The 144179-nt window shown below is 20.9% G+C and overlaps 9 protein-coding genes, 2 non-coding genes and 2 pseudogenes across 11 annotated transcripts in view; 2 read left to right on the forward strand and 11 right to left on the reverse strand.

Moving 5' to 3' along the window:
• Positions 1–1489, reverse strand: part of LOC122717606 — a 4659-nt gene extending 3170 nt beyond the window's left edge. Inside the window, exons 1-3 of the mRNA XM_043941831.1 lie at positions 1349–1489; positions 157–276; positions 1–77 (exon numbers count right to left, since the gene is read on the reverse strand). The exon at positions 1–77 is cut by the window's left edge and continues 41 nt beyond it. Of these exons, the coding sequence (XP_043797766.1) occupies positions 1–77; positions 157–276; positions 1349–1489 (338 nt within the window). The remainder of the gene's footprint in view (positions 78–156; positions 277–1348) is intronic.
• Positions 1490–5080: 3591 nt separating this feature from the next.
• LOC122717598 lies at positions 5081–10210 on the reverse strand. The gene is made up of 9 exons (XM_043941821.1): positions 10070–10210; positions 9453–9572; positions 9259–9376; positions 8695–8956; positions 6852–6968; positions 6669–6759; positions 5478–5623; positions 5258–5390; positions 5081–5188 (listed from the first exon to the last, which is right to left on the reverse strand). Exons 1-9 carry the CDS (start codon positions 10208–10210, stop codon positions 5138–5140), a joined length of 1179 nt encoding a protein of 392 aa, XP_043797756.1. The 3' UTR covers positions 5081–5137.
• Positions 10211–14290: 4080 nt separating this feature from the next.
• LOC122717574 lies at positions 14291–15307 on the reverse strand. Its single transcript, XM_043941791.1, has 4 exons — positions 15164–15307; positions 14944–15066; positions 14695–14824; positions 14291–14301 (listed from the first exon to the last, which is right to left on the reverse strand). The coding sequence occupies exons 1-4, from the start codon at positions 15305–15307 to the stop codon at positions 14291–14293; spliced, it is 408 nt and encodes a 135-aa protein (XP_043797726.1).
• Positions 15308–31588: 16281 nt separating this feature from the next.
• LOC122717594 lies at positions 31589–36426 on the reverse strand. The gene is made up of 8 exons (XM_043941817.1): positions 36286–36426; positions 35291–35410; positions 35101–35218; positions 34501–34765; positions 33419–33539; positions 31920–32065; positions 31715–31847; positions 31589–31639 (listed from the first exon to the last, which is right to left on the reverse strand). The coding sequence occupies exons 1-8, from the start codon at positions 36424–36426 to the stop codon at positions 31589–31591; spliced, it is 1095 nt and encodes a 364-aa protein (XP_043797752.1).
• Positions 36427–38693: 2267 nt separating this feature from the next.
• Positions 38694–43545, reverse strand: LOC122717593. The gene is made up of 9 exons (XM_043941815.1): positions 43405–43545; positions 42255–42374; positions 42066–42183; positions 41429–41684; positions 40477–40593; positions 40266–40356; positions 39073–39218; positions 38868–39000; positions 38694–38803 (listed from the first exon to the last, which is right to left on the reverse strand). The coding sequence occupies exons 1-9, from the start codon at positions 43543–43545 to the stop codon at positions 38753–38755; spliced, it is 1173 nt and encodes a 390-aa protein (XP_043797750.1). The 3' UTR covers positions 38694–38752.
• Positions 43546–45128: 1583 nt separating this feature from the next.
• Positions 45129–49536, reverse strand: LOC122717614 (annotated as a pseudogene).
• A 4746-nt stretch (positions 49537–54282) lies between these two features.
• LOC122717607 lies at positions 54283–58795 on the reverse strand. The gene is made up of 8 exons (XM_043941832.1): positions 58655–58795; positions 57696–57815; positions 57497–57614; positions 56940–57201; positions 55911–56031; positions 54610–54755; positions 54402–54534; positions 54283–54333 (listed from the first exon to the last, which is right to left on the reverse strand). Exons 1-8 carry the CDS (start codon positions 58793–58795, stop codon positions 54283–54285), a joined length of 1092 nt encoding a protein of 363 aa, XP_043797767.1.
• Positions 58796–62035: 3240 nt separating this feature from the next.
• LOC122717608 lies at positions 62036–66812 on the reverse strand. Its single transcript, XM_043941833.1, has 8 exons — positions 66672–66812; positions 65651–65770; positions 65461–65578; positions 64895–65156; positions 63760–63880; positions 62354–62499; positions 62151–62283; positions 62036–62086 (listed from the first exon to the last, which is right to left on the reverse strand). Exons 1-8 carry the CDS (start codon positions 66810–66812, stop codon positions 62036–62038), a joined length of 1092 nt encoding a protein of 363 aa, XP_043797768.1.
• A 1960-nt stretch (positions 66813–68772) lies between these two features.
• LOC122717575 lies at positions 68773–73395 on the reverse strand. Its single transcript, XM_043941792.1, has 8 exons — positions 73255–73395; positions 72320–72439; positions 72124–72241; positions 71514–71775; positions 70505–70625; positions 69098–69243; positions 68894–69026; positions 68773–68829 (listed from the first exon to the last, which is right to left on the reverse strand). Exons 1-8 carry the CDS (start codon positions 73393–73395, stop codon positions 68773–68775), a joined length of 1098 nt encoding a protein of 365 aa, XP_043797727.1.
• Positions 73396–78851: 5456 nt separating this feature from the next.
• Positions 78852–81905, reverse strand: LOC122717577 (annotated as a pseudogene).
• Positions 81906–85845: 3940 nt separating this feature from the next.
• LOC122717578 lies at positions 85846–90211 on the reverse strand. Its single transcript, XM_043941793.1, has 8 exons — positions 90071–90211; positions 88972–89091; positions 88766–88883; positions 88226–88487; positions 87623–87743; positions 86164–86309; positions 85959–86091; positions 85846–85899 (listed from the first exon to the last, which is right to left on the reverse strand). The coding sequence occupies exons 1-8, from the start codon at positions 90209–90211 to the stop codon at positions 85846–85848; spliced, it is 1095 nt and encodes a 364-aa protein (XP_043797728.1).
• Positions 90212–99012: 8801 nt separating this feature from the next.
• On the forward strand, positions 99013–99086 carry Trnan-guu. The gene has a single exon. It is a non-coding gene; the product is annotated as a tRNA-Asn (tRNA).
• Positions 99087–143731: 44645 nt separating this feature from the next.
• Trnan-guu lies at positions 143732–143805 on the forward strand. The gene has a single exon. It is a non-coding gene; the product is annotated as a tRNA-Asn (tRNA).
• The last annotated feature ends 374 nt before the right edge of the window (positions 143806–144179 follow it).

The raw sequence follows: 144179 nt of genomic DNA on the forward strand, positions 1-144179 counted from the left end.
TTTTTTCGTATTTCTATTTCTGTGGAATCTTGTACTATATTTTCTTCCATACGCATATGATGAAATAAAAGTTTTATCTATATCAAAATAACATATAAAAATATAAAAATATTTTTTCATGAAGATCAATTAAAAATAATTTTAATTTTTACTTACCATAGGAAAAAATACTATGAAGCTTATATATCTTAACAAAATTATAATAAGTGGAAAAGTCGTAGACAATATTAAAATATAGTTTCGTAACATAATTTCAGAACTTAATAGTGACACAAGCTAAAAGTAAATTCTGCTTATGAATCAAATATTACATTTAAATATCTAAATTTTCTTATTAATGATACGATATTTTTGAATAAACTACATTATTTTTAAATATATTATCACTATCATTATTTAATAGATGTTTCAAAATTTGTTACAATTTACTTTAGAATAAAAATAAGCCACATATAAAACCAGAAAATATAGATATAAAAATAAAAATGTAAAATTTAATTCTAGTGTTTTTTATATATATATAATCTAGCCGAATAAAAAAGTAAAAAAAAAAAAAAAAAAAATAGATTAAAATTTGAGGCTTCGTTTTTCAGGAAATTATATTTCAATATTTTTTAAATGAAATTTTCAAATTTAATTTTTTATAGTGAAATTTATTAAAGTAAAATTGACTTATTTCCGATTATAAATAAATTATGAAAGAAAATCATTCTATATATGCAAAAAATATGCAAAAAAATATAAAAGAAAATTTTATTGTTTAAGTTCTAAATTTTACTAAAAAAATTGTTAAACATATGTAGATCCAGAAATTACATAATCAATAAATTTTAAAATTCATTTTTCTCAAAAATTAATTATATTCTTAGAATAATATTAATAGTAATATTATTCCGTAGTAATATATATATGTTATTCAATCGGACCCTGTATATTTAAAATTATAATAACTTGTATTATATATAAATACAAAATAAAAATATATTTATTTATTATAGAAATATATTTATTTGCATTATTATCATATTATAAAATATTTATTTATTGTTTAAATTAAAATGTATAATATAATATAGATATCAACATATTATTATAACACAAAAAAATATAAGAAATACATTAAAAAAATAAATAAATATAATATATATAAATATAATATGTATATATGTAAACAAAATGTAATAATAAATATATATTTTTATTTCGAAGAAGAAATGCTATAATAAATATGCTATAATAAATAAATAATATTTTACTATATTTTATTACTATATAATATTTTACTAAATTATAAATTAACTAGAAATATAATGAAATTTTACAAAGAAAAATCATAATTTTTTGTTACCTGAAATATTATATTACCAAGAAGAAATATCAGTAACAATAATCTCTGAATCCATACATATATTGAATTATTATACGGCCACAATCCTACAATTTTCATCATTGTACGATACGTACAATAGTATTTATCGAATACGTCCATTTTTCTAGTCAGATATCGACTGCTGTATAGAATTTGAAGAATCATTTAACTATACCTCGGTTTAATAAATTATTTATGCAATTGATTTTCTTTTTTGTATTTTCATAGTCTCTTTTTTATAGTAATAACAATATATAGTGTACAGTGTACAGTAGTGTACAGTATACAATAATTGCTTTAAATTACAATCGATCGATTTCATTCATACCCTTTGCAAAAAGATTTTTCATAATAAGCATCAAGTTCGAAGAAAATTATAGTTCTCCAGTTTTTTGTGTTATTAATCTTTATTAACGTCTTTTATTTTCTTTTCTTTTGTTATTCTGTATTGTTGTATTATTCTGTTTTATTTCCCCTCCTTTTTTTCTAGATATTAAGAGAATGAAAATTTATTACAATGAATATTATTTTCCAGTTACCTGAAGATATAACACGACAACTTGATAACTTCAAAATAATTCTCTTATTATAGAAATATTTCATATTGTTATTTTGTTCGACAAAAGTGATAATGAGAATTGGAATTACAAAAAAAAAAATGCGTTTGGATTAAAATAATGGTATTTATAAAAAATTTTTATGATATAATGTAATATAATATTATATTAATTTTTGTACTATAGAAAATAATTTTTATATGTTGTTTTTATATTTGTTTTTATATTTTTATATGTTTTATATATTGAATGTCGTATTCATATTATAAAAATAATTTTTATTTTAAATTATTGTTCATAGAACGCAATTATTATATATAACTAGCAATTTTGCTATTTTCTATTTGATGTTTCACAAAATTGCAATTATATTTTATATAGAATAATACAATTTGAAATGTTTACAAAATACTTTAATGAAATCTAATATAATTTTATCAGAAATATATGTTAACAAAAACATATGTAAAATTATAATATTAGAGTTGAGAATGAGTAACATAAAATCATTTCAAAATATAAATAATATAATTTCATTATTATCAAGATAAATTTATAAACAAATATGTTTATACAACATAATTTTCGAAGAAATGATTATAAAACTTTTAAAACTGCTTAAATAAATATTTCGTAATATTAGAAATGAGATTGAAATGATTTAATTAAAATAAAGAATATGCAGTAAGAAAGAATATATTTAATAAAGGAAATAACTACTAGGAATAAACTATTGCATAGATAGATGTCAAATATCATTATAAATCTGATATTTTTTTTCTTGATTTTAATAAAGGTTTATTTTTTAGTAAAGATTTGTAAATTTCTTTCATAGTTCAATTGAGAAGATCGCATTATGTTATTCCTATGTTAGTCCTAACGGAATGATAATAATCAATAATATCGTAATTAGTCCCCTTCAATAACCAAGTTAGAGGAAAATTCCTCAAATTAAACTGTCAGTATCGCACAACATTTATTAGCATATATCATACAATCGTTATTATAAATTTTCCCGAATATAGGGTGATGCTGTTGAATATGTCATAATTCTTGAACCTTGAGATCATGTTATGCTTCAATCATACAGATTTCTTTCAATATTTCAACGACAGAAGTTTTTAGTTTTTAGCTTTAAGTGAAAAAATGATTCGGGAATATTGCGTTTCTTGTGAAATGAATACTTTAAATAAGATTAAAATATTTTATTTCAATATTATTAACTCTTTGAGAATGAATGAAAATAATCAATTGATAAAAATTTTTTTCCTAGTATGGAAATTAAAACATTATTAAGCAATACAGATTATATATCAATATAATACATTGATATCAATATTAATTTTTATAATCTATATTTGATTTTTTTTCATAAAAAATGAAAGTTTTGCAGCCTTATTAAATCTTAGAATTTCTTAACTGAAAATATAAATAAATAATTTAAATTATGAAATCTTCAGAAACCAAATTAATTTTTATAAAAGATTAATTCTATTAAAAAAATTTTCAATCTTAATACGCAAAAAAAATCAAATACACGATTAATGATCAATTTAAAAACAATAATTTCATAAATTCGCAAAAAAATAAATCATAGCAAATATTAAAATAAATATTAAATATAAAAATAATAATGAAATAATATTGTCCTATATATTACCATATATTTTATATATTCTTTTAATAATATTATTATATATTCTTTTTTTCATAATTTTGAAATTGATTAATATTAGTTTTGAGAGATTTGTATATAGAAGATATTTAATTATAATATTAATTCATGAAATACTTTCAGAAGATCGATTCTAAACATTAAAATAAACATAAAAATTGCAATACAAAAATATAAATTGAGAATTAATAATAATAAGTTAAGTAATAGTAAGTTAATTTAAATTTGAATCAGATGAAATAAGGAATGAAATAAATGAAACAAACATTATTTCATTTTTTCTTTTTCATTATTTAATAGTAAATTAAATTGCTTATAATTCAATTCAATTTAATTAATAAGCTTCAACCAATATTTTATTTAATTTATAACTTTTTCTTTCTTTAATATTTACATAATATATCAATATCTTATTATAATAAACATATAAATCAATTTTACAATTTTGATAATAATTACTGCCACAGTAATAGTAAAATATTATTTATAATTTAACAATAATAAATCATGAAGAAAACTCAATATAATTATGAATTTTATTAATATCATCAAGTTTATTAGATATTGACATATGGGCATGATAACATTTATAATGATAACATTTATAATCTCTTTTGAATATTAATTATATTATATATATTAATTATAATAATACGAAAATGATCAATAAGAAATAATATAAAAATATCAATAATTTAAAAAAATATTAATGAAAAGAACAAAAAAAGTAAGGAATAAATATCAAAACGAAATATAGAACAATTGTTTATTTTTATGCCAACATATTTAATATGAAACCATTGATTCTATTGTATTGAATATATAAAAGTAAAATATGAAAACGATGCTTAACATCTGAAATGCAGCAATTTTTATTAATTTGAATTAAAATGATATATAGTTTTATAGTTATTTAAACACACTATGTGTCTTTTTCAATAATTATTGTGTAAAACAGAAATTTATTCTTAACTATCGAGTTAATTATATATTGATTTATTTTGCGAAATATTAATTTAAGATGAAATCAATAAATTCATTATTGTATGAAGAAAAAAAAAGAGGAATAATATCAGCGAAATTCAAAAAGCTTTATTTTTTATGTTATAATATATGTTATAATATAACGTTGTTCATACTTGTTTTTGCATATAGAGATTTCAGAATTACATTATTGATCGATTCAATAAAAATATTTAAGAGACTATATCAGAAATGAAATGGATTTATTTTCTGTTAAAATTAAAGAATAAATGGAGAATAATAATTATAATTATATCGAAATGATCGATAACAGATAATATAAATTAATTAGCAATTCGAAAAAGTATTTATAATATTTGATCGAGTAAATGGAAAATAGTAATTATAATTATATCGAAATGATCGATAACAGATAATATAAATTAATTAGCAATTCGAAAAAGTATTTATAGAATATTTGATCGAGTAAATATTGATAGGACAAATATCAAATAACGAAGAGTGATAATAATTGTTTGATTTAATACTAATACGCCTATGAAAGTATCGATTCTATTGTATCGAGTGCATCAAAGTAAAATATGAAAACGATGTACTTAACATCTGAAATCCAGTAATTTTTATTAATTTGAATTAATACGATTGTATACTTATTTAAATTATAAAAATTACCTTCGAAAATCCTATATAGCATGGAGTAAATACACCCAAGATATTAATCATACATGTTGTTGAGCTTCGTATCATGATCAACAGTAAAATCTTTTGTACTTTTAATGGTACAAAATACCACATAGAAATATATCTGTCCAATAAATAGTGATATATATATATATATATATATTTTTACCATTAATGCGATTAATTTCACGAATAAAAGATTCAAACTTACAATTCAACAAAAAATTCTTGACTGTTGTCTATAAGTATTTGATTACTACTGTTATTCAAGAACGTAATCACCAATTGAATAGTAAAAAATATAAAAGACAATAAAATTTCTAATTGATCATTCTTAATTAGAATCGCATTTAATAGCTGTGAAAAATTGAAAAATTAAAAATATAAATAAAATTATAAAATAAATTAATATTATATTTATTTATTATAAATTCGAAACATTCTTTTTAGCGTATTTCACAATAAATTTAAGAAAATTCAAAAAAAATTTTAATAAGCAAAATTTACATTCATAATGTCTCGTTTCAAACAATTATTCTAAACTATGTGTTATCCAAAAAAAATGTTTTATATAAAATGTTTCAAGAGATTGTCTTATGATCAGATTTGAATAAATAAAAATATATTTGAAATTTGAAGATAATTTTTTTTTTTTTTTTTAATGAAATTGAACATTTTTATGTAGTCAGGATTGTAATCTACTTCAAATTTAAATTATTTTATTTTAAATTTAATCTATTTACAAATTTATTGAATGAATTATATTGATGTTTGAATGTCATTCAAAATCATTCACAATTGCTAAAATTTTATTTTATATAAAGTTAAAAAATTCTTTTCATTTTCGAATTTTTAAATTTATTCGTTAATATGATGAATACGAATAAATACGATTTATCAATTATTGTAAATATCTTATTAAAGTTACTATTTCACAATATTATATAAGAAAATTTTTTTTTAAGTATTACTATAAATGAAAAAGTTTTTCGAGATATCTATTAAATTAATTGTGATATTTTTAAAAGAATGAAATTATCATTTAGATATAGAATAAATCATTGCATGTGCAAGGTTTTTCTTTTGAATTTCTTCAGTTAATGAAGAGTTTTTAAATGATCTTGAATGATTCTTAATTTTCAAAGATTATAATTAGACAATTTTGAAATACGATTTTACAAAATAAAAAAATATTTTTTTTTATTAAAAAAATAAGTTTAGTCTCCTCCTAAAAAAATCTTATAGCCAATAGACGTTTCTCTTGAACAATAAGTTTATAAAATATATTTTTTAAATAATATAAATTAATAAAATTTGGGAGATAATTATGCAAGAACAAAATAAAATAAAATATTGAAATTTCTGCGAATTCATTATCGTGTAAGAAAGAAAAGATACTCACTCGATGCAGGCTTATCGCCACTGAAATCACGCTTAAAAGACTAGGTATCATAAATTGTATTCCTGAATTATTTATCATGATATCGACGAGTCTTTTATTGCCATATGAAATTTGCAAATGAAATATTAACATAAGTATCAGTGAAATCAATCTATGATATAATCATATTTTTAATTTACCAACTCGATAGCTTGATTATGAATGTCCACTATGCGATAAAGCTCTGGGAGTTTCGAATCAATTTGTTTCGATGAGAGGTTAAATATAGTCAAATACATAACAATCTTTTGTATTCGATGGCTGAAACATTTACAAAAAAAATCTTCTTTAAGAAAATATAATTTATAATTTAAATTTATTCTGTTCAATGTATATCTAACAGAGTGTAACACATTAAAAAAAATTAATCGATAAAATATTGGTACAACACATAATTTTTTTAAAATTTGATTAATAATTTGATTAATTTTTTTTTTAAATTTTGGCGGATTTAATTTAGATAATATATAACAAAAATTTTGAAAAAAATTTTGTCGGAAGAAAATAATAAAAGATCTTTATTTCAATTTTTTTAAGAAAAATTTTAAAAATTTTGTTATTATATACATTTATGTCAATTATATACATAAAATTATAAATTCAAAAATTTTAAAAATTGATCGACAAGTAAATTTTAATAGTATCAAAGGTTAAATAGTGATTCTTGAGATGATTTTAAGCAACTGTTTTTTTTGTGAAAATTTTCGTTTTGATTTCATTATAATGAATTATTAATGATCACAATATTAGACACTATATTGTAACAATAATGTTAGGTCGACAAATCACTAGCGCCACGGTAGAGTATTTATCTCTCAAAAGTAGAAAAAAATTCCTTTTCATAAATATGAAATGAAAAAATTGTTATACTGATAATTAATTGAACATTGATCCACAGTATGATTTTTTTTTTATATTTTTCAATTGTTAACATAGTTACAATTAATTGGCTTTAAAAAAATCAATTTTCGAATTATTCAAAAATAAAATTATTATTTACATAATTTTGTTATTTTTTTATTTTTAATCGAAGTAAGTGTACTAGATATGTACTTGTACTATGCCAAATTTCATTTTGATATTACTGATATTTTTAGAATTATACATTATTTAATATTTTTTATTTTTAATTTTAATTTTAAAAAGGAGTTTAACGGAGTTTAGTATTTTTTCTGGTATAAAGTTTTAGTGTTCTCATTATTTTATTACTTTCTCATTATAAAGAGCAAACCTTTAGCTTTAAAATAAAAAAAATTAACTACTATTAGTTGCTATTGATAATTATAATGATTTTTATACTATTTTTTTTATACTATTAGCATCAATTTCAAAGTTATTAATTAGAATTTTTATGTAAAATTTTTTTGCTATTAATATTAAGTTTTTTTAAATAATAAACTTTCAAAATTCACTTTTTTATTGTTCTCTAAGTCACTTTGGATACCAAATAGTTTCAATTCAATTTTATAAAATATATAAAATGTAATATAGATAGACGTGCTATAGTTCGCGTTTAATTATTTTAAAAAGTTGATTAAAATACAAATTAAAAAGTTTAACTTAATGTTTTTTAAAATCTACGAATAGTATAAATAGATAATAGTCTGACTAATTGACATATACGATACTATTGTTGCAACATGATAAATTTATATCTTATAACATGATAAATTTATATCTTATAATTATATTCTATCTGATTGGCCATTAATTGGCCATTTTTTGTTAATAATCTGTTAATAAAATCGAAATGAAAATTTGAATAAAAATAAGTTGTTTAAAATCATCTCAATTTGTTTTCAATTTAATTTTATCATAACATGTTCTTTCGAACATGTATATTAATATTCTACATAAAAAATAAAAAGTAATATTTCAAATAGCGTTATGTTTATGAAGATTGCAATCATATCTTATTAATTGTACTTTTATAAATATATGAAACGTAATAAGTATCATGTGAGATAAATACGACAACTTTACTCACCCTATAATTTTAAATAACATGCTTGTGTGATAACTATAAAGTCCAAGTATCGATTCCGTACATGTTGCAGATAATATTACTAATATCGTAAGAAACATATAATTCAAGCATAGAATATCAACATATATGATTCTTTCATCAGAAAATATTGTAATATAATGAACGATGCGTATACGAGATTCATTCAAAGGTATTATAAAATCCAATATTATAGGATACAATAACACTATACTGCATAATGCAATAGTTGCATAAGTCATCCCTAAAGTTTAGAAAGATCATTCAATAATTAAAGCTAATGTTGAACAACTATTTTTGTTGTAAAAAAAAAAGAAAAAAAGAATTCTTGTTACAAAGAAATTTTTGTTACAAAAATATTAGAAAAATAAAGAGACTACAAATATCATAGTTTTATATATATAAAAAGAATATATAATAAAAACTTAAATATAACATAAATAATACAAATATACAAATATTTTCGAATATTTAAATGGTTACGACAACAATGGTAATGTTATAAATTGATATAATCAAATTTTGCACAAGTTATATATTTCTTACAGAAAAAAATCTCGATCATATAACAGGAATCATCGATATACTTTCTTCGTATTTGTGCTTCTATTGAATCTTGTATCATAGCTTCTTCCATACATATGTGATGAAATAAAAGTTTTATCTATGTCAAAGATAATATGTAGAAATATTTTTCCAAAAAAAATTTATTTAATATAAATTTAATTTCTTTTACTCACCATAGGAAAAAATAGTATTAAACTGATATATCGAAACAAAACTATTATAAGTGGACATGTTGTAGACAATATTAAAACACAGTTTTGTAAAGTAATTTCAGAAGTTAGAAGTGATACAATCTATAAAACATATTCTATTAATAATATTAATAGAATAAACTTGAATAGTAGATTTTTTTTAATAATGGTATGACTGTGTTATAATTTCTAGTCTAATTTCTAGTCTAAAGTTTAAAACAAAAATAAAAAGTCACAAATAAAACCGAAAAAAAATGATATAGAAAATATAAAGATATTGATTTTAAAATGTTTTATACATTTCTAACATGTAGATTCGGTCAATATCATGTATAAGTTGAAAAAAATAAAAAATAAAATAAAATAAAATAAACATTTTCCTTCGAAGTTTTCATTTTTGAAAATTTCACTTAAAAAATATTTTTAAATTTTAATTTTCTACAATTAAATTTTTCAAACTAAAATTGCATAACTTTAGATTATATATACAAATAAATTATGGAAAAAAGATTATTTTATACGTAAAAATATGAAAAATATAATAATAAATATATATTACACGATAAAATTACATAAAAAAAAATCATAATTTTCGTTACCTGAAATACTACATTGGCAAAAAGAAACGTTAAGAACCATAATCGCTGAATCCACACATAAATCGAGTTATTGTATGGCCATAGTCCTACGATTTTCATTATAGTACGATATGTGTGATAATGCTTATCGAACACGTTCATTTTCTTAGTCAGATATCGACTGTCGTATAGAACTCGAAAAATTATTCTACTACACCTCGGCTTGATATATTATTTATACACAATTATTTTTCTCTCTTATGTTTTCACGATATCGTTTCTCCACTAGTAACACTATAATGTGCAATAATTGGACTAAATTGCAATCGATCGATTTTACATATCCTCTGCAAAGAGTTTTCTCACGATAGACATTGATTTTGAGAAAATTATAATATTGATCATTGTTCTCACTTTTTTTTTTATTTTCCTTCATTGTTTTATTAATTTTTTTTCTCTGTTTTCCACGTGTTGAGAAAAAGAAGATTCGTTACGATGAATAGTATCTTTTGGTTATCTGACAAGATAACTTCTCGATAACTTCAAGATAACTTTGTTACTCGTAAAAATATTTCGATTTTCGTTTAAGAAGAGTGATAAAAAGAAATTGAAGGAGATTAATAAAAAAGATTAATAAATTTGGCCTGAAATAGTGGTAATGAGAAAAAGATGCGTGATAGATTTGATGTGATATATTAATATATTAATTATTATTTATATATAAATATGTTTAAAAATACAATTATTAACATTCGAATAATTTTATGATTTTTAATTTGATTTTGCATAAAATTTTTTCAAGAATATACATGATTAAAGACATAATATTGTATAAAATTATATTGAAATTGAAGATGTCAAAAAATAAATATCATCAAATAAATTGAGAATATGAATTATAAATAATGTTATCAGTATAATTTTATTATTATAAAGATAAATGTATAACGAAAAAACGAATACATTTAAAAATAATAATAATAATAATTCGAAGAAATGTATTTATAAAACTTTTAAAACAAATAGACATGAAACGGAAAAATAATGTAAATCAATTGTATTAAGTTAGAAAAAATTCGAGTATTCATCATTTTTTAATTAATTTTACTTAATTAATATTTTTTAATTAATTTTTAATTATTCAGAGATACAAAAAATACAGAGAAAATTATTTTTCTAATATTATAAACTTCAAATATAATTGATAATAAATAAAATCAAATACATATATATATATATATATAATATAGAAATTATTAATAAAAGCAAGATAAATTTTAAAACAATTTATTTTTAATTGTTAAATAATTGAAAAAATTTTTTCTGAATTTTTTAAATTCGTAAAAAATTTTTCCTATAAAATTTTTGTATTCCTACAAAGAAAATTTTTTATTTTTGGATTCAAAGAATTTAAAATTATTTGTGAAACAATAACAGAATTTTAGCATTGTAGCTAAAAAATACTTATATAAAAAATATAACTAAAATATAAATGTATCTTTATTTTCATTCAAAAATCAATATTATTTCAATCTAACATTTTGAATAATGAGTAACATATTATTCTATGCGAATTACTCATTTTATGTAACGATCATCGATCTTAAAAAGGATGATAATGGTAGAAATACGAATCATTTAACTGAATATATTGGCGTATTTATGATACTTATATCATTTAATATCTTCAAAGTTCTTTTTTCTTTTTAAATCTTGATTACTGTTTTCGCTAGCATTTCATTCTTATCGTACTATTGTTTTCAGATATCAAAATGAAATTATAAATATTCCACAAGTATCTTGATTTACGTACACACTTATGAGAGCTTAATGTTTAAATTGAATTGTTAAATGAATAACTAATTACTTTAGAATTGTAGTGTAATGTAACATACGATATATACATTACATAATTCCTTATTTAACAAAAATTTCCTTATTTAATAAAAATATTATATAAAAATAAGTTATATTTTCTCAATGCAGAATCCTCTAATGGAAAATAATTTCTACTAGAGAAATAATAACAAAAGAATTTTCTTAAAATATAATTAAATTAACATAAGAATTTATTTATTTTTTTATTTAAATATAGAATATATATGTATCTACTTACAGGAAAGATCTTCAAACCCGCAAATTTGAAAAATTTTCAAACTTTGAGAATATGTATGTTGAGTTTATATATGTAAAAGTGCGATATAATATCTTGTATATTTATGTGTGAATTGAGTGTCATTGGACGCTGTCATGTCTATTCAATGATCATGATAATGTGATCTATGATAAAAATATTTTCATAACGCGATTAATTTCTTCGAAATAAAAAGAAATTGTTAATATACTTGTTAACGATATTCCTTGTGATATCATAATGATAAATTGATTCTCAATTTATTTGATTTTTTTTCTATAAAAATGATATTAAATTGTTTATGAAATTTATTCATATTAAAAATATATTCATATTAAATTTATTATATGAATTATATTAGAATTTTCTTCTTGTAAATATCGATATAATTATAATAGTTTAGATGGAATATCATTTAAATACAAACAATATATTAAAAATAATTCTTAAATTGTTAGATATAGTACAGTAATTACAGTAATTAAATTGTTAGATAGTAACGTACATCAAATTTTCTGATGATATATATATAAATACAATATGTAGATATAATTAACATTATTACTTTTGAATAGAATATAACATTATGAAGCAGGACCATGTCATTTTGCATTGCTATAAAACATCGTCTTCTTGTTATTTAAATAATTATAATTTCTACTAAAAATAGACTTCTTACCGTAAGTAACATTTTGTAGGTAGGCACGAATATTCCACAAATTGACAATAACACTGGTTTTTTTCTTCCTTGTATTATAAAAAGTAATAATTTTTGTATGGGTAACGGTAAATTATACCAATTCCCATTGTATCTAGAAGAAAATGAGATTAATGTTTAAAATTAATATTAAAATATATAAATGAAATAATATAAAAATGTATTTCTAGTACAATTTTTTTACCATGGAAAAATTTTGGAAAAATAAATGATTTTTTGTTTAAAACTTTATCTTATTCCGAGATACGAATAATTAAATAATGTGATGACCAATGGAATATATCTTTAAACTTTCGAATTCTAAGCGAATAATTAATAGAGTAATTTTGCGAAAAATTGACTGAAATCTCGAAATTTAAAATAGAATAGATCAATAACGATTGATCACACAATAAATTGATGATTTTATTAATTTTCCAACAGTTTTAAGATTTCGAAAGAATTAAACCTATCATATTATATAAAATGTTAAATTTCTGCTATTTGTGCCGATTTTCGGATTTCTGAAAGACGGAAGGATGCTGCATATACCTAAACTAGTAATATTTATTGTGATAATTTGAAAGTAATTTGAAAGTAATTTGGCAATGAATTTAAATTTGTACTTATTGTTAACTTTGTATATGTTATCGATATGTATAAGTTGAATACAAGATTAACATATTTTTATATGACGCATGATAAGCAAAAACACAAAGGAGGATATCAATTTGGAAAATAAAGTATTATTTTATGTACTTACGGAATATCAAAAAACTTGAACGTTTCGTCGAGAACACGTTGGGACACGTAATAAATGAAAAAAATGAAACATGAAAACATTATAATTATATAAAACTTTATAATATAAATGTAATTAAAGTGAAAGTCTCGATTGAAAACCTAAAAGCAATGTATTACAAGTATTATATTCGGTTACTTAGATTTTAATGATATTAGTTTTATTTACATTAAAGGTTAAAGCTGCGAAAGCAAATATGGATAATGCAAAGCTTACTAGATAATTGTATAATAATTTATCATTTACGTATTTAATCCACCTACGAAGCATATTCAATTAATAGAAATTCGTTGAAGTAGCATATATATAATATCATACGTTAAAAGTCAATCATGTCAAGATCTTATATAAGAAAATAATAAAAATTGATATCTTTTATTAAATTAAATGTTAATGTTAAATGATAATTGCTAATACATTAGTAAATATTATAGTTTTGTATTCCAAGACATATTATTTTTCATACAAAAAAATGTATAATAAATATTATACGTGTATATCATATATTGCAAAATGAAGAAGATATTAACTTTATTATGAAATTATATGTTTTCATTGATTCTCTTATTTTTTTATGAATAACATTATGTTCTCCAGAGATGGCTTCTTTCAATTGGTACCTAAAAAGTAACAAAATTCAATCATATTTAAATTTCTTTTATGATAAATTTGATAAATAAATTTCACTTACCTAGCAATTTTATATAATCCACATATATGCACAACAGTATTTATAAAAAGAATATCACGGTTTAAAAGAACTGATAAAACAAAAACATAGTAGTAATTTAAAAGAATAATAGCGAAATAATTATTTTTATACAATTCGAAGAAATGACATGTAGTGAATAGAATAAAAGATGATTGAGATTTGTTAAGAGATATCGCGATATAAGTAACGTGAACTTCAAAACATATCACCAGGAAAATAGAAAAAAAAATTATAAAAGCGGCAACTGAAATATTTAAAAATTCAAATATTACATTCTTAATGATTTAAAATAAATTCTTACCAATCTTCTTATCAAGATAAATAAGTGTAATATGTTTTCCAATCAGAGCATTTGATTTAAGTATTCTAAACTCTTCTTTGTTCCATAATTCATTCCAATTAAATTCTATTTTTTTTAACCAATCCTTGAACTTTACGATAAGAATTATTAAAAAAGAAAAAAACGAAAAGAAAAAAAAAAAAGAACGAAAATAAAGAAAAAAAGAAAAAGAAATATTTAGAGAATAACTCTAAGATATTCAAGACTTACGTCTACACATTGAAAAAGCAAAAGAGTATATGATAGGAAACTTATAATTGTCACAATTAGTTGTTGCGAATCATATATTAATATTTCATGGTGAGTACAAATATTCGTATAAGTGGGAGCGAACTGTAATTAAAAAAAATTAATAATATTAATAAGCACAAAAATGATAATATGAAATACAATATATATTTTAATAAGAAATCGAAAAATCACTTCATACTATTAAATATATAGCGATCGAAAATATTAAATATATGACAGCAATATGAAATATCTTTAATCGAGTGTATTTATATGAAGATAAACCGAATATACTATAGCTAACTCTTATAATTTTATAATACTTGTCACCATTGAAATCCATTCTCTTCGATGGTTGTAATACTTATGACTGTATATTCATGATTTTTCAACCGTCTCACGAATTGCATTTTTCTGGGAAAAAATAAATATAAAGAGAAATAAAACATTAACGATTAATATGCAATCGATATGCGATTATAATGTAAGAATACGCATCGATTGATACGCATGAAATATTATGATTTTCTAAAGGAAAATATTTATTTGACTATTTGAATAGTAATTTTCCTTCTGCAATTTTCTTGCAGATCTATATAGAATTTTAAAGAATATATTCTCATGCATGTGTAGAGTTGTCAATCAAACTCAGTTATTTTTTTTTTTTTTCCTTCAATGTTATAATAACGCACGTGCAATTGAAGAAATACGTGATCAGTATTTTAAAACTGCTCGAAAAGAAAAGATTTATATTTTTGCTTATTAGAAATTGTTATTCTGTTATACTTTCCATTTTTCCTCGAATATGATAAAACATTTGTAAACATTTTCTTCGAATATCAGTATCCAAACTTAAAATTAGGCTGTGGATGTTTATGTGAAATCATATTTTTATAAATGTAATTAAAAAAAAATAGATCTTATATAGAAATTTTTTTCACTTATTGAAATATATATTATAAATGAATATTATATTTCCAATATCTTGTGTCTTTTTGCACTTTGTGTGAATTTGATAACTTTTTGTATAATTAAATTTTGCGTATAAATATCTGGATTTATTTAAAAACAAAATATATATATTTAACATTAAAATTTATATCGATCTTTTTGAACATTTTTATAAATGAAACAATGTATAAATGTAATAGTAAAGTTTTTTGAATCAGTATATGTCATATGAATTATGCTGAGGTATGTAGTTTATATTTATATTTAATAATATTACTAATATTATTAATTTTTAATAATTATTTTATTATATATATACTTTATAGTTATTTTATAGTTATTTTATAAAATTTGTTTAATAAATTATTTATGAAATTGTAATTAATATGCATTGCAATTACTTTCAAAAATTTTCAATTTGGATTAATATTATTTTGAATATTAAGATTGTAGTTATTGTATAATCAGTATCATGTTATATAAATTATGCTAAGATAGTTTATGTTTATGTTTAATAATATTATTAATATTATTGATTTTTAATCATTATTTTATTTATCACTATATATATCCTTTATAGTTATTTTATAAAATTTGTTTAATAAATTATGTTTTCTTATTTATGCAATTGTAATTAAAATGTATTGCAATTTATGATTTATGATTTATCAATTTGCACTGCGATTGATTACAATTATCTTTATTCTTAATTTCTTTGCAAAAACTGATTGAGATCGTTATCCTTTTAAAATTGCAGATATTTCTATTTTTAATTGAATATCTTTAATTATCAACATTCAACTTAATTTAATTCTATAGGAAGAAAAAGTAACGATGAAAACGATGAAATGTAATGTTCAAATGTTTTCAAACATGCAGAACAATCGATTTATCAGTATGCAATTTTTAGATTTGTTTAATCTCACGAGATAAATCATTGGATGAGCTGCAAAGAATTTCATAGTTTTAAAATAATTTTGCTTTTGTATTCGAATACTAGAAAAAACTAATGGCTATTTGCAATCTTATGAAAATTTATCTTACGAAAATTTAAATTTAAATAATCGTCTTAATCATTTCATTCATTCATTCTTATAATTGTATTCTGTTTTCAGGAAAGAATATAATTTTTATAGATCAGTGATATTCAATCATATAGCCATAGCTTAACTACGAGGAATGTTGAAACATAAGCTATGAGTAAAGAAATTAACGAAATGAAGATTTTTAAATTTTAGATCCAAGATATTGCACATTATCTATTAAAAATGCTGAGAAAAATTTACAGAAATTAATGGAATAAATGTTACTTGATTTAAAACTATCGTCTATTTGCCAATGTTTTATGTTTTCGCTATTAAAATTAGCGAAATGAATACTTAAAACTTTAGAGATTAAAAGAAATTTAATATTTTCAGTTCAAATATCTATGGAAAAATCTCTAACACTAGTGTTTTTCATACAAACAGAGTGATGAGCAACTGTGTTAAACTAACTGTGCACTGCTCTAAAATTGCTTTACTATAGATCGTACAGGCAATGACAGGATAGAATGGTAAGACAATATAGATATATAAAAAGATAGAGTTATATAATTCATATATGAAAATAATAGAAGAAATTCATAAATCACATTAATTGCATAAATTATTTATTGATATTGATAGTACAATTAAACAAATTATATATTTTGAGCTCGATGATACATTTAGTTTGGTGTGAAATATTCGATGTAAAATTTTATCGAATATATACTCGTGAATAAATAGATACATGAATAATTTAAAAGAAAGACTTGGGATTTTAAATCTATTGTTTAAGATTTTTTTCAAATTATCTTTTAAATATTTGACTTTGAATGAGAATATTTATTTATTTTAATGTAATGTAATAAGAAAGAAAAAAATATGAAAGAATTAACGAGATAATATTGATAATTATTCCGGTGATGAAATCATATTAATTATTTGAATTTTCCTCAGTAATGAAAAAATTAGGAAACAATAAGTAAGTAAATTTCTTTTATAAGCCATTTTAACAATAAATTTATTAAAAACAATTTTAAAATTTAGAATGAATTTGTATAAATAATGAAGAATTGAAAATTTATTGGATAATATAAACTTTTTTTTTATTGATTTTCTGAGAGTCGAGGTTTGATATTGTGAAATTGAAAACATATTGTAAAGCATCACGTTTTCTTTGTATGATGAAATGTTATGTTTTTCGACTTTTTATATTTTCTTTTTTTCTTTTTTAAAATAAAAGTTTAAGAGAAAAGTATAAAAGATTGAATATTCATAATTGTAATATATATAAATATATTCATAAATATGACTATATAATATTACAATAATTAATTCATCTTTTTTTTGCTTATATCAATTATACAATGAAATTGTTTTTTAATTGTGAAATTGAATTTTTTCAGAAATCATGAAAAATTCAATTGTAAATATAAAAGTTATTATCAGATAAAGTTTTATAATATCTATATATAAAATACATATTTCTATGAAGAATAATTTTATAAAGTGTAATACGAGTACTACTATTTGAATGAAAATTTTTTAAATGTTTTTAAAAATCAGATACTCCAAGATTTCTCCTTTTTTACAATCAATATCTGCAGACATGTTGATTTATAAATGTCTTTTTGATCGGTTTCTTATCCAGAAAACGATTTCCAGATCCTTTCATCAAGAATGTTTGACATGAAAGGAAAGGATATCAACATATCCTTTAATTAATTTTCCAGAAAGACAAAAATCAATCCAAGATCAATCAATCGATCAAGAATACTGCGACGAAAACGAATTGAATAAGCAAGAGTGATGAGGAGAACAAATTCAACATCATTCTCAAATAAATCCTAATTTATCAGCAGCGTTTATTTCACATTAACATGTCATTTAAATAAATTAACATGTTATTTAAATGAGATCAGGCAAAATGTAATCAGAACGCTTTCAACAATGTCATTCATCTCGCGAAGTAATCTATATTTTTAATTATGCTGATTATATATGACTGACGAAAAGTGTCTTTTATCGATTCAAATGAATTCTATAAATCATCATAGAACTCCAAACATGGATAGCCAATCATCTTAAAGAAAACTACACGAGACTTAATGAATAATAGAGTCCTTGTCCAAACATCAGAAGCTCATAGGCATGTATCATAGAAAACCTATGGAATTCTGCTTCATGTTTCCATTATCTATACGCATGGAATAACAATGAGATCCTTTAATTTCGTTATAAGTATTTATCCTAGGAAATCGCTAAGGAGTTTGAATTGTAATTTCGCAGGGAGAAGATCCGTGTTATCTCCAAAGGAATGATTCGTTTTGTAATCGAGATGTAGGGAGACAAGTATCTGAAAATTTTTGGCGCACTACGATTACAGATTCGCCCACAAGACTCTTAACGATCGATTCAAATTTTGCGATTTCAATTCAATTTTCGCGATTGTTGATAGATAGTCAAAATAAAATTTAATAATATTAATCGATTCAATAATTGATCGTAATTTATGTAATAGGAATGGATAAATAAGAGAATTGTATTCAATTTCTACATTGTGATGGATTCCTGGGGGTTTATTTACACAATATGCGTTGGAAATCGCTGATTGGACAATATGCTGAAACATTTTCTCCATTTTGGCATGCGATACATGCGAAATCAAATGCAAAATGAATAAAAAATCATTGTAATCAACTCGATATATTATACGAAACCTTGATTAATGATATTGGAATCATTGAATTTGCACTTTGGTGATAATATTCGTGATCATGTTGACATTTATTGCGATAAATAAAAATCGAGAATTGCGTTAAATTTCTAATCTGAAGTTATTTTAACATTAGGATAACTTAGTATATTCTTGTATGAAAGTCATATATTCTTCAGGATAGGACAGAGTTTATATGGAGATTTAATTTTTAGAGAACAATACTTTTTTTTATTATAATTTATTATTTCTTAAGAAATATATGAATAATATAAAAATATAACTGAATATATAAGAAAAATTAATTAATTAATTGCATTTAATTAATGTAGAATAAAAAAGAAAATACGAGTAATAATATAAAAAATATAGCAAAATAAAACATATAACTTAAAATAAAATGGAAAAACATTAATAAACACTTAAATAAAAATAATATTTCAAGATGTCATATCCGTTATAAAATTGAAATTTAAATAAAATTCTTAACAAATTTACAGAATATTTCTCAACTATTGAAATCTAATGATTGATTAGTTATCGATTAGTTCTCTACCTATATACGGCTATTTTGTTTTAACAAAATGTATATATTAATATGTGTATATAAGATATAATAATATAATGTATATAATATAATAATATATATTATATAATATAATATACATAATGTAATATAATGTAATATACAATAATATACATGTATATAATATAATATAATAATATAATAATATAATGTATATATTATTATATCTTAAATTGAAACAATTATTTTTTAATTTTTTAATTTATTTTTAAATTTCAAAATGAATTTTGTTCACTTTCAATACATTGCTCGAATCACTGTGCGCTATGCGAATTATTCAATTCATGAATGTTTTCTCAATAAAGAAAATGATAACAGTAATAACATTTTCGAACGGATGATGATTGGCTACTTTATCGATGGATGATACATTTTCTAATTCTCAGTGATCACGCTGCAAATTTGCGGCTCTAGGTTCTGATCAGCCTTCATCTGTTGTAAATTCCATCGTAATTAACAAGAGAAGATAGATCTTTCCTTGCTCCACATATATACTATTTGAAAAATAGCCTTTGCCAATTATGAGATTATGAGAATTTTGAGTTTTTCTACGTTCTAATTTTTTTTTCCAGCAGATATTAAGAGAATGTTTTGATTCCTATAACTGATTTCAAGGACTGGATATTGTTAGTAAAATCTATCTATATTATTTATCAATAATACATTCACTGAATTATCGATGGAAATAGGCCAAATAATATTTTCCATTTCAAAAAATGAGCAATCTTTCTCTTGAGTACAAATTTTAGATAATACAATCTTTGCCTTGCTTTTCATTGCAATTTATTGTTGACTTGTTGTCGCGGAAGAAGATCCATTCTTCAAAGTCTCTATGAAAACTCGACAATGGAATCGAAGATAACTAGAGCAGATGCCACGAATACTGCTGGGAATTCGTTTGCGAATCTCATCGACGAATTTGATATCGACAATGCTCGTGTCGTGTAAGCAGTCAATCTCAATATAATTTCGAAGTATATGATTTCGAAATATTCACGAAAATGTTTGGGTGGATATCGTTTAATTAATTCTTTAAGAAAAATTGTTCTAATTGATTGGCAATCAGAAGATCTATATCCGCTTAATATTTGTCGGGAAGAAGTTGCATTTCTCAAGGTATGTATAACTATATCATCTGAATCACACTAAATAACTGTTTTCTGAAACAGCTAAAAATGTTACTAAAAATTTAATATTCTTCGATCATAGCAGTGTTAGCAATGTTTTTTGAAACAGTACTAAAAATTTATTATTCCTAGATCACGATAATGTTAGCAATGAATGGAAGATTGGTAGATATTTGTGTGCAGAATTATCTTAAGATTCGGCTGAATTTGTAATAGATATTTTTTCACAATAATGCATTATAATTGCGCAATACAAAACACGAATAGAATATTTGCCTTTCAAAAGCGAAAAAAAATCCCTATTCATAAGTACTCTCAAAATGAAAAAAATTTTATACAGATAATTAAGTAAACATTTGGTTCATAGTATATGATTTTTTTTTATATTTTTTAATTATTAACATAGTTATTATATTAAAAGTAGTCAATCTTAAAATTGCTGAAAAATAAAATTGTTATTTACAATCTTGCTATTTTTTTTAATCTCATTAATTTTTGATCAAAGTAATTGTATTAAAATATGTATTTGTATCAAAATTTCATTTTGATATTATTCATATTTTTAAAATTATATTTTATTTAATATTTTGAATCTTGATTTTGATAAGGAGTTTAACGGAGTTCAGTGTTCTTTCTTATGTCATTATAAAGGATAAAGCTTTAGCTTTAAAATAAAAAAAAATTAGCTGCTACCAGCTGCTACTGAAATAATTACAGTAATTTTTTTATTATTATCGATATCAATTACGCGTTATATAAATAATATATTAATAATAATAATAATAATAATATAATATATAAGAATATATTTAATAAAATGACCCAATTCACATATAAATATACAAGATATGATCTTACATTTGCATTAACTATTTGATATCAATCATATCGAAATATATTTTTTTAAAACATATTTTTTTTTCTTTTTCTTTAGAAAATGAGTATCTTGAGAGAGAAAAGAGAAAAAGCATCGTTTGGTCAGCTATTTTAATATATATAATATATATTTAATATATAATATATAATATATATTTTATATATATTTTAATAATTATATATTATTAATATTATATATATATATATATATTTCNATTAATAATTATAAACGCATCAGTTAAAGAGCTCGAGGAATCTCGAATCACCATTAATTTTTTGAAGAGAAAGTTTCAGTTTTAGCTTGTTTCAATTCGAAGTTTACATTGACAAAATGAATCTCAATAATAGATTTTGCAAATTTGATTCAGAGATTTAATCGATAGAGATTAAAAATTATCAATTAAGAAACTCGAGGAACAACTTGAGAACGATTAGATTTTACATGGCAGGACAAATAATGAATGATCTTATATTGCGACTGATAGATAAAACTTATGTAATTTGTTAGTTCAGAAATTATCCTTAAATAGTTGGAAAATTGAAAAGTTTTTTTAATTATAATAATAGATCAACAACATGTCACTATAAGACCATTGCCCAAAGAATTGTGGATCCTGATAATTCCAAACGTTCAAGCAATTGGAAAACTCGTCACTAGGCAACCATCCACCGATAATTGATCCCATACATCCCCTCATCAGGGTATATTTCGCACGCAAGCGCACTGAAGAGAAGTGACTCGGGATTGGTTATTTCCCGAGAAATGACTCCACCTTCTTGAAGTCCACCCACTCTTGATTCTTTTGTCTCTTGACAGGCTTGAAAAGAAAGAGATATTCTTAATCCTAATAGTTTTGTCTTCATAGAACGCAGTCGTTAGAACGTATAGAGCATAATTGAAATTAATAAACTCTCGTGAAATCATCTTTAACATATCTTAGAATATTTAGTATAGAAAAATATTCATTTCGTATAATGATTAAATACAATTAGAATCTCGTTAATTTATATAAAAATCGAATTAGTAATATATGTACAATAAATCAAATTTAATGAAGTTCAACTTAAAATGGTCCTTCGATTTACTTATTAAAAAAATCTTAGTTGTCATACCACGTACTAAATACTTGGAAGGATTTATGGGATTATAATGAGTTTTAACGTACAATTATTCGATAAGAAAGATATAATTACACAGGATTAATCATAACTTCAAAAGGAATAATTTTAATGAAAGTTTTATTTCAATTTTTTTTTCAAAAGATCTAATTATAGTTACAATTAGAATTTAATAGTTTTTCAACTATCTTTCATTTTAAACAACTTATATCTATAAAATTGCAAAATAATCAAAGCTTAATATATTATATTTTGTTGCAATTTACTAACAATAAATTTTTTTTATATGTTACTTTTTTAAATATTTATCAATAATAAATTTATTAAAAATACATTTAAAAAAAATTTTAAATATAGAATGAGCAAGTATGCAAAGAAATAATAACATAATCAATGAGAAATTCAAAATTTGTATGAAATATCAATAACGTAATACAAACTTTTTTCATTGATTTTTTAACAGTTGAGACGATAACTGTGAAACTAAAAATATAAAATGTAACATAATTATATTTTCCTCATGTCGTGAAATTTTTATTTAATTATATTTTCTTTTTTAGAATAAAAGTTTAATTAAAAGAAAAAAAGATTAACATATACATAATTATAATATATAATATATGAATATATTCACAAATGTCTCTCCGTAATAATTAATTCATCTTTTCTCTGTGTATATAATTATTGTTTCAACACAATTATATTGCTTCAATTGATTAAATGAGATTGAATTTTTTTGAAAATCACGCATGGATTCAATTATAATATATAAAAATTGTAATATAATAATAAAATTGTAATTATAATATATAAAATATATATAAATTATATATAAATATAATATATAAAAATTGTTACTATAAATTGAATTTTATAATATTTACACTCAATATTTATAAAAAGTGTTTTATAAAATATTTATATATTGGTCGTATTCGTTCATATTGATTATTTATATTAAAATAAAATTATTAAAATAATAAAATGTCAAATAAATATCGATGGATGATCGAATTTTAGATTTAAGAAATTTTAAGCATCATTTAATCAAGTTTGAATAGAAACAGAATTGCAATGATGTTATTCAATTAGTTCAAAATATGTAAAAAAATTGAAAAGAATTAAAATTCTTTGAAAATGAGCACTATCAATGTAAGAAACATATCAATTTATTTAAAAAAGAATAAATGTATCATTAAAAAGAAAAAAGAGAATGAAAATCAATATTCCTTCGCATAGATATGCAAAGATGGCTTTTGTCACATAATAATTTTATATAATTTCATTGATCATTTTTCATTGAATCGAAAAAAGTGATCTTAAAGATAACCTTACAAGTTTTTACGACAATTTTATTATATTTTTAAGATTTGTGGATTAACTATTAATATCAATATTAAATTCAAATATATTTATAAATAAATGAATATATAATATTCAATTAATCTTAATCTTTTTATTAATGAATATTGAGAAAAAATTAATAATATTTCAATGTATATGTAAAATACTTATAAGTAATTTATAATAATTCATCAAATTGTTTAACAGAATATATTATTTTATATATTGTTTATTTATTTTTTTCTATATGTAATGTAGTAGTCAAGCTTTGTATTGCATATGTATTGCATATATGTGTGTCGAATATTAATTTATCTTAGATGCTGACAAGATCACTCTTTCAGAGAATAAAATACACAAGAGTATTTTTTTGGTATTATATATGGTTTAGATAGGAGAAAAAATAGTCCAAATAAATGAAAACTTATTGGATAATAATTGTATATTATATATTTTGAATATCCACTAGGTGATAAAGGTCTGCGAATTTCAAATCAATTTGTTTCGATGAAAAATTAAACATAATACATAATAATTTTTTGTAATCGATAACTAAAAATATAACATATTTGTAAATAAAAATTGCTTAAGAAAGAATTGTATAATTCATCATTTAATTTTATTCTGTTCAATTTACGGTCTAAAGTGTTAATATATACATATATAATATATATATGTTAATATATACAGTCGATCAAAATTGATACTTTTGAAAACATAATACTTAAAATTAAATAAAAGATAATTTTTAAAGAATTGGATTTTTTCAAAATTGACTTGATTTTTTTTTGAAAAATTAAATTTACATAAATATATAAAAAAATGTTGAAATATAAAAAAAATATAAATTTTTATAATATTTTCCATAGAGAAAATAATGAAGAATATTTTTTTCAATTTTTTAATAATAAAAACATAAAAAATATATTTTATAGATTTATGTCAATTATATATATATTATAAATTCCCAAATTTCAAAAGTTTAAGGTCGATTAAGACTTAATAATAATAAAGTTTAAATGATTATTGAAATGATTTCAAGCAACATTTTTCTTTATGAAAATTTTCATCACAATTTGGTTAACGAATTATTAAAATATATGAAAAATATATAAGTACAATGAAATTACACAGAGAAAAATCATAATTTTTATTATTTGAAATATTATATTAACAAGAATGAATGTCAATAATCATAATCTCTGAATATTCAGATTATTGTACACAATTCAATAATTTTCATTACTTACAGTAAGTATGATACTATTTATTGATTTTTCTTATCAGATTGCCGTATGGAACTTGACTATACCTTAGCTTAATATATTATTTACGCAATCATTTTTCTCTCTTCCATTTTCATATCATTTTTCTATAGTATCAATATAATGTGCAGTGATTGCGGTAAATTATAATCGATCGATTTTATATTATTTGCGCAGAGACGGTTCATTTTCTTCATAGTAGATATTGATTTTGTGTAAATTAAACTTTTCAAGTTTTTTATTTGTACTAATTTTTATTGTCGTTTTTCATTTTCCTTCATTGTTTTATTTATTTATTTATTTCCTCTTTTTTCAGGATATTGAGAAAAAGAAAATTTACGATGAACAGGATTATTCCAATTCTTTTTTATTTATAGAAATATATTTATGTTACTTCGTTCAAATGATAAAAAGAAATTGAAAGAGATCGATAAAAAAGTTTGATTCTTTTTTTGAAAAATAATGGTAATATATTATAGTTATACTAATTATAAATATTTAATAATTAAAGTAATTATCTTAAAATAATCTTTATATATTGAATGTCGTATTGATAAAATTATTATTTTAAATTATTATTTGCAGAAGATAATTATTAATCGTTTGAATGAACAATTTTATTATTTTTAATTTAATTTTTCACGAAATTATTGTATATGTAATTATATTGTTCGTAGAATAATATAACATAAGGTATGAAATATTTTGATGAAATTATATATAATTTAACAAAATATACGTGATTAAAAACATAATAAATTATCAATAATATTAATGTAAAATGTATTATATAAAAAAATTATATAAAATAATAATTATATATTAATAATATACATATATTATAAAATTATATTTAAAATTGAAAATGTTACAAAATGAATATTATATAATTTATAATAATCCATATTCTTAATAAATATAAATGAAGTGCCTGAACTAATAATATTATTCAAAAGATCCACTTACGATTATAGAATTATATAATTATTTATATTATGAACTTGGAGTAAATAAATGGTAATTTACTTTAACTATTTACTTAAATATATATTGATTTTTAATTTTAAATTTTATTATAATATTGATTTACTCAATTCTAATTATAACGATATAATTCTATCTAATGTGAATTGCATCGCTAAATTCTATGTAATTTAGAAGATTTAGTTTTTCCTCCAATCATTATTTTCAACAAACTAACAGGGGATTAGAAAAATCAATAGTCGCGTTGGAGGGCGGTTTTGAAGGATGGGCAGAGTCGCAGCGCATGAAGGTTAAGTCCCTTGTGATAGTTTCCATGGTCGCAGATTCGTCGCAGAGTATTTGCTGCGCAAATACAGTGACTTGTGAAGGCTGTCATTGTTATATTTGCATTTCGATTGCTAGTAAAGATACAAGGAAAACATTACTGAAACTGTAAATTATTGCTAAACTATTAATAATGTTAGAACTGTTGAAAATAAAATTCAAGTTGTTTAATAAATTTATAAAATTAAATAAATCATATTATGAATTCTATTTTCAGTAAATTTAATAATAAAATAAATAAATAAAAAAAGTTCTTCTCATTATTCCTATCAATGAAGGTACTTAATTAGTGAAATAAAAAATATTAGATATAAGCTAGTAGTAGCTTTTAGATATTAACTAGTCTATTATATATGTTGATTTTATAATAAATATAAAAATGATTCACATAAATTTTGCAAATATTATTTGTTTATTTATGATTACATTTAAGTAATAATAATAATAGAACGTCAAATGCTAATGAAATAAAGTTATATGAATATAAGATATGATTATTAATTACAAGAAAATATCTCGTTTTTGATGATAATTGATATTACATTAGAATTTTAAAATCTCATTTTATAGAATTTGTGAATATACATTCATCTGTGAAGAAGTTTTGGAAGCGATAAAGATAGAAAAAAAGGAAATATTATATATTACAAGAGAAAAATATTATAATTTTAAGTTATAAAATGAGAAAAGAGTGTCAAGAGAAAGCGATTGTCTTTAGAATTTGAATATAGGTTTGTGAATGCAATTGATTAAGGATTCATGTTATATTATTCATGATTTGAATCTTCGAAGAAGAAGATTAGCAGGAGAGATGGATTAACAAAGGTTTGGAAAATTTTGAAGCATTGAATTTTCAATTTTCAAAAGAATACAATAATTTTCAAGAATATAAATTTATTATCTCATTATATGATATGAATATTACACAATTATGATAAATAAAATTGCTTCGAATTTTGTTAACATAAAAATTCATATTAAAAGGAATAAAAAATACATTGAATGCTGATTTGATTTAGAATTATATTCCGGCTGTTCTTTAATTAGACAAAGCAAAAAATATGTTACAGAAATTGTACAGTATTACATATAGGTATATCATATTTAGAATAGGATTGTTTTCGTCTCCAGTCAGTTGATTAAATTAGCCAGTTTCTTTGAAGAGCCATTGACTTCTATTTTTAATTACTTTATCATATTTTTTCCAAGAATGGATTAGTCACTACTACTTATTCATATGTATATATATTTATATGTATATATGTATATATATTTTATTTTTATTATGCACAAATGTGTAGATAGTTTATTGATGATGAGATTTGAATGACACTCAACAAGTTCTTTAGAGATATTTACATTCTTTTACAATTTTTCTGAAGAGGGACACAAGCCAATTGCATAATTTTACTTATATCAGTTTGTGGAAAATTTTTCTACTTTTTACTTTTGAAACAGAAATTTGAATAGATTTGTAACTTTGGTCCATATGTAAGTAAAACAATTTTTATTATACATTAAATTTTTATATAATATATACATATACAATCTCCATATTTGAAAAATTAATCAAAGAATTACTTAATGAATAATGAATAATGAATAATTAACAAATGTATATTTACCAAATCTCAGAATGTTTTGGATTCGAGGAGACAGAATGTTTTGGATTGTTGGAGACTATGTCACTGTCAATTTACATTACAAAATATATTGTATGCTATCATATATTACAAAATATATAATAGATATATTGAAAATTTACAATCGCGAAGGAAATTACAGAAATGATAGAATTAGATGCATATGATGTTCGCATATAGAAAATTTTCCGATTTTTCTTAATAACAATATTATAAACAATGTACAAATGATATAAAAATTGATAAATTGATATCTTTTGACGAGAGATCAAATAATTTTAAAAATCCAGTAGCTTTTGCTTTTTCATAACAAAATTTAGTATACTTTATTTCGTACATGGTCTATCATTCTATCATATGGTGTACGTGTATATTGTAACTATTATTACGTTTCAAATATTTTTTTGAATAATTTTATTATAATGAAGAATAATCCATATTCTTAATTATCTGACAAATACTACTTAAAATTGCTTTTTGTATCTCTGTATGATGTCTTTAATTTATTTTATAAGAAAATAAAAAATTCGATAATTATGTTAAAAATAAAAAATTTTAATAAAGATAATATGTCAAATATTCTTCATTTCTCTTCATTTCTTCTATTTCTATCTGTTTCAATGTAATATATATTATCTTATTATTGCATTAGAAAAAGACTGTAATATATGCACATCATATAATAATGAAATCCAGAAATTTTCTTTCAAATTGTCGTGGAACAAAATATAACAATATACAATACTTGTATTTGTAAAGAAATATTATAATATATAAATTTGTAAAGAAAAATATTTATTTTTTCATATTGTTTTATAATATTATAATCATTGAAATTGGATTTCACATAAAAAATGAATTAAAAAAATAAATTATAAATTGTTTGTATTTGTAATCGTTTTCTTCATCATTAAAAACAATTTTTGAAAAATTTCTGAAAATTGTTTCTCTATCTTTCACAGTTATAACACAAAATTTAAAAATAAATGACTGATAATAAATAAATAACTGAACTTTTATGAAACAATTTTATTTTTTCAGAATCTAAAATTAAAAAAAAAAATAAAATTAAAAAAAAAATATAATACATATATATATTACATATCTCTAAAGTTTAAAAATTTTTTTAAATTTATGATTTTAAATTTGGAGAGCAAAAGTCTGTTCCCATTGGAAATTATTTTTTACTAGAAGATTTTGCTGATAATGATTATTCGATATATTGTATAAATTACTCGAATAATCTATATTAACAAAATTAACAGTCTCCATTAACAAAAAATAAATCTTGAATAACACTCAAGAATTTTATTTTCAAATATATTGAAATTTTATTATTTCCAAATACTCTCGAGATTTATTGATCAACTTATTAGGAGAAATTGGTCACATGACAACTTTTTTCCATTATTATCATTTAATAATTTACGAGCGACTACAGTTCTTCAACTCCTTTCAGATTCTCAATTTAAACAGAGATATAACAGTAATAGCCATTTCACAAGTCGCGCTTGCGCGTTTATCTTGCGACGGATTATTGTGCATAAGTCCTGACTCTCACGCGCTGCATCACGACTCTGCGAGGATCCATCCCTCGAAACAGCCCTCCAACGCGATTATTGGTCCCTCTAATCCCTTTTTAGCTTTCATTTTCACGAAAAATGATACTTGGAGGAAAAATCAAGGTCCGTAAACAGTCTTTCAGATCAAATCAATTAGAATAAAAATAGAATATAGATCAGATAAAATTCAAAAACGATAGAATTCGCATCAGAGTATAGAATCATTATAGTATTCAATCAATCACAAATTATTATTCGTTTACTCAAAGTAGGTGGTTCTTTGAGTAATAGCATCAGTTCAGGCAGCACATTTGTGCAATATTCATTCAATTTAGACTTTGATAAGTGTATTTATGATATAGATCTCAGAAAGAAGAATTCGTCATCATATTTGAGAAAGAACGGAAAGAAGAAGTTTAATGAAATAAGAATTTTTTTGTATAAGGAAAAAGATAAGTCTTTAATTTTCGAACAATTGACTGATTATTAATGTTTCTCCATTTGCATATGTATAAAATTAAAAGAAAAATCTAAAATTAATTGACATTTTATTACGCACCAGGAAATATATTTTCTCTTAAAATCTTACATAATTGTGCGGAATTTGTAACAAAATTGCAATGCAAATATTCAAATAAATAATATTTTCCTTTGAAAATTCGTAATTAATTATGTCGATTGATACATATTTTTCTTGCGTATAATTTATAAGTTATTAGTGGTTTTTATTTTTTTTTATATTCATCTTTTCTCATACATATTTTCAATATCTTTTTTCTGAATGGTGTGAAAAGGATTATATCAAAAATGAAATAGCTATTTTCTTTTAGAATTAAGAAATAAATAAGTAAAGAAATCAATAATTTAAAAAAAATACATTTGTAAAATAGTAAGTACTCTAGATTATTTATAATGGTATCGAAATGATCGATAACAAATGACATAAATTAATTAGCAATTCGAGAAAATAGTTATAGAATATTTAAGTGAGCAAATATTGATAAAGAGAATAAACAAGATAAAAAAAAATATGAAAATGAAGTGTAGAATAATAATAATTATTTATTTCAATACTAATACATTTAACATGATACCAGCGATTCTATTGTATCGAGTATATCAAGCTAAAATATGAAAACGATGTACTTAACATCTGAAATGCAACAATTTTTATTAGTTTGGATTAAAACGATCGTGTACTTATTAAACATGTACTTAAACAAATTACCTTCGAAAAACCTATATGACATGGAATGAATACATGCAAGATGTGGAACATACATATCGTTGAACTTCGTATCATGATCAACAATAAAATTTTTTGTATCTTTAACGGTACAAAATACCATACAGAAATATATCTATCCAAAGAATAGTGACATTTTTTTTAACATTGGTGTTAATTAATTTAATGAATAAAAATTCAAACTTACAATTCATTAAATAATTCTTCACTGTTGTTTATAAGTATCTGACCATTGTGGTTACATAAAAACATAAACATCAATTGGTTGACAAAAGAGATAAAAGAAATTAAAATTTCTAATTGATTCGTCTTCATTATAACCGCATTTACTAGCTGTGAAATAATGAAAAATAAGTATACTCAATAATTAAGTTGATTGATACATTTATTTATTATAAATTCGAAGTATCTTTTAGTATGTTTCACAAAATTTAGAAAAATTGAAGAGAGTTTTATGTAAATCTTATACATTATATATTATAATTTTTATTCGCGTAATTATCTTCTAAATGATGCATTATTTAAAAAAAAATGTTGCATATGAAACTTATATTTTATAAATGTACATTATTATATTTATATTGTACTTTAGATTACATACTTTTATTTTATATTATACTTTTACTTTATATTATACTATATATTATACTTTTACTTTATATTATAAAAAATTTTATGATGATCATCAAATATATTTAAATTTTCTTGAAATATGACGATTATTTTTTTGTAAATGAAACTACATGTATTTAGTCAGAATCTATTCCAATACGAATTCAACAATTATGTTGTTGAACAATATTTGAAAGTCATTTAAGATCAGATATAATTGCTTAAATTTTGTTTTGTTTATGGCTAGATTTTGATTGAAATAAATTATATGATAATATAATATGATAAATAATACGATTTATCGATGTAAGTATTTCATCAAAATTACTATTCCATAGCATTTAGATTGTTTTTAAAGTTATAAAAACATAAATGAAACAATTTTTCGAGACAATCAATGTATATGAAAAATCGCATAAGAAATGTCTCTCAAATTAATTGATACTTTTAGGAGATTGGAATTGTTATTTAGGAACAGTATAAATTATTGTATAAATATGCAAAATTATTCTTTTGAATATAGAATATAAGGAACATTTCTACTAATTAATAATAATAAATGTAGAATAGTAATGAATAATCTTAAAGTTAATGACATTCAAAAACCATAAATAGGGCAATGAATTCATTTCAGAGTAGACGATCCTTACTAAATAGAAACATATAATTTTATTTAAAAAAAAAGAAAATACAGATCATCTAAAGAAAAGCCTCCACCAACATTTTCTTTTAAACGCAAATTTGTTGTATAAACTATTATTTTGAATAATCCATAATTCAAGAAATAATTGTGTGGTCAGATTAAAATAAGAAATCCGATATATTAATTGAGAATTTCGATAACTTCGAATTTGTTTATTATTATCGTGTAAAGAAGAAAAGATACTTACTCGATGCAGATTTATAGCCATCGAAATCACGAGTAGAAGAGCAGTTATCATGAACTGTTTTCCTGAATTATTTATCATGACATTGATAAGTCTTTTATTGCCATATAAAATTTGCAAATAAAATATTAACATAAGTATTTATGAAATCAATTTATAATATAATACATATCATATTATAATTTACCAACTCGATAGCTTGATTATGCATATCCACCACGCGATAGAGCTCTGCAAGTTGCTTTTCAATTTGCTTCGACGAGAGATTGACTATAGTCAAATACATAATAATCTTTTGTATTCGATAGCTAAAAATATGAGACATTCGTAAATAAACATCGCTTAACAAAAAACTTTATAATTTTATTGTTTAAAATTGTTTTGTATATATTTATATAGTGAATAAAAAAGTATGATGCATTATTTAAAACACTATAACTTTTTTAAAAATTGTATCTAATAAGTTAAGTTTCCTGTTATTTTTTTTGAAAAAATTAGATGAATTAATTTATAGCATATACGATAATATATAAAAATTTTTTTATAAAAACGGCAATTTATTAACAAAGAATATAATGAAAGATATTTTTTTTAATTTTCTTTTTACTATATATTAGACGTTTAATAAAAATTTAAAAAATATTATAAAATATTATGTAGATTTGTCAGTATTTATAATATAAAATATATATATAATATATAATATAAATAATATGTATGTATTTATATATATGTTTAAAATTTCAAAATTCCTAAAATCGATCGTTAAAATTTTAATAATAACAAGGCTTAAATAGTAATACTTAAAGGATTTCAAACAACTTTTTCTTTTTCAAAAATTTTCATTTTGGTAATGAATTATTATTGAAAAATTGTGGTCAATCATAGAGCATCATTTTTTTAATATCTAACGAATAATAAAACTGAAATGAAAATTTATGCCAAAACAAAAATTGCTTGAAGTCATCTCATAATTATAAATCAAGTCAATTTCTCGAACATATTTGTATATTAACACATCAATATTAATGCACATTACTTAATGTATATTAGAACTTATATTAATTTATATATTAATATTCTATATAAGGAATAAGGAAAAATATAATATTTTAAATAGTTAATAATTAAATTTACGAAGATTATACGATCTTGAAATTAATTATAATCTTATAAATATTAATTCATATTGTAAAAAATATTGTAAATATAATAATAGTTAATATATATTACATAATAAATATTATGAAGATATGATGATTTACTTACCTAATAATTTTAAACAACATACTTGTATGATAACTACAAAATCCGATTATTGATTCCGTACATATTACAGATAATAATCCAAATATGATAACAAATAAAAAATCCAAGCACAAAATATAAAAATATATGGTTCGATCGACAGAAAATAATGTAACGTAACGAATTATATCTATACGAGATCCGTTCAAAGGCATTACGAAATCTGATGTTATAAGATATGATACCAATATCCCAATACAGAATGCAACAGTTGCATAAGGCATCCCTAAAATTTAGAATAATCATTCAATAATATAGTTTATGCTCAAACTAAAATATTCATACAATATTATCATTGAAAAACTGTTCTTGTTGTAAAAATGAAAATCTGATATTTTTGTTAAAAAATAACGAGAAAAATTTACAAGTATTATAGTTATATACATAGAGAAGAATATATATAATAAAAAACTTAAATAAAATGATATTATAAAAATATTTTGGAATATGTAAATTTTTACAATGACAATGGTAATATTATATATTAATATCATCAATGAAATTTACTTTAACTAATTTAATTAATTTATATATTAATATCATCAATGAAATATTTCTTACGCGAAAGTATTTCGATCATATAACAGGAATCGTTGATGCATTTTGTTCGTATTCGTTTTTCTATTGAATCTTGTATTATATTTTCCTCCATATGTATATGATGAAATAAATATTTTATCTATGTCAAGTAAAATAAGAGATAAATATATTTTTTTATGAAAAAGTTTAAAATAATTTAATTTTTACTTACCATAGGGAAAAATAGTATAAAACATATATATCGTAACGAAATTATCATAAGTGGACAAATCGTAGACAATATTAAAGTACAGTTTCGTAATGTAATTTCAGATTTTAGAAGTGACACAATCTAAAAATATTTATTAAAATAATTAAAGTTAAAAGTATTAGATCTTATAAAGATTATATAATATTTTAATTACGTTTTTAAATATATTATTATTTTCATTATTTAATCGGTGTTTTAAAATATATTACAGTTTATTACAATTTATTGTGAAACAAAAATATAATAAAAAATGGAGATGTGAAGATAAAAACGTAGATATTGATTTTGTTCTGTTTATAGATATATACAAGATTATATATAAGTGGATAAAAAAACCAGTATAAAATTTTATTGTTTCATTGCTTTTTGTTGAAAGAATTAAATTTAAAATTTTGATTTTAAAAATTTCCAAAAAAATTAAATTTAGAAGTTTTTTAGATAAATATTTTAAATTTAATTTTTTAAAATGAAATGTTTTAAAGTGTAATTACTTAATAATTAAAATGTAATTTTCAAATAAATACAAATAATTATATAAGAAGATTCTTTTACATATGAAAATATGCAAGAAATGTAAAATTAAATTTTAAGTTTTTCTTTTATTTTTAAATGATATACGTTGATAAAAAATCGATGATTTCCAGAATTCATCTTTTTTTTGAAAACTAATTTTTAAATGAAATAAAATTATGCAGTATATATTAACTGGATACTGTATAAAATATAAAAACTTTTAAATATTATGCAAATATATTTTTATACATTTCTATCACGCTAATATATATTATTCACAAACTTAAAATCATAATACATTATTATTTCAAATACAATAAATGGATATTATTAATTTACAGAAAAGGATATTAATATGCTATAATAAAGAAACAATTTTCTATAAACTACTTTAATAAAAATTTAACGAATTACAAAAAATTAAAAATTATAATTTTTATCACCTGAAATATTATATTGCCAAGAAATAATGTCGATATCCATAATCTCTGAATCCACACGTAAACTGAGTTATTATACGGCCATAGTCCAATAATTTTCAACATAATACGATAGGTATGATAATGTTTGTCGAATACGTCCATATTTTTAGTCAGATATAGACTGTCATGTAGAACTTGAAAAATCATTCGACTACACTTCGGCTTGATATATTATTTACGCAAATATTTTTCTCTCTCGTATTTTCATAGTGTTATTTTTTTATAATAGTAATAGTATAATGTGCAGCAATTATAGTAAATAACAATCGATCGATTTTATACATGTCTTTAAGAAAATTTTCTATAATAGATATTGTTTTCGAGAAAATTATAGTTTTCAAGTTTCTTATTTGTATTATTAATCTTTATTGTCGTTCTTTTTATTCCTTCAATCTTTTCTTTATTTTTTTTTCTTCTGTTCCAAGTATTGAGAGAATAAAAATTTGTTAGGATAAATAGTATCTTCCAATTACCTTACAAGAAAACTTCTTTCTTATTTATATCGTTATTTTATTCAATTACGAATACCTCATATATTTCATTTAATTGGAGTAACAAGAAAAAAATTGAAAGAGGTCAATAAAAAAGGAAGTGTTTTGCTCGAATAGTAATAATATAAGAAAAAGGTTTACATAATATCTTAAAATACTATCATATTAATTATTGTCTAAATTAATTTTTAGATATTGAATGCTGTATTAATATTATTTAAATAATTATTATTTTAAGTTATTTTGTAGAATATATGTAGAATGCAATTAATTATTTAATTACTTGAAGGAGAAATTTTATTATTTTTAATTTGATTTTGAACGAAATTGTGCACTATTGTAATTTATGTGAAATAAATATATATAAAGTATATATGAAATATTTTGATATTTTAAATAAAATTCAATATAATTTTATTAGGAATATATGATAGAAAACATATATAAATTTATAATTTTTTATTATTAAAATTGAGGATTCACTACCAAATAAATATCTTAAAATACATTGATAATATGAATGATAAATAATGGTTATATAATTTTGAATGATAAATAATAGTTATATAATTTTATTATATAATTATTTGGTTATATAATTTATTATATAATATTATATAAAATATATTATAAAGTTTTAACATAAATTTATAATAAAAAATAAATTTATAAGATAATTCGAAAAAATATTTATAAAATTTCTAAAATTGGTTATTAAGCACGAAGAGGAAAAATAATATACACTACAAATTAGTTGTATCGAGTTGAAAAAAATACAAAAATTTATTGTTTTTTAGTATTTTTAATTAATTGTTTATTGTTTATTGTTTGGAATCAATGGCTCAAAAAATCAAAAACATTTTTAACTATTTTTAATTATTTTTTTAATATTATAAACTTTAAATATAATCTATCATATATATATAAAATAGAAATATTAAGAAAAAGCAAAAACATTTTTTAAGAATTTTTTTGAGAATTACTAAATTCTTGAAAAAAATTTTTTAATTTTCTGAATTTTTTAAAAAAAACTTTTTGAAATTCCTTAAAAAATCTTAAATATATTATATAAAAAAGAATCACTGAATAATAATATATATTTGAATAATAACTGAATAAATAGATGTAAATTTGTGTAATTATATTGATATTTGACAATTTTTTCAAAAATCTTTTAGGAATTTAATCTTTATGTTCATTTTTTGTATTTTGAAATTTTTCTTTTTAACGTTCAATTATTATTTCCATCAATATCAGATAATAATTCTTGGCATAACGTTGTTTCCATTTTTATATATTTGAGGAAATGAAATAACAGATATTCCACAAATATTCTGATTTAAATCGTATTTGTAGGAAAATGTTGAGACTCTAATATAATGCTTGAATTGAATTCTTAAATAAACAATTATAGAAAATTTTGATATAATACAATATTTAGATATTGTAACAATATTACAATATACGTATATTACGTAACGTAAATTATTAATTTTATTGAATTATTCCAAAATAATACCATTATACAACACTGTATTTAAATATTCATAGATAAATTATTGTATAAATATTTTTAAATCTATAGATAAATTATTGTATTGATATATAATTTATTATACTTTGTCAAAATAAGAACAAATCAGAATTTCCATAAGATTTCGAATTAAAAAATTTGAATGTCATATTAAAAAAGAAATGGTTATTTTCTTCTAGAATTAGAAATAAATATAAGAAATAATAATTATTTCAAATTAATTATAATGATCAATAAATAATATAAATTAATTAGCAATTCAAGAAAGTGTATATAAAAAATTTGATTGAGAAAATATTAACAAGAAGAACTAACAAAAATAAAGAACAAATATCAAAATGAAGTATATAATAATAATTCTTTATTTCAATACTAATACTAATCTAATGTGATACCATCGATTCTATTGCATCGAATACATCAAGGTAAAATATGAAAACGATGTACTTAACATCTGAAATGCAATTTTTATTAGTTTTGATTAAAACAATGATCATGTAGATATTTAAACAAATTACCTTCGAAAATCCTGTATAGCATGGAGTGAATATACCCAAGATGTGAAACATACATCTCGTTGAGCTTCGTATCATGATCAGCAATAAAATCTTTTGTACTTTTAACGGTACAAAATACCATACAGAAATATATCTATCCAAAGAATAGTGACATTTTTTTTAACATTGGTGCTAATTAATTTAATGAATAAAAATTCAAACTTACAATTCATTAAATAATTCTTCACTGTTGTTTATAAGTATCTGACCGCTGTGGTTACATAAAAACATAATCATTAATTGATTGACAAAAAAGATAAGAGAGATTGAAATTTCTAATTGATCCTTCTTAATTATAATTGCATTTACTAGCTGTGAAATAATAAAAAATAAGTATACTTAATAAGATACATTTATTTTTAAGTTGATTTATTGGTATATTTTTATATAAATTATAAATTCGAAGTATCTCTTTTAATATATTTTAAAAAATTCAAGAAAGTCTTACGCAAAATTACCTGTACACAATGTCTCATTTTAATTTCTATTTGCACAATTATCTTATTTAAAAGAAAAAAGTGTTACATATGAAACTTGCATTTCAAAAGGTCATCTTATGATCAAATATATATTTAAATTTATTCTTGAAATCTGATAATAATCTTTTTTTTTTTTAATGAAACTATATATATTTAGGATTGTGATCTATTATATACGAAATTAACCAATTATGTTATTAGTCATTGATACCCAAGATTATATATGATTGTTTAAATTTTATTTTGTGTATGATTTTAGAAGATTTTCTTCATTAGTATGATGAATAATAGATTTATCAATGTAAATATTTTATTAAAATTACTAGCATCGTAGCATTGATTCTTTTTTTTTTAAAGTTACATAAACGAAAAAATTTTTTCAGACGAATCAACTTATATGAAGACTCGCATAAGAAATGTCTCTCAAATTAATTATGATACTTTTTGAAGAAAATGGATTTATTTAGGAAAAGAATAAATCATTGCATAAATGTGCAAGGCTATATCTTCGAATACAGTATGAGGAATAATTTGTATAATTAATGATAATTTTGATTAATAACGAATAATTTTGAATAACGTTCAAAAACTATAATTAGAATAATGAATTCATTTCAGAGTAGACAATCTTCGCTAAACAGAAACATATAATTTTATTTTAAAAAAAGGCACAGATCAATTTGAGAAAAAGCCTCGTCTTCTTTCAAATGCAAGTTTAAATCATATTTATTAAATCGTATAAATCATCATTTTGAATAATTTATAATTTAAGAAATAATTGTGTAGATAAATTAAAATAAGAAATCCGATATATTAATCGAGAATTTCGATAACTTTGAATTTGTTTATTATTATCGTGTAAAGAAGAAAAGATACTTACTCGATGCAGATTTATAGCCATCGAAATCACGAGTAGAAGAGCAGATATCATGAACTGTTTTCCTGAATTATTTATCATGACATCGATAAGTCTTTTATTGCCATATGAAATTTGCAAATAAAATATAATATATTTAATATAAATATCTTATATATTAATATAAGTATCTGTGAAATCAATTTATAATATAATCATATTCTAATTTACTAACTCGATAGCTTGATTATGAATATCCACTACACGATAAAGTTCTGTGAATTTCGTTTCAATTTCTTTTGGCGAAAGATTGACTATAGTCAAATACATAATAATCTTTTGTATTCGATGGCTAAAAATATGAGATATATATAAATAAACATCGCTTAAGTAAAAATTTTATAATATATTTAAATTTATTTCGTTCATATTCTACGATTTGTCAAAAAAATTAGTGCAATCTTTAAAATACAATAATTTTTTTAAAAATACATAATGACGATAATCTTTATTTGAATTTTTTTTTTTAAAAAGTTAAATGAATTAATTTGCTATATATAATATATAACAAAAATTTTTGAAGAAGTTTTGAATTTCTCGAAATTGTGAAGAAAATATTGTGAAGAAAAAATTGAAAGAAAGATATTTCTTTCAATTTTTCAAATATATGTTGTTAAATCTTATAAATAAATAAAAATTTTAAAAATGCATTTTGTAAATTAATGCCAGATTTATATAGTGATAAAGCTTAAATGATAATACATGAAAGACTTCAAACAACTTTTTCTTCGTGAAAATTTTTTTTAGTGAGTTAACGAAAAACCATGGTCGATTTCGTTAAAATTAATATTAACATATTTTATTAATTAACATTTTTGTTAATATTTAATGAATAACAAAACAAAAATGAAAATTTATGCAAAAAAAAGTTGCTTATATTAGTATATATAAATATTAACACATCATGAATATTAATATTCTATATAAGAAATAAGAAAAAAATATAATATTTCAATTAATATTAAACTTACGAAGATTATGCGATTTTGCTAATTATAATTTTATCGTTAATGTTATATAATTATCGTTAATGTTAATTTATTTTGAACGAGATTTGAAATACACTTATTGTTTATATTTATTACATAATGAACATCATGCCAGACGAATATGATAACATTACTCACTTAATAATTTTAAACAACACACTTGTGTGATAACTATAAAGTCCGATTATCGATTCCGTACATATTACAGATAATAATGCAAATATTACAACAAATATAAAATCCAAGCATAAAATATTAAAATATATGGTTCGACTGATAGAAAATAATGTAATGTGATGAATGATACGAAATTCATTCAAAGGCATTATGAAATTCAATGTTACGAAATACAATAACGATATACTGCTCAATGCGATACTTGTACAAGCCACCCCTAAAATTAAAAAAAAAACAATTATTCAGATTCAATTATTTAATTTATATTTAAATCGAGTAATTAATATAATATTATAATTGAAAAATCAATTTTTGTATTGTTATAAAAAAAGAAAAAAATCTTAGTATTTTTGTTACGAAATAACGAATAAAAGAATTACAAATATTATAGTTATATATATATATATATATATATATATATATGTAAGAGGATGCAAGGAACTTGATATATACATGTATATATAAGTACATATATACTTGTATATAGAAGGAACTTAAATATAATATATATACAATAATATTTGTGAATATTTGTAAATTATTATAATGATATATAATGTTATAGATTAATCACAAAAAAAAATTACACATTTCTTACAGAAAAAAATGTCGATCATATGACAGGAATCGTTGATATATTTTGTTCGTATCCGTATTTCTATTGAATCTTGTACTATACTTTCCTCCATACGCATGTGATGAAATAAAAGTTTTATCTATAGCAAAATACGATGTAAGAAATAATTTTTCATGAAAAATATTTAATATAATTTTAATTTCTACTCACCGTAGGAAAAAGTACTATAAAACATATGTATCGTAACGAAACTATCATAAATGGACAAGTCGTAGATAATATTAAAATACAGTTTCGTAATGTAATTTCGGATTTTAAAAGTGACACAATCTAAAAATATGTTCTATTTGTTGATCAGAATAATGCTTAAAAGATTATTAATTATAGAATAAAATATAATAATGATATATAATGTAATAATTATAAATGTATAAAATTATAATATAATAATAAAATATAATAGAATTCAATTTTTTAATAATGATATAATATTTATCATTATTAAAATATAATATAATATTTTTTTAATCGTTTTTAAATACATTATCATCATTTAATCAGCATTTTTAAATGTTACAGACATTATTTCAAAAATACAAAAATAAAATCACAAGTAAAAACAAAAAATGTAAATATAAAAATAAAAATTTCATAGATATTAATTTTAGCACGTTCTTTATATATATAAAATCTAGCTGAATAACATGTATAAACAGATGAAAAAGAAACAAATTTTTGCTTCAAGTTCATTCACAAAAATTAAATTCGGTAGTTTTTTAAATTAAATTTTTAAACATAATTCTTTAAAATAAAATTTTCTAAAGTAAAAATTGTTCTTCAATTAGATATAAAAAAAAATTATGAAACAAAATCATTTTATACATAAAAATATGTGAAAAATATAAAATTAAATTTTACTGCTTAAATTTCTTTTTTGTTTTTTTAAAAAAAATTGTTAAAAATCGATAAATATGTATATATATAAATGGAAAAATTCTACAATCGACAATTTCTAACATTCATTTTTTCAAAACTTAATTTTTAAGTGATATAAAATTAATGAAATAAAATTATGCTCTGTATATATATATTAACTTGGACTTTATGCTCCAAAACATATAATATAATAATTTTTAAATAATGTGCAAAATCTGTTTTTATGTATTCATATCACATTAATATCTGTATAATTAATCATAAAATTAAAATCTTAATATATTATTATTTCATATAAATACAATAAATGCATATTATTAATTTACAAAAAAGAACATTAATATACTGTAATAATCATTATATAATCCTATAATCATCATAAAAATACAATGAAATTCCACAAAGAAAAATCAATTTTTATTACCTGAAATAGTACATTGCCAAGAAAGAATGTCAATAACAACAATCTCTGAATCCATATATAAATCGAGTTATTGTACGGCCACAATCCTACAATTTTCATTACAATACGATAGATATAATACTGTTTGTCGAATACGTCCATTTTCCTAATCAAATGTCAACTGTCGTATAGAACTTGAAGAATCAAGCGACTATACCTCTGCTTGATATATTATTTACGCAATTATTTTTCGCTTTCGTATTTTCCTAATATCATTTGTCTATAATAGAAATAGTATAATATATAGTAATAGCAATAAATTATAATCGATCAATTTTATGCAAAAAATATTCTTTCATAATAGACATTGATTTCGAGAAAATTATAGTTTTCAAGTTTCTTATTTGTATTATTTATCATTATTTTCATTCTTTTTTTCATTCTTTTTTTTATTCTTTTTTCTTCTGTTCCAAGTGTTGAGAGAATCAAAATTTGTTACAATGAATAGTATCTTTCGATTACTTTACCAGAGAATTTCTTTCTTACTTCTATCGTTACTTTATTCAGTTACGAATATTTCATATCATTATTTCATTCAATGAGTAATAAGGAGTAACAAGGAGAAATTAAAAGAAATCAATAAAAAGGAATGTGTTTTGTTTGGAATGGAAAAGGAATGATAATGTGTAAAATGTTTGCGTGATGCATTATAATAATTATATTAATTATTGTCTAAAGTAATTTTTATATATGACTGTTATCTTGCAATTTTTCATCTTGCTGATATACTATTCTTATCAAGTCAAAAGTCAATTTTAGGGTTCATTATAATATTTTCTTCGATAAAATAATCCTTTCAAAATTAATTTTAAAAAAATTATGATATATTATCTAAATGATATAGAATTTTTGCTTTTTTTTTTAAAGCAACTAAATTTATGATATAAGAAATAAACAAAAAAAAAAGCACAATGATTAATGATAAAAATGTTTTTTTTTTCATTTACATTCATTATATAAGAAATTTCGATCACTTGCAGATTGCATTCATTTGTAAATATTTGAACAATTTTTCTTTCTTTCTTCAAATTAAACGATATATGAAAAGATAAGCCAACAAAAAATACTAGTTAAAGAATGAAATTAATATTAAAATGATCGTAATAATAATATTAATTTAAATATAAAGTGATTTAAAATAAACTCATATAAAACTTGCCATTATTTAAAAATTACTGTAATATATTATTGAGTATAAATATATTAAAGGAATCAAAAAAAAAAAAAAAAAAAAATGAGAGAATACATCAACGGAATTAAAAAAAACTGAATCTTTATTATTTACATCGTAATAATTTTCTTCTTACTGTTATCATATTTATTTTATATTTGTTTTTGAATATCAAGATTTTTATTCTATTATTGTTATGTTAGAATTAATTAAGTGCTATGAAATAAAGGTAATGTAATAGATTTAATATAAATATTCAAGGATATAAATATAAAAAAGAAAACGGTTATATTTTCTCACTAAGAAATAAATGTGCGATATAGTAATTATCTTATAGATAGATTAATTATAATGGTCAATAACAAATAATATAAAAATATTAGCAATTTAAGAAACTATATAGAATATTTAATTGAGAAAATATTATACAAGAAGAATCGACAAAATAAAGAAGTATAGAGTAATAATAATTGTTTATTTCGATACTAATATATTTAACATGATACTATTAATTCTATTGTAGCGAGTACATCAAAATAAAATGTGAAAACGAGGTACTTAACATCTGAAATGAAACAATTTTTATTAGTTTTAAATTAAAATGGTGATGATATTCGTTTTTTTATCAAATAATAATTAAATTAATAATTAAATAATAAAAAAAACAAAATACCGTTGTACATCCTGCATAACATGAAGCAAACACATCTGATCACAAAGATGTGAAACATATATGCCGTTAAGTTTCGTATCATAATCAGTAATAAAATCTTTTATACTTTTAACGGTACAAAATACCATATAGAAAAATATCTATTCTAATGAATATTTTTTTTTACTGTTAATGCAATTAATTTCATGAATAAAAAATTCAAACTTATAATTCATGAAAAAATTCTTTACCGTTTATAAATACCGTTTATAAATATCTGAGCACTATGGTTGCATAAAAATATAAATACTAATTAATTGGTAAAAATTATAAGAAAAATTAAAATTTTATTGATTCTTCAATTGATTCTTCTTAATTGTAATCGCATTTATTAGCTGTAAAATATTTAAAAAAAATAAGTATATTCAATATGATATTTTAAATTAATTAAATAATTTTTAAATTAATTAATAAATTTATTGATATATTTATTTATTATTATGTATTTATTCAATATATATAAATTAGAAATCTCGTTTCATATATTTTATAAATTCAAAAAAATTAAAAAAAATCTTATACAAAATTATTACATGATTTTGCACATACAAGATGTCTCAATTTAATTTCCATTTGCATAATTATCTTTTGAATCATGCATCACTTAAAAAAACATTTACATATAAAACATATTTTTCAAAAAGTCGTTTTATGATGACTGTTAAAATTTTTTTGGAAATCTAATGATAATCTAGATTTTTTTTAAATAAAATTGTATGTATTTTTCCAAGATTGAAATCTATTCCAATTCATGGCAATTATGTTGATATTTGAAAATCATTAAAAATCTCGTATTTGTTAAAATTTTACATTATGGATAGTTGAAAGATTTTTCTCATTGAAGTAAATCAATCAAACATGATGAATTGATTTATCGATGTAAATATTAATAAATTTTATCGAAATTATTCCATAGCACTTAAATTTTTCTTTAGAGTTATATAAATGAAAAAGATTTTCGAGAAGAATCAATCATTATATGAAGAATCGTTTAAAAGATGTTTCCTAAATTAATTGTGATATTTTTGAAATGAAAGAGCTACTAAAAGATATTTCTTTTCAAACACTTTTCGTAAAATGTGAATAAATTAAAATAAAACATCCGATAACTAAGAATTCAGATATGTTAGTTCGTTTATTATTATTATGTAATAAAGAAAAAGTACTTACTTGATGCAGACTTATAGCTATTGAAATCATAGTTAAAAGAGTAGACATCATAAACTGTTTTTCTGAATTATTTATCATGATATTGATAGTCTTCCATTGCCATATGAAAATTGCAAATAAAATATTAATATGAGTATCTACTAATAATATCATCATATTTTAATTTACCAACTGGATAACTTGGTTATGAATATCCACCACGCGATAAAACTCTGAGAGTTTCGAATCAATTTGCTTCAATGAGAGATTAAACATAGTTAAATATGCAATAATCTTTTTTATTCGATGGCTAAAAACATGAGAAACATTTGCAGATAAACATTGTTTAGAACAAATTTTATAATTTACTGTTTAAAATTATTTTATTTATATTTATTATTTATATATATTATTTATATATATTTATACGACTAATCAAAAAATATTAATACACTCTTTAAAACACGATTTTTTAAAGATTGTACTTAATGACTCAAGTTCTTTTTTTTTTTTAGAAAAGTTCGATGAATTAATTAATAAAATTATTATATAAAATTTTTTTCTTTAAAACTGCAATTTATTAGAATCTCAAAGAACATAATAAAATTAAAAAATATTTTTTAAGTTTTAGTTTTTTTACTATATATTAAATGTTAAAAAAATTTAAAAATTTTAAAAATAAAAATTTAAAAAATGCATTTTATAGAATTATCAATATAATGTATATATACGTTTAAAATTTCGAAATTTCAAAAATCGATCTTTAAGATTTTAATAGTGACAAGGTTTAAATCGTAAATCTAAAGCATCTCAAATAACTTTTTCTTTCTGAAAATTTTCATTTTGGTAATGAATTGTTATTGAAAAACTGTAGCGATGACAGAGCGTTATTTCGTTAATATCTAACGAATAATAAAACCGAAATGAAAATTATGCCAAAACAAAAATTGCTTGGAAAATTTTAAATCAAGATTTCTCGAGTCGATTTCTCGAACATATTTGTTTGTATATTAACACTTAATGCATATTATTAATTAATTTACACCAATACTATCTATATATTAATATTTTATAGAATATTTCCTAAAAAATATTTTAAGAAATAGAAAAAATGTAATAAAATAGTATTAAATTTATAAAAATTATACCATCTTGCAATCAATTATAATCTTATAAATGTTAATCCATATTATAAAAAATATTATAAACATAATAATTATTAATATTTATTGCATAATAAGTATCACGTGAGATTAATATAATAATTTTACTTACTTAATAAATTTAAAGAATACAGTCTATACGATAAATATAAAGTCCAATTATCGATTCCATACATATTATAGAAAATAATCCAAATATGACAATAAATAAAAAATCCAAATAAAAAATATAAAAATATATGGTTCGATTAATAGAAAATAATGTAACGTAACGTATACGTATATGAGATTCGTTTAAAGGCATTATGAAATCCAATATTATAGGATACAGTAACAATATACTGTACAAGATAATATTTACACAAGTCATTCCTAAAATTTAAAAAAATCATTTCATAATATAGTTTATATTTAAATTGAAATATTCATATAATATTAACATTGAAAAATCATTCTCGTAAAAATGAAAGAAAATTTAATATTCTTATTAAATATAAAGTTTACACTTATTATAATTATATATATAAGAAGGATATATATAACAAAAACTTAAATATACAATAATAAGATACATAAATATTTTGTAATATTTAATTTCTTGCGATCACAATGGTAATACTATAAATTGATATTATCAATGAAATTTATACATTTCTTACATAAAAGTATTTCGATCATGTGACAAGAATCATCGATGTATTTCGTTTGTATTTGTGTTTCTTTTGAATCTTGTATTATATTTTTTTCCATATGCATATGATGAAATAAAAGTTTTATCTATGCCAAAAAAAAAAAAAAAAAAACATGTAAAAATATTATTCCATGAAAAAGTCTAGAATAATTTTAATTTTTACTCACCATAGGAAAAAATATTATAAAGCTTATATATCGTAACAAAATTATTATAAGTGGACAAGTCGTAGACAATATTAAAATACAGTTTCGGACCGTAATTTCAGATCTCAGAAATGACACAATCTAAAAATTTGTTAATTAGAATTTAAATATTATATTTTGTGATGATAATATAATATTTTAATCGCGTTTTGAAATACATTATCATTATTATCATTTAATCAGCATTCTAAAATATGTATAATATTACATTACACATATATATATATATATATATATATATATATATATATATATAAAAAACATGTACATGTTATAAACAAAAAGGACTTAAAATTTAATTCTATATTTTTTGTATTTTCAAATGTAGAAGAAAAATTTTCTTTTATAATTTATTTGTAACTAATTGAAGCAATAAGCAATAATATTTCAAAAAATTTCATTTTCTCGAAAAAAGTCTGAAACGAAATATATATATATATATAAAATCTAGTCGAATAACATACATAAGCGAATAAAATTTTTTTGTTTCAGACTTTTTTCGAGAAAATGAAATTTTTTGTTGACGACTTCTAGAATTCATTTCTTTTAAAAATTAGTTTTTAAATGAAATAAAATTATGCCGTATATATATTAACTGGATACTATATACTTCAAAATGTTATAACTTTTAAATATTATACAAATATATTTTTATACATCCCTATTATGCTAATATGTATATTATTCACAAACTTAAAAGCATAATACATTGTATCAATATATTATTATTTCATATAAATACAATAAATCCATATTATTATTTCAAGAAAGAGAATATTTTAATGCTGTAATATAGACAATATCTTATAAATCATTTGAGTAAAAATATAATAAATTACGCAAAGTAAAATTATAATTTTTGAAATATTACATTGCCAAGATAGAATGTTAATAGCAATAATCTCTGAACCCAAATATAAATTTGGAGTTATTATATGGACATAACCTATGATTTTCAACACAATACAATAGATATGATAGTGTTTATTAAATATATCCATCTTTCTAGTCAGATATTGATTCTTATATAGAACTTGAAGAATCATTCAACTATACCTCAGCTTAATATATTATTTGTATAAATATTCTTCTCTCTTATTTTTTCATATGTATATATATTTATGTTATTTTTTTACAATAATAATAGTATAATGTGTAGCTATTGCAGTAAATTACAATCGATTTTATGCATACATTCTGCAAAGAGATTTTCCATAATAGATATTGATTTCGAGAAAATTATAGTTTTCAAATTTCTTGTTTGTATTATTAATCTTTATTATTGTTTTTTATATTCCTTCATTCTTTTCTTTATTTTTTCCTCTTCTGTTCCAAATGTTGAGAGAATGAAAATTTGTTACAATAAATAGTATCTTCCAGTTACTTAACAAGAAAAAGTTACTTCTTTCTTACTTGTATCGTTACTTTATTCAGTTATGAATATTTTATATCGTTATTTCATTCAGTGGAAGTAACAAGAAGAAATTGAAAATATGAATAAAAAAGTGTTCTGTTTCGAATGATAAGAGAAATGTAATGTAAGACAAATATTTGCGTAATATCTAATTTATTTAAACTAATTATTGATTATAGTAATTTTTATATGTTATATATTCTACTTATGTTTTAAAAATATTTATTGTTGGTAAAACACAATTATTAATACTTGAACGAGTAATTTTTTTTATATTTAATTTGATTTTGAATGAAATTGTAATTCCTATTGTAATTTATTTAATGTAACATGAAATATTTTAATAAAATCCAATATAATTTTATTAGGAATAAAATCATAAAAAACATATATAATCTATTATTAGAAACTTTATTATTAGAACTGAGGATGATCACAAAATAAATATCCTAAATTTAATTGAGAACATTAGCGATAATTATATAATTTTATAATTATGGATATAAATTTATAACAAGAAACAAATAAATTTGTATTTGATTGGATAATTTGAAAAAAAGTTTATAAAGTTTTTAAAATATCTTAATAAGCTCAAATATACAATACAAATTAATTGCATTCATTGAAAAAAATACAAATATTTATCGTTTTTTAGAATTTTTAATTACTTGTTTAATATTAAAAGGCGCAAAAAGCCAAAAGAAATTTTTAACATTATTTTTTTAATATAATAAACTTTTTTAATTTAATAAACTTTAAATATAAACTATCAAATATATATAAAATAGAAATATTAAAAAAAAAATTTTTTAAAGAATTCATTTTTAATTATTAAATATCTGAAAAAAATTTTTTCTGAATTTTTTGAAGAAAACTTTTTGATATTCTGTAAAAAACTCTTCAATATATTATATGAAAATGAATTAGAAACAGAAAAAAATTTTGATTTTTATATTCTTAGAATTTAGAATTGATAATCTCGGAAACATCTATTGTGAAACAATACCATTACTGTTAAAATATAGAGAATTTTAATATAATACAATATTTTGATATTTAAATAATATATTTTAGCAATATATGTATTATGTATTATATACGTATATTATATACGTATTATGTATATATATGTATATATGTATATATATATTATATTATTATTTAATAAGTATTATTTAATAAAAATTATTAATTATATATCGAATTATAGCAAATTCCAAAATAATAACATTATAGAATACTGTTTTCAAATATTCATACATAAATTATTGTACAAACATTTTATTTAAAACCATAGATAAATTATTCTATGACGTTCAATTTGCCGAAATCTATAAGAACAAATAAAAATTCCCATTTCAAATTAGTAAAGATGAATGTATTTTTCTTTATTATAAGTAATAATTTGATTATTAAAATAATTTCATTCGAAGAATAAAAATGTAATGCTTATACGAATTAATGGACACAAAATGTGGTATTAATCCGATCAAATATCAATATTAAATTTTGACTATTATTTCTATTAAAATAAACTAAATGGCTTTGAATATTGTACAAATGGGATATCTGAACTGATATTTTTATGATCTCGAAGAACCATTTATTGTGATAGGACTGTATGATGGTTTATATTGAATGAACGAATGGTGATTTAATTGCTTTTTAATTGCTCACGGCTAATTGACTACTGATTATAATAATTCTAATTATGTAGTTCGATGTGTATCGTTCTATCTGATTTAAATTCTATTTTTTTTTTTTAATTGATCTGATTTAGAAGGTTGCCACGGATCTGGATTTGTCTTCAATCATTATTTTTCATGAAAACGCAGACTAAGAGGGGAGAAAGGGTTAGAATAACCAATAGTCGCGATTGGAGGACGGTTTCGAAGGATAGGCCTTCATGAAGTGGTGACGTGAGAATCAAGACCATCGCTATCACTTCCATGATAGTCTGTCGCAAAGCACCAAGTGCGCAATCGTAACTTGAGAAATGGCCATTGCTCTTATATCTCTGTTTAGATTGGAAACCTAAAAACTACCTACTTACAAATTATTGTTAGATTATTGAAAATAAGTAAGAAATAAATAAGATGAAAAAGTAATCCTAAATAGATTAAAACTTAATTTACATAATAAAATTATTTCTTTTTAAAAAATCATAAATCTATTCCTAATTATAGTTATATTATGATATTTAGATACTTACAAAAATTAAAAATTAAAATTTATTTATAATTTTCCAAAATTAAAAAAAATAATTTATTATTTATTAATTAATAATTTATTAATTTATTATTGCTTCTTTAAGATTTATAACCAGTTTATTCGAAGGAGTTTCTTGCATGGAAATCTTTTTTCATTATTATCGATCCCCTATTATCGACCTTTATTAAACTTAAACAAAGGATAATGTTATTTGAGAAGACTGCCGTTTTTGAAGAGAGTTAAGTCGATAATTATATGTTTTTCACATACCTGGCTGAAACGGAAATCGATCGCAAGAATTATATATTCAAAATATGACTGATTCAATGACAATCAGCATTATTCAAGTTAAAAAAAATCTATAATAAATATATTCTGTTTAATTCTTGGTTATTATTATTTTGATATCTTTATGCAATACTAATTCAATTCAATCGCGATATTATTGAGTATTATCATGACCCTTTCCAAATGAACTTGGAAGGAATTTCTGAAGGTCTTCATTAAAAGTCTAATATTCTTGTTACAAATATCCTAACCGCTGGATCATCTACTGTGACACACTATAAATAATTTAGCTCTCACATAGTTATGATATTTTTATTTATAAATAAGCACTAGCTTACATACATTTCAAAAAAGCACTCGACACATCTATATATACACTTAACGAATTTCCATCCCGTATTATCATTAGTACGGGCGTGAACAATAATATTCAATATAAAATCATATGATAAGTAATGTGAAAAAAAAATACATTGCTTATAGGTTTTTTAGTGGATTTAAAATTATGTATTATAATGATATGATTAAAATATAGATATTGAATTTCGAATATTGTTTTTTCTGTTTCTTATATAGTAATCTTATATCGGAACAAAAAATATTGAATTCGAATCAGATAGAAAGAAGATTTTTCAATTGATGCCATCTGTATAATTCAAATTAATTCAAGTATCATTCGTGACTTTTTTGTACATTTGAGAATAAGCAATTTTGGATGTAGAAATACACATTCAACCTTCCTAATCTGAAATCATATAAAAGTGTATTTTAATTTAATTTGCACGTTTTTATGCATTTCGATATGGATAATTAGGCAGATTAAGTATCATACTACATTCAGCTATGGATTTAAACATTTGTACAATGATTTACTTATGGATTTAAATAAAAGAGTATTTAGTATCAATATTTCTGGAATTCTGGAATTTATTAAAGCTTATTCAAGGTAAGTTCTTATTAAACAAAAAGTTATATAATACAAAGATTGTATTTTATTAAGATTCAGAAATAGTTTTTCGCGTATAAAATATCAATGAATTCACATTGAGGGACACCGTTACACAAACTATATTGCAATACACTTCTGCCATGAATCAAAACTAAACCAGTTGTCCCTCTTTTGTCGACGCATTCTATCTAATACAAACTTAAAATGCTTTTAATTCATTATTTGAATCTTGTTAGACATATATATATTTGATATCTAGAATTTTGTTTTGATATCTAGCATCCATTTTTCAAAGGTATCCCACATTTTTATAAGAATTAAGAAACTAATATATAATTTCTTCAAAAACCAAAATAATTTAATGTTGTAAGTACGCAAAAGGATGATGTAGTATAAATCATGAAACTAATTTGGAAAAAATTATGGTATAAATAATGTACAGAATTTTTGCTTTTTTTGAGAAAAAAGCAACTAAATTTATGATATAAGAAATAAATAACAAAAAATTGAAGCGTAATGATGAAAATATAATAAAAATGTTTTCTTTTTATTTATTTTACATTCATTATACGAGAAATTTCGAACACTCACAGTTCGCATTCATCTGTAAACATTTGTAAGAAAAGTTTTGATCAAAATGAAATTTTCTCTCACAATTAAAAAATAATTATGCGATATAGTAATTATTTTAGATTAATCATAATGGTATTGCAATGATAATAACATTAAAATATTAGGAATTCAAGAAACTGTATAAAGAATATTTAATTGAGAAATTATTAACAAGAAGAACAAACAAAATAAAAAACAGATATCAAAATGAAGTATAGAGTAATAATAATTTTTTATTTCAATACTAATATATTTAACATGATACTATCGATTCTATTGTATCGAGTACATCAAAGTAAAATATGAAAACGAGGTACTTAACATCTGAAATGAAACAATATTTATTAGTTTTGAATTAAAATTATGATGATATTCGTAATTAAATCAATCACCGTTGTAAATCCTGCGTGGCATGGAACGAACACACCAAAAATATGAAATATAGATGCCGTTGAGCTTCGTATCATAATAAGTAATAAAATCTTTTGTACTTTTAACGGTACGGAATACCATACAGATATATATCTGTAATGAATGATATTTTTTTTTACTGTTATTGTTTTAATAAAATTAATTTCATGAATAAAAATTCAAACTTACAATTCATGAAAAAATTCTTCACTGTTGTTCATAAATATCTGAGCAATATGGTTGCATAAAAACATAATCACCAAATGATTGGCAAAAATTATAAGAGAGAGGAAAATTTCTAATTGATCCTTCTTAATTGTAATCGCATTTACTAGCTGCGAAATATTAAAAAAAATAAGTATATTCAATACGATATATCAATTTTTAAATTGATTACATTTTTTGATATATTTATTTCTTACATTTATCTAATATATACAAATTTAAAGCGTCTTATTTCCTACGTTTCATGAATTCAAAAATATTAAAAAAAATTTTATGCAAGATTATTCCAAAATCTTTGCATATATAGAATGTCTCAATTTAATTTCTATTCGCACTATTGTTTTTTAAATTACGCATTATTAAAAATAAAAAATAACGCATATAAAACTTGTATTTCAAGACATTGTCTAATGATTAAGTATCAAATATATTTAAATTGTTTTTTTTAAAATTTGATAATAATCTTTGTTTTTTTTAAATGAAACTATGCGTATATTTTACCAGAATTGCAATCTCCAATACTCCAATACGAATTCATTATCCCAATTATGTTGATCTATGAAAGTTATTCAAAATCATTTATAATTGTTAAAACTTTGCTTTATTGATAGTTGGAAGATGTTCCTCATTGAAGTAAGTCATTAATATGAGAAATAATGACAAATGATTTATTGATGTATTATTATTTTTATTAAAGTTATTCCATAACATTTTAAATTTTTCTTTAGAGTTATACATAAATGAAAAAAATTTTAGAGAAGTGTCAACCATTGAATGAAAAATCGCTTAAGAGATGTTTCCCAAATTAAATAATAATATATATCTTTATTTTAAAAAAATGTATATCAAAGAAATAGACAAAATCTTCACTTTGACAAATGAAAAAACTATCAAATAATATATCTTTTCAAATACAAGTTTTATACAAAATATTATTTTGAATAAAACAAAATATATAATTCAAGACATTAATTGTGTGAACAAATTAAAATAAAACATCCAATAACTAAGAATTCAGACATATGTGAGTTCGTTTATAATTATCATGTAATAATAATCATATAATAAAGAAAAGATACTTACTCGATGCAGACTTATAGCCATTGAAATCACAAGTAGAAGAGCAGATATCATAAACTGTTTTTCTGAATTATTTATCATGATATTGATAAGTCTTCCATTGTTAAATGAAATTTGTAAATAAAATATTATATAATATGAGTATCTGCGAGATCAACTTATAATATTATCATATTTTAATTTACCAACTGGATAGCTTGATTATGAATATCCACCACACGATAAAGCTCTGCGAGTTTCGAATCAATTTGCTTCGATGAGAGATTAAACATAGTTAAATACGCAATAATGTTTTGTATTCTATGGCTAAAAACGTAAGATTTGTAGATAGACACATTGTTTAAGAACGAATTTTATAATTTATTGTTTAAAATTATTTTGTATATATTTATATAATTGATCAAAAATTTAGTACAATCTTTAAAACACGATTTCTTAAAAATTGTACTTTATGATTCCATTTCTACTTTTTTTCGAAAATTTAGATAAATTAATTTACATATAATATATAAAAATTTCTTTTTTATAGAAACTGCAATTTATTAGAATCGCAAAGAACATAACGAAATTAAAAATGTAATGTTTTTATTATATGTTGTAATATTTTTATTATATATTTAATGTTAAAAAAATTTTAAAATTTAAAAAATTTTAAAATTTAAAAAATATATTATATAGATTTATCATTTGTGATATTTATATATTTAAAATTTCGAAATTTCAAAAATCGATCCTTAAGATTTTAATAGTGACAAGGCTTAAATTATAAATCTGAAGAATTTCAAACAATTTTTTCTTTCTGAAAATTTTCATTTTGGTAATGAATTATTACTGAAAAATTACAGAATGTCATTTTATTAATATCTAACGAATAATAAAATCGAATCGAAAATTTATGCCAAAACAAAAATTGTTCGAAGAAATTTAAATTAAGACTTATCGAATCAATTTTTAGAATATATTTGTTTGAATAATAATATTTAAAATATATTACATAATGCATATAAATATATCAATATTAATATATATAAGGAGAATGGAAAATATAATATTTCAAATATTAGTACTAAATTTAAAAAAATTATGCGATCTTGAAATCAATTATAATCATATGAATGTTAAATTCATATTTTAAAAAATATTATAAATACTGTTGTTGTTGATATTAGTTACATAATAAGTATTATAGGAGAGGGATATGATAATTTACTTACCTAATAATTTTAAACAACAAGCCTGTATGGTAAATATAAAGTCCAATTATCGATTCCGTACATATTATAGATAATAATCCAAATATGACAACAAATAAAAAATCCAAGCATAAAATATAAAAATATATGGTTCGATTGACAGAAAATAATGTAATATAACGAAATATACGTATATGGGATTCGTTTAAAGGCATTATGAAATCCAATATTATAAGATACAATAACAACATACTGTACAACGTAATATTTGCACAAATCATTCCTAAAATTTAGAAAAACCATTTCATAATATTTCATAATATGTTTAAATTGAAATATTCATATAATAATATTATTAAAAAATCATCCTTGTAAAAATGAAAGAATATTTGATATTTTTGTTAAAAAATAAAGATTACACATATTATAATTATATATATAAAAAAAGGATATATATAATAAAAACTAGTATATATAATAATAATAGATATACAAATATCTTGTAATATTTAAATTTTTGTGATCACAATGGTAATATTGTAAATTGATATTGTCAATGAAATTTATACATTTCTTACGTAAAAGTATTTCGATCATGTGACGAAAATCATCGATGTATTTTATTCGTATCTCTTTTTCTTTTGAATCTTGTATTATATTTTCTTCCATACGCATATGATGAAATAAAAGTTTTATCTATGTCAAAAAAAAAAAAAAAAATAACATGTAAAAATATTATTCCATGAAATATCTAGAATAATTTTAATTTTTACTCACCATAGGAAAAAATATTATAAAGCTTATATATCGTAACGAAATTATTATAAGTGGACAAGCCGTAGACAATATTAAAATACAGTTTCGTACCGTAATTTTAGATCTTAAAAGTAACACAATCTAAAAATTTGTAAATTAGAATACATTTAAAATATTAGATTCTATGATGATTATATATTTATAGTATTTCAATCGCGTTTTTAAATACATTATTATTATTATCATTTAATCGATGTTCTAAAATATATGTAATATGCAGTTTATTATAAAATAAAAATATAGTCAAAAATAGAAGCAAGATGTAGATGTAAAGATAAAAATGTAGATATTGGTTTTAATATGTTTTTTTATATATGTATACAAAATCTAGTTGAATAGCATATATAAGAGAATAAAAAATAAAAATTATAATAAAATTTTTTCGTTTCGTTTTTTGAAAAGTAATTGCTTAACCTTCAATTAGATACAAAAAAAATTATAAAAGAAGAATCTTCTATATATGAAAATAAAAAAATGTAGAATTAAATTTTAAGTCCTTTTTTTAAATGATAAGTATATATATGTATGTTGATAAAGAATAATTCTATGATCGATGATTTCTAGAATTCATTTTTTTTTTTTTGGAAATTAATTTTTAAATGAAATAAAATTATGTCGAATATATATTAACTGTATACTGTAAAATGTAATAACTTTTAAATATTATGCAAATATGTTTTTATACATTTCTATTATCTTATTATGTGTATATATGTTTATATTACAAACTTAAAATCATAATACATTGCATCAATACATTATTATTTCATACAAGAAATGCATATTATTATTTCAAGAAAGAGAATATTTTAATGTTTAATATATAGATAATATCTTATAAATCATTTGAGTAAAATGATAATATAACATATATATATAATATAATAAATTACGTAAAATAAAATTATAATTTTCGTCACCTGAAATATTGCATTGCCAAGATAGAATGTCAATAACAATAATCTCTGAATCCAAACATAAATTGAGTTATTATATGGCCATAATCCTACAATTTTCAATACAGTACGATAGCTATGATAATGTTTATCGAACACGTCCATTTTCCTAGGTAGATATCGACTGTCATGTAGAATTCGAATAATCATTTGACTATACCTCGGCTTAATATATTATTTATACAAATATTCTTCTCTCTTGTTTTTTCATGGTTATTTTTTTATAATAATAATAATATAATGTGCAATTGTAGTAAATTACAATCAATCGATTTTATGCATACATTCTGCAAAGAGATTTTCCATAACAGATATTGATTTCCAGAAAATTATAGTTTTCAAATTTCTTGTTTATATTATTAATCTTTAATGTCGTTTTTTATTCCTTCATTCTTTTCTTTATTTTTTTCTCTTCTATTCTAAGTATTGAGAGAATGAAAATTTATTACGATGAATAGTATGTTTCAGTTACTCTACAAGAGAACTTCTTCCTTATATGTATTGTTACTTCATTCAATTATAAATGTTTTATATTGTTATTTCATTCAATGGCAGTAACAAGGAAAAATTGGAAGATATGAATAAAAAAGGATGTGTTCTCTTCGAATGGTAATATGCAAGAGAAATATTTGCGTAATTAAATTAGACTATTTATTTTTATTTATAATAATTTTTATATATTGTATATATATTATAGTTATGTTTTAAAAATAATTATTATTTCAAATAATTATTGTTCGTAAAAATTATTAATACTTGAAATTAATTTTATATTTAATTTGATTTTGAATGAACTTGAATACATTATTGTAATTTATATAATGTGACATGAAATATTTTAATAGAATCTAATATAATTTTATTGGAATATATGATAGAAAACATACATATATAATCTTTATTATTAGAACTGAAAACTGACTGCAAAATAAATATTCTAAATTTAATTGAGAATATGAATCATAAGCAACAATTATATAATTTTATAATTATGAACATAAATTTATAATAAGAAACAAATAAATTTGTAGGATAATTTGAAAAAAATTTATAAAATTTTTAAAAACTTTATAAGTTCAAATAAATAATACAAAGTAATTACATCAAGTTAAAAGAAATAGTATTTATCGTTTTTTAACATTTTTAATTATTTATTTAATATTTCAAGGAAGAGGTTGGCGCAAAAGGCGCAAAAAACCAAAATAAATTTTTGACATTATTTTTGTAATATAAACTATCAAACATATATAAAATAGAAATATAAGAAAAAAAAATATTTTAAAAATTCATTTCTAATCGCTAAATAGTTGAAAAAAATTTTTTAATTTTCTGAATTTTTTGAAAAAAAACTTTTTAAAATTCTTTAAAAACTCTTCAATATATTACATAAAAAAGAATCATGCAGAGAAAAATATTGGTTTTTGAATTCTTAGAATTTGAATTGATAATCTCGGAATTTGAATTGATAATCATCTATTGTGAAACAACATATTATCATTGTAACTTTTTATAACTTTTAAATCCATAAAAACCGATATTATTTTTTAATTAATCCATTATTTATTTTCAACAGCTGGATCTTCAATAAGTTAACGATAATTTATGAGCGGATATGGTTTCCTAACGCTTTCCGGATCCTCAATTTAAACAGAGATATCACAACGGCTGATTTTACAAATCACATGCCTTGTGAGTACGAGCGTAAAGATAATCTTCTACGCGTTGCAAAAGTGTCTATCCTTCGAAACCGCCCTCCAACATGACGATTGGTCTCTTTAATTCTCTCTCGGTGTGCATTTTCGAAAATATAATAATATAATAATTGAAGGAAAAATCAAAACTGGCAATAAATTAGATTAGTTAGAATAGAAATAGAATACAAATCAAATAGAATTCAGCGACGATACGTAGTTTGCATCAAAATACAATTATAATCATTATAGTTAACCGCAAACAATTAAAGTACACTATTCGTTCACTCAATATTTTATTATTTTCTTCTTTCAAAACTCATAATATAAACGATTGGACAATCCTATGACAATAGATAGTCCTTTGAGCAGTAACATCAGTTTAAACACCACATTTATACAATATCCAAAATTGTTTAACTTTCGATTTTAACAATTTGAATAAACGAATGGTGGTTTACTTTTGTATCGAATTGTATCATTGTTGAATTCTATTTGATCTGTGTTCTATTTTAGTTCTAATCTATTTGATATGATCTAGGAGACTGTCGCGGGTCTTGGTTTTTCCTCCAATCATTATTTTCCGTGAAAATGCGAACTAAGAGGGGATTAAACGAACTAATAATCGCGTTGGAGAGTGGTTTCGAAGGATGGGCCTTCGTGAAGTGGTGACGTAGTGCGTGAGAAATAAGACCATTGCTATCGCTTCCATGATAGTCCATCGCAAAATATTAAGTGCACAAGTGTGATTTATGAAATGGCCATTACTCTTATCTCTGAGATTGAGAATTTGGAAAACGTTAGAGAATTGTACCTGTAATTTATTGCTAAATTATTAAAAATAGTAAGCTGAAGAAGTAAACCTTGAATAATAAATCAGAATTTAATTTACATAATTAAAAGTAATGGAATTTTTCCTTTTTAAACATAAATATATTCCATAGTTATATTACATATCAAAATTACAAAAAAGCAAAAATTAAACCTTTAATTTTAACATTTAGAAGAATAATTTTGGTCTTTTTCTTCGAATTAAATAATGTATGAAAAGATAAAACAAAAAATGCTAGTTAAAGAATGAAATTAATATTAAAATTATCATTGTGAATATCAATTTTACCGAAGTTTTATACACATTATAGATTTGATTTTAATGCTGATTTATTTCGCGAAATATTAATTTAATCTGTAAAAATTTATATAAAATTTGCTATTATTTAAAAATTATTATTATGCAAATGTATTATTATAGGATCTAAGAAAATAGGGAATAGGAATTCAAAAAGTTGGGTATTTATTACCTCATAATAATTTCCTCCTTGTTATCATATTTGTTCGTATTTGTTTTTGGATATAAGGATTTTTACTATATTATTAATATATTAGAATTAAACAATAAGCACCATATCAAAATTGAAATGGTTATTTTCTCTCACAATTAAGAAATAAATATGCAAAATAATAATTATTCTAAATTAATTATAGCAGTATCGAAATGATTAATAATAAATAACAAAAAAATTATTAATAATTTGAGGAAGAATTTATAGAATTTTTGACTGAGCAAATATTAACAAGAAAAACAAATAAAAGAAAAAATAAAATGAAGTATAGATTAATTTTAATACTAAAATTTAACATGATACTATCAATTCTATTGTAGCGAGTACATCAAAGTAAAATATGAGAAAGAAGTACTTAACATCTGAAATGAAACAATTTTTATTAATTTTGAATCAAAATGATGATAATGTTCATAGTTAAATTACCGTTGTAAATCCTGCATAACATGGAGTGAATACACCTAAGATGTGAAACATACATGCTGTTGAGCTTCGTGTCATAATCAATAATAAAATCTTTTGTACCTTTAACGGTACAAAATACCATATAGAAAAATATCTATTCAATGAATGATATTTTTTTTTACTGTTAATGCAATTAATTTCATGAATAAAAAGTTCAAACTTACAATTCATCAAATAATTCTTCACTGTTGTCTATAAGTATTTGACCACTATGGTTACATAAAAGCATAATCATCAACTGCTTGACAAATAAGATGAGACAAATTAAAATTTCTAAATGATCCTTAGTAATTATAATCGCATTTTTTAGCTGTAAAATAATTAAAAATAAATATATTTAATAAAATATACTCATTTAAATTGATTACATTTATTGATGTATTTATTTATTATAAATTCGCAGCATCTCTTATAATGTGTTTCACAAAATTAAAAAAAATTCAAGAAAGTTTTATGCAAGATTGCCTATATATAATGTCTTTTTAATTTCTATTCACACTATTGTTTTCTAAATTATGCATTATTTAAAAAAAATATATATATAAAACTTGTATTTCAAGAAATCATCTAATGATCAAGCATCAAATATATTTAAAAACTTTTATTGTTTTTGAAATTTGACGATAATTTTTCTTTTCTTAAATGAAACTATATTTTGTCAAGATTGTAATCTTCAATACTCAAATACGAATTCATTGTCCCAATTATGATCTATAAAAATCATTCAAAATCACATAATTGTTAAAATTTTATCGATAGTTGGAAAATATTCCTCATTGAAGTAAGTCATTAATATGATGAATAGTATGATTTATGTCGATGTATATATTTTATCGAAGTTATTCCATAGCATTTAAATTTTTCGTTAAAATTATATGAATGAAAAGGTTTTTAGAGATGAATCATCCATTATATGAAATAAGAGATGTCTCCCAAATTAATTGTGATATTTTTGAAAAAAAAGAAACAGAATAAATCATTATATCGATTTACAAAACTGTTAAAATATAGGATAATAAGAATAATTTTTACAAATTAATGATAATAAATGTCGAATAATGTAATGAATAATTTTGAATGATGTTCAAAAATAATTAGGATAATAAATTCATTTTGGAATAGACAACGATTCTCATTAAATAAAAACATATAATTTTATTTTAAAAAAACACAAAATGAAGGATTTGAGAACTAGAAAAACTTTCACTTAGCCAAATCGAAGAGTTATCAAAATTATCTACTTTCAAACAAGTACAAAATATTATTTTGTATAATATGTAATTCAAGAAATTAATTGTGTAACAAATTAAAATAAAACACTCGGTATATTGAGAATCCTGACATATGCGAATTCATTTATTATTATTGTGCAATAAAGAAAAGGTACTTACGCGATGTAGAATTATAGTCACTGAAATCACAGTTAGAAGAGTAGATATCATAAACTGTTTTCCTGAATTATTTATTATGACATTGATAAGTCTTTTATAGCCATATGAAATTTGCAAATAAAATATTAACATAAGTATCTGTTGAAATCAATTTATAATATAATCATATTCTAATTTACCAACTGGATAGCTTGGTTATGAATATCTATCACGCGATAAAGCTCTCTGAGTTTCGAGTCCATTTGTTTCGATGAGAGATTGACTATAGTTAAATATATAATAATCTTTTGTATTCGATGGCTAAAAATATGAGACATTCGTAAATAAATATCGCTTAAGAATTTTATAATATATTATTTAAATTTATTTTGTTCGTGTTCTACGGTTTGTCGAAAAAATTAATGCATTCTTTAAAATACAATAATTTTTTTAAAAGTTGTACTGAGTAATGAGTTTTTTTTGAAAAGTTAAATGAACTAATTTAATTTTTTATAATATATAATAAAAATTTTTGAAGATGTTTTTGAATTTCTCGAAATTGTGAAGAAAATAGTGAAGGACATTTTAAAAAATTTTTAAATATACGTTATTAAATCTTTATAAATAAGTAAAAATTTTGTAACTATATTTATGTATATACATGTTAAAAATATCGAAATCCCAAAAATCGATCAATAATTTTAATAGTGATAAGTCTTAAATGGTAATATGTGAACGATTTCAAGCAACTTTTTTCCTTCTGAAAATTTTCATTTTCATTTGTTAATGAATTATTACCGAAAAATTGTGGCCAATCACATTTAGTTAATATCTAATAAATAATAAAATTGATATAAAAATTTATGCAAAAAAAAATTGCTTAAAATCATTTAAGAGTTTCCAATCAAGATTTATTGAATCGATTTCTAGAATATATATATTAACATTTAATATATTAATATATTATTAATATATTATATATTAATATATTATAATATATAAATTTAATATATTAATATATATTATCTATAATACATCCTGTATATTAATATTATATGTAAGATATTATATTATAAGTAATATTATATATAATATTATATATTATATTATATATAATATTATAAGTAATATTATATGTAAGAAATAAGGAAAATATAACATTTCAAATAATATTAAATTTACGAATTATTATAATTATATATTATAATTATGCGATCTTGCTAATTATAATCTTATGAATGTTAATTCATATTGTAAGAAATGTTATAAATACAGTAATTATTAATATTTATTACATAATAAGTATTATGAGATGAATATGATAATTTTACTTACCTAATAATTTTAAACAACACACCTGTATGATAACTATAAAGTCCAAGTATCGATTCCGTACATGTTACAGATAATATTACAAATATCATAAGAAACATATAATTCAAGCATAGAATATCAACATATATGATTCTTTTATTAGAAAATATAGTAATATAATGAGCGATATGTGTACGAGATTCGTTCAAAGGCATTATAAAATCCAATATTATAGGATACAATAACAATATATTGCACAATGCAATAGTTGCATAAATCATCCCTAAATTTTGGAAAGATCATTGAATAATTGACATTTAAACTCGAATATTGATATAATATTTTCATTGAAAAATCTTTCTTGTTAAAAAAATTTTTATAAATCTTTATAATCTTTATAAAATAACGTATAAAAATATTATAAATATTATAATTATATTAAAAAGTATATAAAAAAAGATTTTATATATATAATAAAATAATAGATATACAATATTATTAATGAATATATACAAATATTTGTAAATATTTAAATGTTGCAAAGATAATGTAGATTAATATCGCCAAAGAAATTACACATTTCTTACAGAGAAAAATATCAATCATATGACAGGAATCGTTGAGGCATTTTTTTCGTATTCGTATTTCTATTGAATCTTGTACTATATTTTCCTCCATACGCATATGATGAAATAAATATTTTATCTATGCCAAATAAAATAAGAGATAAATATATTTTTTCATTAAAAAGTTTAAAATAATTTAATTTTTACTTACCATAGGGAAAAATATTATAAAACTTATATATCGTAACGAAATTATTATAAGCGGACAGGTTGTAGACAATATTAAAATACAATTTCGTAACGTAATTTCAGATCTTAAAAGTGACACAATCTAAAAATATATATCTATTTATTAATTAATGAATAATGCTTAAAAAATTTTTAATTTTTTTAATGATAATCTAATATTTTAATCATGCTCTTATCATTATCATCATTTGTATAATATTACAGTAAAACAAAAATAAAATCATAAGTAGAAGTAAGAAATGTAAATATGAAGATAAAAATTTGATAGATATTGACTTTATGTTCTTTTATATATATCTTTTATATATTATATGTATAGAAAATTTAATCAAATAGCATACATAAACAGATTGAACGAAAAAATATAATAAATAAATTTTCGTCATTTGAGACTTTCTTTTAAAAAAATTAGATTTGGAAATTTTTTAGGCAAATATTTCAAATTTAATTTTCCGAAATGAAATTGTTCTTTGATTAAATCAGATAGAATTTATAAAAGAAAATTATTTTACATATGTGAAAATATGTGAAAAATGTAAAATTACATTTTAATTTTTAATCCTTTTTTTTTTGTTAAATAGATATATATATATATGTTGATGGAAAAATTCTAAAATCTATTTACAATATTCACTTTTTTCACTTAAAAATTAAATTTTTATAAAATATATAGTAAAATAATAAAAATTATGTCGTGTACATATATTAACTTTAATTTAAAATATATTAACTTTTAAACAGTGTGCGAAATATACTTTTATACATTCGTATCGCATTAATATCCGTATATTAATCATAAAATTAAAATATTAATATATCAATATATTATTATTTCATGTATATAATACAATAAATATAATAGAATAAATATTATTAATTTACGGAAAAGAACATTAATATGTAATAAATAGACAATATCCTATTTAAACTATTTAAATAAAAATACAATAAATTATACAAAGAAAAATTATAATTTTCGTCACCTGAAATATTACATTGCCAAGAAACAATGTCAATAGCAATAATCTCTGAATCCACACATAAATTGAGTTATCATACGGCCATAATCCTACGATTTTCAACACAGTACGATAGCTATGATAGTGTTTGTCGAATACGTCCATTTTTCTAGTCAGATATCAACTCATATAGAACTTGAAGAATCATTCGACTATACCTCGGCTTAATATATTATTTATGCTATTATTTTTCTCTCTCACATTTTCATAGTGTTATTTTTTTACAATAATAATAGTATAATGTGTAACAATTGCAGTAAATTACAATCGATCGATTTTATGCATACATTCTGCAAGGAGATTTTTCATAATAGATATTGATTTCGAGAAAATTATAGTTTTTAAGTTTCTTGTTTATATTATTAATTTTTAATATCGTTTTTTATATTCTTTCATTTTTTTTTAATCTTTTCCCCTTCTGTTCCAAGTAAGAGAATGAAAATTTGTTATGATGAATAATATCTTCCAGTTACCTTACGAGAAAACTTCTTTCTTACTTATATCGTTACTTTATTCTATTTCTACTTTATTCTACGAATACTTCATATCGTTATTTCATTCAGTGAAAGTAACAAAAAGAAATTGGAAGAAACGAATAAAGAAGGATGTGTTTGAATTGAATAGTAATATATAAGTGATTTTATATGAAAAATATTAATGTATTATAATAATTACTAATTATTGTTTAAAGTAGATATTGATTTTTAGATACTGAACGCTGTATTCATATTATATAAATAATTATCATTTTAAACTATTTTGTAGTTATTAATACTTGAACGTATTATATTATTTTTAATTTGATTTTGAACGAAATTATACGCAAATCTAATTTGTGTAGAATAATGAAACATGAAGTATCTCCGAAATATTTTGAATATGAAATTCAATGCAATTTTATCAGGATTTTTATCATAAATATGATAGAAAACATGTATAAATTTATAGAATATTAGAAATGATTACAAAATGAATGTCATAAAATCAATTGAGAATATGAATTATAAGTAATAGTCCGTTATATAAAATAAAAATATTAAATAGAAACATCAAAAATTTTAAAAGAATTTATTTCTGATCACTAAATATTTAAAAAAATATTTAATTTTTTGAATTTTTTGAAAAAATTTTTGGAATTCTATAAACACTTTTTTTAACATATTTAACATATTATGTAAAAGAGTCATACTAGAGAAGTCATCATAGAGAAAAATTTTGATTTTTACATTCAAATTTGGAATTAATAATCTCGAAAACACTTATTGCGAAACAATAATAGCATCATTCTAACCAAAGAATGAAATTAATATTAAAATTATTGTTATTATGAATATTAATTTTAGCAAAGTTTCATACGCATATAGGTTTGGTTTTAATGCCGATTATTTCACGAATATCAATTAATTTAACTTGTGAAAATTTATGTAAAATTTGCCACTATTTAAAAATTACTATTATGCAAATGTATTATTATAGGAATCTAAGGAAATATGAGGGAATAGGAATTCAAAAATTTGGGTATTTATTTTATTCCTCATAATAATTTCTTATATAATATTATAATATTACATAATATTTCCTTCTCTTTGTTATCATATTTATCCATACTTGTCTTTGAATATAAAGACTTCTACTATATTATTGATTCGAATTAATTAAATGTTATACAAGAAAATTGATGCAATTAATTTAATATAAATTAATTAAATTAAAATTTAATATAAATGCTATCTGATTTATATATATAAATGATATAATATAAATGATATAAATGTTCAAGCACTATATAAAAAATAAAATGGTTATTTTCTTCTAAAATTAAGAAATAAATATACGAAATAATAATTATTTTAAATTAATTATAATGATAACGAAATGATCAATTATAAATAACATTAAAATATTAACAATTCAAGAAATTGTATATAGAATATTTAATTGAGAAAATATTAATAAGAAGAACCAACAAAATAAAGAACAAATATCAAAATGAAATACAGAATAATAATAACTGTTTATTTAAATATTAATACGATAATTATATATAAAATTTAATATGATATTATCAATTCTGTTGTATCGAGTATATCAAAGTAAAATATGAAAACGAAGTGCTCAACATCTGAAATGAAACAATTTTTATTAGTTTGAATTAAAATGATGATGTCTTTATTTAAATAAATTACCGTTGTAAATCCTGCATAGCATAGAATGAATACACTAAAGATGTGAAATATACATGCCGTTGAGCTTCGTATCATAATAAATAATAAAATCTTTTGTATCTTTAACGGTACAAAATACCATACTGAAATATATCTGTCCAATGAATAAAGATTTTTTTTTTATTGTTATTATAATTAATTTAATGAATAAAAATTCGAACTTACAATTCATGAAAAAATTCTTCACTGTAGTTTATAAGTATCTGGCCACTGTGGTTACATAAAAACATAATCACCAAATGATTGGCAAAAATTATAAGAGAGATTAAAATTTCTAATTGATCCTTCTTAATTGTAATCGCATTTACTACCTGTAAAACATTAAAAAAAAAGTATTCAATACGATATATTCACTTTTAAATTGATTACATTTATTTATTATTACTATTTATTCAATATATATATTCAAAATTCAAAACGTCTCATTTAGTATGTTTCATAAATTCAAAAAATTTTATAAAATCTTATATAAGATTGCCTTTGCATATACAGGGTGTCTCATTTTAATCTGTATTTGCACAATTATCTTCTGAATTATTAAAAAAAAATGTTATATATAAAATTTGTATTTCAAAAAGTCTTCTAATGATAATTTTTGTTTTTTTAAATGAACTTACATATATTTATCGAGAATTTTAACCTATTCCATTATTATATGAATTATGCTAGTCATTGAAATTCACTTAAAATCACATATAATTATTTAAATTTTGCTTTGATTATATCAGAAAATTTTTGATGGAAATAAATTATTTATATGAAGAGTAGTACAGTCATTGTCATAAATACTTTATTAAAGTTATTAGTTTATAAAATTTGAATTTTGATTTGAATTTTTTTCAGAATTGTATAAATGAAAAAGTTTTTAGAAAAGAATCAGCTATTATATGAAAAATCGTATAAGAGATATCTTCCAAATTAGTTGTAATACTTTTGAAAGAATGGAATATCATTTAGGAACATAATAAATTATTGTATCGATGTGCAAGGATGTTTTTTAAAATATACGATAAAAGAATTAATTTCTACTAATTAATAATAATGAATGTCGAATAATAACGAATAATCTTGAATGATTTCCAAAAATCATAATTAGAAAAATAAATTTGGAATAGACTAGGATTTTTATATAAAAATATAATTTATAATAAAATTATAATTTTATTTAAAAAAAAATACAAAATAAAAAGTTTGAAAACTAGAAAAGACTATCACTTAGACAAATCGAAGAACAATCAAAAATATCTATTTTCAAATAACAAGTTTCGTAATTCAAAAGATTAATTGTGTGAACAAATTGAAATAAAACCGGTATAAGTGAAAATTCTGACGCGAATGTGCGAATTCATTTATTATTATCATGTAATAAAAAAAAGATACTTACTCGATGCAGATTTATAGCCATTGAAATTACAACTAGAAGAGCGGACATCATAAACTGTTGTCCTGAATTATTTATTATAACATTGATAAGTCTTCCATTACCACATGAAATTCGCGAACGAAATATTATAATATATAAACATAAGTATATACAAAATTAATTTACATTAATATCATATTATATTTTACCAACTCGATAGCTTGATTATGAATATCCACTACGCGATAAAGCTCTACGAGTTTCGAATCAATTTGCTTCGGTGAGAGATTAAATATAGCTAAATACATAGTAATCTTTCGTATTCGATGGCTAAAAACATGATATTTGTAAATAAACATTGCTTAATAAAAAACTTTATAATTTTATTGTTTAAAATTGTTTTGTATCTATTTGTATAGTAAATAAAAAAAGTATGATAGATTTTTTAAAACATTATAACTTTTTTAAAAATTGTATCTAATAATTTAAGTTACTTTTTCTTTTTTTTGGAAAAATTTAGCATAATATATAAAAAATTTTTTATAGAAACGACAATTTATTCGCAAAGAACATAATGAAAGATATTTAAAAAAATTTTTTTTTACTATATATTAGATGTTTAAAAAAATTTTAAAAATGTATTATGTAGATTTGTTAGTATTTATGTAATGTATATGTATTTATATATATGTACATATTTAAAATTTCAAAATTCCTAAAATCGATCGTTAAAATTTTAATAATGACAAGGCTTAAAATGATAATATTTGAAAGATTTCAAGCAATTTTTTCTATCTGAAAATTTTCATTTTGGTAATGAATTATTATTAAAAAATTGCGGCAATGACAGAGCGTCATTTCGTTAATATCTAACGAATAATAAAATCGAAATGAAAATTATACCAAAAAGTTGCTCGAAATTATCTCACAATTATAAATCAAGACTTATCGAATTGATCTCTTGAACATATTTGTTTGTATATTAACACTTAATGCATATTACTTAATGTATATTAGGACAATGTATATATTAATACTCTATATAAGGAATAAGAAAAATATAATATTTTAAATAATTTACAAAGATTATACGATTTTGAAATCAATTGTAATCAAATGAATGTTAATTCATATTGTAAAAAATGTTATAAATACAGTAATTGTTAATATTTGTTACATAATAAGTATTATGAGAGAGGGATATGATAAATTACTTACCTAATAATTTTAAACAATATGCCTATATGATAACTATAAACTCCGATTATTGATTCCGTACATATTATAGATAATAATCCAAATGTAACAACAAATAAAAAATCCAAATATAAAATATAAAAATATATAGTTCGATTGACAGAAAATAATGTAGCGTAACGAAGGATATGTATGTGAGATTCGTTTAAAGGCATTATGAAATGCATTATTAAAAGATACAATAAAAATATACTAAATAATGTAACAGTTAAAAAAATCACACCTAAAAATTGGAAAAACAATGAATTATATTTAAACTAGAATATTAATATAATAATATTATCATTGAAAAAAGATTTTTGTTGTAAAAATGAAAAATTTTGTTAAAAGTAACAGGTAAGATAACAAGTAAAGATTACAAATATTATAGTTCTTAATATTATATATATATATATATATATATAGTTCAAAGATTATATATATAATAAAAAATTTATATTAAAATTAATAAATTTAATAATATACAATTATTTTGAAATATTTAATTTATTTAATCGCAATTTTTTTGCGATGACAAATATTATAAAAAAATATATATTAATTATATATTATAAATTTACATATTTCTTACGGAAAAGTAAATCGATCCTATGACAAGAATCATCGATGTATTTCGTTCGTATCCAAGTTTCTATTGAATCTTGTATTATACTTTCCTCCATATGCATATGATGAAATAAATATTTTATCTATGCCAAAAAAAAAAATGACATATAAAAATATTTTTCTATGTTAAAAAGTTTAGAATAATTTTAATTTTTACTCACCATAGGAAAAAATACTATAAAGCTTATATATCGTAGTAAAATAATTATAAGTGGACAAGTTGTAGACAATGTTAAAATACAGTTTCGTAATGTAATTTCAGATCTTAGAAGTGACATAATCTAAAAATTTTTTAATTATAATACGCTTAAAATATTAGATTTTATGATGATTATATATTTATAGTATTTCAATCGCGTTTTTAAATATATTATCATTATTATCATTTAATCGACGTTCTAAAATATGTATATATAATATGCAGTTTATTATAAAACAAAAATATAGACAAAAATAGAAGCAAAATATAGATGTAAAGATAAAAATGTAGATATTGGTTTTAGTATTTTTTTTTATACATGTATACAAAATCTAGTTGAATAGCATATATAAGAGAATAAAAAATAAAAATTAGAATAAAATTTTTTCATTACGTTTTTTGAAGAGTAATTGCTTAATCTTCAATTAGATGCAAAAAAATTATAAAAGAAAATTCTTCTATATCTGAAAATATATAACATTAAAGAATTTTAAATCTTTTTCTTTTTAAATAATATGTATATATACATATATTGATAAAAAATAATTCTACGACGACTTTTAAAATTCACTTCTTTCGAAAAGTAATTTTTAAACGAAATAAAATTATGCCGAATATATATATTAACTGGATATTGTATACTTCAAAATGTAATAACTTTTGAATATTATACAAATATGTTTTCATGCATTCGTATCTATTCGTATCGCTAATACATATATATCACTCATAATCTTAAAAATCATAATATATTATTATTTCAAAAATAACTATATTATTAATTTATGGAATAGAATATTAATATGCTAATAATAAATAGATATAACACAATATCCTATAAACTATTTCAGTAAAAGTACAATGAATTACATAAAGAAAAATTATAATTTTCGTCACCTGAAATATTACATTGCCAAGAAAAAATATCATTAACAATAATCTTTGAATCCACACATAAATTGAATTATTATACGGCCATAATCCTATGATTTTCAATACAGTACGATAGTTATGATAGTGTTTATCGAATACGTCCATATTTCTAGTCAGATATCGACTGTCATATAGAACTCAAAGAATCATTTGACTATACCTCGGTTTAATATATTATTCATAAGTATTTTTTTCTCTTGTATTTTCATAGTGTTATTTTTTTATAATAATAATAGTATAATATACAGCAAATTGCAGTAAATTACAATCGATCGATATGCATACATTCTTCAAGGAGATTTTCCATATATAATAGATATTGTTTTCGAGAAAATTATAGTTCTCAAGTTTCTTGTTTGTATTAATTATTAATCTTTATTGTCGTTTTTTTTATTTAGTCTTTTCATTATTTTTTCCTTTTCTATTCCAAATGTTGAGAGCATGAATAGTCTTTCGGTTACTCTACAAGAGACTACTACTTCTTCCTTACTTTATTCAATTACAAATACTTCATATCGTTATTTTATTTAATTGGAAAAAAAAAAAAAAAAAATTGGAAGAGATCGATAAAAAAGGAAATATTTTGCCCTAATGGTAATAATGTAAGAAAAAGATTTGCATAATATCTTAAAATATTATATTAAAATACTATATCGTATTAATTATTGTCTAAAGTAATTTTTAGATATTGAATGCCGTATTAATATTATTTAAATAATTATCATTTCAAGTTATTTTGTGGAATATATGTAGAATGCATTTAATCATTTAATTATTTGAAGAAGGAATTTTATTATTTTTAATTTGATTTTGAACGAAATTATGCACTATTGTAATTTATGTGAAATAAATAAATATAAAGTATATATGAAATATTTTAATATTTTAAATAAAATTTAATATAATTTTATTAGGAATATATGATAGAAAACATATATAAATTTATAATTTTTTATTATTAAAATTGAGGATTTATCATAAAATATATATCCTAAAATCAATTGAGAAATCATATGAATGATAAACAATGGTTATCATTCATATAATATATAAATATAATTATTAATTATAAATTTATAATAAGAAACAAATAAATTTGTTGGATAATATGAAAAAAGTTTATAAAATTTTTAAAATAGCTTTATAATAGCTAATTAAACTCTAAGCGGAAAAATAATATACAACATAAATTAATTGCATCCAGTTGGAAGAAATATAACTATTTATTGTTAACTGTTATTGTTTTTTAGTATTTTTAATTAATTGTTTAATATTAAAAAATCAAAAGAAATTTTTTACAATATTTTTTTAATATTATAAACTTCAAATGTAAAATATCGAGCATATATAAAATAGAAATATTAAGAACAAAATTTTTTAAGAATTCATTTTTAATTATTAAATATCTGAAAAAATTGTTTTTCTCAATTTTTTGAAAAAAACTTTTTGATATCCTATAAAAACTCTCCAATATATTACATGAAAATGAATCGCATAAAGAATAATTTTGAGTTTTGAATTTGGAATTGATAATCTCGGAAACATCTATTGAAACAACATACATTATTATTAAATTCTAGAGAATTTTAATTTAACACAATATTTTGATATTTTAATAACATGCAATATATGTATTATTTAATGAAAATTGATTTAATGAAATTAAATTATTATATTTAAAATTATTTAATGAAAATTGATTACATATCGAATTATAGCAAATTCCAAAATAATAGCATTAGAATATTGTATTTAAAAATACACAGATAAATTGAACAAACATTTTATTTAAAGCCATAGATAAATTATTCTATGACGTTCAATCTGCTTTCTTACCGATATCCATAAGAGCAAATAAAAATTCTCATAAATTTCGAGTTAGTAAAGATGAATGTATTTTTCTTTATTATAAGTATTATATTATTATAAGTATATTATTATAAGTAGTAACTTGATTAACAGAATAATTTTATTCAAAGAATAAAAATACTGTCAACATGCAATAGCAATGTAAAACAGATAAATGTAATACTTATACGAATTAATGGACATAAAATGTGGTATTAACCCGATCAAATATCAATATTAAATTTTTATTATTATTTCTATTAAAGTTTAAACTAAATGGCTTTGAATATTGTACAAATGGGATATCTGAATTGATATTTTTATGATCTCGAAGAACCATTTATTGTGATAGGACTGTATGATGGTTTATATTGAATGAACGAATGGTGATTTAATTGCTTCTTAATTGCTCACGGCTAATTGACTGCTGATTATAATAATTCTAATTATGTACTTCGATGTGTATCGTTCTATCTGATCTAAATTCTATTTTTTTTTTTTTTAATTGATCTGATTTAGAAGGTTGCCACGGATCTGGATTTGTCTTCAATCATTATTTTTCATGAAAACACAAACTAAGAGGGGAGAAAGGGTTAGAATAACCAATAGTCGCGATTGGAGGGCGGTTTCGAAGGATAGGCATTCATGAAGTGGTGACGTGAGAATCAAGACCATCGCTATCACTTCCATGATAGTCTGTCGCAAAGCACCAAGCGCGCAACTTGAGAAATGGCCATTGCTCTTATATCTCTGTTTAGATTGGAAACCTAAAAACTGTACCTACTTACAAATTATTGTTAGATTATTGAAAATAAGTAAGAAATAAATAAGATGAAAAAGTAATCCTAAATAGATTAAAACTTAATTTACATAATAAAATTACTCCTTTTTAAAAAATCATAAATCTATTCCTAATTATAGTTATATTATGATATTTAGATACTTATAAAAATTAAAAATTAAAATTTATTTATAATTTTTCAAAATTAAAAAAATAATTTATTATTTATTGCTTCTTTAAGATTTATAACCAGTTTATTCGAAGGAGTTTCTTGCATGGAAATCTTTTTTTCATTATTATTGATCCCCTATTATCGACCTTTATTAAACTTAAACAAAGGATAATGTTATTTGAGAAGACTGCCGTTTTTAAAGAGAGTTAAGTCGATAATTATATGTTTTTCACATACCTGGCTGAAACGGAAATCGATCGCAAGAATTATATATTCAAAATATGACTGATTCAATGACAATCAGCATTATTCAAGTTAAAAAAAATCTATAATAAATATATTCTGTTTAATTCTTGGTTATTATTATTTTGATATCTTTATGCAATACTAATTCAATTCAATTGCGATATTATTGAGTATTATCATGCCCTCTTCCAAATGAACTTGGAAGAAATTTCTGAAGGTCTTCATTAAAAATTTAATACTCTTGTTACAAATATTCTAACCGCTGGATTATCTATTGTGACTAACGTGATCTGTAAGTGATCTATCTCTCCTATAGACATGCATACCACATTTATAATATTTTTATTTATAAATAAGAAAATACAGCACCGATTACAAGCACTAGCATACATACATTTCAAAAAAGCATTCAATATATATACACTTAACTCTATATATACACTTAACGAATTTCCATCCGCACTATTATTAGTTGCATGAATAATAATAAATGAATAATAATAATATTCAATATAAAATCATGTGATAAATAGTAATGTGAAAAAAATGCATTGTTTATAGTTTTTTTAGTGGATTTAAAATTGTGTATTATAATAATATGATTAAAATATAGATATTGAATTTCGAATATTGTTTTTTTTTGTTTAGTAATCTTATATCGGAACAAAAAATATTGAATTCGGACCAGAATAGAAAGAAGATTTTCCAATTGATGCTATCATCTGTATAGTTCAAATTAAATCAAATATCATTCGTACTTTTTTGTACATTTGAGAATAAGCAAATTTGGATGTAGAAATACATATTCAATCTTCTTCTGAAATCATATAGAAGTGTATTTTAATTTACATTATTTTAATTTGCGCGTTTTTATGCATTTCGATATGCATAAAACGTTACGTATCATACAATATTCAGCTATGGATTTAAACAAAATGTTTGTACAATGATTTACTTATGGATTTAAATAAAAGAGTGTCAATATTCTGGAATTTATTAAAATTTATTCGATTTATTTTATTAAATTAAATAATCTTAATAAAATCTAATCTTATTAAAATCTAATCTTATTAATAATCTTAATAAAATCTAATCTTATTAAACAAAAAGTTACATAATACATAGATTGTAAGATTATAAGGATTCAGAAATAATTTTTCATGTATAAAGAAATATCCAATTGTTACTCTTTCATCGGCTTTACAAACTTAAAATGCTTTTAATTCATTACTTAATCTTACTTAAATCTTGTTGGACACATATACATATACTTTTTTGATATCTAGAATTTTGTTTTGATATCTAGCATCCACTTTTCAAAAGTGTCTCATATTTTTATGAAAAATAAAAATCTAACATATATCTCTTCAAAAATCAACCTAATTAATTTTATTTATAAATTTTTTGATTTCAATTCAATTTCAACGATACGAATAATATTCAATTTAAAGAAAAAAATAATTTAATATTATAAGTACGCAAAAAAAATGATATAATATAAATCATGAAATTAATTTGGAAAAAATTATGATATAAATAATATACAAAATTTTTGCTTTTTTTGAGAAAAATGACTAAATTTATGATATAAGAAATAAATAAAAAAAAATTGAAGCTCACTCAAGATCATGTATAATTGTTTAAATTTTGCTTTATTTATGACCAGAAGATTTTTGATTGAAATAAATTATTAATATAAAGAATAATACATTTATCAACATAAAATATTTTATTAAAGTTATTATTCCATAGAATTTGAATTTTTTTCAGAGTTACATAAATGGAAGAATTTTTAGAGAAAAGTCAACTATTATATGAAGAATCGCATAAGAAATGTCTTTTAAATTAATTGTGATAGTTCTGAGTGAAAAGAACTATAATTTAAGAACAGAATAAATTATCTGCATCGATGTGCAAGGATCTTTCTTAAAATATAGGATAAAAAAATTAATTTTTAATAATTAATAATAGGAAATGTCAAATAATGAATAGTCTTGAATGATTTCTAAAAATCATAATTAGGAAAATAAATTTGGAATAGATTACAATTTTCATTAAATAAAAATATATAATTTTATTAAAAAAAAAATACAATACAACAAAAAGTTTGAAAATTCGAAAAAGTCTTCATCTAGATAAATCAAAGAGTTAAAAAATATATATATATAAAAATATGTATATAGATATTTCTTTTCAAACACAAGTTTCCTATAATATATATTATTTTGGATAATACATAATTCAAAAGATTAATTATGTTACTAAATTGAAATAAAACATCCGATAGAATTGAGAATTCTGCGAATTCGTTTATCATTATCATGTATTAAAGAAAAGATACTTACTCGATGCGGACTTATAACTAGTGAAATCACAGTTAGAAGAGTAGGCATCATAAACTGTTTTCCTGAATTATTTATCAAGATATCGATAAGTCTTTCATTATCATATGAAATTTGCAAATAAAATATTAATATGAGTATCTGCTAGATCAACTTATAATATTATCATATTTTACCAACTGGATAATTTACCAGCTTGATTATGAATATCCACCACGCGATAAAGTTCTGTGAGTTTCGAGTCAATTTGCTTCGATGACAGATTAAACATAGTTAAAAAGGTAATGTTTTTTTATATCCGATGATTAGAAACAGAAATTTGTAAATAAACATTGCTTAAGAAAGAACTTTATAATTTTATTGTTTAAAACTGTTTTGTATATTTCTGTATATTTCTACAATTGATCAACAAAGTATTGCTAGTCTTTAAAACAAATCTTTAAAACATTATAACTTTCTTAAAAATTGTACTTAATTTCTTAACTTAAATTCTTTTTCTTTTTGTGTATTATGTGATTAGTATTTATGTAATAGTATATATATATTTATGTATATGTTTAAAACTTCAAAATTGCTAAAATCGATCATTAAGATTTTAATAGTGATAAGACTAAATGATAATATCTAAAAGCAATTTTTTCTTTTTGAAAATTTTTCATTTTGCTAAGGAATTATTATTGAAAAACTGTGGCCAATCATAGAGGCATATTCGTTAATACCTATGTTAATAACTTTCGTTAATAACGAATAATAAAATGAAAATTTATGCCAAAATAGAAGTTGCTTGAAGTCATCTCAGAATTTTAAATCAAAACTTCTCAAGTCGATTTCTCGAACATATTTGTTTGTAGTAACACACATTTGTTTGTATTAACACTTAATGTATATTATCTAATATATATCAGTACAATCTATTAATATTTTATCAATATAATATATTAATATTCTATATAAGAAGCAAGAAAAATATAATATTTCAAATAGTATTAAATTTATCAAGATTATGCGATCTTGAAATCAATTAAAATCTTATGAATGTTAATTCATATTGTAAAAAATGTTATAAATACAATAATTGTTAATATTTATTACATAATAACATAATAACTAATAACATAATAATTTATAACATAATAAATATTATTACATAATATCACGCGAGATAAATATGATAACTTTACTTACCTAATAATTTTAAACAACACGCTTGAATGATAACTACAAAGTCCGACTATCGATTCTGTACATATTACAGATAATAATCCAAATGTAGTAACAAATAAAAAATCCAAGTATAATATATAAAAATATATATTGGTTTGATTGACAGAAAATAATGTAACGTAATGAAGGATATGTATACGAAATTCGTTCAAAGACATTATGAAATCTGATGTTATAAGATATAATATTAATATGGAAAATAATATCCCAATGGAGAATGCAACAATTACATAAGGCACCCCTAAAATTTAGAAAAATCATTCAATAATATAGTTTATGTTCAAACTATAACATATAAGCGAATAAGATATTCATATAATATTAAAACTATTTTTGTAAAAATGAAAGAAAATCCTATTTTTGTTAAAAAATAACGAGTAAAAATTACAAATAAAATAATTATATATATATATTATATATTATATATTATATATTATATAAATATATATAATAATTTTATGTTTTATATTTTATATAATGTATATATATTATAATAACTATAATATTTATAATTTTTATTTGTTACTTATATAAGAAGCATATATATAATAAAAACTTAAACATACAATAATAAATATACAAATATTTTGCAATATTTAAGTTCATACAATGACAATGATAATATTATAAATTGATATCATCAATGAAATTTATACATTTCTTACACAAAAGTATTTCGATCATGTGACAAAAATCATCGATGTATTTCATTCGTATTTGTATTTCTATTGAATCTTATAGTATATTTTCCTCCATATGTATATGATTAAATAATTGTTTTATCTATGCCAAACAAAAAAGAAAAAAAAATAATATGTAAGAAATGTTTTTCCATATAAACTCTAATAATTATAAAGTTTAAAATAATTTTAATTTTTACTCACCATAGGAAAAAATACTATAAAGCTTATATATCGTAGTAAAATAATTATAAGTGAACAAGTTGTAGACAATGTTAAAATACAGTTTCGTAACGTAATTTTAGATCTAAAAGTGATAAAATCTAAAAATTTTTTAATCGGAATACATTAAAAATATTAAATTTTATAATAATTATATAATATTTCAATCGCATTTCTAATTATATTATTATTATTACTTAATCGGGATTTTAAAATTTATAATATTACAAAAATTTATAATGTTACAAAAATAGATACAAAAATTGTAGATATAAAGATAAAAGTGTAGATATTGATCATGTTCTTATTATATATGTATAGAAAATCTAGCCGAATATACATATAAACGAATATATAATATATAATAACATATAAGCGAATAAGAAATAAAAATTAGAATAAAATTTTTTCGTTTCGTCCTTTTTGAGAAAATTAAATTTTTTGAAGAGTGATTGTTTTGTCTTCAATTAAATATAAATAAATTACGAAAGAAAATTCTTTTATATCTGAAAATATGCAAAAATTATAGAATTTTGAGTTTTTCCTTTTTAAATGATATCTATATATATATATGTTGATGAAGACCAATTTTATAATCTTCGATTTCTAGACTTCTAGAATTCATTTTTTTCGAAAATTAATTTTTATACGAAATAAAATTATGCCGAATGTATATATTAATGGATATACTTTAAAATGTTATAACTTTTAAATATTATAAAAATATATTTTTATACATTCACATACATTAATATGTATATATCATAAATATAAAATTATATCAATAATTATATTAATACATTGTATCAATACATTATTATTTCATATATAGAATAAATATATATTATTATTTCAAGAAAGAGCATATTTTTAATGTGTAATAAATAGACAATATCCCATAAACCATTTGAATAAAAATAATAATAAATTATACGAAAAAAAATTATAATTTTCGTCACTTGAAATATTACATTGCCAAGAAACAATGTCAATAGCAATAATTTCTGAATCCACATATAAATTGAGTTATTATACGGCCATAATCCTATGATTTTCAACACAGTACGATAATTATTATACTGTTCGTCGAATATGTCCATTTTTCTATTCATTTCAGATATCAACTGAACTCAAAGAATCATTCGACTATTCTTCGTCTTAATATATTATTTATTATTATTTTTCTCTCTTGTATTTTCATAGTGTTATTTTTTAAAATAATAATAGTATAATGTGTAGCAATTGCAGTAAATTGATCGATTTTATGCATATTTTCTGCAAAGAGATTTTCCATAATAGATATTGATTTCGAGAAAATTATAGTTTCAAGTTTCTTGTTTGTATTATTAATCTTTATTGTCGTTTTTTATATTCCTTCATTCTTTTCTTATTCTTATTTTTTTCTCTTCTTTTCCAAGTTGAGAGAATGAAAATTTGTTACATTGAATAGTGTCTTCAAGTTACCTTATAAATAAGAAAACTTCTTTTTTATTTATATTATTTACTTTATTCTGTTACGAATATTTTATATCATTATTTCATTCAATGAGAGTAACAAAGAGAAATTGGAAGAATAAAGAAGGATACGTTTTACTTGAATGGTAATATATGATTTTATATGAGAAATATTAATGTATCATAATAAATATAATGTGTTGTATTAATTATTGTCCAAAATATATGTCCAAAGTAATTTTTTTATACTGAATACTGTATTAATATTATAAAAATAATTATCATTTCAAACTATTTTGTGGAATCCAATTATTAATATTTGAACGAACAATTTTATTATTTTTAATTTAATTTTGAACGAAATTGTGCACTATTATAATTTATGTAAAGTAATATGAAGCATAAATAAAATATTTTAATAAAATCCAATATAATTTTATTAGAAATATATGATAGAAAATATGTTTAAATTTATAATCTCTTATTATTGGAATTGAAAATGCTAAAATCAATTTAAAAATAGAAATGATAAATAATGGTTATATAATTTTATAATTATTGACGTAAATTTATAACAAAAAACAAATAAATTTATAAGATAATTCGAAAAAATATTTATAAAACTTTTTTAAGATGCTTATTAAGCGGAAAAATAATATACACTATAAATTAATTAGATTTAAATTAATTAGAATTAAAAGAAGAACAAGTATTTATTATTTTTTAATATTTTTAATTAATTGTTTAGTATTCAAAAGCGCAAAAAACCAAAATAATTTTTTGAAATTATTATTTTAATATTATAAACTTTAAGAAAATCTATAAAACATATAAAAAATAGAAATATTAAGAAAAAACAATCAAAAAATTTTTGAAGAATTTATTTCTAATCACTAAATAGTTGAAAGAAGTTTTTTAATTTTCTGAATTTTTTGTATAAAACTTTTTGAAATTCTGTAAAAACTCTTCAATATATTATATGAAAAAGAATCATGTAAGAAAAAATTTTGGTTTTTGAATTCTTAGAATTTGAAATTCATAATCTTAAAAACATCTATTTTGAAACAACATATTATCATTGTAACTAAAAAATATATATATATTTTTATATTTTTTAGATTCATTTTTTGATTCATAATTTATATTATTTTCTAATCAATCCAATATTTTGTATTTATTGTTCAACGCACGAGATACAAAAAATTATATCATTTTATATATCGTTGATTTTAAAAAAGATGATGATGGTATATTATATAATAATCATTAAATCTTAAAACTATATATATATATATATATATATATTATATATTATATATATATTATTATATTATATATATAAATATAATAATATTTAATAAATATATAAATATGTATAAATATATAGAATATAATAAATAAATATATAGAATAAATAAATTGTGAATTAACATATTTACAGAGATATTTGACAATTCTTTAAAAAATCCTTTAGGAATTTATTCGTGACTCCATTTTAATATTAAAATTTAAAATTTTTCTTCTTATCATTCAATTATCATTCCATCAATATACGATAATAATTTTTATTATTATATCGTTTTCGTTTTTATATATTCGAGAAAATAAAGTTATAGATATTCCACAAGTATTCTGATTTATATTGTATTTGTTGGAAAATGATGGGGGCCTAATGTTTGAATTAAATTGTTAAATAAATAATTCTAATAAACTAAAATCTAGAAAATTTTAATATAATATAATATTTTGATATTTTAATAACGTGCAATATATATATTAACGAAAACTATTAATTATATATCAAATTATAGTAAATTTCAGGATAGTAGCATTATATAACATTATATATAAATTCATGGATAAATTGTTGTAAAAATGTTTTATTTAAATCCATAGATAAATTATTCTGACACTCAATCTACCTACTTGCTGAAATCCGTAAAAACAAATCAAAATTCCCATAAAATTTCAAATTAGTTAAGATGAATATATTTTTCTTTATTATAATTAGTAATTTGATTATCAAAATAATTTTATTCGGAGAAATTATGAATGAAAATAACATTAAAATGCAGTGATAATGTGAAAAAAAATGGAATATTAATGGATATAAAACATGTGATTAAAATATATTAATACGATTAAAATATCGATATTGAATTTTAACTATTATTTCTATTAAAGTTTAAACTAAATGATTTTGAATATTCTACAAATGAGATGTCTGAATTGATGATATTACTCAAACAACCACCTACTATCGCAGGACTGTATGATTTATATTTGAATAAATAAATAAATAATAATTATTTATTTTTAATGTTTGCAGCTAATGTTTGACTGATTGTAATAATTCTAATTGTACTTTGATTTGTATTGTCGCTAAATTCTATCTGATCTAAATTCTATTTTTTTTTTTTTTAATTGATCTGATCTAGAAGGCTTTCGCGGATTTTGATTTTTCCTCCAATCATTATTTTCCGCGAATTAAAAAGGGGATTAGAGGAACCAATAGTGATATTGGAGAGCGGTTTCGAAGATGACATTGCACCGCGTGGAGATCAAGATTCTTGCCATCGTTTCCATAGTAGTCACTTGCAAAAAAATAAACAAATGTAAAATGTATATATCTCAATGCTCTTGTATCTCTATTTAGATTGAAGATCTGAAAACTGTACTTGCTCGTAAATGTTAGATTTTTGAAAATTGTAAGCTGAAGAAATAATCCTTAAATAATAGATTAAAATTTAATTTGCATAATTAAAAGTAATAAAAATTTTTTTTTTTAAAAAACTTTATTATTGCTTCCAAAATTTATAATCAGTTTATTCGGAGGAGTTTCTTACATGGAAATTTTTTTTCATCATTGTCGATCCATTATTATCGATCTTTATTAAAACTAAACAAAGAATAATGTTGCCTGCTATTTTTAAAGAGAATTTAATCAATACTTACAATTGCATATTTTTCACATACCTCAGCTGATTTATATCGCGAAATATTAATTTAACATATATAAATTTATGTAAAATTTGTCACTTTTTAAAAATTACTATTATGAAAATGTATTATTATAGGAATTTAAGAAAATATGAAAAAATAATAACAGCAGAATTCAAAAAATTAAATATTTATTCCGTCATAATAATTTTCTTTTCACTGTTATCATAATTATTTATCCCTTTTTTGGACACAGATTTTTACTATACCATTGATACGAATTAATTAAATGTTATAAAAAAAATTGATACAATTGATTTAATATAAATTAATTAAATTAAAATGTAATATAAATGTTATATGATTTAATATAAATGATATAAATGTTTAAGCACACATATTAAAAATGAAATAGTTATTTTCTCCTAAAATTAAGAAATAAATATATGAAATAATAATTATTCTAAATTAATTATAATGATAGCAAAACAGATCAATAACAAATAATATAGATTAATTAGCAATTCAAGATTTTTGACTAGGAAAATATTAATAAAAAAAAAAACAAATAAAACAAAAGACAAAATGAAATACAGTAATAATAATTATTTATTTCAATATTAATACATTTAATAAATGATATTATCAATTCTGTATCGAGTATATCAAAGTAAAATATGAAAACGAAGTGCTCAACATCTGAAATGAAACAATTTTTATTACTTTGAATTAAAATGATGATGATTTAAACAAATTACCGTTGTAAATCCTGCATAGCATGGAATGAACACACCAAAGATGTGAAATATATATGCCGTTGAACTTCGTATCATAATAAATAATAAAATCTTTTGTACCTTTAACGGTACAAAATACCATACTGAAATATATCTGTCCAATGAATAAAGATTTTCTTTTTTACTGTTATTGTAATTAATTTAATGAATAAAAATTCAAACTTACAATTCATGAAAAAATTCTTCATTGTTGTTTATAAGTATCTGAGCATTGTGGTTCTTTAAAAACATTATCATTAATTGATTGATAAAAAAGATAAGAGAGATTAAAATTTCCAATTGATCCATTTTAGCTATAATCGCACTCACTAGCTGTTTAATAATTAAAAAAATTAAGTATATTCCATACAATATATTAATTTTTAAATTGATTACATTTATTTATTATATATTTAATTCAATATATAGAAATTCGAAGCGATTCGTTTAGTATGTTTCATAAATTCAAAAAAATAAAAAAAAATCATATGCAAGATTATCTTTGTATATACAAGATGTCCCATTTTAATTTCTATTCGCACAATTATCTTCTGAATTATGCATTATTTAAAAAAAAATGTTGCGTATAAAATTTATATTTCAAGAGGTCTTATGATGATCATCACATATATTTAAATTTTTTTTTGAAGTTTGATGATAATTTTTGTTTTTTTAAATGAAATATAATGCATTTATAGAGAATTTTAACCTATTCCATTATTATACGAATTATGTTGAAACACTGAAGCTCACTCAAGATCATGTATAATTGTTTAAATTTTGCTTTATTTATGACCAGAAGATTTTTGATTGAAATAAATTATTATTATATAAAGAATAATACATTTATCAACATAAAATATTTTATAAGTTATTATTCCATAGAACTTGAATTTTTTTCAGAGTTACATAAATGGAAGAATTTTTAGAGAAAAGTCAACTATTATATGAAGAATCACATAAGAAATGTCTTTTAAATTAATTGTGATAGTTCTGAGTGAAAAGAACTATAATTTAAGAACAGAATAAATTATCTGCATCGATGTGCAAGGATCTTTCTTAAAATATAGGATAAAAAAATTAATTTTTAATAATTAATAATAGGAAATGTCGAATAATGAATAGTCTTGAATGATTTCTAAAAATCATAATTAGGAAAATAAATTTGGAATAGATTACGATTCTCATTAAATAAAAATATATAATTTTATTAAAAAAAAAAATACAATACAACAGAAAGTTTGAAAATTCGAAAAAGTCTTCATCTAGATAAATCAAAGAATTAAAAAAAGATATTTCTTTTCAAACACAAGTTTCCTATAATATATATTATTTTGGATAATACATAATTCAAAAGATTAATTGTATGAAAAAAATTGAAATAAAACATCCGATATAACTGAGAATTCTGATATATGCGAATTCGTTTATCATTATCATGTAATAAAGAAAAGATACTTACTCGATGCAGATTTAAAGCTACTGAAATTACTAATAAAAAAGAGGACATCATAAACTGTTTTCCTGAATTATTTATCATAATACTGATAAATCTTTCATTGCCACATGAAATTCGCGAACGAAATATTATATATAACATAAGTATATGAGAGATTAATTTATATTAATATCATATTTTAATTTACCAACCTGATAGTTTGATTATGAATATCCACTACACGATAAAGCTCTGCGAGTTTCGAATCAATTTGCTTCGATGAGAGATTAAACATAGTTAAATATATAATAATCTTTTGTATTCGATGGCTAAAAATGAGATTTGTAAATAAACATTGCTTAAAAAAGAACTTTATAATTTTATTGTTTAAAATTGTTTTGTATATGCTTGTACAGTCATGCTTGATCAAGAGAATACACTCTTCAGAATAACATTTTTAAAAATTGTATTTAATGACTTAAGTTCCTTTTCTTTTTTGGAAATATTAGATAAATTAATTTGTTGTATATATAATATATACAAAAAATTTCATAAAAACTACACTGTATAACACATTAACGCATATTAACACTAATGTGTATTAACACATGCTGTATATTGATATTCTATATAACAAGTAAGGAAAATATACTATTTCAAATAGTATTAAGTTTATGAAAATTATCAATCTTCCAATCAACTATAATTTTATGAATTTTAATTCATATTGTAAAAAATGTTGTAAATATAGTAATTATTAATATTTATTAAATAATAAGTATTATGAGATGAATATGATAACTTTACTTACCTAATAATTTTAAACAACACACTTGTATGATAACTATAAAGTCCGATTATCGATTCCGTACATATTATAGATAATGATCCAAATATAACAACAAATAAAAAATCCAAGCATAAAATATAAAAATATATGGTTCGATTGACAGAAAATAATGTAACGTAATGAAGAATATGTCTACGATAATCGTTCAAAGGCATTATAAAATCCATTGTTACAAGATAAAATAAGAATATACTAAATAATGTAACAGTTAAAAAAATCACACCTAAAAATTGGAAAAACCATTCAATAAATTATATTTAAATTGGAACATTAATATAATATTATCATTGAAAAACTGTTCTTATTGTAAAAATGAAAGAAAATCTAATATTTATGTTAAAAAATAATGAGAAAAAATTACAAATATTATACTTATGTACATAAAAATATATAATAAGAACTAAAGTACAATAATACATATAAAAATACTTTGGAATATGTAATTTCTTGCAATGACAATGGTAATATTATACATTGATATCATCAATGAAATTTTCTTACGCAAAAGTATTTCGATTGTGTGATAAGAATCATTGATGTATTTCGTTCGTATTTGTGTTTCTATTAAATCTTGTACTATATTTTCTTCCACACGCATATGGTGAGATAAAAGTTTTAGCTATCAAAAAAAAAAAAAAAAAAAAAAAAAAAAAATGTAAAAATATTTTTCCATGAAAAAGTCTAAAATAAATTTAATTTTTACTTACCATAGGAAAAAATACTATAAAGCTTATATATCGTAACAAAATTATTATAAGTGGACAAGTCGTAGAAAATATTAAAATACAGTTTCGTAACGTAATTTCAGATCTTAGAAGTGACATAATCTAAAAATTTTTTAATTATAATATATTAAAAATATTAAATTTTGTAAAAATTATATAGTATTTCAATCGCGTTTTTAAATATATTATCATTATTATCATTTAATCGGTATTCTAAAATATATATAATATTACAGTTTATTGTAAAATAAAAATATAATCAAAAATAAAAGTAAAATGTAAATGTAAAAGTAAAAACGTAAATATTAATTTTAGTATGTTCTTTTTATATATGTATACAAAATCTAGCTGAATAGCATATATATCCGAATAAAAAATAAAAATTAGAATAAAATTTTTTAGTTTCGTTTTTTTCGAGAAAATTAAATTTTTTGAAGAATAATTGCATAATCTTCAATTAGATATAATAAATTATAAAAAATAATTATAAAAAAATAAATTAAATAAAAAAATAAATTATAAAAAAAAGATTCGATATATGAAAATATACAAAAAATGTAGAATTAAATTTTAATTCCTTTTTTTTTAAAAGAAATATATATATATGTTAATAATAAACAATTTTACTACAACTTTTAAAATCCATTTCTTTTGAAAATTAATTTTTAAACGAAATAAAATATTATGCCGTGTATATATATTAACTAAACATTGTATACTTCAAAATGTGATAACTTTTGAATATTACACAAATATGTTTTCATACATTCATATGCTAATACGTGTATGTTATTCACAAATTTAAAATCATAATACAGTATATTAATACACATTATTTATATTTTATATTAATATGATAAATGCATATTATTAATTTACAAAAAAGAACATTAATATAATATGATAAATAATATGATATATAATATATAATTAATTATATATAATTAAATATATAATTAATATGATAAATGCTGTAATAAATAGATAATATCTTATAAAATATTTCATTATAAATTAATTTGTATTCATAAAAATACTCATAAAAATGAATTACGCAAAGAAAAATTATAATTTTTGTCACCTGAAATATTATATTGCCAAGAAATAATGCCAATATCCATAATCTTTGAATCCACACATAGACCGAGTTATTGTACGGCCATAGTCCAATGATTTTCAATATAGTACAATAAGTATGATAATGTTTGTCGAATACGTCCATATTTCTAGTCAGATATAAACTGTCATATAATACTCGAAGAATCATTCAACTATACCTCAACTTGATATATTATTTACGCTATTATTTTTCTCTCTCGTATTTTCATATTATTTTTTTTACAATAATAATAGTATAATGTGTAGCAATTGCAGTAAATTATAATCGATCGATTTTATGTATATCTTCTGCAAAGAGATTTTCCATAATAGATATTGTTTTCAAGAAAATTATAGTATTGAAGTTTCTTGTTTGTATTATTAATTTTTATTGTCGTTTATTTTATTCTTCAATTTTTTCTTTATTTTCCTCTTTCTTTCCAAGTGTTGAGAACATGAATAGTAGTCTTTCGATTACTCTACAAGAGAACTTCTTCCTTGCTTGCATCGTTATTTTTTCAATTATGAATACTTCATATTGTTATTTCATTCAAGAAAAAGAAATTGGAAGATATGAATAAAAGAGAATGTGTTCGAATAATAATATGTAAGAGAAATCTTTGTAGTAAGTAATATGTAATTAATTTATACTAGTTATAATAATTTTTATATACTGTATTTATGTTTTAAAAATAATTTTTATTTTATTATTTTAAATAATTATTATTAGTATTATAATTATAATTAAATATTATTTCAAATAATATAGTTAAAACACAATTATTAATACTTGAACGAATAATTTTATATTTAATTTGATTTCGAATGAAATTATACCCTATTGTAATTTATATAATGTAACTTGAAATATGTATGAAATATTTTAATAAAATCCGATATAATTTTATTAGGAATGTATGATAGAAAACATGTATATTATATTTATAGTCTTTTATTATTAGAATTGAGGATTAATCACAAAATAAATATTCTAAAATCAATTAAGAAATTATATGAATGATAAACAATGATAAATAATGATTATATAAATTTATAATTATTAATGTAAATTTATAACAAAAAACAAATAAATTTGTTGAATAATTTGAATGATAATTGAAAAAAGTTTATAAAATTTTTAAAATAGTTTAATAAGCTCGAAGTGAAAAAATAATATACAATACAAATTAATTGCATCCAGTTGGAAGAAATACAAATATTTATTGATTTTTAGTATTTTTAATTAATTGTTTAATATTAAAAAATCAAAAGAAATTTTTTACATTATTTTTTTAATATTATAAACTTCAAATATAAAATATCGAGCATATATAAAATAGAAATATTAAGAAAAAATTTTTTAAAGAATTAATTTCTAATTATTAAATATTTGAAAAAAATTTTTTTTTGAATTTTTTTAAAAAAACTTTTTGATATCCTATAAAAACTCTCCAATATATTACATGAAAATGAATCGTATAGAGAATAATTTTGAGTTTTAAATTCTTCAAATTTGGAATTGATAATCTCAGAAACATCCATTGTGAAACGACATACCATCATTGTTAAATTATAGAAAATTTTAATATAATACAATATTTTGATATTTTAATATGCAATATATATATGTTATTTAATGAAAATTATTAATTATATATCGAAATTCCGAGATATTAACGATTATATGATATTATATATAAATTTATGGTAAATTGTTGTACAAATGTTTTATTTAAATCCATAGATAAATTATACTATGATATTCAACCTATTTACTTACCGAAATCCGTAAATACAAATCAAAATTTCATAAAATTTCATAAAATTTCAAATTAGTAAAGGGTATTTTTCTTTATTATAATTAATAATTCAATTATCAAAATAATTTTATTCGAATTATTAATAGATATAAAACGTGATATTAATACAATCAAAATATTAATATTAAATTTTGATTATTATTTCTGTTAAAGTTTAACTAAATGACTTTGAATATTACACAAATAGGATGCCTGAACTAATGATATTATTATGATCTCGAAAGACCATTTACTATCGATCATTAAGACTACATTATCGTTTATATGAACGATATAATGAACGAATGGTGATTTACTTTAACTGTTTACAGCTAATTGACCATTGATTGCAATGATTCTAATTGTACTTCGATCTGTATCATTCTATCTAATCTAAATTCTATTTTTTTTCTAATTAGATTAATCTAGAATTAGGTTTGATCTAGAAAGTTATCGCGAATCTTGGTTTCTCCTCCAATCATTAATTTCCATGAAAACGCAAACTAAGAGAGGATTAAAGTAACCAATAGTCGCGTTAGAGGGCGGTTTCGAAGGGTGGACCTTCGTGAATTGACGTCGCAGCGCATGCGAGATTAAAACCTTTGTGATCGCTTCTAAGGTAAGATCGCAAAGCAAATATGACTTGTGAAATGACCGTTACTCTCATATGTTTGTTTAGATTGAGAATTTGGAAAATGTTAGAAAACTATATCTATTCGTAAATTATTGCTAAATTATTGAAAATTGTAAGCTGAAGAAATAAACCTTGAATAATAAATCAAAATTTTCTTTTTAAAGAAACATAAATATATTTCATAGTTATATTACATATTATATTAAATTGAAACAAAAATCAAATTTAAAAAGATATTAATAATACATTTATTTTTCATTTAGGAATTCTGCTACATAAATAACATTGCCATATTTAGCTCTCTCATTTTCTATCATTATTTAACATAAATTTAAAATACTTAATCATTAACTAAGCATCTTACCAACCAATATATTAATATTAATTTAATATTAATATTAATTTTTTTATTGCATTGATATTTAAAATCTACTTTTAAAAGATGTTTTACATTTTTGTAATCATATACTCAAGCAGAAGTTTATTATCGCGTTGGTTTTCATTAAGCCATTCGATCGAGCCAACTAATTTATGAATAATAACAAAACTGAATGCAATTTCATTTCGTCTCATTTTATATCGAAGGAGATCTGATAAAAATAGTAATCGCAAAATTGATTCTAACGTGATTTTCAAAAATTAAATTTTTTTTTGCATCATATATTTATGATAAAAAACAAAAATCTCAACGAAATTATGAACTGCAAGTATTTTCTTTTTGAAGAAAAAGTTGAAGTCTTTTGATCGTTTAAATTTATTTTATTTATAGAATACTTATTATGAAATTCTTTTTACAGAATTCTCTATTTTACAAATATTTATTTATTGTATATGCTACTATATTTGTTTATTTGGATCCATCTAGCGGATTATTAGTAAATTAGCATAGTTATGTCTATTATATTCTCTTCGTTACTTCCCAATTTATATGGTATGTGCCATTTTGAAAACTATGAAACATTGTTATTATTTTTATTTTATATATTATCTAATAATAAGTAATTATATTTAGAAATTATAATATAGTATTTCTAATATTTACAAAATGTTATCTTTTATAAAATGCTTTTTTATAAAATGAGATTTTTATAGAAGAAGAACTTTTCAACTTATTGAGCTCGAGAAATATATCGCAACCCAAGATTGATACTAGAGAGAACTTTTAATGTTTAGATTGAAAATAAATAATCGATATAAAACGAAAATCAAAAAATTACACGACCAGCTTTGCTTTAAAATAAAAATCCAATGTATCGAGTTTAATAAATCAAGTTTCAAAATTTTTCAAATAATATGAAATTAACTAATTTCTAATAGGATATGAATACAATTGTTCAATATAGAAGATTATTCAAAATGTGAAAATAAATAAAAAATTATATAAATATTGTTTTAAAATTAGTTTTTCAAGAAAATGTATTCAAAAAATTATATTTTCTAAAAATTATAAATTTTTTCGCAATTTATTCAGTACTTGACAACGATCATTTAAGTGTTTCAATACATTGAATTTTGAATGATCATATCGTACTATACTATAAGCGAGTCAAATCTATTAATGATCGTTTTATTCTTTGATGTTTCAGATAATAGACGCGTACAGATAAGTAGATTAATTTTCTATATTTTGCTATATTCTTCTATATTCTATATTTTTTCTATTTTCTATTTTATTTGCTATATTTTTTCTATATTCTATATTTTCTATATTTAATTCTATATTAAATAAGTATTGTGATAAAAGAATTAATATTAATAATGGAGCTAATTAAATTCTAACATTTTTTTTTTTTTTAGAATATTACGATATACAATACATTTGCAATCCAATTTTTTTGAAAATTGTCACAAAGTTTTTTGACCTTTGTGACAAATACGATGAATTAAGAAAAAATTCGATTTTATAAATCATGCTTGCAATAACTTTTTTTCTTTGATGCAAAGGAATTATTTGAAACATATAATTATATAATTTTTTAATCATCCTGTATAATTTATTTTAAATTTATAATAAATAATAAGTGAATTGTTTATTTACATTTAATCTATTTGTTGAAAACTTATGAGAGCAAATTAAAACGTTCTTCCATGAGATTTCGAATAAAAAAATTGAATTTTAATGATTTTCTACGCAAATTCTTGCTTCTTTTAATTATTCAATCAACTTCAACCAATTCGAATTTCTTATCGAAGAGATTATAGAATTGAAGAAAACATTTAACAATTCCACAGATTGATAACTTAAATCAATATCGTTGAAATCCTTAAAAAATCTATATATCGTATATATTATCTTTTTTATTTATATTCCAAATGCACGTTAAATTGATTAACTTTTTTTCTTGCATTCTCATTCATAATATACTTTATAAAGGAATGAATCAAAATCAGACAAAACAATACTGGTAACAAAAGATTATTAAAACATTCGATTTCGAATATTATTTTCTCATGTTTTTTTTTATTTATTCTTGTTTTTAATACTTTCAATTAGAATACAATAGTTATCCTATTTCAATAAAATATTGTTAATCATACCATAGTATTCATATAAATTTATATTGATAAAATAATAATATTTTGTACATATTTGTTAAGTCAAATGATAAATAACTTTGTGATACGACCAAACAGAATTCTTGGAATTTGTCTTCAAATACTTAGAAAATTGAAAAATAAGTTCCTTAATTTACATCGTCATCATAAGGCCATTATTCTGGTAATCCTTGATAATTCCAGAGAAATCCATTGTCAGGCAGCATACAGTGATTCTAATGGACAAAATTATTTTTCTCCGATTTTGAGCTTTATTTATGGAGATTTAATTTTTAGAAAACAGTACTACTTTTCATTATAATTTATTATTCTGTTAAAAATGTGCGTAATCTAAAAATATAACTAAATATATATAAAAAAGAATTAACATTGCATTTAATTGTAGTATAGAATAAAAAAAATACATAATTATCAATAAATATTTGTTTGATATGAATCTTTAAGTAACCGCGTAGTAAAAATATCTGAGTGACAAAAAAAGTTGTAGCAGGCAATTAACTTGGAAAGCGCTTCGAATTTGACAAACATAAACTGGACTTTAAGAATTGGAAATGGTATTTTAAAGAAACAAGATGTTAAGGAAAAAATGCTTATCAAAAAAAGAAGTTATGACTATTTCTTATAATAGAATATCCTAGATAATCATATTCTATAAATTTTTCGATAGATATAAATCTAAACAGTGATAATTTGATAAAATAACAAAATAATAAAAATGATAAAACTAAGAAAAAAAGAAATAAGAAAATATATTGCATATCGACTATTCAAAGATTGAAAGAAATAAAAAAATTGCCAACTAAAGTTAGGAATATTAATGTAATATATTATATATATATTACAATGTAAGATAACTTAAAATTAATCCATAGATATTGATAGATTAAAGAATCCAGTGTTCGATTGTGTCCGTATATATCAGCCTGATATAACATTAAAATTAATTTTAATATATTTTTGCAAAGTTTTGCGAATCAAATATGGCAGTAAAGAAAAACATAATTTTTATTGCATGGAACATATAAAAAAAAAATAAATAATTACATTGTGTAAATATCTAATATGAAATAATTACTTAAACTTTAATTTTAATTTACAAAAAAAAATTTATTACGATTTAAATTAGAGTAGATATTTTGAATCATATTATAAAATTAAAATTGAAATTTACAAAATATTTCTTAATTATTGAAATGTGGCTAATCAGTTTTATCGATTAATTTTCTGCTTATATATACATATAAGTATATTTTATTTAATCTGTAAATTTAAAAAAAGGAACTGAAAATTTTAATGTATAGTTGTTATTTACATTACATTGAAACAATTATTTTTTATAGATTTGAAAATTAATTTTGTTCAGTTTCTTTATACTCGAAAAGTGATTCTCAAGCATCACTTAGATTCAAACAATATTTATGTTTGATTATTTTAGAATATCATTTCATGAATAAATTCCTAAATTTTTTACATATAATCTTATGAAATGTAGAATAATATAAATAGCTAGATTTTCTTAAATTAGATCGTGATCGCGGATTGGATTGCATCTTCAGCATTAAATCCGAGTTTGACATGGATATATAAGAATATTACTTTCAAAGTTTTTAAGTTTTGTAAGCATAGAATATGATAATGATTAGTTCAAATGAAGATGAGTTTGATTTTTCGTTATTGAACGACGAAATTACTTTTATTTATAAAGAAATTGACGATAGAGAGAGAGAGAGAGGGAAAGCAGTGATGAAGATAGAAATGAAGTAAAAGATGAAAAATAAAAATAATACATAATAAATGTGAAAACATGTTACGTTAACAAGAGTTAAGAAGGATATATAAACGTTTATAAACATTGAAAGACATTATTTTACTGTGATATTTGTCCTTGATAAATCGAGGATGCATCTTGGCGATTGCTTTATAAAATATCACACAAAACAATATGAATATAGAGTTTAATATTCAACAAATTTTCTTTTTTTATATTCTTTTATGCAAAGATGTTTAAAATATTAAAATATAAAAGTTTTATACGTTAATTTGTGTGTGAAATCATTTTAAGTTTTCTTTGTGAGAAATTCATCGAAAATGGTCTCGAATTGTTGGTTGAAAGGGTTAATATCCTTTTGCGCTCGGATACAGCAATTCAAACGGAGACAATATTTACTTATGTTTGATTTTTTTAAAATATTGCTTCACGAATAAATTTCTAAGCTCTTTATGTATAATCTTATAAAGTGTAGAATAATATACTATCAAATGATTAAATTTTTTATCTCAAATTAGACCGTGATCGAATCGAACTACATTTTCAGCATTAGTCCGAGTTTGATAATTGTGGGAATAGAAATATTATTTTCAAAGTTTTTGAGTTTTGTAAGCATAGAATACGATAATGAAATTAGTTCAAGTAAAGATGAGTTGAATTTTTCGTTATTAAATAACGAAAAATTATTTCTATTCATTAAGAAATTGATGATAGAAAAGGAAAATAGTGATGAAAATAGAAATGTAGTAAGAGAAGATGAAAAATAAAAATAATAGAATGAATGAAAGAGCACGTTATTGAAATTGTAAGATTTGTCCTTAACAAAGGACAAGAATCTTGGTAATTACTTTATTATTAAAATATCATATAAAACAACAATATAGACTTTAATATTCAACAAATATTTTTTTTATGTAAAGATATATAAAATATTAAAATATAAAAATTTTATACATTAATTTATGTGTGAAATCGAATTTTAAGTTAGCTAAGAAATTCACCAAACGTCTAATAAATATGCCCAAGTTATATAGAAAAATATTTAAGATTTTATTTATAAAGAATTGAGATAAAACAAGATATGTAGAATGAAATATATGTATATATTCAATAATATAGTTCTATAGTTCAATTCATTTTGTTTTGCTCTATTTAATACAAATTTGAATTGCTTATAATTTAATAAATTGATTGTATATCAACTTTCAGTTTGTTTTGATTTCTTTGTAACTTAAATCTTCATTTCAAACTTTGAAAGTTTTCCAGATATTTAGATTTCTTAAAATTTTTATATCTAAAACTTTCCATTAATTAATTGGAAATAAAATATATTTTATTATTTTATTATCATGAATTAATATTTTATGAATGTATGATATATATAATACTAGTTATAATACATGCAAAATATTTTATCCTGTGTATTTCTTTTAATTATTCTGTATAAATATGAAATAATCTGTTATATAATATGAAATTTTGTAATTAATATTAATTCCTATTTTTCATAATCTATTTGATAAAATTATAATAGAATTATAATATTTACAAAATCTTTTGCATATACTGTTAAAATTTTATTAACATTGATTCAATCTATAGAAGAAATTATCTGCAAATTATTTTAATTAATATAGTAGCATATTCCAGTTATTTCAAGAATCTACATTAAAAGAAAATCAATATTATTATTTGATATATTGATAAGATGTACAGTCTCACTTTTTCTTTAAATTTCTTTGCACTTATTCTTTCATAATATATTTGCAATTATTTTGAATGATAAATTGTACTGTCTGTTAAATGCACAACAACCATTAAAAATTCATATATATGATAAAGACATGTCAAATGAATTTCAAAACTATATTATTCATCTCGATAGCTTTTGCTTGACAAATATAATTATATTAGATATTAATATTATATCGTATCAAAATATAATTATATTAGATATTAATATTATATCGTATCAAAAACGAGATATTTGCAATAAAATTGTATATTTTATTATTTATCTATCATAGCAAGCATCGTAATATATTTTATTTCGATATTATTTTAAAAGTTTTCTTTGTTTTTTATTATTTAGTTTTTATTCATTTAATTAATAACGTTTATTTCTTCTTTTAAAATTTCCTTGTTTTCTTCGATCACCGATCCACGTGGCCTCCGTGGCGCAATCGGCTAGCGCGTTCGGCTGTTAACCGAAAGGTTGGTGGTTCGAGCCCACCCGGGGGCGGATTTACTTTTTACGTGTCGAGAGATGCTCGATCAGAGATAAAGATGGAAACTTGGATAAATGGCACTCTTCTTTTGGCAATATTTGTCACAATTTTTTGAATTTTCAATCAAATTCAAGAGGTCTTCCTCTTTAATGCAATTTCGGCTTTACTCTTTTCGCTGTCTGTTTAAGATATAAGGATAATATCAAGATACGATTAGAAAAATTAAACAAATTTAAACAAATTTATCGGTGCAAGATTTATTATTTTTGAAGGCCATTGAATTAAAAATTGATATTGTATTGATATTAAAAAATTTGTATGCGTCGTTCGTGGTTTGGAAACATAATTGAATACTCAGAATTGGAGACTAACTCGAAAAAAAAAAGTTAAAATTTCGAATAAAGTTACTTTAAATCATAACTTTATTTAAAATAATTGAACAATGTTAATTTAATACTTTGAATATTATATTATTGAAGTAACTTACTAATAACTTCAACTGTTAAAATTTTTCCACCCATCTCTGTTGAATACAATAACAAACATAATATATAAATCTTTATAACAATATAAATCTTTGTCTCAGTTTATTATAGTTTTGTGCTACTTGACATATAAAACAATTGAAATGCTTATCAATAGATACAGTTAACTGTTTTTGACGAGTATACTCGTCACGCGTAAAAAGTACTTACAATTTGCTGTTTAAATTGCAATTTTAAAATTAAAATATATTCGTAACTTTTAAGAACGATATTCCTTTACTTTTTGGATATTGTTTACTCGTATTTCTTTGTATTATATAAAAAAGATAATAAAAAATTAACGCAAGTACAGTTCTTGTTGGAATATATTAAAAACGCAATTATAAAACTGAATTATATTTTACAGATTATATATCGAACACATTTTCAAAAAGTAATCCTAGACGAAAATGTGTATATTATTACAAAAATAATATCAAAAAAAGATGAAGATATTGATGTTCGACTTCTGAGTGCCATTACGTATTATAACTATGCTTTACTCGATATCATTTCACAACTAATTGATTTTTCACGAATTTTTTTCTTTCATATGTAAACTTTATATAGATGCAAATTAATAAAAAATGTTAATAAATAAAGATAATAATTGTAATAATAATCGCACAATAGGATTTTTTAAGCCTTTTTTAAAATTTATATTTTCATTTTCAAAAATTCTAGAAGAATTATTATTTTTATCTCAAACAACATCTCTTTTTTATACCTCAGAAGAATTATCAAAAAATCGTGTCAATAATTAAAAATAAAACTTTTTTAATTTTTATTTTTTTAAACGGAATTGTACATTTTTATTTAGTTAGAACTGTAATCTATTTCGATACGAATTCATTGATCAATTATATTTTGTCTTTGTAAATTATTCAAACATTTGCAATTGTTTAAATTCTCTTCTATGGTCAAGAAACTTTCCTCGTCATTCATTCATCGAATTCATCGAATCATCAACGTATGATTTATCGATATACCTATTGCTAGGATTACTATTTCGTAGCATTAGCTTTAAATTTTTTTTTGTGAAGCTACATAAAGAAAAAAATTTTTCGAAAAGAACCGAAATATATATTAAAATATAGAATAATATCAATAATAAATTAGTTATAGAATAAATCATTGCATCGACATGCAAGATTATTGTTTCGAATAAAGGATATAGAATAATTTCTACATATTAATAGAAAATAAATTTCAAATGACAATAAATGAAGTAATAAACAAAATTAAATTAATAAATTCGTCTTGAAATATTTTATTTATAGTTTTATTTAAAAAAAAAAGATAAAGATTTTGAAATTTCAAAAATACTTTCATCTGGACAAATCTGATCGTCATAAGATATTCTTCTTAAAAAATAGCAAGTTTTATATCAAATATTTTTTGAATAAAGCATAATTTAGAAAATAATTTGCGTGGATTAAAATGAGACATTCTGTATATATATACTTTCTTGTTTGAATGTTTTAAACCATTGAATTCTATAATTTTGTAAAAACACGTGAATCATAGATTTTGTCTATGTGCAAATTTTTCTATGTGTATATATTTTTATTACTTTTATTGTTTATCAATTGATGTCTACCATAGATTTTGTTGAATTTTTCTATGTATATATATTTTTATTATTTTTATTGTTTACCAATTGAAACAAAATTAGTGAAAAAATAAAAAAAGAATTGGACATTTTTAAAATCATATATGTTTGTTTATTTATAAATTGAATAATCGAAGCACCATATGATAAATAAATAAAGTTAAAACTTTTTCATAGTCAATTAAAGAATGATATTTTTATAAAGATATTATATTCACTATCAATTTAATTGAATTTTATTTAATAAATTTTGCAATTGCATTTTTGTTATTGTAACAATAATTCCTTTTAATCATAAATACTGACTGATAAATGCAAAGTTTTGTATACCTCTTCTAATAAATTCAGAAATATCATTAAAGATGATGTTTTCTCAAAAAACAATTTTAATTGGATTAATATCCATTTATGAAAAATATTCAAAAGATGAAAATAGGTAAAAATATTCAGTTAATAATTTAAATGCAAAATTTTCACCTTTTGTTCTAATTCTTTCTTTTTCTTTCATTTTATATTTGCATCATTTTTCAAAAAATTTTGTTCTTTTTTTGATTTTTCTAATCCAAAAAAATATACAATTTTTTTAAAAATAATTTATGTATTATAATTTCTTTTAAGAATTTATTCATTATAATTTTTAAAAAAATTTAAGGCACAAATTTCAATGTTTAGAATAAGATTCAACAAATCTTTCTTTTCAGCCATTTTTTAATTAGCTAGCTCATAAGATGAACTCTTCTGGCGAAAATGGCAAAAGGAACACATACTATTTTCAACAAAGATACAAATAATAATGAACTCAAAAAATAATAAAAAAGACATTATCAAAAACGATAAGCTTTTTTCTCTACAATGAAATCCAAGTAGAATTATGAATTATTTACATTTTAATATCAATGAATGAATGGCAATGATGATAATAAATTGTCAAAATTATTAAATGATGATCATAAGATTTTGCATATTTTCTATGAATATATATATATGGATCAAAATAATAATTCTTTAGCAATTATCAGTGAGTGTATCATTATAAACTTTCATATTAATTATTTCCATTAATAGTACATCAAACCATTACTCAATATTTAGGTGTATTCAAACTGAGCAGCATATTAGAGCAAACAATAAGGTAATCTCTGTCTTATAAATTGGTTGACTTTCCAATAATTCTTTGTCCAAGTTTCTTTAAGTAATGCGACAGACTTTTAATCATTATTAACTGACAAGTAAGATGATCATGAAAGAATAAATCAGATTTGTTTTGATTATGTTTTATTAAGAATCTAAAAGATATACAAAATGTTCTATATATAAAAATAAAATATTTTCTATTTGTTTTCAATTTGTATAATGAATAATTTTAAATTACATATGTAGGAATGTGAAATATCATAAAAAAAGGAGAAAAGCTTATATCTAATTTTCTGGTTAAATCAACAATTAATATACAGCTATATTATATAATTGGATAATTGAACAGATGATCAAGTAAAGAGACATTTTTTTTTTCTCAATCTACTAATTTTTTTTACTTTCCACCTATCAATTTCATAAGATTGTCAACTTTCACTAATATCATGGTATCAAGCTTTATTATTATATCAATTCGCAATTTGCTGGAATACATAGAAATATTTACGATACATCGTTTCTAAAAATATTTTCAGAAATTGGAATTTCACTTCTTGGAACTTAGTTTATTCTGTCTCGAATGAAACGAAATTGGACAAATATTCATGGACGATAAGATATAATCAGATATCATGAGTCCAGATAGATTTCATTTTCTATTGTCGTTTCAATATGTTTCAAATGTGTTTTTACAAATCTAATATTCTCCTTTCAAAAATGCCATTCATATGATTAACTTGATTAACTTATTTATATATATATACAGAAGCAAATAATTCAATTCTGGCTTCTAAAAAATTCATACCATTATTTGTATAAATAGATTTTCATAGATTTTTCTGCGGAATATAAACTGATGCAAATAGTTAAAAAATACTAAATTGGCTATCAAATCTACGACTGGATGGATTGACTGAGAAAAAAAATCAAGCAGTTTCTGAAAAACCGATGATTGAGTAAAAAAAAGATTCGGCATTTATGTTTAAATATTTAAAATTTTTGATAAAATGATTTCCTGACATTAAAATATATTATTTAATTTTATAAATAATAATTGTATTTTTGGAATTGAAAAAGTAAAAAAAAATTAATAATCTTTTATTTTTTAAGACGAAATTCATTTTAAAAACATAATAAGAAAGAATAAAAACAAAACTGAAAAAAAAAGATAAAAAATTCATACGCTCTGATCGTCAAATGCGCATCAAAGTAATCAAACATGAAATTTTTAAGAGTTAAGAGACAATCGAAAAAAAATATGACTTGAGTTTTCTCTTCGTCTTTGGTTAGCTATTATTTTCTACAATCATCATTTTTGGCGAAGCTGGAATTAGCTGCAAATTGTATAAACCTTATACAATTTTTTGGATTAGTCATTGATTATTCTTAAAGAAGTATTTTTATTTACACAAGCGATATCCAGTCACTTTAACGCGTGGATTTTTAATTCAGTATTGTAACAAGTCATTAATGACATTTTTCGTAAAAGATCTGTATAATATTTTCCATTCTCTCTTAAAGTTTTTCGTATATCTGATCATTCTGATATTTTGATATTTTTCTTTTTCTTAGTTTCCTCTTTATTTTCTAGCAACGTTGTAAAGCTCGTTTTAAAATATCAATCATAAATTATTAGTTTCGTTAACATTTCTTAGATTTCAAAAATATAAGTTTTGATCTTAGAAATAATGTTATAAATGTTTAAATGATCTAAATCTATCACTTAATTTGCAGTCAAAGATATAGAATTAATAAAACTAGAACTTCAACGCTGTTGAAGCGTTGTAAATCCAATATAAACGAAATTTGATTTCGAAAAAATGCACTTTTATCAATCTATCGATGCATGACGCTTTTATGGATTTTGATTAATTTTAGATATATTATAGAATATTTTGAATATTTTCCTATAATAATTATATAATCGATAATAATATCGGTCTTAATTTTCGAGAAATTATTTGTAAGGAATTAAATACTTGAATTTTGGCTATACATACACATACATCTATAACAACGTGTATCAGCCATACGGCTAAAAAATTTACGAAGCAATGAAGAAATTTATGAACGCTTTCAAAAAATCCAAATTTTATTAAAAATTGTAAAAAGAGTGGAAAATCATGCTATTATAGTGCAATTTCATTAAACCAAGTTCTAAAAATGGATTAGACTTATAGAAATCTAAGGGATGGAATAAACATCCAAGCTGAATATGAAATCGCAGTACATCATAGACAAGACGGACATCGATATTCTGCTCATGCAAAAATCGCAAAACTATAGAATATAGTTCTAATAGAAAATTCATTGAATTCTCATTTTCAGAAATAAACCTGATTCCACGATCTAGACTAGTATTCAATGTCACGACCACGAAACTAGTCCACTTATGCGTCGACTATTTTGTATGTGTATGTGATCGAATATATATTAGACCATATAGTATGTGCTTTCCAAATCGTACAATCATATGTTCGAAATATGGAATTCGAATCATAACCGAAGCAAAGGCGAAATCCCTCTTCTAGCACTGTGAGCGAACGAACCCTCAACTTCCACTTGAGTTACCACTCAAGAATCTCCACGATCAACGTAATCCTAGCGTTCGAGCGTTCCACGTTAGGCACTGGTCTGTCGTGGAAGAATGAACGATTACAGTATCATATACATATATATAATCTATTAGCGATACTTCTTAGATATAACGCAAGGACGGCAAACTGGAAAAAATTTCGGAAATATCTCCTGGAACTGTGAACTTTCCTGAACGCGACAGCCCTGCGAAGCATCACGAAGCCATACAACTATGCTCTAAGGACGAAAAGAGCACATGTCAAATTGGTAATATGGTGGATGGAATCTGTTCAGACACTGAATAGATGGTGTCCACACATGCACTTAGGATGATGCTGCAAGGACAATGCCGTTTTTCAGAGAAAAATTTGTTAACTATTTGCTTTACACATTTCAGCATATATGGAGTATTTCAATATGGTCTTCTTACCTGAGACGACATTTATGAGCTATACTAGTCTCAACAATCTCAATTAGTCATTCTACTGAGGAAAAATCCAAACATGCAAAACAGCTTTTTGAAAAAATAACTTGTCAATGGCGTTGTTAGTCCTCAGCATTATTGCATACTCGTGCATACGCCTACTGAAGATCCGCAAGCTTACTAGTTTATCAACTGCGGGGAACTTCAGAGAATATCAGTCTGGGAGAAAACCTCAAAAACTGGATAGAATTACAAAACAAGAACGATAGAATTACAAAACATCAGAATTATAACATCAGAAGTACAAGAACCTTCAGAAATCTTTGAATTTCGAAATCTAGTGATAGTAGAACATCATTGGCATATGGACTTAATCTTTGATCGTCTAGTGAATCGAACTTGTCAACTGCGAATTCCGTAATAATTAATTTTATTATTATATTCCATAGGAACAGGTTGGAGCTAAGAAAATCTTTATCAGAGGAAATGCAAATATGGCAAACTGGAAAAAATTTCGGAAACGTATCCTGAAACTATGAACTCCTGAGCGTGACAATCTTACAAGATTAAATAGATAGCGACCATGCAACCATGCCCTAAGAACGAAAAGAGCACATGTCAAATTGTGCTAGATAGAATTCTTCTCAGATGAAACTCAAAAATGGCAAATTGAAAAAAATTTCGCAGATGTCTTCTAGAACTATGAACTCTTCTGAGCGCGGCAATCCTGAAGGATTAAATCGACGGCGACCATGCAACCATGCTCTAAGAATGAAAAGAGTACATATCAAATTGATAATATGATGGATGGAATTCTTTTCAGATGAAACTCAAAGATGACAAATTGAAAAAAAATTCGGAGACGTCTCCTGTGAACTCTCCTGAATACGGCAGCCCTGCAAGATTACATCATTGACGACATACAACCATGCTCTAAGGACGAAAAGAACACATGTCAAATTGGTAACGTGGTGGATGAAATCCTTCTCAGATGAAACTCAAAAATGGCAAACTGGAAAAAATTTCGAGGACGTCTCCTCGAACTGTGAACTCTTCTGAATGCGGCAGCCCTGCAAGATTACATTACAACGCCAATCATGTCCTAAGAACAAGAAGAACACACGTCAAATTGGTAATGTGGTGGATAGAATCTCTAACACCGATTTAAAGAAAAGTTGGCCCTGATCTATTATATATATATATAAGCCTATCTCCCCCAAGATCGAACATATATTCCCCGAGAAAGGTAATATTCGACAAGAACGCCTCGATATTGGATTCGATTAAAGAGGTCCAAAAGATTTCAAGGCACATGTATGCGAAAATTGAAGTAGTGAAGTACACCATTTCTAAGACTTACAACATAATTAAAGGTCTCAGATATCTCCAACAACAAATTGATATTCTTATATATAGCGATATCTTTGAAAAACAATCACGATAATGCGATACGACCAACACCAACTAAACAATCTCTAATCGAAGAGCTAAAGCAAAAAGCTCTCTGATCAAAAATGTAAGTCATTGTAGAAGGCAACAAGAAGAACAAATATATAATTTCTATATATAATTCGCTATCAACAAATTTTGTCATATAAAAAAAAATAACTGAATTACATAAAATTCTCAATATCAAAAACTGTTTTGAAAGTAACGATATAATGTGTATTGAAGAACGTTTAAAACATATATCATCAATCGTAATTGCTACTGAGAAACCATTTGAGCAGAAAAAATATACTGCAAAGCGAAAAAAAACATTTTAGCTTTACCGTTATGTATTTTTAACAGTAAGGAGAAAATTGACGAATTTAATCAATGAAAATTGGATACACTACAAACCAATTTGTCAATTTCTCTTACGAAGTATAAAATTTTTCACTTTCGCAATAGATAAAACAGTAAATGCAACAACAATATTACTGTACTCCCGATTTAAAAATAAGAGGTTCAAGTACATAATATATCAGAAAAATATACTAATGAAAAAATTAAAAAAAAAAAATTAAGAATAATAAGCGAACTTCCATCGACATCGACAAGTGAAAAAGATTTTTTTCCGATAAAAAAATCTCAAATCGAAATCGAAGCGAGTCTGCATAATTAAAAATCGGTAAATCTTTTGCTTGATAAATAAATATTTTATATATTTTCACTTATATTTATAATTTTAACACAATACTGATTGAAAAATATTCGAGAATAAAAAAAATTATATAACACCATTGCTTTTCTCAGCGCCAATGAAGCAACAGGCTTTGCATGATGACATGTTCGAAGAAAATGTGTCATCAAAAAATAATACAAATTAAAAAAAGTTGCACTAGAAGGAAAAATCTCTCCCAAAGATTGCAATCGTTATTAAGTGCAGATTTAACGCAATCAGAAATCCAGCACAGCGTAATCCTGTGATCACGTTTTACAAAAAATTTTGCCTTAACCGGCCAAATCACGAAGATGACAATCTCTATAAGTATGAAATAAAAGATTGTGCAATATTTTGTAAGTTACCAATATCTAACCAGTAAATATTATATAAATATTTATACAAATATATATTTTTATAGAAAATATACATACAAATATACATTCAAAATTTAGAGTTTAATTTTAAAAATTATATTTTTCAAATTATTTTCATTAATTCTTATCCTGAGATTGTAAAGAATAAATTTTAATATCCATTTCACGCTAATTAACTTTTATAGCAGAAAAACTGTTATGATATTAATGTTATTTGACTTAGAAAGAATCTTTTAAATTTTTCTTCGATATTTTAATTTCAAGTATTGCATATAATTTTAAATAATTATTTTCTTCATCAAAAATGTAATTGTAATCGTCAATTTTATTTCTTTAGATTATTATATTTATATTATTATATTTCTTTAGATTAGACGTAGATACTATATTATTATTATTTATATCAATATATAGTGGTTTATAGTGAAAATCATCCGTCTTTTAAAATGGAATAATTTTTAGTCTAATTTCTAAAAATTGCACTAAAACATTTAAATCTTTTTGTTAGAAGAATTAGTTTGTTAAATAACGTATAAAAATATTTTAAAAAATTGGTATTTAAAAAAAAGAGAAAGATAAAAATTATAATTTTTAACTTTTTTATCTGAACCTATAAATTGTAAAACAATTTTGTTATATTTAATAAAAAAAATTTTCCAAGTATTAATAATTGATTCTGATGAAATTTAAAGAAGATACATTTTCGAAAAAATATTTGACTTGTATTTTTATATATATATCTTATATATAACTATTATATTTAAAGAATGAAAATAGTATTCAAAGTTGGAGATAAAAAAAGAATTTTTTTCAATAACTTGAAAATTCTTCATAATGCTGTAAATAAAAACTATTTTAAAAAAAATATATAATTATTTCAACTATTTTAAAATATCTAGTTGTTTAAAAATTATATTAAAAATTAATATTTTTTTGTATAATGCTATTTATATTATTGCTTATAATGCTATTTTTGTTTAATTTTGTTTATTTAAGATATAAACCAATATAAAATAGACGAATATTGTAAAATTTTCTATTACAGATTCTTTTATTAAACGTCTTGTTAATTTATATAAACACTAATATAATGAAATCAATTGCAATGAATTGCAATGAAACCAAACATATTATATTTATGTTACTTATTTATGTTATTTATGTTAAATTTTTGTATTTTGTAACTTTTCCAGATCTTTCTAATTATTTCCAATATCTAAATGAAAACACGACGAAGTTTTATTCTAATCTTTCTTCAATTTACCAGAAAATTTGACTATACAATTAGTCACCTGCTTTGAAACAAGTTATATTAAGTAATTTAAAAAAAATGATTAGAGGAGAAAGCAGAAAAAAAAAACTTCAATAAAATTTCCATCAAGACAAGGAACGATGATAGAAACATTTACGATAAATATTGATATTGATTGCTATTGAAATTATCATAATTAGAGGATTTCATTCCAGATCTCAAGATTATATTGCATTTCAGCCAGAATGAAATATTAGAAATAAAACATATACAATTCTAAATATTTTTTAAATACCCACAAAAATGACATAATCTTCTAACAATATCATTTTTTGTTATATATTTTAATAAAAGATGAGTAATAATAGGAGCTGATAATAATGTGTGATAATGAACATAATTAATTATTAATATTACGATATAAAAATTTTTTATATTATCAATAGATAATATATTTAAAAATCCAGTAAACTTTTGTTTTATGATTATATATTATAATAATTTGTGTCCGATGTGTAAATATAATAGTAATAAAATAATCAAATATAATGCAAAGGAACACTTTTTTTTATGAATATCGTTATTATAAAACTTATATAAATTAAATTATATTATTTTATATTAATAATTTATATCCGTTGATATTATATTATATTATTGATATCATATTATATTATACTTTTATATTATTTTATATTGTCGCATTCGATATTCTCTCGTAATATTTCTTTATTTACAGATTTTTTTTATAATTGATTCGATTTATTTATTAATCATTTACATTATACTTTTGTTTACTAAACGAAACAATATTCGTTCAAAGAATATAAAGAAACGCGATATAATATTCTACTTCCTGGAAAACGAAACTTCCTTTAATCAATATTTCTGATATTGATGTTGTAATTTTCCATAGTGCTGCCATGATATTCCACATTATGATTGTCAATGTTCGTAACAATATTACTCTACATTATCTTATCTTATATTATATAATACATTAATGATACAACATATACTAAACACTAGCTTTATAAATTAAATGGACAAAATTTTTATTTTTTTATTGCCATTAATTATCAGGTGGCGACCAATTTCTGTCTTGTTGTAAAATTAAAAAAAAACTTGAAATTTAGGATATAGATATGCCACTAAAGTTTGCATTTTCATGATTGGTAAAATCATTTAAAATTTCGAGTTAAAGAGATGGTAAAAAAAGGATGATGATTCGTTGTGAAAAATATAAATAATCTGATCGCTTCTATCTATCGAATGTAATCGATCTGTGATTTAAGAATTAATTAAAAAAATTATAAAAAAACATGTTAATTTTTTTAAAAAAAATATGTTGTAGAATTATTATCCTGCAGAAGGCAATTCTTGCTTATATAAAATAATTCGAAAGATTTACTATAGAATTGATTTTATGATCCTATGCTCCGTAATAATATACATAAATTATACAAGATGTCTCAAAAAATATAGAAACATAGGTTAACTTAAATTAAATAAAGATTTTTGAAATAAGCAATATTTTTTAAGCAACATTTTCCTTTGTAAAAATTTTTGTTACAACTTTGTTAACGAATTATCAACAAAAAATACTGGCCAATTACGAATTAGGGGGAGAAGAAATAAGGAGAACTGCGATGGTAGCGTTGACTATAATAGATGTTGAAAAAAGAATGATGAATATAATAAATATTTTTATCGATAAAAAATTATATCGAATTATAACAGGAACAATGAATAAATTATACCATTTAAGATTAGATTAGATAATAACATAAATGTAATATTCAATATAGATTAATGAAAAGTTTATTAATAAAAAAGTTTATAACAGAAAATTTTATCTATTTTATCTATAGAATATATAGATAATTTTATCTATAGAAAATACTTATCTATTTTATATTGATTTATAGTTTAAATAAATAAACAAACCTGCACAAAAGTAGTATTGAATATACAATGAAAAAAAAATTAATTTTTATTATAATTTTTAAATAAATATTGAAAAATAGTTTATATAATCATATTTTCTATTAAAAAACAAATAATTTTAATAAAATTATTAAAAAATAATTAAAAATAATTTTAATAATTTTTGTTCACTATATTTTTTTTATATTACGAAAATTTTAAAAATTATTGAACTTATTGAAAGTTATATAACTTATTGAAAAAAAAAAAATTTTTTTATAACTTTGAAAGTTGTTTTCACTCTCTAAATATAGATGATTGTCGATATAAAAAAAATATATATCAAATATTTTTTCAAAAAATATACTTTCTGTAAATTTCATCAAAATCAATTATTAATACTTGGAAAATCTTACTTTGTAAATAAATTATATATATGTACAAAGTTTCATCAAAATCGGTTAAGAGTATTAAGAGCAATGAGCTATAAACGATCGAAAATGCTCTAATTTGTAGTTTTTTACAATTTTCAATCTATAATTGAAATAAATCTTTTGCAAAATGATGATATATAGATCCCTAATGATATACATGAAATATTAGACTTGATAGTTTTAAAAAATATAAACTAAATTAATTATTATTTTAAGCATTATAAACTAAATTAATTAAATTATCTTGATTATATTACATTACATACATCTTAATAAGTTTAGAAATTTTTATAAAAATGGTTTCTATAGCACTGATTGGTTTATGAATTATCAAATAATAATTATATTACATATAGTATTCCATTTATATAATTTTTTACGAGTATATTTTGAAAAAGTTAAAAGTTAATAAAATCCAAATTAAACATTTGAAATCCTTCCTTGAATATATGGCAAACTCAAGGATTCACATCTCTCTTAAACTTATAAAATTTTTATTCAGTTTGAAAACTGAATGATGTGAAATGAAAATAAAAAAAAAAAACTCGAAAAAATCTCATTGAGCAATAGAAAAAAAAAATGACTCATTTTTAGAGCACTTCCTGTGAACATCGAGTGATTTTATATTATTTTTAATTTAATATATTTATTTAATATTTTATTTCAATTTTTTAAATAATTTATATTTTTATATTTTCATATAAAAATATTTTCATATAAAAAAAAATTTTTCGAAAAAATTTTCATTTAATCTCCTTTCAAATTCATCTGTATTCAAATTTCTTTTTAATTTCGTGTATTTTAATTCTTTTCAAACTATTTTATTTGGTCAATAATTATCATTAAAATATTATTTATCTTATCTATAATTAATTTCATATTGTACTCCAACAACATTATTTTAATAATGAATATTGGAATACAAAGAATTAACATAAAGTTATTTATTAAATAACTTCTAATAGATTTTTTAAAATTTTGTTTCTAACTTTAATAACGAAAAAATTTTGTTCTATTTGTTATTTTGAGTTCTATTAATTAAATTATATTCAAGAATAATAAATTCTAATGATAAATTAAATTCAAAAAATTTTTTATGATAAATTTAAAAATATCAATTTAATGTTTATCATTTAATGCTATCATATATTACACAAAAAATATATTACATTATAACATAGTCATAAAGTAATTTAAGATCATGTTGATATCCTCAAATCTTTTATGATCAAAATATTAATATATATTATAAATTATTTATATATTATAATATTTATAATATATAAATAATTTATAATATTATTTATATATTATATATATTATAAATTATAAATATATATTAAAATATTAATATATATATTAGAAACTTTTACATTTTATTAATTTTCTAAAAAAACAATGGATATAAAAACAATAAAATATTGCATTCTATTTTTTGGAATATTCACTTGGCATCTGTCTTCTAATAACCCAATAAAATTAATTATACGATACTCCAAATCTATTACTAATATATTGTCATACAAGATATAGTCGAATAATTGAACATATGAAACAAGTAAAAAATAATTCCTTATAAAAAAATAAGAAAGAAATATAAAAACAATTTTTTATTTCAAGATTTTTATCTTCTTTTCAAATTAATCAAATTTGAATATCTATTATATATACAAGCAATTTGTAAGATACAATATCAATTCTATTTTTAATCAATATTTATAAAATATTTCTATATTTAAAGATATAGTATTTTATTAGGAATATTTTATTATTAAAACTGTTGAAAATAACATTTTCGCTTCGACACATAATTATATTGTTTTTATTATTAATATTTTTATTTTTGTAATTTTCGTACCATTGAATACATAATTAATATTATTAGTAATAATTCTATTAGATAATCTACTTTGTTATATAATCTAATTTGTTATATCTATGTTATATCTTATATCTATAATATACTATTTGTTATATCTTCAATGTCTTGAATATTTTAAAAAATACATTTTAATATGTTTTTGTTTTGTTATGTTTTATATCTTTGTTTTTTTAGAAAATCTATCAAATGTACAATAATTTCCAATATTATTTTAATTATAATTCATAAACTATTTGATATTATTTTTTTAACATATTTTGTTATATATTCTGTGTGAATTTAAATTATATATAAAATGAAGCGATAAAATAGTAATAGACAAGGTATAATTTTGCATGAAAAAAATTTAAAATCCTGTAAAATTATATCTAACATTTATATATTTCGAGTATTGATTATATCATTCTTAGTATATTGAATTATATTCTAATCAATTTTTTCAAATATATTGCAATTTTAATGCATTCAACTGTTGCTACAAATTTTAATATAAGTATTACAATTTGTTGTTTTCAATTTACAAAGTATCCACTATGATAAATCACATATCCTATACTGTTCTTTAATTCTGAATCAACAAAGTTCACAAGTAACAATTTCTGCATTTCTTTTCTAAAAAATATTTTATGTTAAAATTAAAAGTGTTTATTAAATACTTCAATATTTTTTCAGATATATCTCCAGCAGCATTCTGTTGATGTTTTTGCTCCTTCAATTAACTGTTAGAAGATTCAGTTTGATAAAATACAACAACGTTTTCTATTAGATCTTCGTTAGAATTCATATTATATGAGACATTCATCACTAACATTTGTCTTCTAAAATTTACTTTCCATAATGATTCTGGATCAGTTTTATATTTTTATATTTTCATCTATTTATTCGAGCTCTATTTAGAAAGGACTCAGACTCTAAATTTATTTTTATTTTAAAATAAATTCTTTACCCAATTCCTTCATTAAATCCATCATTTCAGTTTTATTATTTTCTATTATCAGGCTATTTATGTATATTATCAATATCAGTATCTTCTTTTTATTCATAAAGACACATGATTTTGAATTCAGAAGTTTAAACTTCTTTTTTAAAGAAGTTATTAAAGATTGAGTAACACCTATGAGTAATATCTATTTCAAATCGTTGATAGCTTTATTTAGTTTGTAGATCATGTTGATATCCTCAAATCTTCTAGCTTTCATAAATATTTTTTTATTTCGAATTCCATATAAAAGAAAACAGAATTTATATCGAAGATGATTATCTGTTTCTATTTTTAGATTATTATTACCAATAAACTGAATGTTTCAAAGAAATTTTCTATAAACTTTTCACAACTGCTGAATACTAATCTAATGTTCTATATTTTTCTTTTATTTTTGATATTCAATTTTTGAATACTCACTTAGAGCTTAATTTTTCTTTCCTTTCTTATCTATTGCTTTCTAAACTTCGTTCTGCTTTAAAGATTTATTTTTTATTTTCGTTAATTTTTTTTTTATTTTCATTTATTGCTGTTTATTTCCTGCATTCTGAATTATTTATGGCTTGATTATACGTCAGATATGGATTACTATTATATCTAATTGAAATTCATCTTATTCTTGATTTTCTCATCTTTCTCAAGCTTTCTTGTTCTTCATTTCCTTCTTTAGAATCTATTTGCTTAAATTTCAATTATAATTCCACATAATTTTCTGTTTTTTCTTCATTTGTTTTTTTATTCTTCATTCTTATTCTTTTCGATTCTTTAAATTTGAAACTCAAGTTAATCCATCCCTTTTTATTTTTTTTAATCTCGATATTTCTTGAGTTGGATAGGAACTTTACATCTCTTTGTGAGTACAATTTTTAGAAATTCTATAGCTGTTTCTAGGATAATATATGCTCTTAATTCCAATTTCTTTGCACATATTTCAATTTCAAATATTCGAAATATTGACAATCATCTTATGGATTTATTCAACAGAATAGTTTACTATATATTGTTTCTCTCCATCAATTAGATTAATTCTTTCAGTCTTTCCATTCAGATTTTCAATTTTTTACATAATTTAAAGTAAATTTACTAAAAAAAAAATAACTATTTTATTTTACAATCAACAATTATGAATAAATAATTTTTCTTTAGACGTCTGTATTGCTTTTACTATTTCTTTTTTTAAATTAAAATAAGTTATAAGAAATAATTTATAGATTGAATATTATCAATATCTCAATTAAAATTTAATTTTTTCAAAATTAAATTTATAGATTGAATATTATCAATATCTCAATTAAAATTTAATTTTTTCAAAATTATAATTTCCAAGATAATAATGAATTATTATTTAAATATATTATTATTTAATATATATATATATATATATAATATATAATATAATAATATATTATTTAAAATTGTCGACTATATTGATCAAATTAAATAAAGGAAAATTTTAAAAAAAGAAAGGAAGAAATTGTTTCTTTTAATTGTAATACAACCGCTGAGAAACAATTTCAGATTCAATGAGATATATATATATAAAAAAAAAAAAAGAGAATAGTATAGACATGTCTTTTTTTTTTAAATAAAGTTTTTTTAAAATATATTTCTTTGTCATCTCTTGATTTTAAAATAAACGTAATCAACAAAAATCAGAACAAAATAAAAATTAATAGAATAAAATATATTTTAAACTTAATAATAATTAAATTGCATTTCATAAATATTTATATATTACTTTGAAAATGAGAAATTTTTTGTTATTTTAATGATTTTACCTTTGTATCAAAACAATTATCTAAATGTCTATAAAAAAGAATATTAATGTATTCATGAAATATTATTGGAGAATCAATTCTGAAGCTTCAGAAAAAAAATATATCAATCGAATCTTATTTATTAATTTATTATTATTTATTATTTAATTTATTATTTAAATTCGCGTTACAATAACGAAATAATTAGACAAAATAATCTCATTCTTTTTCCATCTTGCTTTATCTAACGAAAACTTTAATTTTAATTATAATTCGATAAATAAATCTTAATCGAGATTTGTAAATTTTTATATATCAAATTTTGTGTTTGATCTCCAGAATCGACCAAAAGAATAAGATATATTAATATAGAATAATAATTCTTTGAATTATTTTAATGCCATTTTAATATGATGAATTGAGTTATAATATTGATATTATTATTATTATCATTTGCCATATTCAATTAAATCATTTTGTCATAATATCATATTTTATAATGTTTGAAAATATGATATCTCTTAAAAGACTTTTTAATTTAATTAATTCCAGTTTACGCGTATAAGTGAATAATAATAGATTAAGTTTCTTTTTTTACAGTCGGAACATACGTAATTTTCTTTCAATATTCTGAATTATATGTATGTTTTACTTGTTAAACCTGTCTATAAAGTAAAATGATCTTTCATAACGTCTGACAGGTGGTAATTTTCCGTCACGAAAACTGCTAATTCATTGATCTACTAATTTTCATACAAACTTCAAATGAAACAAAGAAATTTTTTTTTGATAATTTCTTAATTTTCTATGAGATATAAGAATTTATTACATATATTTCTATGTCCTAGAAAAATATTCTCTCTCTCTTTTATGATTTATGCATATATATATATATATGTATATAGCGAAGGAAAAAAGTATCTGTACATCATTGATTAACTTTATTGATTTTAAATGATAATAACTTTTGAAATATGATTTTAAATTGAAAATATTTATGATAAAATATTGTACAAGAATTTATTTTATTTTAAAAAAAAAGTATATTACTAATTAATAAATAAGTATAAAAAGTATAACAAGTAATATAATAAAGTATAGAAATTAATGAAAAAAGTATTGATATATTTTTATGAATAATATAAGATATAATAAATAATTAATATTTCATTGAGTATCTATTTGTTAATATTTATAATCTGAATATTGATAAAACTAAATTGTAATTCTTTCATTTTCATTTTATTTATTCATTAATATATTTTCTAATTCATTTTTATTTAAAAATTTATATTTTTTAATTCTCTTTCATTCCATTCTGAGATTATAAATATTCTATTAGATTAATGCAATAATTGATATGATCTCTAACATAATCATTCTTTAATTAAGAAGATTTGGATATTTTTAGATCATTATCTTGTTAAAATATTGTAATAATGCTCCTATTATACATATAAGTTTCTTATTTTATATACTGCCTTCTCATACTAGAAAAATATTCTTTTGATTTTTTTTTTTTATGCACTAATATTCATCCATTTGAGTTTCATATCTTAAATTTGCTTCTATCAAAAGTTGAAATTAATAATTGTTTTTGATGATATTTTATTCCCATACATTTCATTCAATTCTTTTATAATATTAAAAGTTTATTCAAAAAGATTATTTTTTATTTTCTGTCTAATCTTTCATGCTTTGGACTTAATTTCAACAATTTATCAGATCAATGTTCATTAGTAGACTGCGGATGTTTATGCTTTTAAAATATATTGAAATATGCAAATAACAAATTACAAATAACATATGTAAAAATATAAAAATGTAAAAATATAATATATGAACATATTCAAAAATATAACAACATGCAAGAAATATATGATATATATGAAATATATCTTGAAAATATGCAATAACAATAGCAACTTTATTTATTATTGAAGATTGATAAGGTTTATCATTTAAAATTAATTTATGCAAAAATAGTGTGATTGGATCATAATTTTAAATTTATTCCAATAGCAATATTCAAGCCATATCCTCCATTTCGTTATAACCATTATGAATCATTAATAATAGATTTTACATGTTTTTACATCTATTAACAATGTATTATAATAAAATTTTTGCATAATTTCATCAATTTCTCTAAAGAATTTACCATTTTTATGCAATTTAATTACTAAATTTCTTTCTTCTAACTTTGAAATTCATTTTATTTAAATGCATTTTTTCACTTTTCATCATTATAAAATATATATCATATTATAAAATAATATCAGAAAACAAAATATAATCATAATTAAATAATTTATATTATATATTTATATATCTAAATCTTTTATTAATATTTCTTTAGATATATTTAATATTAAGATATATTTAAATTATAAATAGAATAAGCATATGAATACTTTCTCACTTATTTTTGAATTTTATTTTATTATTTATTATTAATTTTACAACGAATAAATAATTGGTGATATCTTTTTTTTTAAAGCTAAATTCTTGTACAATATTTTAATGTAAATCAAATTATATTTTGATTTAAAATAGTATTTAAAAAAAGTTATTATCATTTTAAATTAATAAATATAATATAAATATTTTTTTCGTCATTGTTCATATCATTATTATCATCATTATTATTAATATTATGTCATACTTTTCTGAAGACAAATTTTATTGTATTTTTTTTATTGTATAATGTATAAAAGTAATTTTCATATTTCTCTTTCTTTTTTTTTTATTTTCAATAATAATTATTAAAATCTTACAACACATAAAAGAAGTCTTCTCAATTTTGTAATCAAAATGTCAAAGAGAAAGATTTATGAAAAGATCATTTTAAGCGAATAAGAGACAGATTTTTTTTTATTGAGAATATTGAAATAAACTTTCATATTTAATCTGCAACATAAAATTTGCAAATATAAAGAAATAATTTTTACAATATTATATTATATTTCATGCGAAAACATTTGTTTCATATTCTAGTTTCGAGAATAATAATTAATATCGAAGTTAAAAAAACAAAATATACAAATAAAACATAGAATAATTCATAATTTTCAACATACGAACAATAAAATTACACATTTTGTTACATTAAAAATTATATTATACACAAAAAATTAATTTTTAAATAGCGATAAAAAATGTGTCATCGAAATATTTAAAATCTAAAATCATCTAAAATCTTTGGAAATGAAATTGCAGTGAAATGTTTAATTTCACAGAAAATCATTTGCAAATAATAAAATAATAATTACTTGAAAAAAAAATTAAAATCTTTAAAAAAAAATTATTGGTATTTTTCATTTTAGTTAGATATGAATATAAATATTACATTAATGATATATATAATAAATGATATATATATATAATAAATCATATATATATATATAAATGAATTATTAATTTATGTACCTCTTATAAACGACAATTTTTTAATTTCTGAAAAACTTGTTTTACATATTCGATAACGAAAGAAATAGATATTTGTAACGGTTTATGGATAAATGAAAAAATATCATAGATTTAAAAAATGTATAGCTATTGTTACAGACAATATAAAATCGATGAAAGAAAAAAGATTCAAAAAATATTTAAACATTCAATATTCCATATTATGTTATAAATTACGAAATATATATGAATTTCTGATTAATTGTAAATGAAAATTGCAACGAATGTTATTAGTTTGACTAAAAAGAGAAATAGTTTCATAAAAAATTTCAAAATTTTTTAATAGGAAATATAATGAATACTGGAAAATATTTATAAAAATTTCTAAAGACAATTTTAGATTTTTTAAAAAATAAAACTTAAATAATATTAAAGAATAATAAAGAATTAAAAATGTTATATTTTCAAGACGTGTTAATAGTATTGTTGAGTTTATATATGTAAAAATGAAAGTCGTATCTTGTATATTTATATGAATTGGGTATTATTGAATACGATCATTGTTTCAATTCTGTTTTGTTTGTTTCCTTTCTTGAATTGTACGACACAGTGAGCTCAGTAGAACAAAGACATCGGCACAATCTATATTTATATAATATAGTTTATTCCTATTTCTTTTATTAAATATATTCTTTCTTGTATATTCTTTATTTTAATCAAATCATTTCACAATTTATTCCTAATAAAAATTATGTATCATCCTAATATTCTTAAATATCAATCAATATCTGATTCAATTGTTCATGTTAATCATCAGAATTAAAATTTCATCATTTTATATATATATATATATAAAATAAATATATATATATATATAAAATATTTATTATATGTAAAATATATATATATTCTACATATAATAAATATCTACTAATTATTATTACACATAGAATACTACATGTATAGTATTCGCTGAAACGAAAATATGAAATATAATTGTGAAATATAGCTAGTAAAAAAATAAAATTTGATAGTGGAACTTATGTAACATCCAAAGAAAAAATTCTTTGAAACTATGAAAAGGAGCCATTCTTCCTCTTCTGAACAAATAAAGAGAGACAGAATTCAATTGAATCGCCAAAAGCTACCAGTTTGGCATAGTACATACATATTATATTGAATTAAAATTCTGAAATAATTAGTAATATGTATAAAAAAATATAAATCCATCGTCTTTTGGTTTAGGGTTTTGCTATGCAAATTTATTACAATATAGTACTGCTGAATGAATATGAGATCTAGGTGAGCACATTTGCTCTACTATTCAATCATTAATTAAACTTTATTAAATATATGCATATATGAATTACTTAATTATTTTAATTATTTTAATATTACCTAGATCTTCGAAAAATATTTCATATTTTTATAAATACTCGATATACGTTGTATATCATATGTTCGTCCATGAGAAAATGATAAGTAAAATCTTTATTTTACATTTCGAATCGCGAAAGAACGAAGAAAATAAATGGACGATAATCGAGTGCGACTGGAATAGAACGATACGATAACGATGATTTCAAAACATTAAAATTTGTAAACTCGATTCATAAACAGAGTGTTAATTATTGACAAAATAAAAATACTATTTACTATTTTTTTCAGTTTTTCACTTTATGCCTAAAATATTATCATTTGATAATTAATTTTTTGCATAATTCTTAATGAAAATAATTTATGAAATTATTTATGTTATTTTGGAAAAATTAATTTATATTTTAATCTATATCTTAAAAATAATTTAATATAAAAATTTAATATAAATTTAGAATCATTTTTATCAAAATAAATTATTTTAAAATAAGAATTATGAATATAAATATTTTTGTTTACATTATAAATTTTTTTAAGAATTGCTATCTGAATTTTCAATCCAGATTTAAGTCTTCCAACATTCTTTTAATTTTTTTCCCAATATTTCTTCAAAATATTGGCAAAACTTCTAATTCAATAAATATTAACATTTTGATATTATTTAATTTTATTTTTCTTTTAATTTTCGCTCAAGTTAATTCTTAATGGTAGTCTTAATATTATAATTTAAACATTTGAGTTAAAATTTCATCAATTTTATGCATTTTTCTTGAGGCTTATTTGCCTCTATTAATTATCAATTCATAATTCTGATAGCATTTTATTTTTAATTAGCAATTATAATTTTTTGGAATATTTATTAGAATTCTTTTAATTTAAACTATATGGCATGATTATCTTACTATCTACTAATTATTAGCAATGATATTCAATATTAATTTTTCTTTTCTCCATTTTTCATTTTTCTTATCATTTTTTTTTTTTTTTGCAAAATGCATATTAATTTCCGTTTGTATCGTTTAGCTTTAAATTAAATTTACATTTTCTATAAATCCGTTTTTCTCATCGATGTGAATAAATTATCATCGATAGAAAAAAACTTATATTTTGTAATATGTCAATTTCTTCTTTGCCAATATTTTTCAAAAAGTTAGATTATTATCCATATCTCGATATATATTATATTTCATATTTTTTTCCATAACATTGAATAGCTTTTAAATCTTTTTTTTGTCATTATAATTAGTTTTTCAATAATTATTCGCAGATTTTTATCCCTTCCCTTTTAAAAATTTATTTAATAAAATATATAATTTAAATTATTTCCATGGAAACGGCTTTTTTTCTCAAATTGTTATTTGATGATCACAATTTTTATGATAACCATAATTTTTTTTTATTTTACAAAATTCATGAATAACATCTTGTATTATCTGTTTGCTCAAAACTATGAAATTTTTGTTCAATATATCGAGATCGTTTCTTTCCTAAAAATTATAAATTTATTAGAATTTGAATTCACTTTGCAGATTTTATTTATGGTTCTGAAAAATTGATAGTATAATTAGCAATCCTATTATTTGATTGTAATAAATTGATGAAAAAGAATACCATATCTGGCTTCTTCGTTTATTTGTGATTTGTATCTTATTTCATGCTTCATAATGCATTGTCTGTCCTTTTATATGCAACGATATACTATATCATCTAATTTAATCAATAAAATAATACTAATTTTAAACACTGAAGTTTAAACATTATATTAATATTAAATCTGAATATTATATTAATTAGAAATAATAATAAAATAAACTAAATTATAAATAATTAAAAATAAGTAATAAAAATAAATAAAGTAATTAAAAATAGAATTAAAAATAGATTAAAGTATAAAAATATAAAAAGGAGAAAAAAATATAAATATAAAAATATAAATTAAATAAAATGTTAAATTAAGTAATTAAAAATAATAATAGTATACAATAATAGTTCATAAGAAGTTCATAAGAAGATTGCTCTGAAAAAACTATTGTATTAAACACTGATGATTTTAAAAAATTCATTTTTTTTTTATTCTGTTACTTAATGCAATTTTTCCGAGAAGATTTCTTTATTTTTAAAAGTCTGATATTAGTTTCATTTTATATAATTGATCAATTGTCAAATACTTTATTCACTATATATTTCGAGCTTTTAAGATACTCAGAGAAGTCTTGGATTTTAATTTTTTGCAAGATGATAATATATAAATAATATTCTAATGATGCATGTTAAATATGGCATATATTTAATAATAGTATTACGTTTAGTAATTAGTAATTTTAAAAATATAAATAATTAAAATAAAAAAAAATAAAAGTAATAAAAGTTACATCTTGATATATTACAAGTGTAAAAATTTTTACAAGATCGCGAATACATATTATTTGAGAGTACATTTTTTGCATTTATATGAAGTTATTTGAATTCAAAAAAAATAATAATGAATTTTTTTATTAAATAAGTTTTTAATATATTTGAAAGCTTTTTTGCAATTATTTCGCACGAGAAGATTGAATAAATTTCAAAAAGTTTGCAATTCAATAATTCATTTGATATTATTCACCTTTTTTATGCAACGATATACTATATCATCTAATTTAATCAATAAAATAATACTAATTTTAAACATTGAAGTTTAAACATTATACTAATATTAAAACTGAATATTAAATTAATTAGAAATAATAATAAAATTTATTGTTTTAAAATCATTGTTTAAAATCATTTATTGTTTTAAAATCATCCCTGTATAAACATATAAAATATATTTCCTTATAAAATATTTTAAAAATCAAAGAGATAATTTCATTTTTTGTTTTGATGTTATGTCAACGTATACTATTAGAAAATTGATATTCTTACAAATGATAATATTTAATAAATTAATTTTAACTTTTGATAAATATTTGTTGATTCTTGTTTAAAACGAAGTCTAATTATTTAAAAGAGTCTATTAAGATCATTCAACAAAGAGTGATATTATATGAAAACATTTTGAATTTTTGAATTATTCGAATCATTAAATAATTCAAAGAGAATTATTGAACTATTAAAGATTTATTTAAGTAATTCCATGATGAATTATATAAACTGTAATGTAAAATAATCTAATCTATAACTCATTAATTCTTTTGTTATCGTTAATTTATATAAAAATGTGCTCGCCATTATATAATAAATCGATGAAAATTAATCTATGCTGATCAAATCTAATTCATAATTCATTCTAATCTAATCTAACTAAGTTAATCTCTAATTTATTAATTTTCTTCTTTATCATTTAGATTAGATCATAATCCTAACTTAACCGATTGCTGTTTAAAAGATATCAAAATGAATATAATAAGAACAATAACTTGAAGAATGGGCACGATATTGATCGAAGTGATCTATGATCCTTCTTACAAAAGAAAGTAAGCGAGCCTTCACTAGTCCAATAAACATTTGGACGAGGTGGAAACTATTATTTCAAATATTGGTTCAAACTAATAATAATGTTACATACGTGCTAGATCAACTTAACAGAGATTGGATCTAGAAGATATAAGCGAATTATTATTAGAAATGATATTAATAGTAGAGATCGTTCAGGGATGGAGTGAAAAAAACGAATCAGCTTGTCGATTGCCTTCATAAAATATTAATTCTTTGCGCTCCAATAGTGATTCTCGGGCACCATTCTGACGCGATAACTCGAGAGGTAATTCCAGAGTTGGGCAGTAATTAATTGTTTTGTAATCGATTTCTATAATCGATTATTTAATATAATTATAATAATTGTAATCATTAATCAGTCAATCATCGTTGAAATAAATCAGTAATCATGATTACTTCTGCAATTTGTAATCGTTATTAGTAATTTTTTAATCATTCAATGATTATCGTTAGCTTATCCGCTTATCGTTAGCGATAATTGGATACAGATACAGATGGATTACAGTTTATAAAATTCTTAGCATTATCTTATCTAATTGCCTAATGCTGTATGATTCAGAAGAATTGAATGTTATTATTGATGTTTGCTCTAACTGTTTTTATTTTATAAGTTTTTTTTTATAATTTAAAAGCTTTTATTTTATATAATACACCACTGCCATCATTTTCGATTTCTCTGTTGAGAGGTTATTTTTCTACACTATCAAAACGCACAAATTATTAAATAAAATGTTTGAAATGCGAGTTATATTAAAAACTACATTAAAAATAAATAAGTAATTTATTCTAAGGATTTTCTAAAACTAAGTAAGAAATATATATATATATATATATATATATATATATACATTTCTAAAAAAAATGTTAATAATGTTATTATTAGAGCGAAAATATAAATTAAATCATAATCAAAAATATAATCGTTTTATGATTATTAATTAATAAAGCAATCACGATTACATTGATTATAACAACTTCTGATTCCTTCCTTATTCATTAATTAATAATTACCAATTATTTAATAATCAGTAGTCACGATTAGATTTTACATTAATTGTAATTTTTAATCATTAATCAAATTAGAGTTTTGTCCAACTCTGTTCTCTGGCACCATTTGGATTCAAACAGCGACAATATTTATTTATATTTGATTTTTTTAGAATATCGCTTCATGAATAGATTCCTAAGATCTTTATTTTTATGAAGTGTAAAATAATATTGTCAAATGGCTAAATTTTTTTTTTTCTTAAATTAGACTATGATCGCGAATCAAAGTACATCTTTAGCATTAATCCGAGTTTAAAAGTCATAGCAATAAAAATATTATTTTCAAAACTTCTTTAAGGGGATTTAGAAATATGATCAATTTGTATATTTTATATAAATCAGCAAAAAAAAGAAAAAAAACAGGGAAACGAACGGTCGCTTATTTATTTATAATATATAAAAACTTTAATTGATCAATTGAGAAATTTTCGCCAGACTCGAACTTCTATTTTGTTGTGTATGTTACGCTTAACTCATGATATAGGTATTGCCATCTGTCAGGATCGAGAAATAGTACTTGATGGTCACATGTGCAGATGTGTGTGCATGTGTAATGTAAGATGTCACATACAATTAATTTCTAACCTTCTTCTAAAGTTCTCTTATAATAAATACTATGAAGTATAAATTTCATTCCATATATAATACACTTCTTCCTTCAATTTCAATTTCGATGAAATCCATTCGAATGTTCGAAAATTGCACGTTATAATAACAGGAATTAAAAAGAATTATAATGTTTGTTCCCAACGAAATGAAAAAGATGAAAGACATAAAACGACATTATTATTATTATATAATATTTGTTCTGACAAACCGAGGATGCATCTAGATAATTGCTTTATAAAATATTACGCAAAGCAAGAATATAGATTTTAATATTCAAATTTTCTTTCTTTGTATGTAAAAATATATAAAATATTAAAATATAAAAATTTTATACGTTAATTATATGTGCAAAATTATTTTAAATTAGCTATAAAAAATTCATCAAACATGCGGGAAATCGTTTGGAGTTGTTGATTCGACCGAGTGAAAAAGGAGCGCAAAGGATTAAGAGAAATGAAAATAAGACAATTTCTTGTTATCTAAAGCAGCGAAGCTACGAATCCTGAATTTAAATGACTTCATATTAACGTAATCATTGTCGAATGATGCTTGAATGCCAGGAGAACGATGTTAAAATAGACGAAATTCCCCGAAATTCTCGAAATTCGTGAATATAAATCACGATTTATATCGTCATTCATAAGATTATTGCAACCAAAAATTCTGAATGTAAAAAGATTGTATGTATGTCCAGTAGAATCAAAGAAAAAGATTTAAGAAAAAGATTCTGCTTCTAAAATGGAACAGTGTTTCCAATCATATAGAGAAATGCAATCTCTTTATATTGTGAAATATGGTAAATTACGGAGGAGTAGATCATGCTATCCATTAGATCACAAGAATAGAAAGAAAAATACTCTTGAAAAGATTGCAAAGAAGAAGAGAATATATCAAAAATCTATAGAAGGGTCTATCACGATGAAAAAACCAAATCAAACAAAACACGATGAAGACAAATTGTTTGTCTTCCAACTTTCAATCACATCTATCGGATATAAGATCAATTTGTGATAAAACATTTTCAATAATTAGCTAGTTTGGAGATTGAAATAATTCTTTTGCCGTGATATGTACAGCAAAGTTATTGGAACACGCACGAGATTGATTTATTTAGAAATCAAGTAGAGTATAGTATTATATGAAACATATATTTGATAAGTCTCCACACACAATTATATGGAAATTAAACGCCGTATATGGAAATTAAGAGTTGTGAGGCGATACTGCATCATTTTCACGCAGCGGTGATGATGCTCTATTATTCCATCTATATGAGTATCTTTTTTTCGTAGAAGCAACAATGACCTGCCAGATAGATACGATCAAAAATGAGTTGTTTGATACTATTTGATACTGTTGATACTAACTATTATGATAGTTGACATAGACAAGATGAAGACAAGAACTCGAAAACTTCGCCAATTATCGACAATAATTAAGACCGTTTTTCCAGTTTTGAACAAATGGATGAACCACGTTAAAACATGCTCTCTCTCGACGCAAGTTTTGATTTTATTTATATCGTATAGAGAGAATATCCATATGGCGCAACATATAAAAAGAGAATATGTATATATATATATATATATATATATATATATATATATATGAGACTTCGATAGACGCCAGACGAATACGTACAATTAAAAAATTTTTAGAGAAGAAAAGAAAAGAAAAGAGTGGGAGGATGTGTATTTATGTGTATTTAGAGTTACCGATATTAGAAACATCAGAGGAAGGCTGTGAGAGTTTTAATCGATAAAAGTCGATAAAAGTCCTTCTAAGGTGACCGAGATATCCAGAATTTTCCCCTGGACACCTGGTAAAAAGAAAAAATTAAGTTTAAGATTGAGTTAGATATTTTATTAAAAAATAATATGATTCTATTTAAAAAAAACAAATCTGATTAAAAAAAATTAATAATACTATTATTATATTTCTTTCTATGCCATATAATTTTTAAAACGAATAATTTATAAGTTGTAAGTACTTCTGTACAACGTCTATTTTCTTTTACATTTAGTTTCTTTTTTTATAGTTTTCCATTGAAACAATCTATTAAAACAATTATGTCATGCATGGATGGTAATTATCCAATTAAAAAGAGCACAATCATTTTAATTAGAATTTTAATTAGAATTAAAAACGATTTAAAAAAGAAATGTCATGTAATTTGGAAATTCAGATCTCAAGTTTTGATGGAATAATTGGAATTATAAATAAAAATAAAAATATTCATTTGAATCATAAGATAGCCATTTATACTATTTTCTTATCGAGAAAAAATCTGAAAGCAGCCCGACAAAAAATATATAAGATGCAAAACTTTTCGAAAATTTATATTAATAAATACTTCAGGATTCGTTTGAATTATTATAATTATTATTAATTGTTATTGTTGTTGTAAATTTATTATTAATATATTTCTGATGGTAAAAATAATCACATTGCTATAAAAAGCGTACCATACGTCAATGATAAAAATTAAATTATTTTAAATATATATTAAACAAAATTAAAAAAACAATCCTGAAGTGTCCAACAAGAATATAGTAAAAGCATTATTTTGTATTGCTTAATTTTATATGACGAATGTCTGATAATTTATAATTTTATGTTGTAATGCTTAGATCATAGTATATAGAATATAAAATATAATAAAAGAAGGAGTCAAAAATTTCGAAAAAAGTTTTTGATAAATAAATGATTTCGATAAGAATATAAGATTTGTCAATTTTTTTTATTAAACAATGAACTTTCGATAATTCAGAAAATTGTAAAAATAATCAATAACAATGCTACTTTACCTAATTACAAAAGAACAATATTTCATAAATTAATGAAAAATATGAATTTTAAATATAAAAGAAAAGGACGTATCATTTTTTTAAATATTAAAAAAATATATATATATACAATCAAATTATTTGAAAAAATTAATTAAAAACAATTTAAGGAAATTAATGTCAAATATATTACTTAGATGAAACATTTTATATGTCCGGATTAACGCCGGACATATAAAAAATTTTGTTTTTGATAAGATATTAATGTAACTTTTTTTCCTAATGCATTTTCAAATAGATTATCTATGGGATTAGGAAATTCATTTCAAGTCAAAGATAAATGCCTTGTTATAATAAATATTTGCACATTAAAAATATACATTAATGATTTTGTTAAAAATAGTTTATGAAATTTATAGGTTTTGAATAAAAAAAAAATTATTATCATGAAGAAATGTTTGAAGATTGATTTCAAAAGATTTCAAATAAATTGGAAGAATTTAGTAGTAAATGTCATGGACAATGTTTATCATTCACATTAATTTCAGAAAAAATCTAAACGATATTTTGAAAAAAAATGGACATACAAAATTGATTGCAATCAAAAAATATTTCTTTTTGTAATGATATGCTAAAAAAAAATAAAATATTAAATTATTTAAAGTTATTAAATATTATAGTAATAATATTATAAAATTAATAAATAATATATTTATTAAAATTAAATAATATAATTAATAAATAAATAAATATTATAATAATATTACAGTAATAATAGAGCTATTAAATATTATAAAGCAGTAGAAAACTTATGCTTACGCAATAGATGAAATAACAAAATCAAAAACAATTCTCTGTTCATTAGGAATTAAATCTATTCGAAATGATATGGATCCAGATAAAGAATTATGTCGTAACAAGAAATATAATTTAATATAATTTTAAATTTGCGAAAATAAAAAATTTATTTTATAAAACATTAAGTATAAGTTTTGAATATATATATAATATATAAAGAAAAAAAATTAGCAAAATTATACAATATATATATCGTCGAAGCTAAATTTTGACAATTAGATAATATAATCAAGCAATTTTTATCTTAAATAATATTATAAATAACAATGATAATAGTATTTTGAAATCAAACACAGAATTCAAAATAAAAAATACATTCATTATTTAAAACTTATTTTCTTTATTAATCAAATTATTCACAATAAATAATTTCTCAATAACTATATAATGAAAAAAATAGAAATACTGCAAAGATTATAATAATTTGAGAATCTCAAATGAAAAATGTTATTATATTTGACAATTATGAATACACTGTCTTGTCCATATGCATATTTATCTTATTTGATTCAGTTCTTTGAACGGATAGTAATTGAATACAAAAATATTTGTTTTAAAAATTTATAGAAACTGAAATAGCAATATTTTATAAAAATTAAATTGATTGATATTTTCTTATTTTAAGCAGTCTAAGATATTGAAAATTATCCTTTCGACTCTATATGATTCATTTATATATTTCTTTATGCTTCTATAACTTCTTCACTTATCGTTTTATTAGACAAATTTTATATCAGATTGAAATATTGAAGTAGATTTATCGATTTATTTTTATGCATATTTTACTTATTTTTATGTATATTTTACTATAAAGTTTTATGAAATCGAGGGAATATTTGAGTAAAATCAAATTTACACTTTTTATGTTTGAGTTATTGTAACTTAGAAATTCTTAAAATGATTTATCAAACGCTGCAAATGTATAGAGAACAATAATTGATAAATATCTATTGTATTTGAAATGATAAAACAATGAATAGTAATCAATATACATTGAATTATATAAATACTTTATTCTCATTTTTATTATATCACTTGCTACAATTATCAATAAATTTTTATCTTTATGATAAATTTCAGAAGCATAATATTGAAATTTGATAAATTTTCAATTCATTTCCCAATTCATTCGTCAGTTTTAATGAAATATTTAAAGTGATCGGTATTATCAATAGAGAATATATAAATATTTATACATTACTTAATGATTGACTGTGATAAAAAAGAACAAAAACGATCTGGAATATTATTCTGATTATTATACTGATGATTCATCCATCAGTTTATCGATAATTAAAAATTATATATCAAATAGTGTGATATTTTCTTATTTTCACAAGTCTATTATAATAATAAATAGAATAGGAATAAAGAATCAAATAATACATATGAATCAAAAAATGGAAAAATAATGTAGTTTAATCTAATTCCTTTAAATCAATCGTCGTTCAGTAGAAAATGTTATTTTTGCAAAAGCTGATGCTACAAGATATGCCTTATCAATAAACACAGATATAAAGTCTATTTTTCTTTTACATATTTCTGCAGCATAAGAGATAATTTTAGAAAATTTTAATTCTAATTCGAATGAAAGTTGGAAACGTTCAAGAAATATCGATTTTTGAATTAGAAACATTTTTGTCAATTTATTTTAGGTAATGTTTACAAATCGAATGGAAAAACAATAGAATATTATAGAAATAGAATATTATGCTTATAGCATAAAAATAGATTTATTTTCAGAGTCACGATATCTTTCATCAAAAATTCCACGAAATTTCTAAAGTAAATAATACAATAAAATATTACAATCTAAAGAAATAGATAAATTAATAATTATAAGTTATGGAATTATTAATTAATATATTATCAAAATTATAATACCTTATAATGTTATTATCGATAAACAAATTAGCATTCAAAATAGCATTCCAAAGATGATATTCTATTCGCCAATTCGAAGTAATTCTAATTAATATGGAATAAAAATTTGAACTTTATTTAGAAAATCCATATGCAATATAATATGCAAATATACATAAACTATTGGAACCTTCCCCCTCCCCCCATCCAAAATTAAAATTTTCATATTATAAGTAATTTCATAAAACAACTTAAAAAATAAAATATAATATATAACAATTTTTTTAATTTTTATGATTTGAATCAAAGTTCATTAAAACGATATTTCTATAATAGGCATGTTTGAAAAAATAAATCGGAATTACCAAAAAAAATTTTCAACAAAAAATACAATGTTATTATTGACTTTTTTTTTAGCAATGTATTTCAACAAACAAACAAGAGAACAAAATGTTGCTCAAAACATTAAAAACATATCTGTAAAAGACACAAATTATATTAATTGTAAGAATTAGAATAATATATATTTTATTATTTTCATTCAATATCATTTATATTCATAATTTTTCAAATAACTTATCCTTTTAATAAATATTGTTAAAAACCCGGATACTACACTCTGTGACAAAAAAATAGCATATTACTATATAAGTAAAATATTTTAATTATTGAAATAATATATTGAATTGCTTTTGATATTTATATTACCTAATTATAATAATGAATTATTTTAATATACTTAAATATATTTATTATAAGAAGAAAAAATTTTATTACAAAATATGTAAAAAATAGAAAAACGAAAAATTGATACATCAAAGAGATAATACAAAAATTTCTTTAAAAAATTTAAAAATAAAAATGTGTATAAGAAAATATTATTTAAATATTTTGTAATTCCATTTTTTATTTATATAACTGCCAATAAATGTTTATATTAAGAAATATTTTTTTTATTGATCTAACTGATCTAACTGTGCCTAGCAATTTTCGATAATGTTTAAATCTGACCTAAAATTTTGATATTTTCTCATTTAAAATATCGTTTTATTCTTAAAATTGCACGTCGCTGATGATCGATTATCTTGGACGACTTGTTTTCTTTTCTTCCCTATATTTACATCCCTATATTTACATCTACATATTTTAGCAAATTTTAAATAAACGACTTTGCGACTACGATTCACCAATTTTGCAATTTTAATAATAAAATAATTTTCTTTTCTCAAATTTTGTATTATTTCAAAATTATTCAATTTTTTACCTCGAACCTATTGTCTGAAACTTCACAATATTTCGATTCTATAACACGCACGATATTATTCGCTCGTACAAACAGTTTGATGAATTGGCATCAACTAAAGAAGGAAAAATGAGAACGTGGCTATTACTTTGCGCAGCAGCCAATATTAATGTTTACGTTTTTGGCTTAACTTTGTTCGAGTAAACGAAAAGGAAAAGTTTACATGTACAAATTGAACACGTACAATCTATTACTGAAAATTGATATATAACGCGAGGACATTGTCATTCATTTATATTTGAGAAACTTAACTAAATTATATTAGTCTGTTATCTTTTTATCGCAGAGTATAATTCTCAATTTTTACTTATTTACAATTATTTACAATTATTTACTTTAATACTTTATTTATATAGCAATACAATCGAAAAAAATTGTAATAAGAAAAGTATATTCGTTCTGCTCTGGAAACGATTCTATCAAATCGATAATCATTGATTGTCTTCTATGTTGTGGTTTACATTAGTTATGCTGTTCTACAATGTGTCTATCAACATTCATAACAATATTTTCGAATTATTTACTCTATCCTCTATATAAAAATAAAAAACAGAAAAATACAATAAACCAATATAATCAAATTTCTTTGAATTATTTTACGTTTAATTTATACCGGACACAATTTATGTAAGTTTTAGTAAACAAAGAAAAATTATCTTTTATTAATATATATTTTATACCTATTTTTATGAATTTATTATTTTCTATATTGTTTTTTTATTTTATTATTATTGAATATATATACATTAGGATTCAGAAAATAATAATTCGGTAAATATAGGATATAGGCATCTTCAATGATTTTTATTTTGATACATATTACCAAAATCTCTTGAGTAACCTTCAAAAGATTAGCCACAGTATATTATTCTTTCAAAAGTTCTTTCAAATATACGATGGTTATATGATTTATCTTTTTATTGATGGTTTATCTTTTTCCACAAAATGATATATTATTATATATTTAATAATATGAATAATCCAGTAAAATCAATTTTTGAATTCGTTATCAATGTTTAAATAAAAATTAACATTAAACTTATAAATTTCTTATTTTTATGCAGGAGTTTTAGATTTTCTCAGTTTCTCTGTATTAACTGAATAGTAAAAATATCATGTTTTCACAATCGTTCAATTATCAATTAAATATGATATATGACGAATAATAAATACATTATATGACAAATATATGACGAATAATAAATACAAATATTATGTAATATTGTAAAAAGAGAAAAATTGTACACACTAAAATAGCTAAAAGAGTTATAAGAAAATGCAATAAAATACATACATAATCTAAAATACATAATCTACAATTTTCAACTATACGAGCTTGCAATTATATTAGTCTTTTAAACAGAACAATATGCAGAATAGAAAAAGAAAATTCAAATTTACCATCCCCAAATAATGCGATCTTACAAAATTGACAAGAAATTTTATTGCTTAGAAAATAAGATGGTTATTAAAGGAAACATTATTTTTGAATTTTATATTGAAAAAAAAATTGTTCCTAATGGTTTAAAAATTATTAATAGCCATTAAATTTTACTTAAAAAATCCATAACTTACATTATGGATTATTAATAAATATAAATTTTAAATGGAAAAAGCGCAGCAAGAAGATTAATAGAAAAATATTAATCGAAAAACCAAATATTGTCATCTAAAGGGAAAAATATTTAAAGATAAATCGATATTATACAGAACAAAATAAGAACATTGTATATAAATAGGTAGATAATAAATAAAATACAACAAATAACAATTAATAAATGTTAACAAGAACGAAGAATGTTAACGAAGAAATGATTTAAAAAATACAAGTTCTTTTTATAGATTTATAAAATCACATGCTAAAAAGTGGATAAAAGTATAAAATAAAAGTAAAAAATGGATTTATTAAAGAAGCAGTTAATTTTCAAAGCATGCACCACAAAAGATTATCATGGACAAATGAACTTAAATTTTGAAAAATAGAAGAAAAATTATTATCCCATATTCCATAAAATTTAATCGTGATAGATAATGTTCCATGTCATGATACTTTCTAAATATAGTAAAAAGAAGGATATTTTATATTTTTATATTTTTATATTTTTAGATTTTTATATTTTTATGCAAAGATATTCTTAATAAAAATATAAATTATTAAAACTTATTTACATTTATTTTCAATGTTTATATTTTTCTCAAAATTTATTTAAAATAATGGAATTTTTGAAAAATATATGCAATTTAAAGAAAATATGAAATGACAGAATACAGATTCGGTTGCTGTTCATGTTTATTTGCCCATGTTATTTAATATTCGATAGACAACAGACAAAAATAAAAAATTCCAAATATAAGATTTTATATCGTAAAATATTAGTAATAAAATATAAGTTATAATACAATACTTATATATTTTTATATTAAATATAATTATAATATATTTTTATTAAACAATTTATTAGTAAGATAAAATTTAATAAAATTCAATACAGAAGTCAATTCCTTTCTTTTAAATTATATATATATAATAAATATATATATATAATATTATATATAATAAGAGAAATATCTATTTTTTATAATTTCATTCTTTTTAAGTTCAATTTAATATTTTACATTATTAAAATTGTAAAAGTAATTTGAATGCAAAATAAATTCTTTTATTTCAATGATTTTTGTACAATAATTATGCAACTTATTTACTCAGATAAATTTATTTATTCAAATTTGTTTTCCTAATAAGACATGCTATACATATCACAGTAGCAATTTTTAATTTTAAAAGAAAAATCAAAAAATTTATCAATCAATGAGATTTATTATTTTTGAGAAGCAAAATTAATATTTATTAGTGTCAATACTTAGATGGCATACATTTCAGACATTATTATGTATTCGTCAAATATTGTTTTCTGCCATAAATTCAAGCAATTTGCAACCACTGTAAATTTTTTTGCATTCAAATAAAAAAAAGAAATACATTTATATAGTGATCAAATAAAATTCAACTCATTTGTATCATTTCAACGAATAATTATCATATTCTTTAAACTAATTAATTAAAATATTTTTTAATTTTTTAAGATTAATTTATTGTTTCATTTGCCACTTCTATTAGAATATTGCATATGAATTTTATTATTTCACATTAAAAAGCAATTCTAGTAATATATCGTTCTCCAATTGTAGCATGATTATTGTCAAGACATGATGGTGGAAAAATCAAAATTAGGCGGAATTTCGATTCTTCAATCTCTTATCTAGATATTTTACATAGGAATTTGATATCTCTATATATTTATATTACTTTTGTATTCTTTTCTGTAATTATTTTTATTACTTTGATATTATTTAAAATTAATGAAGTAAAATTTTGGAAAGAAAAATATAACTATGATAGAATAATTGAAAAATATTGGATCCTAAGTATACTCAATTCAAAAAATTAAATTTTTATTAAATAATATTGTAACGATAATCATTTTATCAATTCACAATATTTTGATTTTATTGATGTAATATCTTAAATATTACATTTTAATTTTTCCTGATCAAATCTATTGATTTTATCAAAACTTTTAAAATATTATATACATCTCAAAATATATCTCATAATTTATATATATAATATACATATATAAATATATAAATATATACAATATATAAATATACATAATTTTATACATATTGTAAAATATAAAAAAATAATGCACTTCTTGACAATGTTAATGTTTTCAAATTTTTACATTTTTTTACAAAACTATTTTAAAATTTATGATAAATTTTTTATTTTTAGAAATGAATATTTTAAAAAACTATTAATAAATAATATCAAAATTATGAAAAAATTTAAATGTCCTGATTTTTATAATTTAATTTAAAAATTATTGATAAGAAAAATTAAACAATCTGGAAATTCAAAAAATTGCATATATAAGAAAAATAAATCATCCAGAATATAACTCTATTTTTCATTGGTGCCAAAATTTGACTTTAAAAATAAAATCACTCTTTGAAAAAATTCAAAATTTTGTTTTTTGTAAAATATTTTCTTTAAAAAAATATTAAATAAAAAAGTTGAAATAAAAGTTATATCATTTTATTGTGTTTATTAAATTGGATAAAAAAATATTTTGAAAAATATTGGTATGAGTTTTTAATACCTAACGGCTAAATTTCCAACGTTAAAGAATTATTCTTTAAACCTTCTAACTTATTTAATATTAAATATCAATATAGAAGGAGAAAATTATGACCTCTGAAGAGATCGCAGAAACACTTGTCGCTTGTTGTTAAGTAAGCCAAGCTTAAAAACAAAAAAAGGCAGCAACGCTCCGGGAATGAAAAAATTTCGAGAAGACACAATTTGAAACCAATGAAACACAGAAAACAAAAAGATCTTATTTTAAAAAAAAAGATATTCTTCTTCCTCATTTCTATCACTTAAAAAAATTTTTTTTTATTTATATATGCTAAAATATGGTCTTTTCGCATATAAAACAGAAATCTATATATGAATTATTACATTTGTTTTAATAAAATAAAATTATTTTTTCAAATTTGTAATCTAATTAACAATTTTCTTTTATAAACTAATTTCACGATGTGATATTTAATTGATAATTAACACTTATTTTTAATTTTTGTACATTTAAATTATTAATATGAAATTTAATTACAACAGTTTTTATTAATAAAATGAATAATAAAAAAAAATGTGCGAAGGAAGAGATATCTGTCGAATAAATAGGTGCAAGCGATTTTCGAGATCGCGAGAATCAATTAGTAAGTAAAAATCAAGAGAGAATCGATGATGCAATAGCAATTACAAACAAAAGATAATGCATGCCTAAGCAATATTCTATATCATACATTCATATATTGTTTATTATTAATTCTTAATAAATAAAAAGTAAAACTAATATATTTATGTAATTGCATGAATATTTAAACATTTATATTTTCTTTCTATATTTTTCATATTAAAGAATTATATAAGTAGCAAATGATAATCAAATGATAATAGTGAAAATCACGATTTGTAATTTGATATAATAATATTTCTCATAGATATATTTGTAACAAAAATAAAATGTAGCAAACATATTATAAAAATATATAAAAATATATTTATTAACAAGAAATAGATTTTGAATAAACATTGGTAAAATCAGAATGAAAATAGGAGCAATGATTCAATCTGTATCTTTTAAAAACACACAGTTATATCATAATATTCATAATTTCAGCAAACAAACATCTTTCATTATTATACATATTTTGAAGAAAAATCTATATTCAAGGATACAAAAATTATTATTCACAAAAATATCAATTTGTATCTAGTTAAAATTGTATTTTTTCAAAATAAGCAACAAAAAATATTTGACTTGAAAAAAATAATTGCTAGCTTTTCTTTATTTGAAATTGCCTGCAAAGTGAGAAATTCGAAAACGAGTGAAAAATCTATGAAAACAAAAAACCATAAGGTTTTATAATTTTTATTTGAAATCATTTAATAGAAAAATAAGAACAAATCATTTTATTCTTTTCTATTATTGCTTTATGATTTGCCGCTATCTTGAGTTCCTTTTTGCTCGTTTTTCGTTTTTTTTGAGAAAAAAACAAATCAAATAATATGATAAAATATAATAAACATTTGAGCAAACTGAGCAATATATTTATTTCAAAATAATGTATTTATTTTGAAAATGTAATGTAATGATTATAATAGAAATTAATATCGATAACTTCAATAATCTCAAATATAACAGTGAAATGAATAGGAATGTATAAAGATTTTCTCGGAATTTAGAAATTTAGAATATTCGATGCTATTTTGGAATGGATTGAAACAATTATGCTTTGCAGATCAGAAAAAGAATAAGATAATCTATAATTCATAATATAAATGAGATCAAAAAGATTCTATGAGAAAAAATTCTATTGAAATAAGATGAAAATCAAGAATAAAAAAATTACATAGGAAACTTCGTTTTCAAATAAATCAAGTATGATAATTTTTGAAATATTGTATAAGTGAAATTAGCTAATTTTCTATGAACAAATTCAAAAATGATTATTTTAAATATGAAAATAAGCAAAAAATATAGAATACATTTTTTTTAAATAAAAAATTAATTTTCAACGAATTTTCAGAATTTATTGATATATAACTCCTTGAATATGTATATTTAATCTCTTTAATTTTCTTAAAAATAGATTATAAAATTTTATTTTATATTTTTTTTTTTTTGTTTTTTTGCTTATTTTCGAATTCTAATTTCATTTGAAAAATTTGAAAACTTGATTTACCCGAAAATAAATTAAATTACACATAAAAAAAATTTATTCTTATTTTGATCCATAGAATTTTCCTATCTTTATTTATAGAATTTATGCAGTATTCTGTATAAATATACAATTTTAAGATAAATATAAATTTGAGACTATAAGAAGATTTTATTTTCATCTTATAATAATTAATAATATATCTTATGAAACTAAACATTAACAAATACTTAGTACTTGCTTTAAGAAAATGTTTTTTTGTGAAAAAACTTTAGCAGCATTTTCTTATATGAATCATCAAATTGATTAAAAATCATCAATGTTTTTTTCTTTTTCTATTACAATATATCAGATTATCAAAAACATTACAAAAGCAATTATATTAAAAATTACTGACAAAATATTGTCAGACATAATGTTAATTTAGTTCATAATGCTTATTATAAAATACCTCCTTTGCAGTAAATTCTTAAATCATAAAATTTTGTTCAGAATTGTCGAATGAAACATTCAAAGTACATCTGAGTCATTAATATTATAAATCAAAGCCATTTATTTGTTCTTCTGGATTCTATTATATACTTCTGAAAGAAAATCATAATTAATCACGTCTCAGTATAAAATAAAAAACTAAATAATGAAAAATAAAAAAATAAAAAATGAAAACCAAAAATAATATTTTTTGTTACATAATCTAAAAATAATAAACAAATTAATGAAAATAACATAATATAATCAACATAATATAACATAATATAATCAAATATGAACAAAATTACATGAGAATTCAATCTACATATATTTATATTTATTTCAAAATAAATATTCACAAAACATAATAAGTTTAAAGAAAAAGATTTATATAACTGCCAATTGCCACTCAATTATTTATAACTATTATTTCTTTAATATCTAAAATTCATTTAACTAATTATACTTTATTTATATTATTTATTTATACTTTATTATATTATTTATTTATTATTTAATTTATATATACATACCTATTTTACTTCTTTTTTTAATTTAAAAAAGAATAAAATTTTAAGAAGAAATAAGCAATAAGATCCTAATCAATTAATTGCATCCAATCTCAAATATAATATATTCTTGATAAGTTAAATAATTTATTTATATTTATTTCTTTTGTTGTTTTTTGCTTCAATATTTTCTTTCTATTTCATAGTAATATTTATATCTTTCCCATCTATCTCTAGTACAAATTATAAATTTCTTTACTTACCAGCTTATTTTATCCAAGATCTTATTTTTTTTATTCAGAATTATTAATCTTAAAATAAATAGTTCTAATAATTAGATTTTTTTTCTTGTATACTTTCTTTCTCTCTTTTTTTTCATCTTTTCTCAATTTTTATTTTTATTTTTTAGTTTCTCATTTTATTTTCTTTGTTTTTTATTAATTATTTAAAAAAAATTAAACTTTTTGTTTTAGTTCCTTTCTTTTTTTTCGTTTTTCTTCCTTTTCTTTTTCTGCTTTTTTTCTATTCTTCCTCTTCTTTCTTAATTGCTATTTTAATGTTATCACTTTTACATATTTTTTCTCTTTTCTCTTTGTTCGTATTTTTTTTTGCTTTTTTATATTTTCTACAAAAATTATCATTTCTTTTACTGTAATATTTTTTTCTTATCTAACCTCTATATTTTTTTCTTTTTTTTATGTATATTTCCTTTTGTTTTTAAAAATATTAAAAGTAAAATATAAAAAGAAAAAACATAAGAAGAAAATAAAATAAATATAAAAATTTTCTTCTCTAATTTTTCTTTTATTTCTATAAAATGATTTTCACATTTGTCTTCATATGTTCTGTGAAGTCCTTTCTTATTCTTTCTTTTTTTTTTTTTTTTCCTCTCTATTATTTTACTGCCATCTTGTGTTTACCTTTCTAACTTATTTAATTAATTAAAAATAACTTCTTTATCGATTCTTCATATATTATCTTTTCGTCTAGTTCTTTTAATTCATTTTTCTTTGCATTCTGCTTTCTTTTTTTTTAATTTCATTATCTTTTTTTTTCTTTCTTAAAATTCCTTTCATATTTTCTTTGATGTTCTCAAATCTTTTATATATGTAGGAATATTTTTTCTATATATATAATTTAAGATATAATATAATTATAATAAATATTGCTTATATCTTTTATTATAGAACTCAAACAAAAATTAATTATAATAAAATATTGAAAGAACGAAAAAAAATAATAAATAAAATTCTCGTGTTAAAATACAACGAAATTAATTATAATTTAAAAAAAAATTAAAAAAACAAAAACTTTATAATATAATAATAGGTATAAAAGATACAAACTATTTGTGAAATCAATATGAAATATGAAATATGAAATCAATATCATGAAATCAAATAATCATTTCAATAACCATTCAGAATAGAAAATTCTTTACTGATTTCGATGATTTTTAAATATATTAGAAATCAATATTTTAAAGAACATTTTCCTATGCACGTTTTGCTTTTCAAAAAAAATATTATATTTTTTAAAAAAAAAAGATTACTATTATCACGTAGAATTTTATATGTCCGTGATTGCGTATGCATAAGGAACTATCTCTTATTCTATAATATAAACATAATATGATAAAAACAAAAATTTATAATGAATGAACTATATTCGATCTAACGAAACAAATCAATAGATATAAACATGTAATTGATGTATAGGCAAGGCAGGTTTCAAATATATCTAAATATTAAGAATGAAATTCTCAATAAATATATTGAAATGTATTTAATAACAGAATAATAAATATAATACAAAAATATATATATAATTATATACAATTAATATTTTTTTATTCTGAATTGAAATTATTTGATTTTGAAGTTTTGTTATTTATCTGATTTCATTAGAATGATTTAAATTTAATATAATAAATGGTTTTATTGTTGATTCAATTATTCTATCTAACTGCGAAAATTTATTTTTGTAATAATTGTAAAGTTTATAATAACATATTTTATGCAATTTAATTACATTCATTATTTCGTAAAATACATATTTTACATATTTTACATTTTACATATCAGAAAATTTAAAATATTTTTCGTTGCAATGTAATTTTTTATTTGCGCTCATATACATATAATTTTATTTTAAAAATATTTAATTATAGAAATCTTAATATAATTACATTTTTTTTTTCACTATTTCATTTATTATATAAATATAAATATCATTTATTTTTTGCTGTTTAACGATATATAGCAATCTATTTCTTTTGTATATAGCCAATATTGAATATCTTTTTTTTTCCATCTACTGTTGGAAATTTTTTCAATTTTACAGGAATGATATAGAGCATTATCCATTACAATCATTGAATGTTCTTCAATTTTTTCAATTATTTTTGAAAATCATTCCTGAAATTTTGCTATTTATTCTTATTATTTTTTCATTTTTAATTTACAATTTCTTTTTCAATTCAAAAGACTTCAATATACTTGCCATAAAGCCATGATTAATATATGTAATTATCAAATGTTTCCTTTTTACGGAAAAATTTTTTAAACCAGTTGATAAGCTGCTAGAATATGCAACTTGATATTACGATCAAATTATCAAATTCTTTCATATTGAGTTTCTCGTATATTTGTATATACTGATCCAACTTTCATCTAAATAATATGACGATTGATTTTTCTTAATTGAAAATAACTTTTTTTCCAAACGATTATCATTCCTTATCATTTAAAAAATTATTCTATTCTCGTCAAATAAATTTAAAAATTAATATTTTTTAATAATTTATGATATGAATTTATATTATGATATGAATTTTTTTTAAAATTAAGTAAGAGTCGATATTTATAATTTCTAAAATATTTTTTGTCGATAGTTCATTCCAGTGAAAAAATTGGTGAATTTTTTAAAAAATTTTCTAATGCCTTTTCGTTCTTTTTGGAAGCGATGGACTGAAATTATGTTTTTCTTAAATATTCGTAAAAATATTACATTTTGTTAAAATTTCTTATTTCTCAAAAACTCTTGCAATTTTTATTATATCATCAATTGATTTTTCCATATTCTTTATTTTTTTTTTCTTTATAAATATTTAAAATGATATTCTTCTTATTCGCGCTAAAAAAAAAAAATAAATGTTCCTTTAGTGTTTTTTAACAAATGACAATATTTTATAATTCATTCATTATCAGAATTACGACATAATAAAAAGATAAAAACAACGTATATTTCGAATGTTTGTAAAAATCTGATCATTTCTTAAGTCTTTTCTAGCAATCACTTCAAGGAACAATCTTTCCTCTATTGAAGAAAGAAAAAAATATGTCCTCGAAATTTCTCTATGATCACTTGGAAATTATTTAGATTTCCGCCTAACCTTGCATGCAAAAATCTTCGATAAGAAACTAATTTGACTTGAGCTTCAATAAAAATAAAAATAAGTTTCGTAATATTATATCATCAACGAGATATTTGTAATAAAATTGTCATAACGTATTCTATTTCGATATTATTTGTATTAAAAGTTTTTAAATTGTTTCTGTGTGTCAGTAACATTTTTATTTTATTTCCTTTAACCAACCATAATAATATAATTAATAAACAATAGGTCACGTGGCCTCCGTGGCGCAATCGGCTAGCGCGTTCGGCTGTTAACCGAAAGGTTGGTGGTTCGATCCCACCTGGGGGCGAATCAATTTTTTGTGCAATATGAAAGATCTCTTAAATTAGATGAAGATGGAAATAAACATAAATGATATTTTCATGACATTTACATTAAGAAGTAAATTTTTTTTTTCTTTAGAACAATTGTGAAATTGTTGCTTATTCAATATAAAGATAATATCAGGACATTAAAAAGGCAATTATAAAAGATATTAATTATAATTATGAAAGATCAAAAAAGGCAACTATGAAAAATACACATAAAATTGAATAAATGCTACCTAATAAGAATTCGTTACTTCAAAAAATCTTTAAGTTGAAAATTGATATAATATCAAAATTTTATTAAATACATTCTTCCTAATTTGGAAATATGGACAAAGATGTAGCAGCATAAGTT

This window comes from Apis laboriosa, unplaced genomic scaffold (genome assembly GCF_014066325.1).
Source record: "Apis laboriosa isolate Shangri-la unplaced genomic scaffold, ASM1406632v1 scaffold53_cov140, whole genome shotgun sequence".
In the NCBI taxonomy this organism is placed as follows: domain Eukaryota; kingdom Metazoa; phylum Arthropoda; class Insecta; order Hymenoptera; family Apidae; genus Apis; species Apis laboriosa.

Excerpts from the sequence above, each read along its gene's own strand:
- LOC122717598 (XM_043941821.1), bottom strand. The coding sequence starts at position 10,210 with ATGAACGTGTTCGATAAGCATTATCACACATATCGTACTATAATGAAA. Across the intron at positions 9,573-10,069 it reads TTGCCAATGTAGTATTTCAG|ATTGTATCACTTCTAACTTC; the intron begins GTAACGAAAATT and ends TATGTTTTATAG. Across the intron at positions 6,969-8,694 it reads ATGTTATTTAAAATTATAGG|CCATCGAATACAAAAGATTG; the intron begins GTGAGTAAAGTT and ends TAAATGTTTCAG.
- LOC122717574 (XM_043941791.1), bottom strand. The coding sequence starts at position 15,307 with ATGGATTTCAATGGTGACAAGTATTATAAAATTATAAGAGTTAGCTAT. Across the intron at positions 15,067-15,163 it reads CGATCGCTATATATTTAATA|TTCGCTCCCACTTATACGAA; the intron begins GTATGAAGTGAT and ends TTTTAATTACAG. Across the intron at positions 14,825-14,943 it reads TGCTTTTTCAATGTGTAGAC|TTCAAGGATTGGTTAAAAAA; the intron begins GTAAGTCTTGAA and ends CTTATCGTAAAG.
- LOC122717594 (XM_043941817.1), bottom strand. The coding sequence starts at position 36,426 with ATGGACGTATTCGACAAACATTATCATACCTATCGTATTATGTTGAAA. Across the intron at positions 35,219-35,290 it reads TTATACTATTTTTCCCTATG|ATAAAATATTTATTTCATCA; the intron begins GTAAGTAAAAAT and ends TACTTGACATAG. Across the intron at positions 31,848-31,919 it reads GAAGAATTATTTAATGAATT|ATATATTTCTGTATGGTATT; the intron begins GTAAGTTTGAAT and ends TTCTTTGGATAG.
- LOC122717593 (XM_043941815.1), bottom strand. The coding sequence starts at position 43,545 with ATGGACGTATTCGACAAACAGTATTATATCTATCGTATTGTAATGAAA. Across the intron at positions 40,594-41,428 it reads GTGTTGTTTAAAATTATTAA|CCATCGAATACAAAAGATTA; the intron begins GTGAGTAATGTT and ends TCATATTTTTAG. Across the intron at positions 39,001-39,072 it reads GAAGAATTATTTAATGAATT|ATATATTTCTGTATGGTATT; the intron begins GTAAGTTTGAAT and ends TTCTTTGGATAG.
- LOC122717607 (XM_043941832.1), bottom strand. The coding sequence starts at position 58,795 with ATGGACGTGTTCGATAAACATTATCATAGCTATCGTACTGTATTGAAA. Across the intron at positions 54,756-55,910 it reads ATAATCAAGCTATCCAGTTG|CTAGTAAATGCGATTACAAT; the intron begins GTAAATTAAAAT and ends AATATTTCGCAG. Across the intron at positions 54,535-54,609 it reads GAAGAATTTTTTCATGAATT|ATATATATCTGTATGGTATT; the intron begins GTAAGTTTGAAT and ends CATTCATTACAG.
- LOC122717608 (XM_043941833.1), bottom strand. The coding sequence starts at position 66,812 with ATGGACGTATTCGACAAACACTATCATAGCTATCGTACTGTGTTGAAA. Across the intron at positions 65,579-65,650 it reads TTATAATATTTTTCCCTATG|ATAAAATATTTATTTCATCA; the intron begins GTAAGTAAAAAT and ends TATTTGGCATAG. Across the intron at positions 62,284-62,353 it reads GAAGAATTATTTGATGAATT|ATATTTTTCTATATGGTATT; the intron begins GTAAGTTTGAAC and ends TTCATTGAATAG.
- LOC122717575 (XM_043941792.1), bottom strand. The coding sequence starts at position 73,395 with ATGGACGTATTCGATAAACACTATCATAACTATCGTACTGTATTGAAA. Across the intron at positions 71,776-72,123 it reads TAGGATCGATTTACTTTTCC|GTGTGATTTTTTTAACTGTT; the intron begins GTAAGAAATATG and ends TCCAATTTTTAG. Across the intron at positions 70,626-71,513 it reads ATATTGTTTAAAATTATTAG|CCATCGAATACGAAAGATTA; the intron begins GTAAGTAATTTA and ends TCATGTTTTTAG.
- LOC122717578 (XM_043941793.1), bottom strand. The coding sequence starts at position 90,211 with ATGGACGTATTCGACAAACATTATCATACTTATTGTACTATATTGAAA. Across the intron at positions 88,884-88,971 it reads TTATAGTATTTTTTCCTATG|CTAAAACTTTTATCTCACCA; the intron begins GTAAGTAAAAAT and ends TTTTTTTGATAG. Across the intron at positions 88,488-88,765 it reads CACAATCGAAATACTTTTGC|GTGTGATTTTTTTAACTGTT; the intron begins GTAAGAAAATTT and ends TCCAATTTTTAG.